Source organism: Lissotriton helveticus, chromosome 11 (genome assembly GCF_964261635.1).
Source record: "Lissotriton helveticus chromosome 11, aLisHel1.1, whole genome shotgun sequence".
Classification (NCBI taxonomy): domain Eukaryota; kingdom Metazoa; phylum Chordata; class Amphibia; order Caudata; family Salamandridae; genus Lissotriton; species Lissotriton helveticus.
In genome coordinates, this window is record NC_136072.1 from 505793406 (window position 1) to 505937584 (window position 144179).

The following is a 144179-nucleotide window of genomic DNA, read 5'->3' on the forward strand; positions in this document are numbered from 1 at the left end:
GCCTCCTCTTGTCTCTCGATCCTACCGAGAGACAAGATGGCGGCCGCTACGGACTGTTTGGAATGTTTACAGACGCCGGAGAACCAATCAGCTTCGCTTCACAAAGCTCCGTAACGCGTAAAGTCCGCGAACCGGAGCGCTGCCTGGTCCGCTGTTACAGATATATATCTTTTTTGGAACGTTAATTTCTCAAAATCCACTGGAGCACATATATTGAGACCTAGCAAAGGCACATCGGGCTACCAGTCCCTACAATTTTGCCAAGTTTCGTGCAAATCCATTCAGCCGTTCGGGCTAAAAGTGAGGCCAACCGCCCTATGGAAAACTCAATGTTAAAAACACGTTTTGGGACCCCCCTTTTTTCTCGGCCCCCCTTGACGAACCCCCCCAAATTTTCAGGGGCTGCTCAGAAACAAAATGTTCCATTTTCCTGAAAATTTCAGCCAATTCCGTCCACAAACGCCAAAGTTATTAGACATAGAATTTTCAAAAATCCCATAGAGAAAAAATCCTAACTATATATACCTACTGGCGACCGCCAGTGGGTAATATATATATATCTATATGTATATATATATATATATGTATATATTACCTACTGGCGGTCGCCAGTAGGTATATATAGTTAGGATTTTTTCTCTATGGGATTTTTGAAAATTCTATGTCAAATAACTTTGGCGTTTGTGGACGGAATTGGCTGAAATTTTCAGGAAAATGGCACATTTTGTTTCTGAGCAGCCCCTAAAAATTGGGGGGGGGGGTTCGTCCAGGGGGGGTCGAGAAAAAAGGGGGGTCCCAAAACGTTTTTTTAACATTGAGTTTTCCATAGGGCGGTTGGCCTCACTTTTAGCCCGAACGGCTGAATGGATTTGCACGAAACTTGGCAAAATTGTAGGGACTGGTAGCCCGATGTGCTTTTTGTAGGTCTCAATATATGTGCTACAGTGGATTTTGAGAAATTAACGTTTAAGAAAAGATATATATCTGTAACAGCGGACCGGGCAGCGCTCCAGTACGCGTACTTTTCGCGCAACGGAGCTTTGTGAAGCGAAGCTGATTGGTTCTCCGGCGTCTGTAAACATTCCAAACAGTCCGTAGCGGCCGCCATCTTGTCTCTCGGTAGGATCGAGAGACAAGAGGAGGCCAAAGCGAAGGGGCAAATGACCATATGGGGGCATAGTAGATCCTCGCTGACCTCCTAGGTTTGATGTGGAGGTTTTAAAAGGGCCCCGCGGGGCAAAAAAAAAAAATAATAATAATAATCGAACGGCTGAATGGATTTGCACGAAACTTGGTAAAATATTAGGGACTGGTAGCCCGATGTGCCTTTGCTAGGTCTCAATATGTGTGCTCCAGTGGATTTTGAGAAATTAACGTTCAAAAAAAGATATATATCTGTAACAGCACTCCACTTCGCGTACTTTTCGCGTTACGGAGCTTTGCGAAGCTGATTGGTTCTCCGGCGTCTGTCAACATTCCAAACAGTCCGTAGCGGCCGCCATCTTGTCTCTCGGTAGGATTGAGAGACAAGAGGAGGCCAAAGCGAAGGGGGAAATGACCATAAGGGGGCATAGTAGATCCTTCCTGACCTCTTAGGTTTGATGTACCATTTTGCCAAGTTTGGTGTAATTCCGTTCAGCCATTCAGGTTGTAGACGTATGTAAATGTCCTATGGAAAATTGCATGGGGAAAACACATTTGAAAGTGTTGAAATTTAGAACCAATTAAAATGTTACTTTGGTTTTGTATTTGTGTGTGATGAAAGTTAATTGGTTATGTATATATGTCAAATGAGAGGAAACCACAGCCATTTTGTGATACTACTGTCTGAGGTACATTTGTGAGGAATTTTTGGTGGTGAATTTCTGGTGTTTGATTTACACAGTACTAACACTTCTACTTTTAAAAAGGTGAGTTGTTAATTTGTAAGGGGAACTATGTTGTACACTTGAAGATAATTTGAAAAATGTTTTCTGTTATTTATTTGCAGTCCTTCTGTTATACTAAATACTTGATAAAGTTAGTTTTATATTATGTATTACTAAAAACGATAAATGAAAGTGATTATTTTTTTCTGCAATTTACAGCAAGCAATTTCAAAATAAAATGGCTTACAATGAAGAGACCGTGGCAATTTCTTTTGAATTGTCCACTACATTGATTGAAATTGAGAGCACCAATAATGAAATATTGTCACAAGGAGGAGATGACTTGTATGATTCCATTAGATTGATTGAAATGGACAGCACCAATAATGAAATATTGTCACAAGGAGATGACTTGAATGATTCCACTACATTGATTGAAATTGAGAGCACCAATAATGAAATATTGTCACAAGGAGGAGATGGCTTGTATGATTCCATTAGATTGATTGAAATGGACAGCACCAATAATGAAATATTGTCACAAGGAGGAGATGACTTGAATGATTCCACTACATTGATTGAAATTGAGAGCACCAATAATGAAATATTGTCACGAGGAGATGACTTGAATGATTCCACTACATTGATTGAAATTGACAGCACCAATAATGAAATATTGTCACAAGGAGGAGATGACTTGAATGATTTTTTTGATCAATCTGTTGATGGCGAATTTATCGAATGTTTGGAGACCATAGAGTTACAAGAATCATCATTGCAGACTTTTCATGAGGAAATTGCTGATGAGGACATGTTACTAGTTCTTTCAAATTTAGAAAATTCTGAAGAATACATTTTTATTTAGAAATCAAAAATTGTTTGAGACATTATTCATTTTTATTTTTAATTTATGAGGTTGTAGCGAAGTGATTGTAGTATAAAATGAGACTTATAGTATAGAGTGCAACATTTTTATGTTACATGGTAAGTTTACTCATATTTACTTCCCTTCTGCCACTATATTATCTCCAATGTGTATTTGACATCTCTTCTTCATCTCCGGCCTCCTTTCTCTCACTGTGTGTCTCCGATGCATCTTATCGCTGCTATTTTGTGTAATTACAGAAGAGAGTAAAATAAAATAGTTCGGAACGTGAAAAGGGGGCAAAGTAGAGTACCCCTCACCCCCTAGGCCTTTTTAGGCGGTCCCAAAAGGATCAGTTTCTGCTTTCCTGAGAGATTATGGTATGAGTTCCATATACCACAATAATTTGCATTACAACATGCAAGATATCTATCTCCTATTACCAACTTTGAGATATTCGCGCTAAGCGCGAATATCTCCAAAAAGTAACACCTGCCCTGAGCAGTTCTTAGCCATGTTATCCAATGGGAGGTGGATAACATGGCTAAGAGCATTAGCTCGGTAATGCATGAATATCGCTGACTTTTTAGCGATATTCATGCATTGCGGCCGTTTATTATCGCATTTGCGATAAACCTTGATAATAGCAAGGTTTATCTTCGATAATTTCTGACGATGCTTAGCGGTAAAAAATTCGTTGGTAAGCATCGTTAGCGATAAATATCGCTTAACTTTGGTAATATGCACCAACGTCTGTTAACGTTCGATTCGAAGGAAATGAGGAAGTGTTGAAAAACATTGTCTGCGCCATCTTGCCTTTTTTGAAATGCCACACTTTTGTCGTGCACGGCAGCCATTTTAGATGCCTTGACCAGACCCACTCTCTGCACGCTGTCGATTCGTAGCATGGCTCCCCACCCTCGCAAGCATCTTCCCCAGGCACTGGTCACCCCCGCTCTCTGTCTTATGCATCGGCAATAAACCTCCCCCCATCTGCGCTGCTCTTCCCTGAAAATCACACTCTGTGCCCGCCCGACACCTCCCTTTCGCCCTATTCACTACCGCACCCTCTGACACTCCTCTTGCTCTGTGTCCGATTGTCCAGGCTATCACCTAGCCCTGCAGATGTAGTTTATGGCCCCAGCTGTAAAGAATCACCCCTCTTCAAAGGAGTTATAGTAGATCAAGGCCCACACCCGATGAGATCCGTCACACCACACGTGTTCCTACTATCTGAAAACCATCCTGTATTGTGATTGGGGAGGGGACCGAGCCTGAAGCGGAAGATTCCAGGAATGACTCTTTGTACATCAAAGTTTTTACAATTATGTGTCACATTAAAAATATATAGCACTCCAACAAAGTAGTAGGAATATAAAACTTTAATAACATATAAATATATACAACAAAACAAAAACAGTAAAAACATTTAAACAACGAAGAGACCGTGGCAATTTCTTTTGAATTCCTGATGAGGACATGTTACTAGTTCTTTCAAATTATGAAAATTCAGAAGATGTTGCCTGGGGGTGGGTCGTCAGTAGCAGTCTGTTGTGCGAATAGTTCCAAGGCAGCAGAACGCGCTGAAATCTAGATGGCACGAAAGTGATGTCTAGTAAGTTGCCGCCCAGCAAATAACGGCGTGGGGCGCCGCGGGGGTGAGTGAGTCCAGTAGGCACCACAGCTATTCTTACCGGCATTGCAGAATTACTGCTGGGGACAATGCCTGTGCTGTAGCAGGGTCACAGCAGAAACAAAAAGGATTCTGTTGAAGATGTTGTTGGTTTTCAATTTGAATACAGTTCTGGTGTCAACTGCTATGCTAATGTAGTGGTTAATGTTTTGTTTTCTCTAGAAAATGTAAAAGAGGGGGAGGCAGTCCAAAGTTCCGTTAAAAGGGCAAAGGAAAGGATCGGTGGTTTGAACTATCAGTCAAAAAGGGGAGGGGGTGCAACAATTTTTCCTACCGGGTCACACTGTGCTTTCACCGGAACTGAGGTCTGCAGGATTCTAGTAATTCAAAGTGAGGCTGGCGCCAGCATGGGAGCGCCGACGTCCCGCGGATACAGTTTCGTCACTCCACGGGCGATCATGGCAGTCATTCCCCATCGGGGGTCGGAGACTCCCGCGGCTCCTCTAGAATCTTCAAGGTCGTGGAGGACTACGGTGGTGGAGTCAACCAGTGACCGGGCCATTTCTTTATGCTGGGCCCGCTCTTGCCAGGTCGACCGCCATTTTGAGAGTTCGGTAGCTACTGGCGATCGCGGGGTCAAATGAGCGGACGGGCTCCACCCTGCCGGGCGAGACGTTGCAGCATGGCCACAGTGGAAGAACCCTTTTCCGGGCGCCTGGAGCGCTGAGGGTGCAGCTGGGAAGCCTCCACCTGGGGAGGCGGGAGAGGCCTGTTCGCACCGTCTCTCCCTCCCAGTGCACCCCACGGCGTCTCGCTTGAGATTTGTTATGGCCGGACCAGGCGATGAGGACGAGGGGGGGGTCGGAGGCATGTGCAAGACATCCCCCCCCAGTGTTGTCGCAGCCATTATTCAAGAAAGAAGAAGTGTCCCGTCCGTCTTCGGGCCGGGCTTCCGGTAGATGTCGGCCGGACGCCCCTGGCTCTGGCCCCATGAACGGGTTTCTTGGTTTATCGGCTGCAGCCGGATCCCGTCGGCCTCGGCCCCCCGACCGTTGGTGGCCGGACCGGAAGAGCATGTGGCGGGACTACCTGAAACTGTCAAGGGCCACCGCGGCCGGACTGGGAGAGAGAGGGGAGGGTCGAGGAGACATTCCCCCCCCTGCAACTGTTCAGCGTTGTAAAGGCAATCCCCTGGCCGGGTCCCGCTGGCCTCGGCCTCTCCTCCGGCTACACCCTACGTTAGGATCTCCTGGCCGAGGCGTGGCAGCAGGACCCGCCTTATAAGGGCTGCTCCCGGCTGGGCGTAGCCGCAACCCTGCCCCACCTTGGAAGTTTCCAGAGTGGGGGCGGATGTTCTACTGACTTGCATTTTCCCTAGTCTATCGATTTTTTTGGCGTGGCAGGCGGTGGGACAGCGAGGGGTGATTTGGTTTCTCTTACTGTTTTTCTGGTCTCTCACCACTGGCATATTTTAACGTTTTCTTGTTTCTAGGACATTAATAGGTTTTATCATTACGTTATGTTATCGTTTCTTTGTTCGTTGTTTAATAAAAGTTCATGTTCATCAGTGGCCTACTGATTTTCGTTTTCCTATTCTTTTCTTTCCAGGTTGTTTCATGCTAAAGTTTCTGTTAACAGGATACAGTGATCACTTCGTTATTATTGCATATGTCCTTTTCACTAGGGGTGCTCTCTGGTCGGGCCAGATGACGTATCTCTAGTAAATGGTCCGGGTGAAACAGGTGCATCAATCAGTGGGGAGTAGATAGGCATGACAGATTACAACGGGGGAGAAAGGTCCGCATTACGTACCCTTTCACTATTTGCAAAGATTTTCCTACGTATATTTGCAAACAGGGAATACCTCCAAAAAGAATCAATTCCCAAACAGTCAATGTTTGGGGAAACAATCAATCAATGAGGAACGAAATAGGCACGACGTGTTAAAGGTTTGCGTTACCTACCCTTCACTATCTGCAAAGGGAGAGAGAATATTCCTATTCTTCCTCGTTTGCAGGCAGAGAAGATTCTTAAGAGAATCAACTTCGAACAATTCAATGCTCGATTCAAACAATCAACAAGGGGTACTGTGAACACAAATGAACGCCGCTTATGTACATACACATTGGTATTATCAACAGGTTGTTCCTAATGTTTCTATTTTAGGGAGGTCAAAAAGAGATCCCATTAGTGGCCTACTGATTTTGCTCGATTCCTTTTGTTTTTTTACACGATTTTTCGCTATCTGCAAAGACTAAACAGAGTATTGCGACTCTGTGCTTGTTTGTAAATAGAGAATGAACCAAAGAGAACAATCAATCAAATGGAGAGAGAAGCAGGCACGACGGATTACAACGGGGGCAACGGGGGCAAAGGCCTGCGTTAACTACCCTTCACTATCTGCAAAGAGAGAGTACTCCTAATAGAAATGAGGGGCAGCATTCAAAGCAGATCAGTGTGCATAAACACGAAAATGTTTTTACTTACCACGTACTTGACATTCGACAGCTTATGATATTTGCTATTAAAAAACCATTGAAATTCACTGAAAAAAACATAGGTTATAGACCATATATAGTTAGGAATTAGCATTTAAAAAACCTTATTTTACTCACACAAAACCATTGAAATTCCATATATAGTTAGTTGCACTAACTATATATCGCGCACCCGCAATCCACTGCTGATCATGTCACATATTACATCATTCATGACATGGTCAGTGGCATCACTGATGACATCACTGATGACATCTCAAATGACATCACTGATGACATCACTGATGACATCTCATTTGACATCATTCTTGTGCTAATACGATAAACCTCTTCAGACTCTAATATAACCTTAGATACACTCAGTGTATACAGACACTCACACACTGCCACTCATCCATGGAGTTACTCACACACCCAGTCAGTCATGCAAAGAAACAATCTCACCTCCATTTCTTCAACTATACAGTTAAACACACCTTACTTATTGAAACATATACTAACACATATTTACTCTCTTATACAATCCCTGATACAAGTTCACAATGATCGATACAACCACTCACTCATTCAGTGGCTCTCATGCACAGTTATTTATATATGCCAACTCTCACATGTACTGTGTTTAACATATGTACTTACTATGACATGTAGCATTGAGATATCCATTCACTCATTAATACACTCATGCACACAGTCAACTGCCCATGTAGCTGTTTCCACATGCAGTCTTGAATTCATACACCTAGTGAATAAACTGCTCACACATCTATGCATAGAGTCACACACCTTCCAGCCACCCCCACACAAACTCAATCTCCCATAGAAATACTTGGGCAACCAATTAATAACACATATAGCCTCTCGTATAGCTAATGATCAACTCATGCAGCAGTTTACATCACAACAGACATAATGATGCACAAATTAAGACAGTTTAGTCACTAACCCATGCATTCAGTGAGACACATTTAATCACTCACTCATACAGTCAGTCACGCACCTACTAAATCCTTCATCCAGACACTTATACATCCACTCATTCTTCAATATGTAAGACATATTTTAACTTTACAGAAACATACAGTCACTGGATGTTGTCATCAGTGATGTCATCAGTGATGTCATCAGTGATGTCACTGACCATGTCATGAATGATGTAATATGTGACATGATCAGCAGTGGATTGCGGGTGCGCGATATATAGTTAGTGCAACTAACTATATATGGAATTTCAATGGTTTTGTGTGAGTAAAATAAGGTTTTTTAAATGCTAATTCCTAACTATGGTCTATAACCTATGGTTTTTTCAGTGAATATATATATATATATATATATATATATATATATATATATTACCTACTGGCGATAGCCAGTAGGTATATATAGTTAGGATTGTTTTCCATAGGGAAATCGCAACATTCTATTGGGAATAACTTTGGCGCCGGTTGAGGAATCTTCCTGAAATTTTCCTTAACTTTGCATCGCGGCGCTCCACTCCTTCCCTGAAAGTTTGGGGGGGATTCGTCTAGCGGGGGCCGAGATAAAAGGGGGGTCCCAAAACGTGTTTTCCCCATGTTAATTTCCATAGGGCGATTGGACTCACTTTTTGCCCGAACGGCTGAATGGTTTTCCACCAAACTTGGCAAAATTGTAGGGACTGGTAGCCCGATGTGCCTTTGCTATGTCTCAAGATATGTGCTCCAGTGGTTTTTACGAAAATTAACTTTTAAAAAATATATATTGGGCTACATTGGGCTATATATATGTTAGAGCCCAAATGTAGCCCAATGTAGCCCAATGTAGCCCAATGTAGCCCAAAGATGGCCACCAGAGACAAAAAAAAACAAATGTAGCCCAAATATCAGCCAGATGTAGCCCAACCATAGCCCATTGACAGAATGTCCCAGAGTGTTCTAAAGAACAACTAGTGCGCTAACAGTCTTACTTATGACAAAAGTATGGCACACCTGAAGTCATCTTTATTGGAATAAAGTGTTAACACTTAAAACATTTAATTTGCAAAGGAACAAAATGAGGGGGTTCATTTTGCCATAGAAATTATGATTAGTGCTGAAGAAAGAAAAATTAGGGCACATTTTGAGTGACTTCTCAAATCCTCTTATATTTCATTAAAAAAATCTGATATGCAGTCTCCCAAGATGGCCACCAGAGACAAAAGAGCCCAAATGTAGCCCAAATATCAGCTAGATGTAGCCCAACTATATCCCAATGACAGAATGTCCCAGAGTGTTCTAAAGAACAACTAGAACGCTAACAGTCTTACTTATGACACAAGTATGGCACACCTGAAGTCATCTTGATTGGAATAAAGTGGTAACACTTAATACATTTAATTTGAAAAGGAACAAAATGAGGGGTTTCATTTTGCCATAGAAATTTTATTACCTACTGGCAATAGCCAGTAGGTATATATAGTTAGGATTGTTTTCCATAGGGAAATCGCAACATTCTATTGGGAATAACTTTGGCGCCGGTTAAGGCATCTTCCTGAAATTTTCCTTAACTTTGCCTCGCGGCGCTCCGCTCCTTCCCTGAAAGTTTGGGGGGGATTCGTCAAGCGGGGGCCGAGATAAAAGGGGGGTCCCAAAACGTGTTTTCCCCATGTTAATTTCCATAGGGCGATTGGACTCACTTTTAGCCCGAACGGCTGAATGGTTTTCCACCAAACTTGGCAAAATTGTAGGGACTGGTAGCCCGATGTGCCTTTGCTATGTCTCAAGATATGTGCTCCAGTGGTTTTTACGAAAATTAACTTTGAAAAAATATATATTGGGCTACATTGGGCTATATATATGTTAGAGCCCAAATGTAGCCCAATGTAGCCCAATGTAGCCCAATGTAGCCCAAAGATAGCCACTAGAGACAAAAAAAACAAATGTAGCCCAAATATCAGCCAGATGTAGCCCAACCATAGCCCATTGACAGAATGTCCCAGAGTGTTCTAAAGAACAACTAGTGCGCTAACAGTCTTACTTATGACAAAAGTATGGCACACCTGAAGTCATCTTGATTGGAATAAAGTGTTAACACTTAAAACATTTAATTTGCAAAGGAACAAAATGAGGGGGTTCATTTTGCCATAGAAATTATGATTAGTGCTGAAGAAAGAAAAATTAGGGCACATTTTGAGTGACTTCTCAAATCCTCTTATATTTCATTAAAAAATTCTGATATGCAGTCTCCCAAGATGGCCACCAGAGACAAAAGAGCCCAAATGTAGCCCAAATATCAGCCAGATGTAGCCCAACTATATCCCAATGACAAAATGTCCCAGAGTGTTCTAAAGAACAACTAGAACGCTAACAGTCTTACTTATGACACAAGTATGGCACACCTGAAGTCATCTTGATTGGAATAAAGTGGTAACACTTAATACATTTAATTTGAAAAGGAACAAAATGAGGGGTTTCATTTTGCCACAGAAATGTTATTACCTACTGGCGATAGCCATTAGGTATATATAGTTAGGATTGTTTTCCATAGGGAAATCGCAACATTCTATTGGGAATAACTTTGGCGCCGGTTGAGGAATCTTCCTGAAATGTTCCTTAACTTTGCCTCGCGGCGCTCCGCTCCTTCCCTGAAAGTTTGGGGGGGATCCGTCAAGCGGGGGCCGAGATAAAAGGGGGGTCCCAAAACGTGTTTTCCCCATGTTAATTTCCATAGGGCGGTTGGACTCACTTTTAGCCCGAACGGCTGAATGGTTTTCCACCAAACTTGGCAAAATTGTAGGGACTGGTAGCCCAATGTGCCTTTGCTATGTCTCAAGATATGTGCTCCAGTGGTTTTTACGAAAATTAACTTTGAAAAAATATATATTGGGCTACATTGGGCTATTTATATGTTAGAGCCCAAATGTAGCCCAATGTAGCCCAATGTAGCCCAATGTAGCCCAATGTAGCCCAAAGATGGCCACCAGAGACAAAAAAACAAATGTAGCCCAAATATCAGCCAGATGTAGCCCAACTATAGCCCAATGACAGAATGTCCCAGAGTGTTCTAAAGAACAACTAGAGCGCTAACAGTCTTACTTTTGACAAAAGTATGGCACACCTGAAGTCATCTTGATTGGAATAAAGTGTTAACACTTAAAACATTTAATTTGCAAAGGAACAAAATGAGAGGGTTCATTTTGCCATAGAAATTATGATTAGTGCTAAAGAAAGAAAAATTAGGGCACATTTTGAGTGACTTCTCAAATCCTCTTATATTTCATTAAAAAAATTCTGATATGCAGTCTCCCAAGATGGCCACCAGAGACAAAAGAGCCTGTGCTTAAAACTCTGTTAGCAAAGCAGGCATTTGAGATTTAAAAAACGTTTTAATATATAAAAACGTTATCCGCTAATAGAATTAGCATTTAAAAAACCTTGCGAATTCAATGAAAAAAACATAGGTTTCTGGCCTTATATAGTTAGGAATTAGCATTTAAAAAACCTTGCAAATTCACTGAAAAAACCATAGGTTTCAGGCCTTATATAGTTAGGAATTAGCATTTAAAAAACCTTTGAAATTCACTGAAAAAACTATAGGTTTCAGGCCTTATATAGTTAGGAATTAGCATTTAAAAAAACCTTGCAAATTCACTGAAAAAAGCATAGGTTTCAGGCCTTATATAGTTAGGAATTAGCATTTAAAAAACCTTTGAAATTCACTGAAAAAAGCATAGGTTTCAGGCCTTATATAGTTAGGAATTAGCATTCAAAAAACCTTGCAAATTCACTGAAAAAACCATAGGTTTCAGGCCTTATATAGTTAGGAATTAGCATTTAAAAAAACCTTTGAAATTCACTGAAAAAACCATAGGTTTCAGGAGTTATATAGTTAGGAATTAGTTTTTAAAAAAGTTTTAGTGGTGTTATAGTTAGCTGGACATTTTACTCATACAAAACCAATGAAATTGCTCCTATATAGTTAGTTGTACTAACTATATTTCGCGCACCCGCAATCCACTGCTGATGATGTCACATATTAGATCATTCATGACATGGTCAGTGACATCACTGATGACATTTCAAATGACATCACTGATGACATCACTGATGACATCATCCAGTGAATGTGGTTTGCTTCTTTATTTAAATATGCATTATATATATAGCAATTTACATTGAAGAATGAGTGGATATATATAAATAAATATTTGGATGGAGGATTTAGTAGCAGTGTAATTGACTGTTTACTTGACCAATTTATAAGTTTTTTTGAGTGAATTTCAAAGGTTTTTCAAAAACTAATTCCTAACTATATAACTCCTGAAACCTATGGTTTTTTCAGTGAATTTCAAAGGTTTTTTTAAATGCTAATTCCTAACTATATAAGGCCTGAAACCTATGGTTTTTTCAGTGAATATATATATATATATATACATATATATATATATATATATATATATATATATATATATATATATATATATATATATATACTCACATATATCCTACTGCCTGTCGCCAATAGGTAGTTATAGTTAGGACTTGATTTTTAGCTTCTAACCGGATACCCCTCTTGGCAGCATCCATCTGTCCTTTCAATTGTATGTGTGCTCTTTCAGTTCCTCTGTTCAATTCAAAAATTTGTCCATCTGGTCGGTGTGGTCCTTTCCGCCAAGATGGAAAGCTAACTGCGAATAATAATGTTTTAAGCCCTGATGATGTCCCTAATGGACTTAACGCGTCGGCTGACATTGATTATTATGGTGTGATCTGGAGTTATGAAGAGAACATTGTGAAATAAAATTCATTAATTGGATACATATGAAACTGCCTGTGGACTTTTTGTGAATTGAGCTACATAAAGAGCAATTAACTTGGGAATTTTGATGAATTAAAGCTCTCCTTTCCGATCAAGATTATATCCCAACACATATGTAATCTTTAATGCATTTACACCACAATGCATCCATATATAAGTCTGTGCAATCATGTGCATGACTGGGAATCCACTCATTTATAGAGATGCATGTATATATTCATGTACCTGCCTATGATTCCTTTCAAGGGCTGCTGTATACATGCCATGCATGCTTCTACAAATTCACAAGTATGCTCATTCTATTAAATAAGTGCACAACCACCAGGCCACATACACAGGTTCACATTTGTGATAACACATGTATGCATCTTTACGCCTACTCATGCACTGCTATTCTGTCACATGTACCTACCTCAAATACATTATTTTGCCTGTACAAGTACATACATTCATCTGTCAAAATACACTCTTTCCCATTCTCACAGGCCATATTCACAATTTCTCATGCCAACATACACTCTCTATGATTAAAACAGACGTATATATGTACACACTTTGTCGCACAGAACACACAAAGACAAAAACAGATGTAGTTGTCCTCTTTATTTTACACACACACTTGACATATGGATCACCCAACTATGATCTAGCCAAGCTTTCGTACTTATATCAGCCAATGCTTGATCAGCCATATGGCAGTGTTGCATTGATGAATATCTTTTTTCTTTTTACATCTGGCATGCTTTGTCAGTACATATAAAGAGAGAGTTAGAGAAATGCCACCAATTTACCCATGAATGATCTCTTGAGTGACTTGTAAGCCTGATCTCTCCAGCTGAGTTTCCGAAGGCAAACTACTCATTACATAGGTGGATCACAGATATCCAGATCAACATTTCTCTTTTCCACCCATTTAAAGTATTTGTTTAAAATTTATTGTAAATTTATTCAGCTATCAGGCAGTTATAACAGGTACATTTCTGAGTCATGCACACCCGAATTCACTTACAGTTTCCGATTCCAGAGTCAGCAGTTAGACATGCAGATAACCCATTCATGGACAATAAGTGTATAAAGTTTGTCTATAAAAATCCAGCATTACCAAATAAGCCTTCATAGCAGATGCATAAGTTAGAAAGTTTGAAACAGGCAGTGAATCAATACATTCTAATGGCAATATATTGTTGATTTCCCCTTTACAGGTCCATTATGCATTTGCTAAGGTGGACAGATAAGACTGCAGTGGCCGCCAAAAGACTCTAGCTCTTGCTGCTCTTGGAAGAGTAGTGTCACAATTCTCCAACCATTATTTCCATAGGGTCATGTTCTTAAGCCAGTCTTGAAAGCAAGAGACCTTGCAATCCCCGCTCTCCTGTCCCATGGAGACACTGCGCTTGCACAGTATTTCAGGGTATTGCAGACTTTCCAGGAGCGTTTATTTGTTTCGCAGGTGGCAGGTGGGCGTCTGAGCAAGTTGACTGTCTCGGTGCCGATGACCCACTGTTGGATATGTCTGCTTTCTGCTGTCTGCACATCAGCTTCTTTTCAATATGTGAAGCTAATTCAGATTTTTTTTTTCCAGTGGTCTGCTACCACCACTGCTGGATACACCCATACTGTATCTCTGATATATTTTCAGCCTGCTCAATCACCATAAAATACTGTCAATTACCAACACATTGTTCCTCAAGAACCACCATGGGAAATGTGGCGGTACGTTAGGAGTTGCCAACTTTGGCACTGGGGAACCAGGCGCAATTTACAGCGCCTGTTCAACATTATGTGATGCCAGGCAAACCACTTAATTAATAAGTTGAACATATGTAATGTAACTGGTGCTCGTGCAAAGCGCCCAAATGTCCTTGGGCCATGCCTCTGCTATATAAACTGCAAAAGTAAAAAATATAAAATAATCAAACAGTTTTCAGTCCAAACAGAGGAAATGTGCATTAGGGTTGAACAGTTATGGCATTTCAATATTGTTTTCTCTTGTTTCACTCAATCAGTGCTTTAGCTTGAATAGACTCCAGTCACCTACCAGGTGACCAGTGAATTCTTTGGATCTGCATTCACTTTCCACCTTTCCTGTTTTCTGGTGTTCATCGTTCATCTCTGCCATATTAGAAGTGTGAGAGATGTGGTCTAGTGGCTAAATTGATGAATTGAGGACCTGAAAACAGTGATTCTAATTCCAGTGAGCCAAAGGACAGCACTGCAATTGTGTGCACCTCTAAGGCTACCTTGTTAGCTTCAGAAAGGAAGTGCAAAGTATCCTACAAATGAAAATATAACCACGTTCAATTACACCCAGTGTTCCTAATCCCAGTGAGGCACAGGACAGTAATGCCACCTGAGGCTACCTGGTTAGCTGCACAATGCTCCTCCATATCTAGAAGGCCCAGGGATGATGGAATGAAGCTTCCAATAACCCCCAAGGTCTCCCTTGACTCTAACCATAAGCATGCTGTCTGTGGCCAGGACCTAAGAAGGAAGACCCGGTGTATCACTATTTCTCTGGACTATTGCACGAGAAAAAAAAGTGTTTTTTTTCTGAGATGTGCCGCTTAATGCTCCGTCATGCCACTGGCTGTCTGCTGATGTCCGTGCATCCATATCCACCTGCCTGCCTATGTCTCCACGCAGGGAGAAAAAGAATGTGACAGGCAGCATAGATTCTGAAATAATGACACTTTGTTATACAGATATGATTCGTGACTGGTCTTCCAAGCTGCTGCATTATAACAGTACAGTATTTGGCATGCTGAATATCTAGGACCATATTTATCATTATTTCACCCAACGCTACACAGCAAAACACCTTGCTGTGCAAAAAGGGCAGGAATGCACCATATTTATGAAGATATGGCACATTCCTGCCTGCATTGGCACACCAGCTCCTATCACAAACGAGGGCACCCTTGCACCATGGTTGCAGACAGGATTGTTTTTGTGCAGCCTCTGAGGCTTTTTCCACTTTCTTTGCATGCTGCAGGCCCCATCTAGCCTTATTTGGTTATGTGAACATATGTATATTCTCGGAGCTATCCATACAGTCACTTAACTCCATCGCTGCGGCGGCTATTCCGCCGCAGCGCTAAGTGGGCGGGGCGGCCGCGCGGTGGCCGCATGCTGATGACGGAACCGCTCCGTCATCAGCCGCGGTTGGGCTGTGCTCATGACGGAGCGGTTCCGTCATGGCCCCGCCCGCTCAATAGAACGCGCCGCGCAGGCGCGAAATCAGCGCTGCGCAGGCGCGGTGGCCGGGCCATGACGGAACCGCTCCGTCATCAGCACAGCCCAACCGCAGCTGATGACGGAGCGGTTTCGTCAACAGCATGGAATGGGTTAAGAGCAAGCAGCGGCATACATTAGCAGTATTTTGCATGGTATGGAGTGAGTCTGAATTGAAAAGCTGAGAATAAGGCGATAAACAAGAACCCACAACTGCTTGCTACCAAACAGACCAGCTCTTTATTTAGAAGGAAAACTCATGTTTCTTAGGGGAAATGTTGATACTGCTAAACGTATTTGTTCAGGGAATCTTTCATTCCATTTCAGTGAAATGGCAAATAAAACATTTCCTTCTTTTGTAACAAAGTCCCCATCTTATGTGTTAACAATTGTTGCCATGTACATGTCTTTGCTTTTTATTCAAAGGGCTTTTATCACAAATAAGAATACCAGCAAGAGGTGAGACCATCGCTCACTTTTCTGGAGACAAACTCCATAACGAGACCATCTCCGACCTGATTTCTCCAGTACCCACTGGACAGGAGGGCAAGACATGTGCCAAGTTTAACACGAGGTTGTAACAGTAGTGACTTGGTCTGTTGTAAGAGGTAGACTGTAGACTGAGGCTAAAGCAGGCTCAGATCTGTATAAGTAAGAGAACAGGGGCGAGGCTGCCCATTTAAAGCAATAACACAAATAACTACTTCCAATAGATCAATGAAGGGTTTGATCATAAGGTTAAAAACAGGAGCAAAGCTTGAGTGATTAGAAATAGTGATTAGTAGAGTAACAAAGGTAAGAGATGGAGAGCATAGATGTGCAAGTATATTAAATAAAATTATCTTGTGTTTGTTTTTAGAGTGAGTTGCGTTTTCGAGGTGCAGGCGGCATTAAAATCATGTTGGATCACTTTGTTCTGAAAGTCATCAAGAACTTATATGAGAAATGAGTTTTGGTGGCAGATACAATACCATTTTGCACAGGGTTTGTGACGCACAAGTGACCCAAAGCAGCGCACTGAGGGGCAGATTTACAAGAAAGTGACTCAGAGCGTTACTTAAGCGATTTGGCTGTGCCGCACTGAGTCACTTTCAAAGCACAGGGATGCAACATATTTACAACAATATGTTGCGTCTCTGTGCTTTCCCCTGCACTGGAGCAGGAACTGCTGCCATGCACCGGCGCAGGCACCCTTGCACCACGGTGCAAGGATGCATGCGTCGTGGGAAGATTGTTTTTGTTTAGGAAGGGATCCCTTCCTGCAAAAAAAACAATCTGAAATGCCGTTTTTCAACTTCTATGTGTGCTGCAATAGCACACATAGAAGTTTAGAAGTTGAAAAACAGCATTGTTTCAATGATTGTTTATGTGCAGGAAGGGAATCCTTCCTGAAGAAAAAACAATCATTAGAGGTGATTTCCTCTTTCTATGTGTGCTGCAGAATGCAGCTCGCACAGAGAGAGGAAAAGTAAACGAGGAGAAATGAAAACATTTTTCCTCGTTGCGCCTCCCTACGCCTCCCCTGGTGAGGCATAGCATTCACACGCATTTCCAGATTCACAATTCTTCGTCAATCTAGAAATGTGTCTGGTTCCATGGGTGATGCGTGGGAACATCACAGCAACACCCAAGGAATGCCCCTTTCACGCAAAGTGCTGCATGTAAAGGGTCCGTATTTACAAGGACAGGAAAAGCCACGCAGGGTGGCTTTTCCTGTCCTTGTAAATATGGAGCAGGAAAATACGCCACCAGTACGTCACAAAAAGTGACGTACTGGTGGGGGTGGGGCCTTGTAAATCTGTTCCAATGTTTATTTGGAATTTACATTCTGGTTTTGCTCTAGAAATTTGTCTGAAAGTACTGCAAAGCACTATTTTCGGAACATTGGCTTAAGGGGGTTTTCCATGGGCGGTGCATGGCCATTCCCTTGCAACCATCTAAGGTTTTTGATTCAAAGCCCTATCTATTGACAACAGCAGAAAGAGTTTTGATCCAAAAAAAGCTTTTCTTTAAGGCAGGAATTACAAATTAGAAATGTTTTTATTTCTCCTCACTTTTCCAACTTTGTGCCAGAGTCAGACTAGCCCACAGTGCTATCAATCAGTGCCAGAAGAACTGGTCTGACAGATTAGTGTGCAACCTTTTGTGGCTGTTTGTGGGCCTGTTTTATGCTCTGCTGGGATGTTTTTTTACTCTTGATGTTCCAGATATTAAAACAAACATTCTCTGCAGCACTCTCAAATCCATGTATTGGCAGTATTACACACTACATATTCTTTAAAGCTTCCCTCCCTGATCTCACTTGTACCTCAGCTGTCATTTCTGAGGTACAGTAAGGAGGAACAGAATTCTATCCCGCGAAACCCTGCCTGAAAAAACGGTATACTATAACGCAGTATATATCAGTGTTGAAAGTTTTAATATGTAGTCAACATACCAATGATAACATTTGCTATAAAAAAAATCACAAAATTACCTAAGATATAGAACAAAATAGCATTTCCTTACAAGATGTCATTTGGTGCAAAATATCCTCTTGATGATTGCTGGCACTAGTCATGGATTTACTTAAGCTGGCCCACATTATCAGTACTAATACATTTCAAGAAGGACAGGAATTTATTCCCTGTAGATTCCTGTGAATCTGAAACTCTATTCCTAAAATGAATTGCACAATCAAAATGGAAGGCATGGAGAGAAAGCAAAAAGCAAAACAAAGTGTGTGTTCATCTGTCAGTGGACGTGGGAGGTGAGGTAACCAAAGGAATAGGAGTGCTCCCTCTCAGAAAGCTGTTGGAGTTTTATCAGTTTGTTGTCATGTCATTAATCAACCATGACCCACATAATAGATGACGCATTAAAAATCCTTGACCAAAACAATGCCTGTTTACTAATCTTGCTTGACTTATCCTCTGCCTTTGACACCATCAAACACAACACTTTGATAGATCTCCTGAAACACAGAATGGGTCTATGTGGAGCTGTTCTAAATTGGTTCACCTCTTTCCTCCAAAGTAGATCTCAAAGATTCAAGGTCAACAATCACTATCCAAGACCTTCCCAGTCACTTTAGAAGTACTACAGGGATCCTGCCTTTCCCATACACTTTTCAACCTTTTCATGGAACCACTCACAGAACTCCTCAGCTCATCCAATGTACATTATCACATGTACGCGGATGACACACAACTCTACATTAAAATCCACTCACTTGATAATATCAAATCTCTCAATTCAATGCTTCATAAAATGCAGACCTGGCTGGCTGAAAACCATCTGAAACTAAACACCCTCAAAGCTGAATTTCTCTTAATCGCTCCCCCAATCAATCGACCACCATCCTCGATTGGATGAACCACCTAACAGCACGCAAAGGTCAACCTCTCATTATCGACTCGGAGAAGTCACTGGGAGTGACCCTGGACAGAAACCTAAACATGCGGAAAAACTTCAGCGCCTCTAGAAAAGGAGCAAATCTTCAAATGAACACCTTGACAACAAGCATTGGCATAGCCAATAAGTCTCGCTTTTAGGACCTAATAAGTATCTAGTTATGCAGCACAATATCATTGGTGCAACAACATCAACTAGCTGCTAGCTGGTCCTTACTATGCTAGATTTCCACTCAGTGTAGACGATGGTCTGTGCCCTTTCTCCAGTATCGGTGGTGGCGGAGTGACACTCTGGGGGGGGGGGCAAAAAGGAAAGGGGCATCAGGCCTCGGGGTGGGTCCAGTCCGGGGCAGTGTTTGTTAGTGTATTGCCATGCTGGACTGGTGGTAAGGAAATGGGCTCCAGAACTGGTGGTGGTATGCGGTGTCCTATGCGGTGCAGTGTTTTAGTCTAGTGTCGGGGTTGCTGAGGCGTTGCCGAGTCAGGGAGGTGCAAGCACAACTGTGTGCAACAAATTGTGCAATGCACGGTGCTGGGTGAGGGAAAACCGATCATGAAACCGATCTAAGGAGTGTGGGGGGGTTTGGGGACGAGAGGGGCAGAGGGACGGTTACAACTATTTACAAAGGATTGACAGACAGTGTGAAATCATTGTGTAGCCGAAGGGGTGCTGTGTAGGCTCCTGGCCTCAGCATAATTTCTGTGGGCCACCCTCTGCGCAGTTCATGCCTGGAGGCAGGCATACAGAGCTGTGTGCCAGTCCCCACCACAGGACACAAGTGAGATCCTGCTCCCAGATACACTTGTGTGAAAATGAAGGTATTTGATATGCGAAAGGACTCTCTGCCAGGGCAGGTTCCCAGGGATAAACATGTGTCCATAGGACCTGCTGGGGCACATGCAGCGCACACAGGTGGTGGGAGGCCTTGTTGCTACCGACGGCGGAGGAAAGGGGTATTCTAGACCTTCAGTGTGGGGACCTTCAGGCACACATCAGCTCCTGGACACACACTCCTCACATGCACCATATATAGGGAGACCTACAGGGGGCAAAGTGGGAGCCGCTGACAGCTGCTGACTGTGTAGCGGGTATCGGGTGTCCATGCCGGGCACAGCACAAGCTGTCTTGCAAGCCAGGTAGTACAGCCTTTAATGCAGATAGACAGGCTTGCCAGAAGGCATACGTACCGGCTAGGGTGGTCCAGTCAGTGGTTGAAGACTGCCAGGCACGGGAGGCCCTCCAAACCCAGTTTTACTTGCACTTGTGAGAACCCAGGGGGACTCTTTGTTGACTAAACGGAGAAGCCCTTGCAGAACCAAGCAGTACCAGCAGCACGGCACCTACTTATATAATGGGTGTTTCTCGTGATTCTCCTATGTGAGGACATGACTCGCTCGTAAACCTACCTTGTGTCTTCGTGCAAATCGCTTCTAAAGTAGCTGTCCAGGAACGGAAGGAGGAGAAAGCTACAGGGGAAGCAACTAACAAAAGGGGAGGAGTTGCACTGCGCCGTGCAGAGCGTGGCGCTGAGCTCTGCTCCTTAAAGATACATTAAAGCGGCACGGTTTAATAATTGTAATTTAAATTGAAAAGCTTTTATAGAACACATGGCTACCAGAAGGCCTCCCAGCACTAGAGACAGAGTCATCACCGAACTAAGAACGGAAGTCATCGAGAAAAAAAAGGTTTTCAGGAGTTTCCTGAAGGACATATGGTTGTTTTCCAGACAAATGTTAATGGGAAGCCGGTTCCAGCATTTTGCAGCAATATATGTGAACCAGCGACCCCCACTCCAAGCTTTGTTTATCCTGGGGACAACTGCAAGACCCTTATTTTCTGAGCGCAGGGATCTGTTGGGAAGATAAGGGGGAATGATGGATCGTAGGATCGGTGGGCCTGTAGCTGAGAGGGATCTATGGACCAGGCACTTTGCCTTAAACTGAATACGTTCAGCCACTGGAAGCCAGAGGTGAGCGGCCATGAGCGGCCCCATGGATTCCCGGCTATGGACCTGCATAAGGAGGGGTGCCACACAGTTTTGAATGGTTTGTAGTCTTTTGATAGCTGAACACAGAGCACCTAGGTACAGCACATTAGCGTAGTCAAGTCTAGAAAGAATCAGGGCTTGAATCATCAGTATCCTTGCTCTAAATGGTAGCAGAGGGATTATTTTCCTGAGCATCTTCAGGATTCCATAACAGGTGCCTGCCACCTTTCGTGTTTGCTCTTTAAAGTTCAGGCTCTGCTCTAGCCAGACACCAAGACTTTTTATCTGTTCTTTAGGGGGAGGCATATTCCCTAAGCAGTTGGGTCAGAAAACATTGGCATCCAGGATAGTAGTTTTGCCCCGAAACATCAACTCAGTTTTTGCTCCTTTGAGTTTTAAAAAAGATCCTTCCATCCATGTGGAAACCTTGACCAGACAGTTAGCCAAATTAGACCCTGCTTTGTCAGATTGATTAAGGGATACGATCAGCTGAGTGTCATCCGCATAGGTGACAATCTGAATGCCGAAGGGCTTAACTACTTCGGCGAGAGAAGACATGTATACATTGAAGAGTGTGGGGCTCAGGGAAGAGCCCTGAGGCACCCCGCATCTCAAAGGCATACTCTCAGATATAGAATTCTCCTCAAATACTTGAAATGATCTATTATCTAAGAAAGAATCTAGCCACCTAAGCACGGTCCCAGACACTCCAGCCTCTTTGAGTCTCACAATCAGTAACTGGTGGTTGACTGTGTCGAATGCCACATAAGGTCGAGCAAGACGACTGCCACATAACCACCAGCATCTAAAATGTTTCTGGTTTCCTCCACAATGACCAACAGGGCGGTCTCAGTGCCCTGTTGGGGTCGGAAACCTGTTTGTTAGAGGTGAAGACAGTTGTTCTTCTCCAGAAATGTAGAGAGAACACCATTGACATATTTTTCACAGATTCTGGAAATCCCTGGCAGAAGCGAGATTGGCTGGAAATTGGCATATACTTCTGGGTCCAGACTCGTTTAAAAAAAATATATATATATATATATATTTTATTGAACATAAGCAGAGTAAGTAATCAATTGGCAGTCATTAAGTACAACAATTGACATAGAAGGCATACATTACAGCGGTACATTAGTAGTACGAGTGTGGGGAGGACCAATCCTGGTCATCGCCATATCAGTTGTAGGAGAACTACAAAGCTCGCCTCTATAGACATTCCAGTGACCCCATTTCTTATCCCAAGTCCTAGGACACCCCCTGACTTTGTACACAGTTTTTTCGGACAACGTACATGTATCCATTTCAGCGACCCATCTGATCAAGAGCAGTTTATTTGGTGAGTCCCATTTCATTGCTATTTCCCTATTTAGTAAAAGAAAGCCCAGAGTCGCCCAGAGTCGCCCATTGTCGTTCTAGCGACGTGAGATCTGTGGGGTGCCACACATTAAGGAGTCCGCCTTTGGGGGATTGAAGGACAGTCTTTCCCAGTGCATCGGACATCTTGCGGGTTGCTCGCTCTCACAGGTCTTGGATCATCGGGCAGCCCCAGATAGTGTGGCAAAAAGTGCCGACAAGCCCACAGTTACGGAGGCATAGATCGGTTGCGCGCCTACCAATTTTGGCTAGGAGGGAAGCAGACATGTACGTTCTATGTAATACCTTCAACTGTATAAGCCTGAATCTGTTGTTGATAGCCGACTCACGCGGGGACATCAATGCCGCCTGCCTTTCGGCATCCTCCATGGCCCCAATGTCGCCCTGCCATTTATCTCTGAGGAGTTGGAAAGTATTGGGCATGTTATTGCATAGCTTGCGATAGGTGTAGGATATCACCTTGGCCTGGAGGGGTTCTGATAATAGTCTATCTTCCAGAGGTGAGGATTGTGGGAGAGAAGAGACATCAGGGACATTAGCGAGTATGGCATGTTTGATTTGGAGGTAGCGGAAGGCCTCAGAGTGGGCTAGGTCATATTTCTTCTGAAGCTCTACGAATGCCAGCAGTTTGCCCTTATGGATCATGTCACCCAGGGTAGAGATGCCGATCAAGTCCCATTTGTCAAAGCCCTGATATTGACAGAGGGAGCCCAGTGTATGTGAGGCCCAGAGCGGGGTGGCTAACATGTGAGTGTCAGACCAGCCAAGGCGCTTGTTCGCTCGGTGCCAGATTGCTAGTGTTTGTGACATCGGGCCTATGTAGTGAGTGCGGGAAGGCTTACCATATAAAGCACCCAGGTAGCCCTCACGACTCGTCTGATACCGTTCAAGGTGGAAAGCAGGGTTGGTTGGTGGCCCATATATCCAAGAGTTGGTGGCAACCAATTGAGACGCCCAATAGTAGAGTCGAATATTTGGCAAGGCAATACCACCATCCTACCACCCCTGCGTAAGTGAAAGAAGAGTTATGCGGGGAGAACCGCCGACCCATAGAAGGAGGCGGAGGTCTCCTTCTAGTGCATTAAAATAGGAGTCGGCAATGGGGAATGGGCAATTCTGCAAGGCGTATAAAAAGCGAGGAAGTGCAAGCATTTTAAAAAGGGCTGCTCTGCCTGGGAGAGACAGAGGCAGCGGTCTCCAATGTGATATGTCATTACGGAGTCTTTGTAGCGGGCCCTATAGGTTACGGTCATAGAAGACTTTGGGATCTGGAGTAACAAATATGCCTAGGTACTTAAATACATCCTGGGCCACATCAATCGAATACCCCCTTGGGAGAGGAGGGGGTGGGTCATGTAGTCCGTATAGCACTGATTTGGACCAATTGATGGAGAAGCCCGAGTATTTGCCAAAATTGGTGATGACGTGCAGTAAACTATTAATAGAGGATTTAGGGGAGGAGACATAGACGAGAATGTCGTCCGCGTATAGTGAGATCTTGTAGTTTGTATCGTCATTCCACCGAAGGTCTCAGATAGAGTTATCAGTTCTAACCCAATGGGCCAAAGGCTCTAGGGTGAGCGCAAACAATAATGGGGATAGGGGACATCCCTGCCTAGTTCCCCTGTGTAGAGGAAATCGTCTTGATGTATGACCGTTGACATAAACTTGACCCCAAAGATCATTATAGAGCAACCGGATCCACTGAATAAAGTTATGACCGAAGCCATAGCGGGTTAAGACCTCGAAAAGGTAGGACCATTCTATGGAATCGAAGGCGAGCGTGGCGTCGAGGGAAAGGATAGCTGCGTCTTCTTGGAGATATGGTATTCTACTCATAACGTTATGAACCCTACGGAGATTAAGCGCCGTATTGTGGTCTGGGAGGAAGCCCGATTGATCCTCGTGAATTAAGGAGGGGAGGACTGTCATAAGTCTGGTGGCGAGGAGTTTTCCCAGAATCTTCACCTCAGAGTTGATGAGTGAAATCGGCCTGTAAGAGCTGCAATCAGTAGCTGGTTTATTGGGTTTGTGGATTACAACTATTGATGCCAACCGTTGGTCTAGTTGCAGGCATCCGGCGTCACGGCTCTCCGCGAACATTGCCTTCAGGTGTGGGATAACCTCACCCGCCATGGCTTTCAGAAATTCAATAGGGACACCGTTGGGGCCCATAGATTTACCCAATTTTACGGCAAACAGTGCATTTCCAATCTCCTCCGTTGTGAGGTCTGCCTCTAAGTCCTTTGCGTCAGTCCCAGAAAGTGTGGGTAAGCGCATTTCATTCAAAAGTAGTCTAGATTCCTCGGCAGTATAATGCGCCCTGGCTGTGTACACTCCCTCTAGATGTGCAGCAAAGGCCTCCGCTATTTCCCCGGGATCTGTGATAAGAGAATTGCCTGGTCCGGACAGTTCTGGGATCCATCTAGAGCCTTGCTCGCGTTTTTCGAGCCATGCCAGCATCTTACCTGCTCTATCACCCAATTCATATACTCGGTTTCAAGTTTTTGGAAGCTTGGCCTGTGCCTTCTCCAGGGCTAGTGCTCTATATTCTAGTTGTTTCGCACGGAGACGGGTTGCCGTCTCTTCCGAGGGGTTAGCATTGTGGGCCAACTCCAGGTGGACTAGGTCTGTTTCGGCCTGGATTAGGTGTTCACTCTGTTTGTGTATATAGCTAGTCTTGAGAGCCAACGCCTTCCCTTTAAGTACAGCCTTATAGGCCTCCCAGACGGTTATAGCCGACTTCACGGACCCAACATTTTCAGCGAAAGAATACTCCGTATGTTCTAGCAGGCAGTCTTTTATGTCGGGGATTTTTAGAAGCCAAGGGGTTATTATAATGGGACCGCGGGACCTCTGGCGATGGTACGTAAATTCTACAAGAAGTGGGGAGTGGTCTGAGATTCCCCTGGGGAGTCCCTTAGGGTGACGAAAAAGCTCTACATTAGTTGTGGGTAAAAAAAGGTAATGTGTACGGGAGTTACTATTATGGGCATTAGAGTAGTGTGTGAAATAGGAAGTAGTTGGGTGAGACGAACGCCATAGATCTTCGAGTCCCATTGCCTGTGTGAAATCTAGGAGATCGGAACCTTGCCTATGGGACCAACGCTGGGGGTGGCGATCGAGGGCGTCGTTCATTGTCATATTGAAGTCACCCCCAATAAGCAGGGGCCCTTGTGGGAGATCCTGTATAAGTCGCTGCAAGGTCTGTAATGCGTCTATTCCCAGAGTTGGAGGAATGTAAACTGAAATAAGATTTAACGGTTTTCCCTCCCAGATGGCCTCTATCACAGCAAAGCGACCAAGCGGGTCAGCCCATGTCTTTGTACACGTTAGCGCAACACTTTTCCGAACAAGGATACCGGTTCCTTTGGACCCGGAGGTAAATTCTGCGTGGAAGAGCAATTTGTAACCTCCCCGGTGTAGTGCTTGGCATGTGTTACCCATCAAGTGTGTTTCTTGGAGAAGAACCAGGTCCGGAGCGTGGCGTTTGAGATATTGCATGACTATCTCCCTTTTTACTCTACTGCCTAGACCGTTGACATTCCATGTCATGAAGGAGAGAGACTTAGTCAGGGGGGGTGTCATGGCGGCTTAAAGAATGGAAGATATTTACGGAGTATAGGCCCTTGAGTCTCAGAGTGTTTCCCAGAGCCGATAGCGGACCTGAAACAAACGGGGGTGGAATCCAAAGGAGACCGGGTACATCTCAATGAAGAGTTTGGAATGCCTTGCGGGAGCACGAAACGCTGCGCAGTAAGCCCCATGCTCAAAATAACTCTGCATTGTGTAAACAAAAACAGAAACAAAAACAATACTAAAGAACCGGGTTATTTAAGACCCAGCGGCGCCAGGGGCACGCCCAAAGTCTTCGGGTATTACCTGTCTTAGAACACAGAGACACAGGAACTTCTTGGTGGCGTCAAAGATCGAATTTATTGGCTGCAGCCAGTAACAGAAGTCCTAGAAGTCAACACAGTATGAGTTCTCAGGAGACTGCTCAATTTTACAAAGCAAGTCATCCCTTTTTATGCCAAAAATCACATTCCAGACAAATACCTTACATTTACAAACTGTCCAATCACATGTATCCAGATCAGAGGTATCACATGACGGTAAAACCCACTTTTCAGTTGCCCAGCCCATGATCAATGACTGACTGACTGACTGAAATGCTTATAAAGCGCATGAATGCCGCGGCGTCTTGGCGCTGTGAGATACAGAAAAGAAAAGACAGCAGCAAAGCAGTTAAGTTTGGGTGAAAAGCCAGATCTTTAGGCCCTTCCTGAAGATCATTTTAGATTTTTGGGCGCGTAATACTGGGGGTAGCGAGTTCCAGATTTTAGCCGCCTGATAGGAGAATGACTTTCCTCCCCAGCGTGCTCTGTTTATTCTGGGCTGGCAGACTAGGTCATGGTTGGCTGACCTCAGCGTTCGAAAGGGTACATAACGGGGCAGTAGATTGATGAAATCGTCAGGTCCCTTGCCATATTGAGACCTATGTACCAGGCAGAGAGCCTTGAATTGAATACGGCGCCTAACCGGGAGCCAATGAAGCCCCCGAATGGCTTTGGATGTGGGGTGGCGTTTGGGGAGGTTCTGCAGCACCCTGGCCGCCGCATTCTGGATAGCCTGTAGTTTGGACAGTTGTTTTTCTCCTGCTCCCAGGTAGAGAGAGTTACAGTAATCAATATGGGACATTACAAGGGCTCCCATCACCGTCTTACTTAACGTGATCGGGATGTAGGGTAAAACTTTTCTGAGCACCTTGATACTGTAAAAACAGGTCGATGTCACCTGATTGACCTGGGCTTTACATGAAAGATCTTTATCTAATAGAAAACCAAGGTTCCTGACCTTGTCTACAGGGAGAGGGCAGAGTCCTGCTTCGGGGGGCCACCATAGATCACTCCAGATAGATGGTTTATGACCGAACTCTATGATTTCGGTTTTATCCGTGTTCAGTCTAAGAAAATTGTGGCTCATCCAGTTCTTCACCCCAGCAAGACAGTTTCTAAAGCGTTCCGCCGTAATTTCGATGGACTGTGAGATTGACACTATGATTTGAGTGTCGTCGGCGTAAGACACCAATTGTAAGTCATAAGATCTAATCAAGGCTGCTAAAGGAGTGCCATATAGCTTGAACAATGTAGGCGACAGTGCTGATCCTTGCGGGACCCCACCCGGAAGGGAAAATTCAGTTGATTGTAGTCCATTCCAGATTACTTGGTGAGTTCGGGCGCCCAGAAAAGAGGTGATAAGGGCCAGAGCAGTGCCGGTGAATCCTAGGGAAGTTAGTCTTTTTAGCAAGACAGAGTGATTTACCGTGTCGAAGGCCGCTGTAAGGTCTAATAATATCAGGGCCGACCGACCACCCTCGTTCATGGTCTTACGTATTTTTTCGGTGGCCATGATAAGAGCTGATTCCGTGGAATGAAGGGGTCTAAAACCGTGCCGTGACAGATCTAGCAGCTTCTTATCATCCACATGCCTCATAATTTCCTGATTCATGGCTTTTTCCAAGATTTTTGCAGGTAGAGGCAGGCAGGAAATGGGACGGTAGTGTTTGGGTTCAGAGGGATCAAGGGTGTCCTTCTTAAGAATAGGTCTGATACAGGCCATCTTCCAGCTTTTGGGGAATTCACCTTGATGAATAATTTTATTAAGCAGGGGAGTCAGGACATTTGCGATCAATCATCGGTCAAACCCAACATTCTTCTTTAGACAGGTCGAACGAAGCCATAATAAAAAAGGGCACATCCCCATCGTAAATAGACCATAAAGAAAGGAGCACAAACAGGTGTGAGTAGGATAAGGCATATTTGTGTGCAATAAAGTTTTACGATGTCCTGTGCTTTGATCCTCATTCTTGATCAGCTACTGGGAAAGGAACTGGCCTAACAAGGTTGGCTTCAGGCAAGAGGGTCAGTTCACTCAGGTCATTCAGAAGTCAGCTAAAGTGTACGTGTGCTAAAGACTCGTTCGGCCGTAGTCATCGGTCTATTTGAGGGCAACCACAAAATGGCTGCCATACACAAAATGGAACCCAAGGGTTCAGAACGAAATCCCTAAATACGTAGTGAATCCATCGGTCTAACGTGATAAAAACACTCATACTTGTCGTACTAACTAGTTACGGTTCGCTAATATCAAATTCGTAACGAAACCATGACCTTTATGAAACGGGTTCAGAATTCACGGAACCTCAATACCATAGTCATAAGAGACTTCTCAACTACCCACATCCCTCCCAAATCAACCCCCCTCCCTACCACCCTGCCCCCAACCCCCTTCCTGCCCCCCTGCTCGCAGACCTGAAACTATCCACTCCCCAACTAGGCAGAGTGCCTGTCGCCCTCCCAAACATTAATGGGGTGCGTGGAGAGCCATGGGTGCCCTCGCTTAAAGTGAACAGGAGTGTATTGCCCAGTGCACCTAGAAACAAGTTACATCAGCAGTAACATGCACATGGTACAAAAGTCAGTGAAACAAACTGGACGGTCCACAGTTTTCGATCCGGTAAAAGGATACGTGGAGCCCAAGGGTGGGCATCAACCGGTGGACCCCAGACCAATCAGGAATAGGGGATCTAAACAGTACCAAATCGGGCACAGGATAGCGTCCTGGATGAACAACGGAAAAGGAACGGGCAGCTCCAAAAGTCCAGTGTATAGTCTATAAGAGGAAGGAGTTTAATGCAACTTAAGGCAGTAATGGCAGCAAGTACATATACATAACAGAACAGTGCAAAAAGAACTGGACAGACCCCAGTCTCGAATTCACCAAGGAAAATGCACAAAGAACAGGGGTGGTTAAACATCAGTCAATATACAGCCGGACCAAGGTAAATAAGCTCTGTGTTATACAGCAGATCATTGAGCAAAAAGAAGAGCCCCCTTCCGGACCAACCAGCGGAGTGGGGTCAGACAACTTGGAACTTCAGTGGTCATCTTGAGCAGCGCCCGTGAACAGAGCCTGGCTCTCTGGCAGCGTGTCCGGGCTGGAGTGGTTGGCCGACCGACGGCGGCGATTTTGAGTGGTACTCGACTGACGCCATCCCTCAAGCCAGTCCCAACCCTCAGCAGGGGACTCAAAGAACCAAGTCTTGCCCTCCGATTCAACATGTAGCTTAGCGGGAAACAACATAGCATACTTTATGGACTGAGCACGGAGTGCCTTTTTGACTTCCCGAAAACTGCGCCGACGAGCCTGAACCTTCACCGTAAAGTCAGGGAAGATCGTGATCTGGCATTGTCCAGGCGTAGGGGTGGTCCCGTTCGTGCCGTCTGAAGGATGACATCACGGTCACGAAAGTTGAATACTCGAGCAATGATGGGGCGGGGGGGAGAACCCACCTTTGGCCTACCTCCCGGGACCCTATGTGCCCGCTCAATGGAGAAGTAATTAGATAATTGCTTTAGCTGGAGATGGTTCAGTACCAGGTTCTGTACAAATAGGTCCGTAGCCGGCCCCTCCAGTCGCTCCGGAACCCTTAAGATACGGAGGTTGTTGCGCCTCGCATGCCCTTCATAGTCATCGAGGAGCTCCCCCATTTGCTGATGTTGCTTTTGGAGTTGGGCCACTTGCTGTTGGAGGGTGGAGGTGTCATCTATCAGCTCCGCAGTTTTAACTTCCATGTCCTTCACCTTGGTGTCCATTTTGCGGAGATCTGCCCGCAGCAATTTCACCTCAATATTAACAGAGTCAATGCGGGTCTCCAGCGACGAACGGACACCAGCGATCGCCTCCATTACGTCTTCCAGAGTGGGGGAACTCGCTGCGGGAGGAGGAGTCGCAGTTTTAGGTAAAGTCTCAGGGTTGGCATCTTTAGGCTCTCCTTTAGAGCCCCACGAGAGTTTATTAATCTGTCTCTGGGTAGAGGGCTTATTTCCCTTGCTAGAGGCCATTGTGGAGTCCAATACGTACAGTATATCCCAGCGGCGCTGGATTGGAGTACGTGTAATCAAGAGAGGATCGTCGTCACCCTTGGATGGAGAAGTAGACACCACACCTGTCAGGGCAAGGGCGAGACAGAGCAGTGGCAGGACACAGGGGGGGGACCGGGCTCTCTACTCACGATTGTTGGCCACGACCTTTGGCTCGCCACACCTCGGGGAGCGCAGCTTATCTGACCAGGAGAAGCGAGGAGGGGGATCTCTCGGGTCCAGTCCACGCCACAAATGTCAGAGGCTGTGGGAGAGACCTCGGTATCGCCGTGTCGGATCGTGGATTGGCAAGGAAGGCCTTCCAGGGGCACCGAGGCCAGGCCCAAGGGAACATCCAGCTGCCCCCTGGTCACAGCCTCCAGTCGGCCCCCTCAGTGCAAAGAAGACAGGGCCCCTCCAGCGTGAACCACTTTAGCCCCAGCAGGGTTCCAAGGCCGGGTCGGGCAGAGGCTCCCCACGATGCTCCAGGGGCACGGAGAGGGGAGCACCACCCTCCGCGCACTCGACCCGAGCTCCAGCCCGCTCCGGTCCTCCGCCGGCAGTATAGGCTCAAAAAAGTACCAAATTGTATTTTGCGGCGCCAGGAGAAGGGTACAGAGGCAAGGAGCAGTTCAGATAGGCAGCACAAGTGGCAGCGATCCCGCATCTGGCCATCCAAGAAGCGGTCCCCGGCAGCAGGCCCAAAGCCGGGGACTCGCGTAGCCACAGTCTCGAGCGCCAGGGGGGGCCCAGTCTCGGCCGCCTCAACCGTCACCGATGGGGCCCAGTGGGACAGGACCAACAGGAATCGGCGGGCGCCCGCCCCCTCGAGCTCCGTCGGGGCCGGATACCGATCTGCACGGCAGCCCGGCTTTCACAGCAGCCCCGGAGTCAGGCCAAACATCGGCCGGCGGTCTCGGCCGCCATTTTGAAGCCGGGGGTGAGCAAGGCCTCAGAAGTTAGTTGTGGTGATCAGGGGGTCCGACAGCATATGGAGAGCAGGCTGGGCCGTCCAGGGGGTCAGTGAATCGGTACCCCTAAGCGCGGGGGTAAAAACAGGCACTGGCACAGGAGTAATGTCCGGAATATCGGCGAGGGCCGAGAAGCCGCCTTAGAGTGCGGCCATTCCCCACGGCTGCAGACCACGCCCCCCAGACTCGGTGTTTTAAGAAGGGCTTTAACCATAGCCTGCTTCCAAAGGAAGGGAACAGAACCGGAGGAGATTAAGATTTTAATGAGATCTAATATTGTTGTGGCCACCGTATCGATGACCTGGCCTAGAATGGTAGGGGTACAACATCTCTAGGGGACCCTGATTTAAGTTGTAAAAGGTAATCTTTGAGAGATTTCAAATCCAGAGTTGGGATTAACTCCAAAAAAGGCCTGGGGGTGAGGGCCTGTTCCTCTAGAGGGGGAGGGCACTGCCATAATGGAATAGGGGGAAAGTTGAATAAATCTCTTCCATTTTATTTAAAAAGTATTTCACCAGATTATAGCACCGTCCCAATGAATCAGCGGGGGGCAACGGAGGTGCAGGGGAGGTCAGAAGGGATTTAGCAATCCTGAAAATTTCACGGGGGGAATTGGAAGCTGAACAGATCCTATTATCATAATACTGGGATTGGGCCTTTCTAATTTCTAATTTATACGCTGTGATAGCTTCTCTGTACTCAATTTTCTTAACGGAGGAAAAGTCTTTCCTCCAGCTTCTCGCCAAGCGTTTACAGCTTTATTTCAGTTCCCTGAGTTGGGGAGAGTACCATGCGATAGTCTTTGGGCCTTGTTTTTTTGTCAGCCATTTTTTAGGGGCAAGTAAATCTAGGGATAACTCAAGCCATTTATTAACTTTGTTGTTGGCTATATTTGGTTCGCCATCTATCCCTGGTCTAGTGTTTTCAAGGATTTGTGTCCAGGGTTCGATGGAAAGTTTGGATCAATTCCGATTCCATTTTTTTGCTGTACCCAGTGGCTGACCGCCAACCGGAAGGGCCCATACCATTGGAATCAGGTGATGGTCTGACCAGGGTAGAGGGATAGGTTTACCCACCACCAGTTTATCAATGTTTGTAAACACCGGATCAAGTAAATGGCCTTTCTGATGGGTTGAGCGTGCCACTTTTTGAACGAGAGACATAGCACCCAAACAAACTGTCGACCACCTCCTCTGTAGCAGCAGTGGTTAAATCATCAAAATGGATGTTAAGCTTGCCTAATATGGAAAAATTAGGCATATAACTTGCTGATTTTGCTATGACTTCTGAAAAGTCTCTACAAAATTGTCCAATAGCTCCTGGGGGCTGATATATGAGGACCCCGGAGAAGGTGCAGGTAGGGGAGAGGCTAAGGGCAAAGGAGAGGCTTTCACAGTCAAGGATTGGACTGCCTGAAATACGACATTTAATTTTATCTTTAAAAATAATCGCCAAACCTCCTCCTCGACCAAGTGCCCAATCTTGTCTTTGGATCAGGTAGCCGGGAGGAAGTACTTGAACCAGCTCCAGATCAGATGAACTGGTGAGCCATGTTTCGGACAGAAACAGGGCATCTAAGTCTCGTTCTTCCAGCAAAAGCCGAAGTTCAATGGCATGCTTGGACACTGAGCGACAGTTCAGCGCGCCCAATTTAAACATGTGACATCGGGAGAAGCGTGGCTCAGTGGTTAGAGGCGGCAGACCCGGAAGCTGAGATCGACCGTGGACCAGGGTTCGATTCCCCGCCTCGGCGGGTCTCGGGCTCAAAAATTCCACGGACTCGACAATTCTCGCTCCGGTGCCTACTCGAATCACGGGGTCACACTCTGCAACTCTGGGCAATAGCTTGCTTAATCTCCACTACGGCCCCTCGCGGCGGGATGCCTGGCTTTCACCTTGTGGACACCCTGCCGGGGTTTCTCACAGGGGAATACCAGGACGGGTTCCCTAAGCAAGCGCCAGGATGCCCTTTGGGTGACAGGTTTGCGCTATATAAGTACACCTACATTTACATTTACATTTACATCGGGGTCCTAGTGGCTGTGGCCATGGGCCCGTGGTCACAGTTAAATTCAAACGGGCAATGAGGAGCACTTAAAATCTTAACAATTAACATTAGATGCTGCTGAAGTGGGAAACATGAGGTGTTGATGGAAGGCACACGAAGATTAAGGGGACTGTGTCTGGAGGCAGCGCCATGCACCTACGAGTGCATGGCGCAGAAAGAACAACCTTTGAAATCTGACCCAAAACAGATCACGCTTCGCCGCTGCTGGCTCCCTAGAGCAAAATGCTCTGGGAGTGCAAATGTTCCTAAAAGCCGGGACATCCACATACCTTTAGCCAATTGTGTGCTAAAGCGAATCGCAAAGGCCAATGGCGTGTGAGCACCACATGCACAAGCTTCTCCTGAAGCTGAAGTGATTCCAAGAGGCCGATTTCCTATGTATCGCATGCGCCCTGCCATAGGCTCGACCTAAAAATGAAACCCTTCCTGCCCGCAAATGCAGTGCAAGCTTTACTAATCCCCAGGTTGGAATATGGTAGTGTCACTCTCAGCAGCCTTCCCAGAGCGACGACAGCCCCTTTAAGAGCTTCAATCAACACTGCTGCCAGACTCATCACTGGCTCAAAAAAAACTGTCATATCTCCCCTGACCTTCGATCCCTCAACTGGCTACTTTTTGAGGATAGAATTCATCTGAAAATCGCTTGTATGATGCACAAAGCACTTCATCACAAAATTCTGAGTTATCTGGCTCCGAAATGAGTACTACCCTGTGGTAATGGATCCACCAGGTGCTTCAGCAATACCCTACTGAAACCACAACTTTTTGTCAAGAAAAAAACTTACAACAGGTCCTTCTCAGGAATGGCTCCCAGGATTTGGAATGCTTTGCCCACAGAAACGAGACAGAATCCTTCTACTGCATTCTTCAAATTAGAAGTGAAGGCTATTCTCATGGCTAAATGTACTTGAACTATTTATATGTACTTGTAATATATCTGGTAGTTTGTTTTATTAATATTTTGTATTAGTCTCACCTATATTCTCTCTGCTTGTCTTTGTTTTTGTTTACTTTACCTGACCATGTAAAGCTCTCTGATACCCGTAGGGGTCTGGTTCGCGCTATACAACACTTTCAAATAAATAAAATAAATTAATTAATGGCACCGGAGTAGCTCTGGTGGATGCAGTAACAGGAAAAGTGGCATCATCCCCTACAGCGTAAGCTCCTCCGTGGGGTCTATATGCTGTAACTGATCACCCGTGCAGCCTAACAGTAGCAACATCCTTATAACTGATAAGCTACCTGGATAATATTCTGCAATGTCATTAAAGGACATGTGCAGGCTTTGTCTGGCTCAATGAATGCTCCCTGTTGTCTGTACCCTTACTGCCATAGGGGTGGGTGGAACTCCGCAGAATCTCATGGAGTTTTTATGTAACTCAGCGAATTCAGCGGAGTAAAACTCAGCAAGTCCCCCAACCCTATTCACACCGTGGTCAGCATTTTGCTATTCTGTTTGAATGATGAGGGCTTGTTTAAAGAAAATGTGTGAGGAATTTTATCTTTCTAGCCTTTTCTAGAAGTCTCTTTGTCCTATGGTAACAACTATGGCCTTGGAGGGATTTGCTTGAAACTGTTCTGTCCTAAACCTGATGGCTTGCAGGACATCAGATGAGTCAGATTTGCAGTGGTCACCTGAAATATGAAGATAGATTTGTGGTACTTTGGTTTATGAGTCAAACGTGAGACAATATTTTCATAATAACTCCATGAGTGGTGGCATAAAGATGTTTAAGAGAGAGGAGATAATGATCACAGCTGATTAACATGAAAAAACGAACTCAAGTTTAAACTAGAGGGAAAGTACACACACTGAAAACAATGCTTCTTATTGCTAAGCCATAAAATGCTAAACTGAATGACACATGCAGACTAATTGATTTACCTATAGCCAGTACAGGAGCAGTAACATTCAGTGCCTTGGAGATCTTTTGATTGTGATCCTAAGCCAATATAAATGCATTGGGTTCTGTGCATTGTTCTGTGAAGCATGGCCTTTTATTTCTTTTCAAGGTGGGCTGGTCTCTCTGATAGGGGGAATGTTGTGGAAAGCCTTCAGGGTTTTCTTAAAAGACTGTTGATTCATAATTCGAATTAAAAATACATAACGAGGCACCCAGAAAAAAGGAAATAGCCGACTGGCAACTGAGGATAAGAAGTTAAAAGCGCTGCATGAGATCTGGGCAGATGACGCAGCCGCAATCCAATCCAATCCAAAAATTCTTTATTTCGGTCATATAGACCATAAAAGAGACAGTAAAACAGCACATACATTAAAATACACATCATGTTTCAGAGAGAATACATATTATAAATACTCCATCCCGGCATAGAGATAGTAAGACACTAGAAGTTCAAAAGAGTTCAACAAATCATTTTTTTCCTGGTCAACCATATAGCCATAAGAAATTTTGAGACGGCAAACACGATGTGACCCAGGGTACTGGTTTTCAAAATCCTATATGCCTGTGCATACTCTCTGAACCCTAGGTTTTTGCAAAGTGGTGCTATCCAGCGTTTCCTGGGCCTTTGGTAGGCGAGGCACACAAACAAAATATGAAGATCGTCTTCCAAGTGGGTTTTACAGCATGGGCAAAGTTTATCGGCCGTATTGGACCACTTGGATGTAAAGGTTTTAGTAGGCAGCGTGCCAAGCCTCCATTGGACAAAAAGTTTTCTGGCCAGGCTGGGAAAAATAAAATCCATAAAAGGTTCAAAAATATATGAATTTTTGGATTCTAAAAATCGCAGAGTAAGGGTGCCACTGTGTTGCGCATTTACCAGAAGTGCAAGTGACCTGTCCTTGAAGATTTTTGACAGGGCTTTGCGCGAGATTGCTTGACAACCTCGCGCTGGGTCATCCCAAAGGTCACGGAGATTCATTGAAGTCAGTTCTTTTTTGACAAAGACAAGCCAAGGAATTTTTTCACCGCAATTAAGACTCATGACATGGGTGAGGTCCTCCCTATAATGGTGCAGTTCGTTCGTGGACCAAAGCCTGTGCCAAAACTTCACTGGTCTAGACACAAGCTCCTCTGCAATAGGGGGTAGGCCCAGGTCCATTCTCAAGGGCAGAAGTGGCGTTGCACGCGGAAGAGTCAATAAACGCCTTAGGAAACTGTTTTCAACTGTAGACAAATCCCTCGCCGCTTTATGTCCCCAAAGTTCACAGCCATAAGTGGCCGCTGCCTTGGCCTGGGACCTATAAGTTTCGAGTGCCGGGCTCACAGGCTTAAAGGACGAAGAATTGGCCACCTTCAGAATTGCACCAGACAGTTGAGAAAGTTTTACCCTTGAGCGTGCTATCTGGTGGTCCCAAGATAAGTGTTCCTGTAATGTCACCCCCAAATATATGAAGGTGGACACCCTCTCGAGCCTGGCCATCCCCAGGGTAGGATTAGGTCTTGTTTTGGTGGGTGGATTAAAAATCATGTACTTTGTCTTCTCTGTGTTTATCTCCAACCCATGCTGAACACAGAAAAGTCCAAATCCATCCAGGATCCTCTGAATCCCCATGGGGGATTTGGAAAGAAGGAGGGTATCGTCGGCAAACATAATTGCCGGTACCCTCCTTCCTGCCAGGCAAGGTGCGTCGTTGTTATTGACATTTTCCAGGTGGGAGATGACATGGTTGATGTACAAGCAAAACAGGGTTGGTGCCAGGACACAACCCTGCCTCACCCCTCGAGAGACGGGGAACCTTGATGACAATTTGCCATCTTTCCCACACCTGACCTGCGCATAGTTGTTCTCATGCAGCCTGACTAAGATGTTAAGTAGCTGGGGGGGAACTCACAGCTTTCCCAGCACCTCCCACAGCTTTCTGCGCGGGACTAGGTCAAAGGCTGACCTCAGGTCTACGAAGACCATGTACAGTCTTCCCCCCTCGATGATCACGGTCTTCCAATAAAGGAGGACGAGGCGGAAGATCTGGTCCATGGTCGACGTGTTCTTCCTGAAGCCAGCCTGCAGGGGACTTAGGATGTCATTGTCCTCTACCCAGTCTTGTAGATGGTTCAGAATAAGACGCGCAAAGAGCTTTTGGGGGACATCTATAAGACTAATTGGCCTATAGTTAGTTGGATTTAGAGGGGAGCCTTTCTTGTGGATTGGGACAATTTCGGCCCCTAACCAAGAGGAAGGAACCGCCATACCTCCTAGTATAGCGTTAAATAAAATGAGAAGGTACGGGGCCCAGATATCGGAATGGTGCTTAAACAGATCCCCGGGAAGCTTGTCCAACCCCGGTGCCTTCCCCAAAGCCAGACACTCCAGCGCTGTCTTCACCTCACCTAGAGAAAATTCCAGGGACGTCTCTGAGGGACAGGGAAAATCCGCCGCCAACCCATCGGGCCATAGTGTGGTTGCATGGTATAATGCCCCAAAGTGGGCCTCCCACAGAGAGGGGGCAATATTAGGCTCTACCGCAGGCGTGAGCACCCCAGTACCGTTATTTACCAGAGCCCAAAACTTCCTAGAGTCTCTGCACTTCAGGGCTTCGAACAGTTCCTGCCAGTGGTTCCAATCCCACTCAGCCCTAGCACTGGCCACCGCAGACTTGTACTCCCTCCTCAGGGTTGCAACCCTCTCCCTATCACTACCTTCTTTGATGGCTGAAAGTAGGTCTGACTTGATTTTCCTACAGGTAGGAGTATACCAAGTCGCAATACGGGTAGCTTTCCTTCTTGCGGGCACCACCGGGTTAAAAACATCTGCAAGGTCCCTGACCAGAGTCGGATGGATGCCGGAAAGTCTCTCATTATAGTCAGAGAGTCTGGGTTGACTAATGAGAGCATCCACCTCCTGAAACATGGGAAGTGCTATACCATATAACTTATTCATGGCATTTTCATTATTGACCAACTTCCCCCATTTCACCCGTCGTCTACTTGTGGTGAGGAGTATATCCCTCTGATCACCTCCGGGGTCAGTGGCTACCAACCCTACAACGAAGGTTGGGTGCTGAATTTCCAGGAAGAGAGAGTTGTGATCGCTATCTGTTCTAGATACCACTTTGAAGTCTTGCACTTTAGGCCATAAGGATATATCAATAAAAATATAATCTAGCCTGGACTCGTGCCCCTTTCTGTTAAATGTGCACACCGATGGAGTATCGGAGGGAGTGCGCCCATTGCACGCCCTCAGTGCAAAGTTCAAAGTAAGGGAAGTGAGTTGTATTGCCAGCGGGGACCATGCTTTAGGATGGGGCGAGGAGGAGGGTGGGACTCCCCAATAATCATCCTCAGCTGTAAATGGTCCCTCCATTAGACCCTCCAGTGGTTCAAAGTGGCAATTGAAGTCCCCTCCCATCACGATTTTCAGGTCAGCAGGTAGTTGACCTAGAAAGGATGAGAGTTCGACTAAGGTGGAAGATTCCTTGCCCACAGCAACTGGTCGGGAGTAGACATTTACAATTGCCCAAGTCCCTTTACCAGGCCAGTTGAGGCGAAGACACTGGATGTCCTGGGAGAGAGTGTCCATACTCTCCACCTGGCACCCAATGTGGCTCGCCACCCAAATTGCTAACCCGCCCGAAGGTCTCCCCCTGCCATTCCATTTTGCCGGGATTTCGTATATATCGTACCCCCTCATATAATGTGGTTCCCTTGCCCACGTCTCCTGTAGGAGAAGAATGTCACTCCCATCGACCAGGGTCTCCCACTCCGGAGTACCCACCTTATTCATAATACCCGCCACGTTCCATGACAGGATAACTAACCCTGCACTTCGGGATTGCAGGGAAGCTTCACTTGGTGCTAGGCCTTGGGGTTGGAGGGGAGCTTCGCTTAGTGCTGGCACAGTATCGCTATTGTACATTGCCAAACCGCCCAGCCCAGATGTCGTAGGCTGCAAGATGGGTGGTACAGCAAGATCCTCCTGTTGCAATATAGGGACAGAGCTTGAGCAGAATGGTTCCCGCGCTTGCACTTGGGTACATCCCTCTGAGGTCCCCCCCTCATTGAGGAAAGCCTGGATCTTTACCTCAGCTACAGGGTGGAAGAAATCCTCCGCTCTGGCTGAGATCGCATGGGGAGATTTTGCAGAATGTTTTGGTATAACTCCCCATTGTGGTCAATCGACGTGGTCCAGGCATGAAAATCTGTTCTGGTGGGCAAAATTACCAAGAGCGGGGATTGGGTTATGCTTGGGTCTGTACCGTGAGCCATCAATTGCAAAGCCCACTCTAGTCCAGCTCTGCTCCCTCCCCATGGGCAAGTTAGTCACATGGGGATAAAAATCTGAAAGTGGCACTAGTTCTATACTAGACTTATCCGGCCTTACCAACCAGTTGCAGATGTAGGGAGCAACTAGTGGGCTTTTGAAGCTAATTATGACACAGTCCCCAACCCTATTCTTGGGAGTGACTCCAATCCATGGAATCCTTCTAACCATTAAGACGTCTCCTTTGATATTGGGGGGAGGGGTCTGTTAATATTGAGCCAACTAATTACCTTATTGCGAAGTGAGTCCTGCGGCTCTCTGGAACCACCAGTGAGCTCAGGGACTCCCACCATTATTGCCGTGTAGGGCACTGCCTCCGGGGGCAGATTAACCACCCTACGCCTGGTATTGGGACTGGCAATATGACCAGAAGGTACATTAGTATCACGCCCCACACTCCTTGGTTCAGGTGCTGCTGGTGGCTTAGATCTTCTTGGCGCCGGGACAGGAGGCCTACGAATTTGTGAGGGAGGAAGTGGGGGGGTATGGTTAACTATAGTTCCTGTTGGTACCCCAGTCTGGGACTGTGTAGATGTTTCGACAGTAAGATGACCGTTCCCCCCAGGTTCTCGAGGAACCAGCTGTGTGCTTGCACCCAACCCCCCTCCAGAAGTGATTCGCATATGCGCATTTTCTATGGCTGTAAGTCTAGCATCTATGGAGTCTAATTTCATAGATAGCGGTTCCAGCAAGTTCTTAAAAATGACTGTGAGTGAACTAATTAAAGCATCTGCAGGGTTGAGTGGGGCTCCCCCAAATATAAATGGACCCAAACGCCCTGATTCAGCTATGACACAAGGTGAATCTAGTTGGTCAGACTCAAATCCCAAACTAATACTATCAGAGGATGCCGACATATCCGTGCTGGCATCCAGTGTTGGGGTAGTCGCATCCACTTTAGCCCTTTTTGAGCCTGTTGTCTCTCTTGACCTTTTCCTTTTCGGCGGATGAGCCCTTCCATGGCCCACAGAGTCTGTTGCCAGTAAGGCCTGGCCCTCCTCCATTGTCTCGGTTAATACCACACAATTCACATATGGAGTGGCTTCCACTACGCCGGAAGGACACAAGTGCTGACTGTCCCTTGATTGGGTTGTCGGGGTCCTAAGTTGTTGGAGCACTGACTCAATAGTCTCATCAATGCTATCCAGGAGTGAGAGGTGAGTGTTATGAAGAATTACTGGAGTACTGGCATCATTGGACGGAGAAACCAGAATTTCCTGGGACAGGTTTTCGGTATTCACTTCAAGCAGTGACTCTTTCACTGGGGAATTTTTCCTAGCCGCAGCGCTAGCCTTGGAGAAGAAATTTTCAAGAGTATTAGCGTGCTGCTGGGCAGACTTACTCCGAGATCCTCTGGAAGACATGATGATAATTCAAATCGGGAGAGCAACCTGGAAATACGAGAGCAAAAAACAGGAGAGGCCAGGAGTCAGAGGGATGGCCCGGTCCGGTCTCTTCCGGCCTCTAACGGCCTAGAACGGCCCGCCCTTTGCCCGGGCTTAGCCCGGCGCCCGCCCGCGCGCGTCCCGCGTTGCGCGTCGGGGGCGTTGTTCTATAGCCAGGGGTCTATGGAGGCGCGGCCAGCCGGGAAGAGCCACCAGGTGCGGCGTGTGAGGAGCCGCTTGGATCCCTGGTACTCGCAGTCCCGCTGGTGCGCCGGTGATGTAAATCCGCCTGGTAAAAATCGCTACAGCCTCCACAATAGGCACAGTCCCGGACAGAGTGGGTAAGAACTGCTTGCTCCCAAAGTTCGAGCGGCACCCGCGGAGCGGGGGCCGCGAGTCGCGGTTTTAGCCTCCCAGGCAGGAGGCGCGGCCAGCCGGGAAGAGCCACCAGGTGCGGCGTGTGAGGAGCCGCTTGGATCCCTGGTACTCGCAGTCCCGCTGGTGCGCCGGTGATGTAAATCCGCCTGGTAAAAATCGCTACAGCCTCCACAATAGGCACAGTCCCGGACAGAGTGGGTAAGAACTGCTTGCTCCCAAAGTTCGAGCGGCAGCCGCAATCAGTCTGGTAACGTTCCTTAAAGACTCTTTATAAGGTGGTTAAACTCTTAAATTATGAAAAGAAATCATTTCTACACAACAAACAGGCTGTATTGGTCCCCTAAAAAACTTGACAAGTTTTTAACAGCACCAACCCCAAGATGTCAAACGCTGACAATATCCACATGTTTTATGAGTGCCCTAAACTACACGTCTATTGGAATGCCATAGAGAACGTTGTTAATTATATCTTTCAGTCAATTATAACAATGAATCCAACATTGGTACTGATGGCATTGAATGAAGATCCCAGTCAGCCCTTCTCAGCATATAGGAGAGGTCTTCTCTTCTATATGATCCTTCTAGCCAGGAGAGAGATCTGTAAGAGATGGTTAGATCACCTTCCTCCCCAGGGATGCAATTGGCTACAGGCGGTTAGCTCTATATGCAAAGTGGATAAAGGACTTCAAGGGGGGGTCTAGTGGTGCATTTTGGGAAGACTATCTGAGCTGACACAGAACAACAAGGGCATAAGCTGATGTCCAATGATTATCCCTGCATGAATCCAGTAGCCAGGGAACGGGTACAACTGGTACGGCAGGGCTAGTTGTTAAATTGAAAGTGGCCTGAGGGCGGTTGAGGTCGTATTTAAAGGCACAGCTTTGCAACACTGGTGAAAAGAGGGCACAACAAAAAGACTGATAATTCATCAAGGAAACATTATAATCCCGGAATGTGGCTGACTTCCATTCATGTTTTATCCTCTTGAGTTCATTTGAATTTGCTGGATTGTAGGTCGGAGCAAGAGATGTGTCTGGGAAATAGCTTCTGTGGGTCACCTGGTGTTTCTTTTTTAGATCCCAAACATTTTATATTATTACGAACTCTGAAAGCATTGCTCTGAATCCTTTGGTGTTTTTTTTTCTCTTTACTTTCAATTGCTGTGTAGATTGCATTGCAGTAACTGAGCAAGACTTACTCAACACCTTTAATGAGTCCTATTTAGTATTTCATCTGGAGGAGAGCAAATCACTTACTGAGCAACATTAGTAAAAAGTAGTTGTTCCTCAAATCATTTATAATTTGCTCTGAAGATATGAGGCATAGGTCAAACAAGTTATCTAGGTTTTTCCCTTTAATTTCGGGAGTTAGGATTGTGCCTGCTTCATGAAGGTCTCAGTTTCAGGGACATTTTGGATTGTCTCTCATCTAATATGAGTGGTACTTTCGACAATTAGTAATTTTACGACCATGATCTTCGGTCCCCCAGCCAATGTGAACCAGTATGTAAACTGCATATAGTTGCAATATTCTGTGACTGGGTCATTTGTTGATGTTGAGGAGCTCATTGAAGAGGAGTTATTGTCAATTAATATAATTTGGCATTGGTCTGTAAATGAGGATGCAACCACTGTAGAACTGGGACTGCATTCTGGGAGATTTGCCAAGCATGTCAACAATGACATAGTCCTCCACACCATATGCTAGTTCCAAGTTGACAAAGTTCAGGAGCTTATGCTGTTCTGCTGTCAGTTATGGTAGGGGCCATCTTTAGTGCTGGCTCATTTGTAATTGTTGCCTCTGAGATGTTACAAGCCTGACTGGTGATCATGGTGAATTATGTGCAACTCAAAGTGGCATTGGAGATACCATGTGACCACACTCTCCATGATTTTGTTTGAGGACCGGAGGATAGATATAGGGAAATAGTTATCCATACCTTTTATATTATCTCTTTGCTATTCTTCAGTGGAAGAAATGTGCCATACTTAAAATACTATGGAACTGATTTGTACTGAAGAGAGGCATTCATCAACGTAAGAATATCTGGAGTCAAGGTGTCAATATGGTCTTTCATTGTGTGGACTAAATAATGATGTTATGTTATGTTATGTTATGTTACTTTATTTCTTTTATAGCGCACGGCGACTCCAGAGGAGCATCCCGGCGCTTTGGCAAAGAAAGACAGCATAGAAAGCAACCACACAACAGAAAAGAGCAGAAATAAAAAGACTATTTCCTAAAAAGCCATGTCTTCAAATCCTTTCTAAAAGTAAGAAGACAGGGGGCCGATCTCAGGGACAATGGTAATTCGTTCCATGCCTTGGGTGTCAGGTAGCGAAAAGATCGACCTCCCAATCGTGCACGACGAATTGCAGGGACAGTAAGCAAAGACAGACCAGATGATCTGAGAGTCCTGCTTGGCACATACCGGGAGAGACGTTTCCCAATATATTTGGGGCCAATACCATGTAAGGCCTTAAAGGCCACAGTCAGGCATTTAAAAAGGATTCGCTTGGAGATAGGTAGCCAATGAAGGGTGTTCAATAGAGCAGTGGCACCAGCTCTCCTCGGGAGTCCAAAGATGGAACGGGCTGCCGAATTCTGGACAACTTGCAAACGGGTCATAAGATATTTCGGTAGACCCAAAAAAAGAGCGTTTGCGTAATCCAGTCGCGACCCGATTAGTGCCTGAACTACTGTTTTCCTGTGGTTGAGTGATAGTAGAGGAAGAAATTTCCTCAACATCCGTAAGATGCCGAAGCATTTCCCAACAATGGACAGGATGTGAGGTCCAAAAGATAAATCACAATCTACTATCACTCCCAAATTCTTGGCCTTAACAGCGACCTTGTCAGGGGGAAACATATCCTGTGGCCACCAAGATTTCCAGTCATGTTCCGGAGCGCAACCGAAAAAGAGCAACTCTGACTTATCAGAGTTGCATTTTAAGCCATGACCTCTGAACCACTCAAACACCGCACCAAGGCAATCCCTGATCTTTGTGCCATCAAATGACCCACCCCTGTCACATGTGAACAGGAGTTGGGTGTCATCGGCATAAGACACGATCTGGGCGCCGAACGATTCCGCGACTTCCGCCATAGGGGCCATAAAGATGTTAAACAGCATAGGGCTGAGAATGGAGCCCTGCGGGACTCCCACCTCTAGCGGAGCCATATCAGCGGAAAAAGGAGGCGCCCAGATCGTTTGTCGGCGGTCGGCCAGAAATGATTTTAGCCAGTTCCACACCGTTCCTCGAAGGCCACACTCCCAGAGTCTTACAAGGAGGACATCATGAGGAACGGTGTCGAAAGCCGCCGACAAGTCAAGCATGACTAACACGGCCTTTCCCCCCAAATCGAGTACTTCCCTGATGGCATCAGTGACCTCCAGCAGAGCCGACTCCGTGCTAAAATTAGCGCGGAAGCCGGACTGCGAGGTGTGCAACAGGTCGTTTCCTTCGATGAACCTGGAAATTGTCCTGTGCACATAACGCTCGCCCACTTTTGCCAGAGCAGGGAGAAGGGAGATTGGCCTGTAATTGGCATGTATGAGGGGGTCCAAGGTGGGTTTTTTTGAGCAGTGGTAGAATCATGGCCCGCTTCCAGGCCTGAGGCACCTCCCCTGTCGACAAAGATGTATTCAGCAGGGGGTTCACCAAGATGTTAATGGCGGATGCCACTTTCCCCAAACATTTAGCCGGACATGGATCAAGAGGAGAGCCGGATTTCAAGCCGGACAAAAGCTCCAAAGATGTATTAAGATCCATGGGAGGGAATACAGAGAGGAAAGGGCCGTGGTCTTCCACAGAACATGGTAGCGTTAGATGGCTCAAATCCGATTGCGCACTAGAAAGAGAGGCCTGGATGGCTGTGATCTTACTGACAAAGAAGGTGGCAAGTTGTTGTATCCACGCGTCCGTATGAGTGTGGTTAGGGGTACAGACAGCAGGAGAGATAAAATCCTGGACCACTTTGAAAATTTCTTTGCAGACATTATCAGCCTCATCAATGCAATGCTCAAAATAGGCCTAAATGATCATTTTGATGGTAGCCCACTTTCAGCTTTTCTGCTTCATAAAGCATATGGCAAATATTTACTATCGTGAAGGATGTCAGAGATTGTATTGTATTGTAATTGCATTTATATAGCGCTTACTACCCCTGACGAGGCGTGGAAGCGCTTTTTCGGCCGGTAGCACGCTACTCCTGGACCCACAGAGGATTAGTGTTGAATTAGTATAGTGAAACATGCAAGTACATTTTAAGTGGTGGATAGGTTAGTCAGTTATTAGGATTTGGAATGATAGCAGAAGGATAGAGTAGGACAAAGGTTTGTATTTACTTATCGCTCGCTTGTTGACGCATGCTATTCAGGGAGCCTATAAAGGATTAGTGGTGAATTAATATGGTGAAATATGAGGTAATTTCAGTGGTGGATATTAGTCTGTTACTTGGAGTGAGAAGGATAGCAGATGGATAAAAGGGGAAGAAAGATTTGCATTCATGTAGCACTTGTTACCCCTGATGGGTGTTGAAGCGCTTTTCTGGCGAGTAGCACGCCACTCCGGAACCCATAAAGGATTAGTGTTAAAAAATTTGTATAGTATAAATATGAAGTAATTTGAGTAGTAAATATGCTATTCAGTTATTTGGGCAGTATATTAGTATAGTTGAATATGGAATATGGAATTTGAGAAGTGAAACAAGTTAGTCTGTTAATTTTGATTGAAAAAGCATAGTGGAGGGATAAAAGAGTGAAGGATTTTTTTTAAGTCTTAGCAGTAGGAAGAGGCTTTTGGATGAGTAAAAAGGAGTTTTGGAGGGAAGGAGTCAGAGGGGAGAGTTTAGAAATGTTTGTTTTAGGGGATCGGTGTAGTAAAAAGAGGTGTCAGATGATGCAAGGAGGGGTAGAGCAGGAGAGAGTCTAGAAAAGGTTATTTTGGCGATCATAGTAGTGGTATGGGGTTTGGGATAAATGAGAGAGTGAATGTAGAGGATATATTGATAGATCTATAGGATGAGAGATAGGGTAGTGCATTAGAAGGAGTAGTAGAAAGAAGTTTGAGATGAGTCAGAAAGGTTGGGCTAGAAGATATATTGAGCGAAGTATAGGCTGAGAAATAGGCTAGTGCAATAGAGATGCTAAATTATAAGAAAGTGATAAATATATAGATCCATAAGTACATTGAAAGTATATAGAGACATAAAAGAAGTAAGTATATTTAGATTAAATATATTGATAGAGGCACAGGATGAGAAATAGGGAAGTGCATTGGATATGCTTTTTCAGGAGAAAAGTAACAGACACACAGATCCAAGTACATGGAAGGTACATAGATGCACAATGGATGAGAGGCGGTTAGAAGAGAGGTGCTGTATTGCTGTATCTGTGTTAGGTGTGGTGGAAGAGTGAAAGCTTGGCATTGGAGTTTGTTCCTTTGTGTGCTTTGAAAGGTGGGTATATGTATGTATTTTGTGATGGTAAGTATTATGAGGTGTTGCGCTCTGAAGTTCTTGTTGTGCCGGTGTGTGTGATATGTTTTGCTTTTGAGGTGTGGTGAAAAGGGGTGCTGATGTGTATGTTTCATGCACCTTTGTGAGGAGTAGAAGCTCATCTTTCCTTTTCAGAACACTTTTGATTTTTCTTTATGTGAGATCTGCAAAGAATCCTCCCATATTCATCCAGTGCTTTTTATAGTTGTCAGTTCAGGTTGTAGCCTCATTATTTTGGGCTAGAATGATCTGAAACAGGGTTGGTATAAATAGGACTCTCTTACTATGTCAAAAATGTAATCTGTAGAATTGGAAGCACTAATTTGCTTTGAGCATATTAACCTGATCTCTCGTCTTTGAATACGGATTTATACACTCTTGAACAAATAATTAGTAGAGGCTTCACAAAAATGTGGGGCGTGGGCTGATTCTCCTGAACTCACATTGTGAGGAATAATTTTAACTTATATTTTTATTTAATGGATTTTATAAAGCACTACTAACCACACAAAGGTGGTGTAGAAACAAGGAGTCCATCAGTTAAGGATGAGATATCTGGGGATACATGCGTACTATATGTCCCAAAAGATGTTTGATGGCCAGTGATGAAGTTCACGTTGCCTTTATTAAAGATTGCCCTACAGGAAGTTACTCCTTTTTCTCTCCATTTGCGTTGCATACCATAACTCATGGTAGTATTAGGGTTGATTCACCCAATGCTCTCCTGTAATGTAGAGCACCTCATTGAGCTTCTCACCTGTCGTCCATTACATCCTTAGCAGGACCTTAAACAAAATAAAACCTATCCTTTTCTATTGAAAGAGTATTCATAAAAACAAGTCTAAACTGCCTAATACAAAACCAAATACCTGCAAGGAAGAATGCAACGGTAACCGGAAATTCTCAAAGATGAAATAATTCATCATAGTGGCTTGCAGAAATATCTGAGAGTAAAGTCAGAGTTTTTGATAAACAGTCACTGAACAAAGACTAGCAGAGCACTTCTAAGATTGAGCCTACCAGACAAAGCAAGCTTCCCAGTTGCATAAAAACCTATTGTGGGCTTACAAGGAACTTACTGGGCTTTGTCTTTTTGGCTAAGCACTCCATCAAAATTAATGTATTTTTCAGGTCTTTCTCCTTTGCATCTTTCCCCTCGCCATGTGTACTCTGTGTTGTTCTTTCTTGTATGTTTCATGCCTTCCTCTGATGTGCTTTTCCCCCTGCCCATCCATGCTCTGTGTTGCTGTTTCCTCCAGGTGGCTCTTTCCCTCTTCTGCTCAATGTTTTGTGTATCTCCTCTTCTACTCCCCATTGTTCCCCTCCACACACCATTAAGCTCATGCTGTTCTTTTTTTGAACGTATATATTTTTTCTTAGACGGCATGGCAGCAAATTTTTGGCAGTCCTCCACAAAAGCATGTTCGCGAACTTATATATGTATTTTTTTAGTTGACGGATTGAAGTGGAACCTGGTCAATTAAAAGTAAAACAACATGGCACCAGTGTCATTCTGTATTTGCACACTTGGATAGTGACTTATGCATGAGCTTACAGAATGATGCAACCACCAACACCAGTTGCATCATGACGCTTTTTAGGGGTTTTGCTTTTTTTGACTACACTAAACTGTATTGGCAAAATGGCAAAAGCATTGCATTTTTACCAATCCTCATTTGCCAAAAAGCAAGTAGTTCCCAAAGGTGTGTTTCAATTAAGTGCCCTAAAATCTTGTCTGGTACTTGCAGTACCAAATGACACTGGAAAAAGCTCAATACCTAAATCTGGGATTCTTCCCACTTCTTTCATTCTACGTTGTTCACAATTTATGTCTCTGTGTAATACATCAAGTTACAGAAGATATTTCAAATTAAGGTGAACGAATGGCTTCATGAATTGGGGGACATCATATTACAGTCTACTTTTCCTTACACGAACCAGTGTTTTGAAGCCAGTTTCAAATAATGTGAACTGGAACCACAATTCCAAAATTATTGAATAGAATCACATGGCTGCTGTCTCTGATGAACTTTAGGACTCCTAAACTGAGAAAATCCTAACTTTTGGTATTCACAGAAGGCATTTAGGAGTCCTAAAGTTAGGAGTCCTAACTTTACTACTCCTAAACTGAGAATAATCCTAACTTTAAGACTTTCGGTATTCACAGAAGGCATTTAGGAGTCCTAAAGTTAGGAGTCCCAACTTTACTACTCCTAAACTGAGAATAATCCTAACTTTAAGACTTTCGGTATTCACAGAAGGCATTTAGGAGTCCTAAAGTTAAGACTCCTAACTTCTGTGAATACCGAAATTAGTAAGTGCCTTCTGTGAATACCAAAATGAGTAAGTGCCTTTTGTGAATACCAAAACGATAGTAAGTTTAGGATTTTGTCTTAAATTAGTGCTGTGAATGGGACCCAGACTCAGTTTAGGAGTAGTAAAGTTAGGAGTCCTAACCTTACTACTCCTAAATTGAGAGAAATCCTAAATGTAAGACTTTCGGTATTCACAGAAGGCATTTAGGAGTCCTAAAGTTAGGACTCCTAACTTCTGTGAATACCGAAATGAGTAAGTGCCTTCTGTGAATACCAAAATGTGAATCGGGCCCACAGTAAGTAGGCAAAAGTTCCATGTTTAATCACACCTTTTAGAGGGAAGTCTTCTGGTCATTCCCCTTGAAGAGATCAATCTCTGGCGCTCTTCAACTGTGGTGCATATATGGAGTGACAATAAGGGAGTCACCAAGAGATAACACTGCCTACTAAAGAAAGAGCAAAGAAGAAGTATATGGACTGAAATGCATACTTTTCTGGATTATCCGAGACCCCAGTGAGCATAGTTGTCCAGACGGTCAACGGAAATCTGAACGAGTCGTCACAAACACAAATAGAGGGCTTATGTTGGGAAAGTTGTTTAGATTAATGTGATACAATGCAATTCTCAGATGCAATATTCTAAACTGTTGACTTGAATCATTTGATAACAACCTGTTATGATTGGGCAAAATATCTGTATATAAAGAGCACTGCACAATGATTTGACACAAAAATGAGTTGAATTTTTTTAATTATTTGTTGCCAATTAATATAGCATGGATTCAGATCCACGAAGGAGTGCTGCATTTTGTATACAGTGTTTTATGTGTAGCAGGGGGCATCACTAAACCTGATGTTTAATGCATTTGGGTAGGTATATGGTGTTTCCATACTGCCGACCTAGCCAGAAGCCATGGTCAAAGACAGGCATAAATTGAACCTGGGATAGGAGAGGTAGCTGGGTTTGGGATGGTTATTGCATTATGATATAATTCTCTCTCAAGAGGTGAGTCTTTAACTCTTTCCTAAATTAGAGCAGTCATAATGGATATAGGGATGTTGGTCCAAATCCACTGTGCAAAGATGGAAAAGGCCTGCTGCCGTGTTGTTTTGTTTTTACACCTCTTAGTCTGCAATCTGTTGGTGTCCTGTCTATGGGTCTACCAAGACCACCAGAGATGGTGAGGTTATCTGCAAGATAAATCAGGATTGCTGGATGTGAACATGGACCATATAATATATTGGGCCTTATTAAAATAATATTATAAAAGATTGCAGAAACCAAGGTGGTATGGAAGATGAGGGGGCACATATAATTGGTACAGTAATAGACAGTTGAATGCACACTTGTTTTCATTTCTTAAACTTGTGTTACAGTGTTGCAAATATACAATTTGAAAGTGAATAGATAATATGATTTCTCAAGAATCACACATTTTTTTATCAGGTGCCTAAGCCAAGTTCCAAGATCAGCTACTGAGCTAGTTAACCACATCTCCTTTTCTTGTCATGAATTTTGCTAATGTGCTTCCTGTCTTGAAGACGTGAGTTTGGAGCTGCATTTGAATGGCAGGTTGATTTTATGTCAGCTAGTAGCTCTGGCTGAATTGTAGGAGATTGAACTCATCCACAGTGGTATTATCTTCTCACACTGCCAGTGTGAGTGTGCTTAATGTCTAGTCACATACGGGGATGTACTGCAATGGGACTCCATCAACAAGAAAGGGGTAATGTATTAACTTGCCTGTCTATCCATCCCAAGATGGATGCCTAAGGCCAATTCTGCTCTTTGGATCAATTGACTGAACTTGGGCATACTAACACACTACAAATGGTTTGAAAAACATATGCGCCACAACTGATTCAGCTTCATGTGACGCCATATGAATATAGGTATACATTAAAATGACAGCGCCTGCCTAAAAGTGGGGATTATTTCAAATCTGTGCTTTCAGTTGACTTCAATCTTGCTGACTCGTTTGGGATGGATAAGTTAAACAGGAATCTGGTCATTTTCCTTACCAGGCTATTCTTTTTTCAGGCAGATGTGGCAAGTGATCTAATTAGTGAGGACATCAGTTCCCTACAGCAAAGTAAACTCATACCCGGCTGCCACTAAAAAGGGTGTGTCCATTTAGTAACCAGGAATGTATAAAAAACAGTCGGAAAGTAGCTTCAAATTATTCCCCATTTTTGGTAGAACACTTTCAATCAAGGATAAAACCCCATCACTTATTTTCGGCTAGTTAAAAACGCAATCTGAGCATAACCTCCTGCTTTAGAGACCTCTTTTAAACGAGGACCTAGGCTTTGAAACAAATGCCTATGCCTGGTTCTTATAAGACTACCAGTAGGCCTTGTGAATACTACTTTTCTCGGTCAATTGGTAGTGGATCTTGGCAACTGTTGCAGCTGACAGGAGGTCTTTTTACAGCAAAGCTTTTGACATCGGCAATGGCAGATTGCAATATTGATTAAAGACTATCGTCAGGCGGGTGCCGGGGGAGCAAGCAGACAGCGGGGCTGCTGGCGCTGGTAATTGCTTGGAAGTGACCCTAGCTCCTCCCTCCCACGAGGATGATGGCGGCAGGTAGCCAGCGTTTCAGCATCTCCTGCCTCATGTGAGCAACCTGTGCAGTTCGATGAGGCGGTTCGGCGGATTTTGGTGTCCTGGCAGTTTATCGGCGTCCATTTCGGTCTTCTGCATATAATTCATGCTTCCCGGGGCGAAAATCCTCTCGGTGCCTAGTCGGAGGACAGAGGACAGAGAACGGAAGGCGTTGTCCTAGGAGGCCCCGCAGGTCTTCCCTCAGCAAAGATCAGCAAAGCAGTGGCAAGAACAAGAGCCACTCTCTCCAAATTCCTGCGGATTCAGCTGCGGCGGTTTGCTTGTAGCTGCAACGATTCCCTGCCCAGACGCCAGCACCTTTCTAAACCGGGTCTCGCTTCTTTGTTGGCGGCGGCAGGTGAGCTCCGAACTATTTTTCTCAAAAGAGATAAGAAGGGGAAGATGGGGAAGTCGTAGTCGCACGGAATTAAAAAAAAAAAAAACACGCAGGAGGAGAGACGTTTTTCTGTACTACTACATATTACCGCACACTGAAAGACACTGAGATACACTGTAATGCAGAAGGGGGAGCAACTTTTGCATCACTAAAAATATTGAGCTGTGTTTTTGTATTTTTGGTGCTTTGGACTTCAACATCCAGAATCCCCGGCTCCTCGGTGGAAAGCGGCCGCCTAGGATTTTTCCAGACATTTATTAAAGTGAAAAACAGTGTGTGTGGCTTCCCGTTCAGCACGCTTGTTTTTTCTGGGGCGGTGCCTCAGTGGAAGGGGAAAAAAAAAACGGCAGTAACTGAGGGAAAAGACTTTTGGCATTTGTACCCTTCTGCGTGCTCTTTTATTGTCTGCTTCTCCTTCGGCAAAGAGAAGAAAGTGTATCACGGAGGAAATATAGGCTCTTGTATCACACGGCTATATGGTTTACTCAGTTCATTGGGATCTGAGTTTCTGTCATCTAGAGGCTGACAACGAACATCTTAAGGGCCCCTCAAACAATCTTCTTCTCAGGGAGGGTCACTCAAGGGGACACTGGACCTGTATATAACAAGGGTAACATCGGCCATTGAGACAATAGAACACAGCCTTCCTAAAGATACCACATGCTGCGTACGATCCCCTTCGATTCCCACCGATTCACCAAACTCTTTACTACTTAGGGAACTTAATGCAATTTACAATACTAGGTACATCTCTAGAGAGCAGGGAATTGAACAAACCGGTCCCCCAGGTATACAACGGTAACCACACATTTTTTACAACGCGGTACCGTTACCACGCTACTTTTACCACGCAAGTCGATACAACGACTTGCGCTGGGGGGCGCTCCAGGATAGTAAATAGATTCATTTACTATCCAACTCCTTTCCCTAGAGTCCACGGGGACTGGAGTTGGAATAGTAAATAAAAAAATGTACTATCCAGCGCCCCTCCACGCAAGTCGTTGTAACGACTTGCGTGGTAAAAGTAGCGTTGTAACGGTACGCGTTGTAAAAGTACGCGTGGTACCGTCATATATCCGTCCCCCAACGTGCCCTACTGGTATTGGAAGCTCCGAGCCTAGGAAATCGTATCAACCCAATAAAAGTCCCCTGGAAACTCCTATCGCACTAACAGATAAATCTACCATTCAAGCGACAGCACATCCCCAGGTCTCTTCCCAGAGTAGAAAACGTAAAGGTATGGAACATAATGGGAAACCAGCGAAATATCAAAAAATAAACTCAAGCCCCCCTCTGGTTATTGACACTACCACCCTCGAGACACCCAAAGCACGTCAAACACCAGAAACCCCTGTATCCCTCTTACCTTCTATTTTGCTGGTCCATCTAGAAGAACTGGTCAAAACCTTACTATCCCCGCTTATTGAGAGGATAGAGAGAATTGGGGAAAAGCTTTCAAAAATAGATGAAAATACCAAGCTAAACAACCAATCCCAGAGCATGGTTCCCTCAAATAAGCTTGACACCACTGTAAACGGCAACATTGCCCAGAGCCAGCTACTGGATCCCATACCATTAGTTTTTAAAAGCAAGGAGGTACCCAAAAAATCGACAATGGCCCCTAGCTCTGTTCTCAGAGCAGTGTCAAACAAAGTAGGAATGAGTGGTGAGGGGTTAGCTGCAACTAATAAATGTATAAACTTACCACCGGAGGCAGCACCCTATGTGTGTGTCCTCTCGGGAGTGCCTGAGCTCACTATCGGAAAAATTGAAGGTCAACAAGACCTTAAAAACAAAGTACAGTTTTGGCTGACGAAGAACAGACCCCTTCCATTTAATATCGACGGAAGAATCCTACATGTGAGAAGGGTGGGGTGGATAGGTTCCCGACCCAAGACCATAGCCGGAGACCTGGTAATTGTTAACTTCAGGGATAACCAGGTCGTCCCATATCTGCGTAGCTGGGAGCCACAAAGAGGAGATGGGCCAATAGCAACACGAGAATTGTGCGATTTCTACCCCAGAACTGCGTATTTTCCAACCACAAGATAGAGTGTAGAGGAAGACCACTGGGTGGACGGGAGTGGCCTTGTATCGATCAGCTACCAGCAGATACCCACATATAATCACTAAAACCTACTTCCCGGCTTAGATACGGTGATCCGATAGGACAAGGATATTGCCCCAATCAGTAATCATTAATGCACAGCTATTATTCTTTTTGTATGATGTACAATATTGCCTTGCCAAAATGTAACGAACCTCAACTTTCGTTTTTAATTGCTTTTTCCTTTAACTTGTAACTATTCCTGGAGGTGTTAGCTGATTATTGTTTGATCGCAAGGAAACTGATCTACATTTTTTGACTTTGTGTAATATTTTAATGTAAATGAATGTTGTACTTTGTATGCTTTTATGGTTATCAATTTGTAACCGAATAAAGTACTTTGAATTGAATTGACTATCATTATACCTTAATATTGTAGATAAACTATCAAGAACAAAAATATCAAAAGGTAAGTGCAAATAGTGAAGTACAGATTTACTATTCTTAATCAGTGCCGAAGTAAGGGGGGGTGGGGTGGTCTGCCCTGGGCAGCATGAGTTTTGGGGGTGGTGGCTACCACCCCCACTCTTACTTGCGGACGTCGCAGCAAATGCAGGGATTGCCAGCACTCCCCTTGCTCTTACCTGTGGCTGTCACCACAAACGCAGGGCTTCACAACACACCCCCGCTCTTACTTGCCTCCATCGCGGGGCGGCAAACGCAGGGGCCGCCATGGGCAACAAAAGGTCTAGGTGCGCAACTGTTCTTAATTCCATATATAATACCTTGACCACATATATATATATAGGCATGGTATACATAGATGTGGGGCAAGTGTGTCAAAAATATATACATGCTTACCTGTCCTCTATATCATGGCTACGGTTTTAAGGTATAACTATATTCTTACTCAATATTCAAAACCCACACTGACATTGCCCAGTGTTTGCATTGCATTTGTAAATAAATAACCATTTCCTCTACAGACAACACTAAACTCGTGCTCAAGAAGTTTACATCAGAAGATAGAAGATTGTCAATCTTCTAAGTGGTCCACAATGAGGATACTCTGTGTGATTTTCAATATGGACAACAACATTTTAAACTTTTAGCTCAGGCCTTTGTAATTTCCCCAACTGGACTCATTCTCCTTCCTGTGCCTCCACATAAGTGACTTGATCACTGGAAACACTAAACTACAAAAGACATGAGTGACAATCCCAACAGTCCCCAGCATGTGAGGTTTACAGCAGGAGAGGGTTGAGACGCTCATCTGGAGCATCCTTTCAGGCCATGTCCTTGCACTCTTAGAGGATGAAGAATATACTTGTAAGAAGCAGCTGTTCCACCCAAAAGCAGATGTTTTTCAGTTGCTCTCAAGGGGAGGCTGTCCCATGATCTCATTGGCTTCCAGCACCTCATCCACCCGGAAGCACACCAAATTAAGATCCCCTCCTCCAAATCAAAGGAAGCACAGCCATGCCTTTCTGAATCAGATTAACTTGCTCTTTCTGCTTTGCAACCCGGAGATGACAGACAACAGCTGGAGAAACCGCTTGAGAGATGCCTTCTACCAGAGTATAAAGTACAGAAAACAATGACATTATTAGGAAGCCGGCGATATTTACCAGATGTTGGTGGGGCTGGGATGTGCCTAGGATTGATTTACTGCTTTACTAGTTCATTTGTTCCTCTATGGCTTTGTGATTGTAAAAAACATTAGCAGATGAACACGAAAACGTACTTGGAACTGAACATTAACTGTAACACAATAACTGATAATACCACAAACACACATTTTGTTTACACCTTTATTGGACTTTGATCTGGTTTTGAACATCATTTAGAGCTAGAAACAGAAGCATGCATTTTGCAATGTAATATTTTGCTCAGAAATGCGACGACTTTTGGAGATGTATTTGCTGATGTGTACGTTTTGGCAAATGTGGGGCTCTGGGACTGGCAGGGACAAATACATTGCTGAGGATTAGTATTTGGCTTTGAATTTCTTATGACCTTTCTGTCTTCTTTTTCTTTGTCCCACTGCTTAGTTAGGGTGTTTATCTTCTCCCTGCTTTATAGGCCTAGCACTAGTAACTCATGTTGGCTCTTTTCTTCCCTCATCCTTCTTTCTTCTGGTGGGGGCTTTTTCTCTGTTTTGTTTCCCCCCATTTTTCTGTTTAAACAGGGGTCGTTAGCATTGGAAGTCAAGACGATAGATGGTGGATCGGTGTTTCACAGTTTATTTTGTGATTACAAGCTGGGAGGATGTAGTGGAATGGCGGTTGAGTACCTTAGGGGAACCAGAATAGGTTTGGGTCTTACAGAGGGCCGGGGTGGGTGGAGGGGCTGTCAAGGAGGCGGTTGATGTTTGGGGTCTGGGATTCGTATTTTTTGATATATTGAGAACTGGACTTACAAGCAAACATCTCAAAATGGGAATGTATCAACTTTGGTTGTTTTGTATTTTATTATTTGCAGAGATCTAACATTTTTCGATGACTAAGAATGGTCGTCGAGGCAGCCAGGGTACTCACATCCTCATCTGTAACGTAAATGTTAAAGAAGAGCTTGGTCTCTTTAAGCCACAGCTGGTATGTTTACAGGAGACGCACATGAGCTTTCTGGATAGTTAAGAAAGTAGAGTGTTTAGGCTTTAAGGTTTTGACTCCTGCTGGCAGTGAGGGCCCACAGAGTAGGGTCGCATCACTTGCTAATAATAGGAGTGATCAGCCACTAAGACCATGGTTGATAATGGGGGCCTCTGGCTGATTGCTCAAGTAATGATGGCCTGTATGCTTCCAACATGGATAAGCCCTCTGTTTTTAACTTTTTGCCTCTGAAACTGAGTCAGTGGGAAGGGCCAATTATATTGTGTGGGGATTTCAATTTATTCTTGGAACCCTGTTTAGATTCAACTTCCAGGAGTGAAGGATAATTAGATGGATGTGGAACTTGCAGGCTGCCCTTAGGCAAGTTATAGAATCTCATGGTCTTCAGGATATGTGGCGGGCTTGCTGTGGGCCCGAACACTGCTTTACTTTTTACTAGGCCCTGCATGATATAATGTCATGGATTGATCTGATCTTAGAAATTCATAGCATCATATTGAGCCTTGAGATCAAGACACCCACGAATCCTCTCTTACCATAGTGCTCTCTTGCTGTTTATAAGTCATAACAATGTCATGGATGAGGCTACCCCTCACAAGGCGTTGATCATTGAAATGTATAACTATACAATCCTCTCTATATATTTTAGCTGTGTTACCCACCCATGGGATTCTTCAAGCCATAATGAAATGGTGTGATACAACTGGACCGCCATAAGCATACTTTGTCAACCAGTGTAAAGCATTGTTCATCAGTTGCTGTGTAGATTTTGTCTGGGTACAAGTCAATTCAGGAGTATTTGCTAAAATAATTACAAATGGACAGGTGGCCGGGGGAAGATATAAATTTGAGTAATCCTTCTGCTGATTTAATCCCTCCCACCCTTCCCCAAAACGGCCCTGCTTCACTCTAGATATAAGATCTATTCTGAGTAGAGGTGCGGCCTGCAGCCCAAGGTTAGTGGGTTCAGGTTACAAAGCCTGACTCCTAAGAAGGGGGGTTGTGGAGTCTTTATGGCAATAAATAGGCATTTATGTGGCAATGATCTTATAGGATTCACTAGTGCAGACTGCAAGGGATGATTTCTATAATCATTCCCTCCTGTGTGAACATCCAAACTGCCCTGCCTCTGAGAAAGGGCCAGTAAGGATTCATGCCTAACCACTGGTTGGTGAGTGGACGTTCAATTATTGTTTCAACTATTGTCCAGCATAACCTCTGGGACCTTAGGTACCCTCTCATGTAAACCACCCCATCACGAGCTGAGTAAGGCTAAGGAGTCTTCAATTTGTTTTAGTCTGTCCAATAATGGTTTCAAAAGTCGGGAGATAGTTTTTTTCCAACTCCACATGGGGTGTCACATTGTCTAATGGGGTAACTATGGCAAAATCACTCCTGACACCAGTGTTCATTTGCGGGGGGTTTTACACAACCTCCCATCCCCTCTCTTCTTTTTCACAGGTGGTTCCTAAGGAGACTCCCAATCTCCAGTTACACTTGGAATTGGAGAATGAGATGGAGTACTGGCAATCAGGGGGGAAGGAGTTATGACTGTTAGGGTTGGCATAACATTGTCCTTACTGACCATGGATTGTGTCGAGGGTCTCACCTCTTCACCAGACATCCTTCTTTCGGCCAACTCTATCTCCTTGGATAAAGCATCCACAGCTCTTGAAAGAAATGAGTCGTGTATTGACAGTCTCAGCCCCTTGATCACTTGATTTAGTCTTCCATTTGCCCATAGTGCTAAAAAAAAAGTATAGCTGGGGATAATATGAAATGTTGGGGAAAAAAACAACGTTAGAGGGAAGGACCAGCCTCCTCCGGGCATGGACGGGCCCACCCTTGGCCCAGGCTTCACCCGCCCTTATCCCGGGCATGGACCGAGCACGTCCCTGCGAGCGTCACGTGCCCTGGGCCGGTGTCACACTATTAAGCATGTGGGTCAAGCGCAGGGGTTGGCGGGAGTTGGAGTCCCCAGCGGTGCCTCCAGAGTGCAAGCACGGCCTCCCCAACAGCAGACACAGCGAGGACAGGTAAGTTGGCTGCTACACAGGCCACGGGCCGGTGTTGCGCTATTAAGTGCGTGGGTCAAGCACAGGGAATGGCGGGAGTTGAAGTCCCGAGCGGTGCCTCCAGAGTGCAAGCACGGCTTCCCCCACAGCAGAAACTGTGAGGACAGGTAAGTTGATGTGGTTGCCAATCATGATGAGAGCCAATTGTATAGAGGAAATGGGTAGTATATTGTGCTTCCTTCTGGCGTCCATGTGAATCTCCTATTTCATATGAAACAACAGAAACCTACTATCAGAAATATTGGAGGGCTTAGGCTTGCACAAGGCATTATTGCCTTCCTTAATAATTCGCATTATTAAAATACTGTACAAGCTCATTTTAGTTGACAGGGTTACCTGAGGTGAGCTCTCCAGGTCATTGAAAGAAGAGGTAGAGTAGTTGTTGTCCATACCCATGTTAATATATTACTTAATGAATACTTAATTAACATGTTCCTCGAGTGAGTTGTCTGAAAACTCCTTTAGTCCTTTTTCTTGATGGTTTAGTTTGCATTGCTTTTGCTGACCCAGCATTGTCAGACATTTTGCTGATTTTGTTGAATAATGTAATGGGCCGATTTCCCTGCTGGACTCGCTGTTAAACGGGTGGGGAGAGTTCTTTTGGTGCTCCTCTTAACCTGCGTCAAGGAATTGGACCCGCTGATGGAGGTGCAGTGTGGGTTTTGTGAGGGGCTTGGCATGGTGGAGCAATGCCTACATCTGCACCTGCTGATCAGCTAATATACTGGTGTTACGCAAGGCTCGATCTGCCTGGCCTTCATGAATCTCTCCTGTGCCTTCGACAGTGTGGTGAGGCAGGAAACTGACTCTAAAGCGGCGATAATGGGCTTGATAATATGCCCTTGTAAATTCCCATAGAAGCCCATGTTCCAGTGTGAACGTGGGCTTCTATTGGAATTCTCAAGGGCATATTACAAGCCCATTATCACTGCTTTAGCGGCAGTTTCCTGTCACTAAAGCTGCAATAATTTTACTGCCGGTCTTGATAATATGCCCCCTGGTTCGGTTGAAGGATGGCTTGGTACTGCAAATAAATATGCATAGTAATATATTACTCTGAGCCTCTTTGTGCTGCAATGTTTATTGCATATCAGTCCATACAACGTTTAGGGCCAGGTAATTTAAGAAATTCCATGTGATTAACTGGATATAGGTCAAAGTGTGAGTTTTGAAATGACTGGAGAGCAGAAAAGTAAATCCGAGTCTGATGCCCTGGTATTTATTTTGCAGTCCTTTGCCAATGTATTTTCCTCATGGACATCCACTGTGGAAATGTTCAGGTAGTATGAATTACATTTTCAATCGGTAGTTGGAGGTTGCATGTACCTCAATCAATTGCGAAGGTCTGTCACATTCCTACAAGAGAGTAATCAATCAATGAGCAATATTTTCAAAACATGTTTCAATATCTTCAGCTGGAATGAATTCTACAATCCATATGACACATAGTAACAGGAACGGCCACCTGCCAATAATGACATGAAAGTATCATTCTGAAAGGTACATTGTGCTTTTTTGTACAAATCATTGTCAAGTCTGTTCGAAGCAGTTAGATTTTTTTAAAGAATACATCATTTTCTGTAGATTTTTATCGCTGTATTAAATTCACATCATGTTCGTGATTCTGTGAGTTACAGAATCTATACGGCTTCTGAGGACTAACTTGCTTTCTGGATTGTTGAGTATGTAGCTACTGTGGTAAGGCTATTTTATGTAGCGCTTCAATTGACAGAGAAGTTCAGTGTGGGAGCAGAGTCTGTATTCAAGACAGTGCTTCAAGTGTCGGAACAGTAGAGAAATTATTCATACGAATCCATTCAATGGAAGTTATGTCATGTGTCCTTTTATCCCCCAAAAAATTGCAGAAAGTGACATCATGAGATCTTTTTTCCATATGCCCTCAATGAAAGTGACTTCACATCACCTTTGACCTGCTTGGTGTCGCAGAGAAATGCGTCATTAATGTGTAAGTAATAAAAAAAATGGCAATATTTACAAATGCCTATAAACTTTATTTTAGCTATCATCAATGCATTAGCTAGTGTAATGCCATATTACAAACCATGAAAAAACTAGAATTCATACAGCAGATCACGAAAGAGTTCAGTTATTGCAAAAACAATAAAGCTGCACTCATCCAAGTTCAGGGGAAGACGCTAAGGTTCAGTGCACCCACTAATGCTCTGACTTTGGAGCAGATTCACTAATATTTCACACAAAGGAGGAAAGCAGCCACAGTTGCTGTACTGTGTTGGGTGAAAAGGAGACAGCTGGACAGCGATATATCTACAATGATGTGGTGCTTCTGCTGTCATCCACTGCACAGGCTCCCAAGCACAAACTCTTGCACCATAGTGCAATGATGTGTGTGTGATGTCTAGCAGAGGTTTTGTGCTAGAAGGTGCTCTTCTAGTACAAAATTCTCAGCTTTAGTCATAGTTTTAAAAGTTTCTAACTTTGTATGTAAGCTATACATTACAGCACACCTGCAAAGTTAGAAAGGTTTTGTGAATAGAAAACTTTACTCAAATGTTATGCCTGCTTCGAGGAGGTGTATACTTTTTGGTGTGTTATGGTTTCCATCCTCAATATCGATATGTATATATAATGGTGAAAAAAGGCAGAAGAAATATGCCACTCACTCAGTAACTGTAGAAACACGATGTAGTTTATAATACAATGACGCATTTTGAGAGCACAAACTTTGTATTATCTGTCGCTCATCCAGCACCGGCCGGTGTCCTGCCTTACCGGTTTGCTGCTCCTGCTGCTGCCTGAATCAGCCCTAGGGAGGGCTGCAACGTGGACACTGCACTTGCGGTTGCGCCAGCAAACTGGGGGGTGAGAACTACATCGCCCAGTGTGCTGTACTGAGCTTCCCCCGGCGCCCTACTGCACGTCATCGCCAAAGCGCCAGGAGGCACTCCAAAACCACGAGAGCTCTCCGGCAGCATGGGACGGGCGCGGGCGTGCCCGGGCGAAGCCTGGGACAAGGGCGGGCCCGTCCGCACCCGTCTAACCCAGAATAAGACTGGACTGGGTCACCCCCTTGAAATCATATTATCCGGTCCTCTTTGAACTTCTCGACCGGTAAGAGAACTGATTTAATAGTGATTATAGACGCTTTATTCATAGGATTCAGATTATTGCAACAAACCTTTTGCATTCTGAGATCTATTACTATAGGTTTTGTGGACCCCTCCTGGATAAATTGAGATTCTTATAGTAACTCAGCAGTTTTTTTTAGCAGGGAGAGATGTGCTGAGAAGTTCAAACAGCTCTATGCATGTATTATTGTGCATTTGTTAATTGGAACCTTTTAGCAAGTTTTAGTTATCTGTGGTTAGGAGATTTGGGACGTAGTTCATATACCAGATAATAGTGGTCGCTGATAGCTCATCTTGCATGATTAGTATCTTTGTATTTGTACTGCAGACCGGTTTATTCCCTTTGGGGAACATCAGAAGATGGGGAAAAGGAAAGCTGTAGAAACAACCACTGGTAGTGAAAGAATCCCAAGGACCCAGAAGCTACCAAAATCTGCAGAAGAGAATTGCACATTAGCTGACATTGACAACCTCATTGAAGAGGTAGAGAATATGTTAGCTGATGGCAAGGAATCCAACACTGGAGGCAGTAATAACATTTCATCCTACTACTGCAAGAAGAATAAAACTTTAAACAGGGAAGCCGATAGTGGCACAGTTATAGTCCACCAGACAGCAGAAAAGGATTCTCTTCCTGTAGCATCAGCCACAACACCGCAAAAAGTATTGACTCCAACTAGTAAAGTTAACGTCATAAGCAAAGAAACAGTGCATAATCTGGATATTGATACTGACCCCCAAGATGAAATAATAACGATTGAATGCTCAAATAGATACTCTGCCCTAGCAGAAAACCCAGAAATAGGGCCAGGGTACTGCCGGGCGGGGGGGTGGGGGTCAAATATCTAATGGAAGAGGCCAGTGTGATTAAAAGAATGATAGAAACGCTTACTAATAACATGTGTACAAATGAGAAGGGCTTTATCCCTTTATCTAACAAGATTAAAACAGGAGAGCCAAGTTTGGAAAATAATGCCATTAAACTGGTTGAGTGCACTAACCAAACTACGGGTGTAGTTTACTCACAGACCCATAGTGCCTACGGGTTGCACAACGATGGCCATAGCAGTAGCATCCGACGAAACTTAGGACACCAAGCGATTGCCCGACGAGAACAATATAGTTTACACAGAGGAGAGCAAATCCCCTTTCACATGAAAAGGCCCCCCGATAGCTTACCACCTGCTAGTTTACACAGGGGGGGCGAGAGAATGGGCAAACTGTCAGAGAAAAGAGGTATCCCAAGAGGTACCCCAACAAGTTCAAAATTGGGGACCACTGCATAAATCCCAGGGGGATTTATCCCCTCTCATGTTTTCCTCACAAACGCTCCTAGATTAAAGTCGGGAACTAAGGGGGATTCGGACTCCTTGGTTAATAAGGTCATACATTGGATTAGGACTAAGCACCACTGCCTTTTGTAATTCAATCTGATATTAAGTGTGCTGAACGGCAGCAGCAAGAAGGAGGGGACTTAGACAACATTAGGGTAACTTTTTACTCGAAAGTAATAGCTGACAACTTGATAACCTTGAACTGAAGAACCCACGCACTCTTAGATTCAAAGATGGCGATCAGACAAAATAAAACATTCATTTTGAACCCTGGCCCTCAAATGAATCCCACGGTGACAAAGGTTAACACAACTAGCCCAGCTATTACATTGATGTCCCAACGTGACCTTGAAGCAGTAGATTGACTAAGTGTGCTCATTAATCCGACATTGGTAAACCTTGGGGATCAGTATCCTCTCGATAAGATCCAAGAGGAAGCAAGCCCAGATGAAGAAACTGCCTATGAGGACCCAAAGGGGGAACCCACTACTAATTCTAATTTAAAACTTAATACCTCTAGGGAAAGTGAGCAGATTATAGTAAGAAATTGTGCCTCCAAAACAAGTACTATAAGATTCTTGTCATGGAATATAGCGGGCCCGCGGGAGGAGACAAGATGGCGGATTGCTGCCGCCAGCGAAGGTAGCAGTGCTGAGAGGCTCTCGACTCCTCTGATCCTACTATGTGGAGAAGAGCCTTTTCCATGACTTTTTGAAAACTGAAATTGTAAAAATCAAGAGACGGGCTACAGGAAGCCGAGAAATAACGCTGATGGGCGTGCTTTCGACTACTGCTACAGGAGCTGTATACGAGGAGTTGCCGTTTATATTGATACAGTGTTGCACTGGTGGGGCATTTCGCCCGATAAACGGAAAAAAAAGCCTTGTGGCGCGGTGCAGGGGGTGTACCTGATTCCTACCTGACGGATGAGACTGCTGAGATTTTTGGAGCCCCCCCGGGGGTGGCAGACGCTGAGGACGCTACCGGCTTGGAGACTCGCCCTGAACCGGCTGTCTGTGGGTCGCTGGTCTAGGTGGGTGGTCCTAGCACTGCTCACTGGCAACGAAGCTCAAGGACAGAACGAAGAGGCGGGAGCCGGGACTACAAACGGGGGAATGGCCCCCAAGAACGCCCGCACTACCAGAACTGGTAAAACTGTTAAGATTGATTCACCGGCGAGTTCAGCAACAACATCAAAGGTAACAGTGGGCGGTACTTCTGTAGCAACCTCCGGGCAGAAAGTAACGGGAGTTTTAACAGGGGCTCTATTAATTGAAAAACTGTCCTCTAAACAATTAATCAAGCCCCCAAAATTTACTAACGAACCGAGAGGAAATAATATACAGGAAAACAATAATGTGCCAACGGAGTTGGGAGACGCAGGTTCTGTGTTTATTGAGACTCCTTTATCGGTCCATACTAATGTGTTAAAGATGACGCAAGATTCAGTTGCATTTAAAATGACACCAATAGAGGATCACTCCAGCAAGGAAAGTGGGCGCCCTCTTCTGGCCGCCACAGGTTCTCCTGGATTGGTGCTAGAAAAAGCCAAAGGAGATAAAGCTACAGGGGTGAGTCTGCATTTGGTTGGAAATCAGGAAAATACACCGTTACAACCTGTGGAGGTTGATGTTGGAGACACTGACCATGCTGAAATTGTAATTAACAGTGCACTCAAAGATGGAAAAAGTAAACATCTTAAACCAACAGGAGATATGGTAAAGAATAGCTCTTCTACAAGCCCTTCAGCTAAATCTATGGTAATTTCTTCGGATCTACGTGAAGACGCTTCAATATTGTATCCAACAGCGGATCTAAAGAATATGAATAGAGCGACAACAGGAGGCCAAATCCTACAGGTTTCTGAAAATGAAGGTGCAACTGCGACCGAACTAGAACTAGAGACGGTAGATGAAGAATTAAATTTGGAGTACGAAGAAATTTCTGATGAAGAGGAGAAAAGAACTGGGGATAACAGGATAAAATCTTCTAAAATAATAGGGTTAAAGAAAGGGAAAGGTAAAGTGAAAGCCAAGACTAAACTCAAGAAAACTTATTAGTAGCCCCCTGGCTAGAGATTTAGCTACAAATGGTGTAGGAGCGAGAAAACTTATTAGAGACGTGAGCCCCCTAAGAAAATGGATGCAGGCGAAGGGGGGAGTCAAGAATATGGCTCTGAGACTTTCGGGGGCAAGCCCCGAAGATGATTTGAATTTAAGGACCATTAATAATACTTCTAATACCTCCAATCGCTCTGATGATTTAAACTTATCTATGCCGGGGCACAATGCAATTTTATTGGATATCCCCGATACTCAAGCTAGTGAACTAACAACTGCGGCAGTAATTGCAGATACAAATACATATACAAGACCTTTTGACAGCGTTAATACTTTATACGCCTCTCAAATACCTACAACACAAGGACCTACAGATGTAGGAATGAACAATGGGATATCTGATCCACATCGAGAACCAAACAACACCAGTATTGGCATGGGCACTGTTAAGAATATTGCCCCTTCACTTTCTGCGGATTTAGATACAGAAGATAATGTACTCACTGAACAGCTCGGGGGGGTGAGTGACTGTTTATACAATGATGGAAACATGGGAGCTGACAGTCTGAACACTTCCTCTTCTATCGATCTGATTATGCGGACACTTTTGTCTCAGCGCCAAGAGGGACAGCTACACTTTCAACAACTACGAGAGGACAACATCAAGCTCCAGACTTTTATGCTAGAAGTATCCAGCAAACTAGGAGGGGTCACGCAAGATATAGAAGAATTAAAACAAAGAGTTGTGGGGGTCGAATAAGGTGCTACGAGATCTGAATCTCTAATGCAAACACACAACGGAAAAATTGCCAAGTTAGAGGCAATGATCGAGGACTTGGAGAATAGGGCAAGAAGGTACAATCTTAGACTATTTGGGATACCAGAAGGGTCAGAAGGGACTGATCCTCGGGCCTTCGTCGTGAAACTCTTTCAAAAAGCCTTCGCCGACCTGTCCGATTGGGACTGGGATTCCCAATTGCAACGAATGCACCGGTTGCCTATATTTCAAAGAAATAAGACCAGCAAATACCCAAGACCGCTATTGATTAACTTTGGGAACTTTTTACTTCGTCAAGCGGTATCTTTGAAAGCTAAATTCAACAACCCTGTTACAGTGGACAATCTTACTTTTTTTGTCCGGTCCGACTTAAGTAAAGAAACAATGGACTGGCGTTGGCAACTACGCAAGATGATTTACTCATTTAAAACCGCTGGATGCACGGTGTATTTACAAGAGCCGGCTAGGCTCAAGGTTATTAAAAATGGACAGGTGTATTTCCTTGCAGAGGAGAAGGAGGCAGAGCAATTACTGATTAAATTAAGCATCTGAGTACCCATAACTGAAGTTAATGGGAGAAATTGCTAGGATAGAGGTGCTATTATGCAATTAATTTTGATACGTATATCTTTTTTTTAAAATATATTTTGGCTCTACTCTCTTATTAAGAAATGCTTTAAAAAAAAATCAGAGATAGTCGAGTGTAGTCTCTCCACATGCTACTTCGCAATGCTGCTCTTCCATCTGCAGCAAGGTATAGAGGGTAGCTCTCCCTCAGGATTTTTTTGGGTGGGTTGGGTGGGATGGGTCTGCGGTTTTGTTTGGGGTGGGGTTAAAAGGGGAAAACTGTATTGCAGGAAAAAAGATGTGGCAGACATAGAGACAAAGCTTTTGTGTTTTTACATATTAAACGATATATAATACGGAGGAGTATGAAAAACTTAGTTACAATTAATGTCTTTTCTTAGATGTTTGGTGTGGAATGTTGCTGGTCTCAACAGTAAAGATAAAAGGAGATTGGTACAAGAAGAAATGAATATGTACAGACCCCATATGGCACTTATTTCTGAAACCCATATTGGGTTTCAAGATCGTAAACTTTTATCTCAATTGGGCTACGATCTTGTTGTTTGCTCAACGTTAGGGGCATCAATCCGGGGGTAGCTATTTTGAAACAGAAACATACAAGAATGGCTATCATTAAAACTGCAGTTGATGACAGGGGGAGGTGGGTAATTGCTCAGGTGCAATTTGCTGAAAAATATTACGTATTTTGCTTGGTTTATGGTCCTAATGCTGACGAACCCAAACTTTATGAGCAATTAAACATCGAACTACTTGAGTGGGAGGGTGAGTTATTGATAATGGGAGATTTCAACTGCGTTATGAATTATAAGAAGGATTCCACAAGTAAAATCAGCACAATCAGGATGCGTAGAGTTAGAGCAGCTATAGTGGAATTGGGTAGGCTACACAATTTGAAAGATGTCTGGCGCACTAAGCACCCTACTATAGCTGGGTATACATACTATTCGGCCCCCCATAGAGTCTGTTCTAGAATTGATATGGTATGGGCAACAGATAGAATTTTGGATAACTGCAATATAGAACTCTGCCCGAGAGTCACATCTGACCACAACCCTATACTGTTCTAATTTAAAACCCTCAACAAAGAGCAATCCCCCCGACAGTTTACATTCCCTAGGTATCTATGTACAGATGCTGAATTTGTCTTGGGCATTAAAGCGCATATAAATGAATTTATAACATTTAATATTAACTCAACCACGGTTAATTTTGTGTGGGATGCGTGTAAATGCAGCATTAGAGGCTATGTGCAACAATACATCTTAAAGACAAATACTGAAAGACGGAGGGCAGATAAGCTAACTTTATCTAGTATTCTATCAGCCGAACAACAATTGATAGATGCTGTAACACAGGGGAAGACAAATATTGAAGAGCTGAGACTAGGATTGGTGTCATTGAGGTCGGCATTAAAAAAGACTCTTAGGGAGAAATTTAGTTCCAAAATACATAAATACAAACTAGCCCAATATGAAGGGGGTGATAGAATCGGCAAGATCTTGGCCTATAAGGTAGCCGATAAAAAAGCTAAATCTACTATGAAATCAATAAAAGGGTCAGACTCAATCGAATATAAAAAATCTGAGCACATTTTAGAGCAATTTGCTAAATACTATTGCCATTTATATACCCCAGATAATTCACCCTCTCAGGAAGAAATTACAAATTATTTAGATAAATATTTGCCCAGCCGATTAGATACTGAAGCAATTAAGCAACTTGCTGCTCAGACTACCATAACTGAAATAGAGATAGCCATCCAAGCACTACCTTCAGGCAAGGCTGCGGGAGAAGACTGTTTGCCTATAGAACTATATAAAATTGGCGAGAAAGAACTTATACCGCTTTTTCATTTAGTGATAGATTCTGTAGGTCAAATAGGAAGCGCTCCTATATCTTGGAGAACTGCAAAAATAATATTTTTTCTGAAAAAAAGGCAAACCACCAGAGGACCGAGGGTCATATAGGCCCATCTCATTAATAAATACCGATGCCAAGGTCTTTGCCAAAATTCTGGCTAACCGCCTTCCCCCTATTATGCCTGATTTAGTGAACTGCCAACAGCATGGGTTTGTGGTGGGGAGAGACACCACTACCCATATTAGTACTGCTGTGACTGCATTTGATGTAGCCTCGACTACTCTCACCCCACTCGGAATGGTTATGCTGGACACGGAGAAAGCGTTCGACCGAGTGGGGTGGGAGTATTTGTGGGCGGCGTTGAGCGCATTCGGTATACAGGGACAATATCTCAGATGGGTTTGATCTTTGTATGAACTACTAATGGCAATAGTTAGTTATGCTGGAGCCAATTCAGCTAACTTCGCAGTTAAAAGGGGGACAAGGCAGGGGTGTCCTTTATCACCCCTGCTTTTCGCTCTAGCCCTGGAGCCATTTTTAAATGCATTGTCTGTTCAAGATAATATAATACCGATACAACATGGTGGCAAGAGTTTGAAAATAACCACTTTTGCTGACGATATAGCTATATTCACTACAGATTTAGTTTTGGCACTCCCTGAGATAATCAAAGAAGCTAGTAAATTTGGAGAGATATCAGGGTATAAACTAAACGTTAGTGAAACCCAAGTAATTGCCAACTACAAACCTGCTCAACCAATATTGGGACTCTGTACTAATGCTATCTATTTAGGAGTTAAGCTTGCAGCAGAAATAGAGAAAATTATAGCATTGAACTATGACCCCTTACTTAAGGAAATAACTACATTTCTAAGAAACTGGCATGAGATACCATTGAGCCTGGTAGGACGAATAAATTTAATAAAGATGAAGATTGTACCAAAATTGCTGTACTTATTTAGATCTATCCCTTTACAACTCAACAATATATATATTAAAAAAATAGAGAGTATATGTAGCAGTTATATTTGGAGCTATAAAAAAGCTCGTAGATCAATGGCTTGTTTGAAACTCCCAATTGAAAAAGGGGGATTAAATTTCCCGGATTTTAAAATATATTTCTTTGCAACTTTTTTTCAACGCATACGTAGCCTAATAACCAATGATGCTTCCTTATTTTTCCATCAATTTATGTTGGGACAAGATAGTAATCAGTTTTTGTACCGTGTGCATGACCCCAACTATTTTAAGAGAGTCAAGTTTAAGACCGCGAGACATATTAAAAGAATCTGTGACCAAATAACGATTTTTGGCAAGATACCTTTCTTTAATGCGGAGTTGCAGATTTGGGGGAATCCAGGGCTACCAGGCTTCTTTTCCGATGGCGCGGCAGCCCTGTGGCTGGAGCATGGTATAAGTACTCTAGGTGACTTATATGGCTCGGATGGCTTTTTGAGCTTTAATGCACTAAAATTAATTTACAAAATTAGAGATACTATGTATTTTAAATACATTCAGATGAAAGATTTTTTGGTTAATAAAATGAAAATTGAGAAAATAGAAAACTCAGATACCTTAAAATATCTTTACTCGAAACATACTAAATCACTTATTAGTAAGAGCTATGCCTACTTAAGTAGCCACAAGCAAGGAGACTGTGAAAACATGGCGGAAAAATGGACTAACCGACTAGGTGTGAACATCAACCCTAGCCAGATTGCAGGCTCGCTCAGACAAGTGGTCCAATCCTCAAGCTTAAGGCTTCAATTATATAGAACGGTGACTCAAATATACTATACACCACAAAGAATTGCTAGTTGGACCTCGGGAAATGATTTCAGCGAGCAAACTAAATGTCCCAAATGCAACCTAGAAGCCGCCGGTATAGAACACATGCTCTATCAATGTCCGGAACTTACAGGATTAACCGCGGCTCTAAACAGTAGACAAATTATATTTCCAACACTTTCGGCACATTTAATATTGCTAGATATACAAGATACTAATAACAAGCATAAAAACTTGATTTCTATTGCTATTGCTTGTGCTAGGTTGGTTATTGCACGGACTTGGATCTCTAAGGAACCACCCAATATTATGGAGTGGTGGAATCTTATTAATGAAATACACACGATGGAACTTTCGTTGGCCAAGTTAAGGGGTACTAAAGCATTGAAAGCGAGGGAAGAAAATTGGGGTACTTTCATTTGATATATATGTACCGGCAGCAACTAAAATGATTCATTTTTGGGAATGTATACTGTTACCCTCTGTATTTATCTAACGGTTAAATTTATGTTTGGATATTTTTGCCTCTGATATTTGTATGCAATGTGATGTTGTTTTCTTTTTCCTGCAATAAAAAAAAAAATATAAGAAAAAAAAAAAGGAATATAGCAGGCCTTACGAAACAACTCCTGGAACCTGACTGGTGAAATTATATAGACAAGTTCGATATATGCCTCTTCCAAGAGACGTGGGCCTTGAAACCACTTTACAAGGTGGGATATCGAACATTTAGTAATGAGGCAACCCACCTGAAAAAAGGTAGACCCTCTGGTGGGCTCTTAATTTGGATTAGGAATCAAGTAAACGCAGAAATAGAAGATATATTGACTGGTTCACATGATATTCAGGGACTATACTTAAAATTCTCTAACCAATCCACACTTTTACTTTTTAATATATACGTAAGACCACGTGATCTCTCCAAGGAAGCACCGCTAAATACTCAACTAGGTGGGATCATCGATTCCACCACCAATGATGGTCCCATTGTAATTGGCGGCAATCTTAATTGCTGCTACGAACCCTTGAGAGGTATGGAAACCATAATGGAGGAAGAAGACCAAGCACAAGGTATTCCGCAGTTAAAAATCGAAAAAACAGCAAGGTGCACTGTTTCAGCCCTGCAGATTTTTAATTTTACTATAGAAAAAGGACTACGGGTGTGCAATGGTAGGTGCCCCTCTGATATTGAGTGAACAAATACTTTCACTAGGGGTCAGGCGCCCTTACCAATAGATTATATTATGATAAGCGCTATATATTGGGGGTATGTGATCGATTTTAGAGTGGAGGAAACGAGGGAAAGCGACCACTCCCCCCTTTGCCTAGTTTTAGAAGCAAAATACTTCCAGTTTCAAACCAGACTAGGTCTGCAGTTATCACAGCCTATGCTGTGTAATAATAGGCGGGCTTTTAGATGGCCAACAATTCTTGATAAATAGAACCGCTGACTTTTATTTATAATATTTTTAGTGATCTCTTATCTTTTTTTCCTTCTAACGACGATTTAAATCCTATTTTAATTACCCAAATCCACTCAATGCTAGTGGAAAGAATTGAACCCTCTCTCACCAGAGCAGCAACGGGAAACACTCCTCCCAAGAATAAGCTGACATCAGCCAACCCCTGGTTTAATGAAGCATGTAGAATAGCCAAAAAAGACCTATTTAAAACACTGCGTTCCAAAGAACCAGTTAAAATTAGACAAGCGAGGAAAAACTATAACCGGATCTTAATTCTAGAACGTAAACGATGGGAGGATGCAAGAAGATTTGTTAGCCGCAGCAAGGGCAAGAGATCATTCACTATTCTGGCGGATCATTGCAAATGGCAATAAGTCTAGCAAGCCAGCCCAGGATTATTACCTGTGAAGAACCGGAATAACCCACTCACTGGGTCTCGGCGACGGGGGAACCGCCCTAGTCTTCCATGCCTTGCATACTTAGTAAAAAGGAGACACAGGAGCCTTCGTCTACAGGAGGAACCCAGATTTATTCTATAGCCCGGGCTATGGAACAGAGTCCCAAGCTAGTCAGAGACAAAACCCAGGAGGTTGCTACTTTACTCTGTAGCTTACAAGCCTTTTATAAATTTCTCATACCATTCTTTTGGCTGTCAGTCCATTGTCCAATCAGGGCAGTGTTTGTAGTTGATAGCTTGATCAAGGCGATGCTTGTAGTTGGTGACCTGGTCAAGGCTTGGGACACAGAGCATTGTCCACTCTATGCTTGTAGTTGGTGACCTGGTCATGGCTTGGTACACAGAGCATTGTCCACTCTGCTTTGATCAGGGCTCTTTCTTTCAGGTCATTGTTCAATTGCCTGATCAAAGCCTGGTATTTCAAGTCATTTGTTTATTTACCCTGATTAGAGTACAGCAGTCAGACCATTGTCTAGATAACCTGATCACTGTGTCAAGGATGTTTACCTGGTTGGGAGCAGGAGATGGAAAATGAATCATTCACTTAGGGTATGAGTGTCTTGTGGCTTTCAGTTGACCTGCAAAGAACAGGGGGGGTTGGGTGTGTGACAGTTCCTGGGCAGAAATGCAGGCTGCAAGATGTTTTTTGTTGTGTCAGTTTAGAATTTCCTCAGGCATCAGCAGAAAATTACCAGGTGGGTTGTGTGGAAGTGTTTGACACGAGATGGCACTGAAAGACACAATGGAGTCCTGGTACAAATGATGTCGGTCAAATTAACACTTTTCCTCACCTGGCCCCTACTACTCGGTTTAACCATTTTGCACATTTATATGCACTTTTGGTTTCTACATCAAATCAGAATTTACATATAATCAATGAGCTGATAAAATCTGATGAGATTGACCCACTACATTTTTCTACCATAGAAACTAAGCAGGCTATAGTATCCATCAAGGCATAGAAAGCTCCAGGGCCTGACAATGTTCCGGGGACCTCTTTAGACATGATCCAGATGTATGGGCACCGTACATGAACCTTCTGTGTAACACAATAAGCAGTGGTCAGCCCATTCCTGCATCATTGAGGGGTGCGGTGATTGTCCCTATACATAAGAAGGGCTGTAGGGACAATCCCGCCAACTACAGGCCCATCAGTTTGATAGATATTACCCAAAAAATATACTCAAAGCAGATCCTGGAAAAGTTAAACGATTGGTTAACAGATAATGATATACTGTCCCCTTACCTGGCTGGGTTTCGAAAAAGAACCAGCACCATAGACCAGGTGTTTAGGCTGTTAACCATTGCCTGGAAATACACTAAATTAAGATTGGGTAACTTGTATGTGGCCTTCATTGATTTTAAGGCCGCTTTTGACTTAGCTCCAAGAGATCTCCTGTGGGTAAACCTGTTAAAACAAGGAGTCCCCAAAAACATCCTGGTGCAACTGATAAGACTTCATGAAAATATCTTTGCAAAAGTCAGTTGGGGTTTAGGCTTGGAACTAATGGAGGAGATCCCGATGAGGAGAGGTGTGTGCCAGGGGTGTGTCCTGGCGCCTACCCTGTTCCTCCTTTACACCAATGATATGGTGGACTCCCTACTGAACTGAAATTATGACTCCGCCAAGTTAGGTGGTTCCCACGTATGTGCCCTGACTTTTGCGGATGATACTATCCTGCTTTCACAAACCCCTAGGGGATTGCTGAATCTCCTTAATAAACTCGATGAGTACTGTAAAGAAAAGGTTCTGGAAATAAATCTCCTAAAAACCTAAAATATGTGTATCAGGCCTCATAAAAGTTTTAAAAATAATATCACACTAAATGGTGCAGCAATAGAGAGGGTTCACAATTTTGTCTATTTAGGAGTGACCCTAGCTTCTAAGCTTTCATGGTGCCCCCACATCAGAAAATCAGGGACGATTTTGATGCAAAATTCAGTGCCCATCCTGAAAAAACTCCATGCTACCTATACCAAATCCATTACTCCGGCATTGGAGGTATAAAAATCGAAGGCCCAAACTGCCGCCCTCTATGGTTCTGAGCTGTCGGGTGGGGAGCAAATTTCCACTATAATCAAGGGAGAAAATAGGGTTCTAAGAGCAATGATCCCTTTGCCCCAAAGTACCCCGGTGATCCCATACGTATTTGACCTGGGGTTAAAACGCATTGAGGATAGGGCAGTTTTGATTACCTTTTTATATTGGATTAGGCTATGGGCTACTGATGAACTTTTTATTTATAGGCAGGCACTAAAAGAACTCATTGCACTAGATATCCATGTAACCTTCCCATGGTTGATTAACGTACATAGATGGCTAATAGACCTGTGGCTTAGTGAGTTCTGGCTCCATCCAGAAAAATTGACTCTGGATTCAAAAAAGAAACTTAAGAGGATCTATTGGAGCCAGGCTGTACTAAAGGTAGTACAGAATAGCAGCGCTGGCTCACTCACGTATGATTACCTGATAGTCAAACCCGTCCCTTGTTTTGAGGTTTTTCTTGGCCAAATAGAACCTCAACTTGCAAAAATATTGTTTTTAAAATTTAGGTACGGGCGTTAGGTCCTTTACAGCCAAGTGAGGAATGCCCCGCAATGGGGAGGAAGATAGTAAGTGTATAGTGTGGCAGCTGTCTACGAAGGAAAATATAGCACATGTTCTTCTATTTTGTCCCACCTACATGAAAGCCAGACAGAAATGGATTGCACCGTTGGGAAGGAAAATGGGTGTGAGAAGATATATGGACATGTTACGTATTTTAAAAACAGATAACACCCAGCTTGTTGTTTTTGGAGTTTCGAGATTTCTACTGGCTGCTAATTATATAAGAATGAAGAAGGGTTTGAAATTTTAACTACGATTTTGTAATAGTGGACCAAAGAATATTAAGCATGTTCTCTTTTTGTCATGTAGTGGATTCTTTTTAGTGTATATAGTATGTAATATTTGTTTATGAAATGCATTCCCAGTAATTCTGGGGAAAACTATTATGATAAAAAGGCATTGCATTTTATATACCTACTTGCACTTTACATTTTTATGGCGATCATATTTTAGTCTGGAATTGCGTATTTGCACAAACGCTATGCTCTATGAATTGGTAACCCATAACTGTGAATATTACTATAATGGACTTAATGACTGTGTTCCTTCCTGTACTGACTCGATCGCACTTTTTACTCGTACTGCATATTTGCATAAATGTAACATTTTACAAATTGGCAATCTATAACTGTGAATATATTTTATGGACTGGAAGTATTTGAACATTGTATGATTTTGTTTTTTCTTTCATGATTCCTTAAATCGAATAAAGATGTTTTGACTGACTAATTATCTGTCGCTCACAGAGATGATTCTTGAAATGCTAAAGTATTGTCGTACAAATAACATCTTCATGTTCAGGTGTTCAGTGGTATCATACATAGACAGAAGATGGGGACTGCAATGGGAACTTGCTTTGGCCCCTGCTTCACAAATATTTTCATGGGCTGGTAGTAGGAGCAGGTTTCCATCACTGATGATACTGCTTCAAAAATGGAACAAGCTGTACTGGGGCTGTGATACATTGATGACCTTTTTATAATATGGAAAGGTACAGAGAAGTCAGCAAAAGATTTTGTGGAAAAACTGAAGAAAGTTTTGAACTAAGACTTTACGTACAAAATTGGTAAAGGGAGCATTGACTTCTTAGATGTGTATATAATGATCGTTAATAAAGAATTGGTAACTAACCTACACAGAAAACCTACTGTAGGCAATATAGTACTCCATGCTCTTAGTGGTCATCCTCAATCATTCAATGGAGTATTCCCTACGGGGAACTCCTAAGAGCTAAACGCAACTGTAGCACAGAAGAATTATACTTACAAGAACAGGTAGAACAACCTCATCATCAATTTGTCAAAATTTACTTCAGATAAAGATCAAATTAATCTTCGGAATAAAGGCGTAACCTTTCGTCAGGAGAAGCATTATGATTATGTGTAGCCCAAAATTGATATATACAAATACATAAGAAAATTTAAATGAGCAAAATTCTTTGCAAAGAAGGAAAGATATAAATCTACACAGATGAAGGATAATATTCCTGAAACTAATTTGCTCATTGAGTAAATACCTAATTTGAAACCAACATATGAATTGATGTTAAATCTACGGGATGGCGAAGCTACCAAAATCAGATTTTAAATGAGTTGGAAATCAACACAATAGGACACGGATTCACACAATTCAAAATCAATTTGAAATGATGTCCTATATTAAATCCTGGAAATAGAATTGACTTTTAATCTGAACTGGTTATATCAGACTTCAAAAAGTTGGGAAACAACATCCAAAGAAATAAAAATGAAAATCTGATGTGCGGAGAAAGAAAAGCACTAGAGGAACTGAAGAAAAATGATATGATTGACATTAAAGTAGCTGACAAAGGAGGAAATGTAGTAATCATGTATAAGTTACAATTTATGAAAGAGGCAAAAGGCAACTGAACAACGCAACAAACTATAAAAAATTGAAACAAAATCCCATCAATGAACTCAGAATAATTCTGAACTAAAACATAAATAGATGGTATGAAGAAAAACTGAAAACTGAAGAGGAAGCCAACATTTTGCAGAATGAAAATCTGATTATTCCAAATATATATTTTCTCCCTAAAGTCCATAAAACATTGATTAAACCGCCAGGCAGACCTATCATTTCAATATGTGGAGCTCTTTATGAGAATGTTTTGTTGTATGTAGATCAGTTCATTGCACCTTTAGTTCATTCAATTCTTATATTTATGACCCAGATGACTTTTTAAGGATCCTTGCAGATACAGAGTGGCAAGAAGGACTATTGCTAGTCACCATTGATTTTGTATCGTTATACACTTCTATGAACCATGAGGTGGGCTTGAATGCAATCAAGTATTTTCTGTCTCAGGGGAACCCCCAATGTCTAAAACACTCAGAACCATTGATTGAGAAGATCGAATCGTGCCTTCGCAATAACATATTTCTATTTGATCATCAATTTTACTCCCAGATATGCGGAACAGCTATGGGATTTGCCTTCTCTCCAAGCTATGCTAATCTCATCATGTGGTAGTGGGGAAAAACCATAGCTTGGAGAGAAGGCAATAAACAATACACAGACAAAATACATCTGTGGTTATGTTTCATAGACAATCTATTTATTATTTGGAGTGGTACCAAAGAATAATTAATTGAGTTAATTCACTCAGTTAAATCAAAATGATTTGGGCCTTTCATTTACTTGCAAAACGAGTTCCACATCAGTGCAATATTTAGATATAAATCTCCCCAGCCACCTCTGGACACCACCAATCCTCGGACCAGGTTTCTTCACCGTCCTCGGCACTTCCCGATGTCCAGGTCTTCTCTGTGTCGGGTCCCGCGTCTTCTTCCTGCAGACCGGGTCCCGCGTCTTCCTCCTTGAAACCGGGTCCCGCGTCTTCCTCCTTGAAACCGGGTCCCGCGCCTTCTTCCTTGAAACCGGGTCCCGCGTCTTCTTCTTTGAAACCGGGTCCCGCGTCTTCCTCTCGTGTTGTTCTCTTTCCGCCTACTTCCTCTTCGTAATGGTCATTCCACTCCTCTCTTATTGGTCTCGGGTAACCGCTTCCGGTTCTCGAAGGCGGGACTTCCGGGTTGAAGCCCCGATGCGTCCCTGCGGAGACAGAGGAGAGGGGTCTGGATATCGTAGTCCTGGGGATCGGTAAGGCAGTCTCTCACAGAAGGCGAGCGCAAGCTGTCCCATGGGCGCAAACTCTGATGAATAATGATGATTACAAAATGGCCTTAAGATCAAACAATAAGGCTCAGAAAATAAGAATGACATTGAGTTATAGTAAGGAGAACAATCAAATCATCAATATCCTGAACACATTTTGGGACATACTTAAAAAGACCCGGATATTGGAGATAGACTCTGCAACAAACCAGATATTTCATATCGAAAGGCTCCTTCACTGAAAGATAAATTAGTCAGAAGTCACTTTAAAAGATCAAGAGCTGAGTCCTGACTAACCAAACATCAAAATCGATTTACAAAATGTGATAAATTCAAGGTATGTAGTATTGGGAGAAATACTAGAGAGATTCTTGACTTTAAGGGTAGAACATTCACCATCAATGACAAAATTGCATGTGAAACAATCTATGTAATATATATGATTGAATGTAAATGTGGTCTGAAGAATGTAGGTAGTACCATATGTCCACTAAAGAATAGATTATTAGAACATATTCAAGCAGGCAAATTAAAGAAACAAACTATGTCACGGGCAAACATTTAGAAGCTCATGTAGGATATAATTGGCAAAAAATTACATACTATGGCATACAGTGTGTGTCAAGACAGAAAAGGGGGGTAAACTCTGACACCTAGAATCCTGTTTGAGCCTGATTTGACTATAGAACTTTTATATTTAGCACGTTGCGGCATAAATATGCGAGGGAAAATGCTGGGCTGCAATGGCCACTTACAAGTTCGTTCGATGAACAAAAATTGAATTTCTTGCAGGATAAATTGTTCGCTAAAAAGAGCAGGCAGTCGATGTTTGACTCTCTACGAGTGTGGCAGAAAGAAGCAAAGCAACAGAGTGTGAAAGCAGCGAAAGAGACCAGGAAGAGGCTGATGCAAACTATAACACAGAAGACATTGTCCTATGAGAGGGAAAAGATAGAGAACGGCATAGAATGTGCAGATAGAAAGTTCTGATTACAAACTGATAAATATTATGCTACTAGAGAAGAAGGTTATCCCAACAGTTCTGACATCCCAGTCCCCGGATCCTAGTGCCACCCTCTCTAGTGTCTCCTTTTCTTGCACTACTGCTTCAGCCCCGGCCACACTTGCTTCTCCTCTACCCGCACCAGTCACAGGAACAGGAGCCGTTAGCATTCCGGTCCTGTCTATTAGTTCCGTTTCGACTGCTACGCCTCCTTTCACTCCTACAACACTGTCTCCCTACATGATGGCACCTGTCTCTGCATCTGCTCTTTCCTCCTTGTGTATGACGTGCCAAATACTGTCAAATGTTGAAACACCTGTGCGTGGGATGTATGAAGCAAATTGGGCAGCAGCGCGAGACCGCATGGAGAAAGTGTTGGTGTGTTCTGTTGTGGGTGATGAGGAATAGCAAATGGTGGCGAATCAAGCAGCTCAGTGGGCCCGGAATGCTTTTTATAGTGTGGAAGATGTGTGGAGTGTGATGAAAGATTGTGAGCCCTTCATACAGCAGCATGCTAGTAAGCGCATGTCAGCCATGCTAATAGTACTGTGGGAACAGTGTTTTCAGGGTGTCGCACCGCAGATCATCTATGACTTTCGGGACAAGGTATATGCTATGGATATGGCTCCCAATTAGGTTTTTAGCAATGTAACAACACTGGTGGGTTACCGAGGCAGATTGCTCCAAAAGGTGCTGACGTTAGGGACACAGCACCCTATGAGAGAGGTACATCCCATCTACCATCCTGAAATACCATAACTACGTGACTCCATGGACAACATAATTAGACCATGGGTTGATCCTCGGTTTTAATAACAGTGGATCTATTCTCCTTGGAAAAGGAGTGAGGTCCTATCCCTAAAGAGCCAGCTGCCAGACCCCCGGAAAAACCCCACTGCATATTATAAAGAATTGACAGAGGCGGCCTCCTCTACAGTAATTCTGTTAGCTGATGTTGAATTGTTCTTTGGTCTGCTGGTACCGGTAGACATATGGAGGCAGGTACATAAGCAGGACCATGCTCTGGAGTTGGGTGGCACATGAGATGAGATCAAGGCATGGGATAAGGAGCATAAGCCCATTGATAAGCCGAAAGCAGAGTTCATAGCTTTACCGGGGCGTATTATCACTTACATGCACTCCCTTATCCCGCCGAAGAGGGTGGATTGGGATAAGTTGACTGCGTGTCGTCAGAAGAAAGATAAAAGTGTGTCTGATTTCTTTACTAGATTTGAAGGGGTGTTTCTAGATTTGAGTGGTCAGGACCTGTCACAGGAAGGTGGTGTTCGGCTATTTGTTAACAGATTTGTCACTAATTTGCTTCCTGAGATTGCAACTAGGTTGCAGGCTTCAGAAAGTACTTGGACGACCTCATCCCCATCAGCGATTTTGAGTATGGCACAGTACTATGAGCATAGAGAGAATGAGTACAAATAAAAGGTGGAGAAAAAGTCAAAGGGGGAGAGGCAGAGGTTCGGGCTTGGCTTTGCGGTTACCCAGGTGTAAGAGGGGTGGTGCTTCAAGTGCGCCACTTGGGCTTAACCAATGTGCATATTGTAAGCAAGAGGGACATTGGTGGAATGAGTGTTTGAAGTTGTTGCAGAAAGGAGAGGCCAGAGAGGTCGAGGGTTTAGAGGATGTGGAATAGGAGTAGGAGGCAGAGGGGGACGCAGTCAGAGAATACATCATACAATAGGCAGAATGGGAACTATTTTGATGACCCCCAAAGCCGACAGCCCTATCACAATGACTATGACAGGGTGCTAGGACAGCCAGGGACAGGGCAAGGGACCAGTTCTGGTGCCTATAGATCAGTGCGGACCCTACGTCACTGCAGATTTACAGGGTACCACAGAAACATTCTAGTTGATACAGGGGCTTTGAATAGCTCTGTTTCCCGTTCACTGGTCCCAGGGGCAGCTCTGTCTGGTCAAAATAATGTTTTGGTGGGTTTCTCAGGTGTGCCGGTTGTTAGCCCCATTTCTTAACCTCTTGCCTTGACTACTGGTCCCTTCACCGTTGATTCACCATGTTTATTGACGTCCAATTGTGGGGAGAATTTGTTGGGATTTGATTTGTTAAAAAGGTTACATGCGACAATATTTTGTTCTCCTGATGGGTACACATGACTATTGGACCACAGGCGGCCCGTGCAAAGCAATGCTTCACAAAAGATGCTCCCCTCCTCGCAGAGTTTAAGAACGTGCCACACACATTGTGGGCTACAGGGAACATGGATGTGGGGTTGCTCTAGATCCCACCGGTCTCCATTCAGATAAAGGACAATGCCAAATTGCCACACATTCCCCAGTACAAGATCTTGCAGGCAGGAGAAAAGGCTTTATTAAAATAATACAGAATTTGATTATGTCTGGTGTGGTTGAAGAGACAGTGGCGAATGTGTGTAATAGCCCTATTCTTGCTATTCTTAAAAAGGCACCCTTGGATTCTTCTGATGCCCACCCTGACGTTTACTGTTTTGTGATCGAGCTTAGAGAGGTAAATAAGATAGTGGCTTCCCAGTATCCTGTGGTCCCAGACATGTCCACGATCCTGACAATGATTCCCCAATCAGCAAAATTATTTTCCATAATTGACTTAAAGAATGCTTTCTTCGGCATACCAATCCATACAGATAGCAGATATCTGTTTGGATTTGCAATAGCCGGTCGGAGCTTTAGATTCTGCCGTGCTCCACAAGGCTATACATAAAGTCCTAGGGCCCGATTCACAGAACTAACTTAAGACGAAATCCTAAACTTACTACCATTTTGGTATTCACAGAAGACACTTACTCATTTTGTTATTCACAGAAGGCACTTACTCCTAAATGCCTTCTGTGAATACCGAAAATCTTTAAATTAGGATTTTTCTCAATTTAGTAGTAGTAAAGTTAGGACTCCTAACTTTAGGACTCCTAAATGCCTTCTGTGAATACCGAAAGTCTTAAAATTAGGATTCTTCTCAGTGCCTTCTGTGAATACCAAAACGAGTAAGTGTCTACTGTGAATACCAAAATGAGTAAGTGCCTTCTGTGAATACGAAAATGGTAGTAAATTTATGATTTTGTCTTAAGTTAGTTCTGTGAATGGGGCCCCTAGTATTTATAGCCAAGCTCCGAAAGCTCAATTGGATTCTCTGAAGCTCCCCTCTGTTAATCTGCTGTTGCAGTATGTTGACGACCTCCTTGTGGCTTTGGACACTGAGGATGGTTCCAAAGAAGCCATAGTTAAATTATTGTTGCATATGGCACACCATGGACACAAGGTGTAATTTTCAAAATTCCAATATTGTCACCAGGAGGTCACCTATTTAGGTTACCTACTGTCGAAGGAGGGTCACGGACTAATACCTGAACACATAGCTGCTATTACAAATATGCCTGTACCTAGGACCCAACGTGAGGGACGCACGTTCATTGGCATAACATCGTATTGTCGACACTGGATACCTAACTATTCCCTACTAACGAAACGTCTGCTTTACCTGACCACCAAAGATGTGCATGAACCCCTGCCTTGGACATCTGCATGTCAGCAAGCTTTTGAGCAATTAAAGGTTGCGCTTTGCTCTCCTCCTGTGCTTGGTACTCCTGATTACCAAAAGCCTTTTGTGCTCTACGTGCATGAGGCGGACGGTTGCTCGCTTTCTGTTCTAACACAGGGCTTTGTTGGTAAGCAGAGACCCTGCGCCTATTTCTCTGCCATGCTCGATAACGTCGCCAGAGCTCTGCGTAGCTGTCTGAGAGCTACCGTGGCGGTGGCAGTTTCTATCAGACAATTGGCAGGGCTCGGCCTTGATACTGATCCCACAGTAATGTTAACTCATGCTGTGGGTACGCTATTGAATAAGACAAAGACACAGCACCTTACTAGTGCGTGTCTGACTGGCTATGAATTGACCTTGTTTGCTCCGCACAATACCATCAAACCATGTGCTACTCTGCACCCAGCCACGTTACTACCTCTCCCTTCTGAAGAAAAGGACAATGATGTCCATGATTGTTTATTTTGGACTGAGGAAGAAACAAAAGGATGGGTAGACCTGACGATATTCCCTTATCTGACCTCCAAGGGGAACTATATGTTGATGGCTCTTGTTTCAAAATACCAAATGGCACCACCACTATGCAATCACAACATTACACACTGTGGTTGAGACATCCCGGATCCCACACCAATCGACCCAAGCTGCAGAGTTGGTTGCCCTCCTCAGGGCTTGTGAGATGAGTTAGGGACTAGCTGTTAATATCTACATCGACAGCCAGTACGCCTTTGGGGTGGCCCATAATTTTGGGCGCCTCTGATCGTAGAGAGGGTTCTTGAAGTCGCACGGACTGTGAATACAGAACGCCCATTGATACATAGATTGCTGTCTGCATTGACACTTCCCAATAAGTTAGCAATAGTAAAATTTAGAGCTCATAAAGCCAGCACAGATCATGGTGAGGTGGGGAAATGCATTCGCAGACCAGATAGCTAAGGAGACAGCTCGATCAAAGATGAGCAAGGTGTTTGTAGCAGGTCCTGCTAGGTGGGTTCCAGACAATGGAATGTTCGAGGAAATATTGGAAAATGTCAGGGAAATTCAGGGTGAGGCAACTCTAGATGAATTGGCAGTGTGGGAGGAGAGAACATGGCGTTTGGACGAGGATGGGTGTTGGACTGACTTGTCAGGGAAACAGAGATGGTTGCTCCCAAATGCATACGTGCTTCCTGTTGTTACCATGGCCCATTGCCCAGCACATATTAGTGCCAAAGGAATATGCAAGCTACTGGACCCAGTATGGCAGAACGATAATATCTTTAAGGTAGCCACACACCTAGTGAAGCATTGTATAATTTGTTTGAAGCATAATCATGGGAAGGGTACTCCTACACCCGCTGGCATCTTTGCACCATCTTCCTTCCCTTTCGAGGTTCTCCAGATGGATTTCATTGAAATGGAACGAGTTAACAATTTGAAATATGTGCTAGTAGTGATTTGCGCATTCTGTAAATGGATTGAGGATTACCCCACTAAAGAGAATACAGCTATGGCGATGGAGAAGGCACTTTTAAAAGAGTTCCTCCTGCGCTATGGATTGCCACGTGTGATTTATAGTGACAACATAAGTCACTTCAATTCAAAAGTCATTGAATTAGTGTGAAACAGATTGCATATTAAGCAGAAGTTTCCTGCAGCGAATCACCCCAAGTCAGTAGGCCTGGTTGAGAAGTACAATGGTACTCCCAAGCTGAAACTAGCAAAGATTCAAGAAAGCACAGGATTGCGATGGCCAGATGCGTTACCTTTGGCTTTGTTATGTACCAGAGCGACAGCGCATTCTAGAACAGGGCTGTCCCCGTACGAAGTGGTCTTCGGACGACCCGCTAATGTCTGGGGTTTTCCAAGACCCAAGCACTTTTCCTGCTTGTAGTCTAAAGATCTTCGTTCTCTTCACCAACAGATTCACGCCAAGTTGCAGCCAGTATCAGAGGGGCCCGGGCACCAAATACAGCCCGGCGAAGTTGTCCTTATCAAAAAATTTCAATGAAAAAGCTGTTTGGAGCCGAGGTGGAAAGGTCCTCTTCTTGTTCGTCTCACCACCCACACAGCAGTGAAAGTGGACGGCAGAAAGCACTGGATTCATGGTTCACATTTTAAACGGATACCTCTGCCGCTCCCGTATGACTGCTGTGTGAACAAAGGCATCGCTGATCAGGAAGGAGAGAGAGTGCCACACTTTGTTACCTTCTCTCACGATTGAGGTGGGCGCAGACGGACGAAAAAAGTGAAGCAGCCCTATTCGAGGTGACCCTAGCAGAGATAAGGGCCACCCTGGATAACACTGTTATAGCGTTTATTGTAATAATTGTGCTTTCCCTTCTATTCGTATTTGGGATGCTGTTCTTCCTAGAAGAGAAATATCCTGTGCATGCATGGATAAGTACTACTCCAACACCTCCTGAACATATTTTTGGTACCTTGGCACCTCACAAAGAAGAACACCGGAAATCCTATAAGGGCAATGTTTTTATTCAGACGTTGCACCAAATGCATGCTGTTGATAATGCAACAAAACGTTGGGTGTGTGGTTTGTTTCCTTCTGTCATGCATCAAAGTGAGAGCTTGCTGCCTATGCCCTTATCTTATGTTAAGTGTGAGAGATGGTTCACCTTACTTAGGGGCTCATTTTGATGGCGGGCGGACTTTGTCTGCCCACCATCCTGTCGTAACAAGGGACCGCCCGCCATAAGGGCGGGGGTCCCGTATGTGCCATTAGGATGCACCCGCCACAGTGGCGGGCGCCTCCTGCATCCCTAACATTGTGGTGGGCAGTGCACTCAGCACCGCCCGACACAATGCCAGGGAGGTATGTTGTGCACTTCCATGCACAACATGGCAGGCATTGCCCATGTGCACCCCCACCCCCTTGGAGTCCCTGAAGGCCCGAAACTGGCCCCCCAAGCAGACTCCGCATGCCTTTCCGTGGCGGCAATGCCGCCACGGAAAGGCATTAGTAATGACACATTCTAATATGGCTGGCGGTGTCTATTAGACACCGCCACCACATAGAATCCCTTTTCCACCCGGTCGACATGTTGACCGGGTGGAAAAGCGGCGGACAGTCTTTCCGTCCGCCGTGGACCCCCAAGCCATAATAATATGGCAGGGGGTCTTTTGTACAGGGATGGCGGGCGGATTGCCCCCGCCAGGGCCGGTGGTGACTACCGCCGGCCTGGCGGGGGCAATCTGCCGCCATCCTAATGGGGCCCTTAGTTTGATCCGCTCATTCTCTCAAGTTGACTCCTTGGAACAAAGAGGCACCAGTTCCCGTTCTTTGTCAATGAATGTGCATTCCCATCATAGGTCCCCACCTGGTGTTCCCCTGGAGCTGGGCGGTTTGATCGAGTATTCTTCAGTTCTTGCCTCAGGGTGGCAGATCAAGGTAGGAAGGTAAACAGAACAGAGATGGCTGGAGATAGGTTTTCACAGTTCAATGTATCAGAATATTATCAATCCTTCCAAGCCCGCAAAGTCACCGAAGACAAGCCCATACCCCTGGCGGTGGTAGACGTTCTGACTCCTTTTTTGTGTTCAAGGGGCGGGAGACATAGAGTTGGGGGACAGCAGATGCAACACCACTTCCTTATTGAGGATGCCCAAAAGACCGCTCTTGATCCCGCCACCTAATGTTTATTTTGTTTGTGGTGCTCATGGTTATGTGTCGCTCCCTGAAAGATGGTCCGGTGGTGCTACCTTTCTTACCTCCTTCCCCGTCTATATAGCCCCTCCCAACTACCACAAAACTCATGTTCAATACCCATAATATTCTTAGCCTTGCCAGAGTAGTGAGGGAGTTATTAATACTACTGCAGGTATACTGACCAATATTACAGTCGAACTTCAGGCTACGACTCGTTGCTCTTCAAAATCGGATGGTTTTAGAAGTCATTCTGGCTGGTTGGGTTGGAGCCTGTCACATCATCGGCAGCAGCTGCTGCGTGAACATTTCTGATAGCACCCATACTGTATGCTCTGCAATACAGAAATTGCACAGGCTTGCTTCAGACATCCACCAAAATAATGGTATATGGTTCCTCACAGGGTGGCTCTGGGGTCTGCTGATGTCATGGGGTTGGAAGATAGTCCTTCCCCTTATAGCTATTGCAGGTGTCATCTTCACATGTTGCCTATGTATCAATTTCCTTCCAGCATGTTGCACCTATTGTGTGAGCAAGCTCGCCCCTACTCCCAGGTTCTCAGGATGGGATAACAAAGTCTGCACTATGATGATGCAGGATATTCAGGATATTATGCTCATTGACGAGGGCATTTTCGAGTATTAGTTGGATTTTCATTTTAAGTGTGTTGCTTTCTTTTCCATTGTTACATGATTAACACATGAGTTCCTATGCATTTGCCTCCACCCTTAGAATTTTAAAGACCCTACCGGATAGCCAAATAAAGCATCTAGCCACTTCTGCTAAAAGGAGCGTCTGTTAGGTTTGAAATTCTCATCCCTGCAACACACTTGTTTCATGCTATATTTGGTTAGCAGTGTGTGGCTAAATAGATGCCATTCGTATTCACGTTATGCAACCCACTGAGTTATCACCGTAATGTGTAGACTTCAGTTAGCAAGTGTGACTCCATTTTGTATTTCGTAATCCCTAATAGGCTGTTTTAACTGTGCCTGAACTAGGCCCTATTACTTGCATTGCATACCTCAATAGAACACTGTATTTCAATATTATTTTCTCTTCTGTTCAAGGATGTTTCTCGACTTGCTAATGAATAGGCAATTCTGCCCTTGCATACCTATCCGAATGTGTAGGTTCTGCTTCCACGTTAGGCGATGCTGAGACCCAGCACTGTAGCCTTGAATCCCTGATAACATGTACCTATCTGGCAGGTGTTAGTTCATCCTACTGGGCCTCTTTGTTCATGTTCATCCCAGGCCTGTATTTTTTAATTGTGGGCGTGGTTGGAGGCTTCTCAGGAGGATTGATTACTCACTGTAGACTGTTGGGTGGCCAGTCCCTCAGCAGACATCTTAGGGTGCAGGTCTTGATGGACTCCTCTGCAGAGTATTGCTAATAAAATATAAGTTTGTATTCTCTACTGTCTGACCGATTCTTTATTCTTGGGAAGGCATAGAAGGTGGTTGTAAGTAACCCGGGTGGCTCCTAAGGGCCATGTCCTTCAATACAGAGTCTACTGTAGCAGCAAGCTTGACAGCATGCATAGCTCCACTAACACACAATAAATAAAAAGTGTAATTGGCAGTCACCTACAACAGAATTAGTTGCTAGTAAGCAAAGATAGACTGGAACCTGCCTGATACAAACAAGAGCACGTGACTTCAATAGGCCAACGTTCCTTAGAAATTCATTGATTGGTGACTGGCGGTCATAAGCAATGCAGAATGAGCTTCAGTGGGATGCCCTGGGGTAATGGCTGATGACACATGGTAAACCTAATTTATGCCTATGTATTGTTTATGTTTTTTATTTATGATGCATAATGATGTGTTCACTTTCAAATACCTCTTTATGTATTGTTTTCAGAAATATACTAAAGGAATATTTAATGAAAACATAATGTGATGCAATGGTTTGATGTAGTGTAGTGATATGAAATATGATTTGATGATATGATGAGCTGATGGGATGTGAAGATATTGGTAGTATTATGTGTTAAGTGATGGTATTCAGACTAAATATCTAATAAAATATATCGAGATGCACAATTATCGACTTTTTAATATCATGATCCACAAATATCATGATGCAGGAATATCGCTGACAAGAATATAGATTTTATGAGGTAAGTAATATTGATGTCAAAAATATCTATGTTGTTAACATCATTACAAAAACATCTATGCTGTTAATATCGATGATAAAAACATCTATATTGTTATTATCGTGTTCAAAAATATTGTTTTTAATATCTTTTAAAATGATCTTTATGTATTTTAGTGTCTATTTTAATTCTATACATTATACATTATTTGTAGAATTATTGTTAATGTTTTGTAATATAGTTTGTACATTTTCTTTGTTTTTAAATGTAATGTAACTTTTTATTGTAATTTGTAGTGTCATTTATTGTATTTATTTATTTTTTAATAATTATCAATTATTTAATTGACAATTAATTATGTAAAATGTGAAATTAATGTATTTGTCAAGTTTTTTTTTTAGGTGCGGGTTGTGGGGTTTGTAGAGGTACAGGGAATGAAGTTAATTCATTATAAATAATTAATAATTAATTTGTAGTTATTTATTACTTAATTGATAATTAATTATGTAGATTGTGTAAATAATTATTTTAAAGTTCTGTTTTAGGTGCAGGTTTTGGGGTATGTAGGGGTAGAGTGTGGTAAGTTGAAGAAAAATTAAGGTATTGATTTTTAAGTATTATTTTATTTTTTATTAGTTAATTGATAATTATGTTAATTGCGAAATTATCATATTTGTTACGTTATATTTTTGGTGTGTCTTGTTTACTATGTAGAGGATTATGGTGGGAAGCTATTTAAGTAATCACAAATTTAAAAAATCTTTATTCATTTATTCAAAATTGTTTTCTTTTAATATTTCATATGTTAATTGTGTTATCCTTTGTTTATTTCCATTACATTTTAATTGATGGCTGTTATGTTTGTGAGAATATAGTTTGATATTAGAATTATATTGATAATATTTGTTTTAATTGATAAAAAAAACTATTTAAAAATGTAATATTTATGTCATATTGTATTCTTTGTTAAAATCTAGCTTTCATTTTTATATTTACAATTTTATATTTTGGTGTATTTAAGAGTTGTTAAAATATGTTATTTGTTTAAAATGAAGTAATCTCTATGTAATGTAGCAGTGAATGGAGTGGGAATAGTTAATTTAACCCCTCCAGAGTCCAACACTTTATCTACAGTTGCACCGACTAAAGTGGGAATAGAAAATGTTTCTCTTCCTGAGTCCAACACTTTATCTAATGCTGCATAGACTGGAGTGGAAATAATAAATGTAACCCCTCCTGAGTCCAATGCTTTCCCTACTGGTCCACCAACTGGTGTGTGAACAGTAAATGTTACCTCTTCTGAATCCAACGCTTTCCCTACTGTTGCACACACTTAAGTTGGAATAATAAATGATATCCTTCCTGAATCCAACATTTGCCATACTGTGGCACACATTGGAGTGGGAATAGTAAATTTTACCCCTCCTGAATCTAACGCTTTCCCTAATGTTGCACAGACTGAAGTGGGAATAGTAAATGTAACCTCTCCTGAGTCCAACGCTTTATCTACTGTTGCACACACTGGAGTGTGGGTTTTAAATTTGACCTCCCCTTAGTGCAACGCTTTCCCTTGAGTTGCACAGACTGGAGTGGGAATAGTAAATGTGTCAGGGACTGTCCGGGACTATGTCAAGAACACAGTCAGGGACTTGTGCAAGGACTGGGAATGGGGTCGAAAATGTACACAGAGAGGAGTACAGCGCTGCCAAGGATCACACAGGAAGTCAGAAGAGGAAAAGGGATCCAAAGAGGAAGCCTCCACAAGTGAACAAGATGGCTAAGACTCAGAAAGGAAGCACACTCACAAGGCAATTTAGCATTCTGAATAACTACACCCAGGACAAATGTGCAAGACATATATATGAAACAACATTAACAATAAAGGGGTGTGTGGGGTAAAGCACTCAGGAGCTCCACACGGTAAGACTGAAGCTCAGTAAGTTTCTTACCCACAATTGCTGTTACAGAGACTGACTGCATACCCACATGTAGGATATGCATGCAAAGGCAGAGTCTGTGGAGCTTATACCTATGGTGATGTTATAAATATAACTCAAAGACAATACTCACAGTGAACAAGAAACACCACCTAGGTAGTCAGCTCTGCCCACGGATCCTGGCGATTAAACAGGAACACGCAAGGCAGTATCAGCAAGGGAGTAAAACTAAACACCAGCACAATAGACAAGGAGCTAGCAAGGAGAGTGATTAACAGGAAAGGAAGGAAATCACAGGGCACACTTCGCAGAAAGCAGGTAACAAACATACAAGGCAACAAAAGCAAGACAGCAGAAGAGAAAGACAGCAAACTAGGAACTGGAACCAAGGAATTGGGATGAAAGGCAGGGCCTGGAAAGGGATATACAGAAGGGGAGACTACAAGGGTATACTATAATAGTGCAGGTCAAGGACTCAAGAAAACAAAGTGGCATAGAAGGCAGAGTTGGGTCAGGAACAAGAATTGAGATAGGGTTCAGGAGTCAAGGTAACACTGCAGGCAGTGCTGGTTCAGGAATAGGGAATTACTAAAGCTTCAAGAGTCAAGGTAGCACTGCAAGCAGTGCTAGTTCAGGAACAGGGAAAATACTATAGCTCAGGAGTCAAGGTAGCACTGCAGGCAGTACTGGTTCAAGGAAACAGGATATAGCCACAGCTCAGGAAACAAGGAGTCAAGAGAGCACTGCAAGCAGTGCAAATCAGGAACTAGTAAATAGCTGAAGCCCAGGAACAAAGAATAACTATAGCTCAGGAACTCAGGAAACAAGAGAACTGCAGGTAGTGCTAATTCAGGTACAAGGAATAGCTATAGCTCAGAAACTCAAGAAACAAGGTAGCACTGATTGCAGTGCTAATTCAGGAGAAGGGAAACTACTGCAGTTCAGGAACAAGGAATACTAAGGCTCAGGGGTCAAGGTAGCACTGCAGGCAGTGCCAATTCAGGAACAAGGAAAACAGCACCAGGTCAGGAACAAGGCATAACTAAATCTCAGGAAACACTGGAAAGAAGGATATCAAAGGCTCAGGAAACACTGGAAACAAGGATATCAAAGGCTCAGGAAACACGGGAACAAGGATCGGTCTCACGGGTATACAACTACAATGACCAACCTTGGCCTGAAGGGAGCTGGTGCTTAAAAGAGCTCACAGTAATCATATGCATCAGGTGTGAGCAGGCTAGCAGCAGCCAGCCACAAGTAAGCCGAATTCCTCCACCCATCCTTGGCCTGCAGGGGTGGAGACAAAGCAGTGAGCAGGGAATTCTGGGTAATGGAGTTTCAGGCATGAGTAGGCTGGCTTCAAGTATAAGCAGGCTGGCTTACACAAAACCCTGCATGGATTGGGAATGGATGTCAAGTCCCAATAAGTGTCCAAATGCTGGAAGTCAGGATATGCATGCAGGGGATGGTCTGGAAGCTTATTAGAAGACTGGAAAGTCCAACTAGGCGACCCCCTGGTGGAGGGTATGAGAGCACAGGGAGCAAATCGTGACAAAATGTTACCCCTCCTGAGTTCAATGCTCTCCCTAATGTTGCACAGACTGGAGTTGGAATAGTTAATTTAACCCTTCCTGAGTCCAATGCTTTCCCTCCAGTTGCACCAACTAAAGAGGGAATAAAAAATGTTTCCCTTCCTGAGTCCAAAGCTTTCTCCAATGCTGCGTAGACTGGAGTGGTAATGGTAAATTTAACCCCTCCTGAGTCCAACGCTTTTCCTACTGTTACACCGACTGGTGTGGGACAAGTAAATGTTACCTCTCCTGAGCCCAACACTTTCCCTACTGTTGCACCTACTGGAGTGGGATGAGTAAATATAACCTCTCCTGATTCCAACACTTTCCCTACTGTTGTACACACTGAAGTGCGAATAATAAATTATACCTCTCCTGAATCCAACTTTTGCCCTATTGTTGCACATGTTGGAGTGGGAATCGTAAATTGTACTCCTCCTGAGTCTAACGCTTTCCCTACTGTTGCACAGACTGAAGTGGGAATAGTAATTTTAACCACTCCTGAGTCCAACGCTTACCCTACTGTTGCACAGAGTGGAGTGGGAATAGTAAATGTTGCCCCTCCTGAGTGCAACGCTTTCCCTACTATTGCACAGACTGGAGTGGGAATAGTACAGTTTACCACTCCTGAATCCAACGCTTTCCCTACTGTTGCACACACTGGAATGGGAATAGTAAATGTTACCCCTTTGCTGTCCAATACTTTCTATACAGTTGCACATTATGATGTGGGAATATATATTTATTATTATTAGATTTTTTTATTTATTTAAATATTTATTGTTATTATTATTATGTTTTTTAGTATTTAATTTTCTGTTTTTATCTATAAATATTTATGTAATTTTAAACATAGTTTGAGTAAAACATATTGGTATCTATTGTTTACTTTTTATGAATAATTAAATTGGAAATATAAAAATGAATTTGCGCTTTGTTCCATTTAATATTTATTTTTATGGGAAAAATATATATGTTATATTGATATATTTAGAAAATAGTAGAAAGAAAAAATATAGAGTATAATTAATATTTGTTAAATATTGTCATGCTATATATGTCTAGATAAATATATAAACATTCATATATGTAAGAGTTTAATTAAGCATGTATTTATATACATCTTGAAATATTAACCATATTTAATTTACATTACATAAATGTTATCTGTTAAAAAAGATTTAGTGTTTTTAACTATATATACATACATACATATATATATATATATATATATATATGTATATAATATAAATGATATTTTTGTATATATCTTTTCGATATAAGTGCAAAACAATATTTTTCCCGATATTTTTGTATTTACCATTACATCTATAGAAAACAACATTTTTGTGATCTGTATTTTTGACACAATATTTCTGTAACACAATATTTTTGGTTTCGAAATTGTGCCTGAGAACCAAGTATATGAAGGGGTGTGACAATGATGGTGTATAGGCGTTCACAGGGCAGCCAGGGATTACTAGGCTTAGACTCTTTCAATCAGGGTCTTTTATCACTGGTGTGTTTGGTTTAACCTTACTGTTAAACCCAGACCTAAGAACCAAGCACACTATTTTAGCACTTGACCCTCACAGTGGTGAAGTCAAGCAGTCTAAGGTTTACTTAATGAGGTGTTCTGGGGTTAGAAACACAGGGGCATATTATCAAGGGGGTTTATCTCCTCTTTTTTGGCTTTAAAAGCCAAGAAAGCGGAGATAAAATTATCTCCCTATTACCTAGCTGTCGCTAACACCAGTTAGTGACAGCTAGTAGGAGATAGCGACCATCTTGGGCCCCACATTGCATGTCAGTGATATTTATCACTAATGACATGCAAAGTGGGCGTGCCAAGATGTTAGCGACTGGAAACAGTCGCTTACATCGCTATCTCCTATTACCAACTTTTGGAGATATTCGCGCTAAGCGCGAATATCTCCAAAAACTAACACCTGCCCTGAGCAGTTCTTAGCCATGTTATCCAATGGGAGGTGGATAACATGGCTAAGAGTATTAGCTCGGTAATGCATGAATATCGCTGACTTTTCAGCGATATTCATGCATTGCGGCCGTTTTTTATCGCATTTGCGATAAACCTTGATAATAGCAAGGTTTATCTGCGATAATTTCTGACGATGCTTAGCGTTAAAAAATTTGTTGCTAAGCATCGTTAGCGATAAATATCGCTTAACGTTGGTAATATGCCCCTCAGATCCCAATAATCAACCAATGCCAGTTAAACATTCAGGTCCTATTTCCGAACTTGCCACACAGTGCAGCACAGCAATTCATCTTGCTGCGCTGCATTACATAACAGGGAAAGGACAGAAAACCACATTTAAGGCAATATGGCATATTCCTGTCTTTTCCTTTGCACTGGTGGCCTTTTGGCAGTGTAGCATTGACGCAAGCACCCTTGAACCATGGTGCAAGGGTGCCTGTGTTGCATGCAGGATTGTTTTTGTGCATGAAGGGACACCCTCCTGCACAAAAACGACCCTGAGAGATATAGTCCTCTTTCTATATGTGCTGCAGAATGCAGTGCACATAGAACGAGTATATAACGAGGAGAAATAAAGATATTTCTCCTTGTTAAGCCTCACCTGAGAAGCTGTATCTTTATAAAGCATTCCCAGGTTTACCAGTTTCGGTAAATCTGGGAATGCATCAGAAAACATAAGAGGTGCGTGGGAACACCTATGCAACACCCATCGAATGCCACCCCAAGGCAGAGTAATGAAACACAGTGATTTATGCTGCGTTGCCTTAATCCGGATTTACTGAGCCACTCACGCCACGCAAAGGGTCCTTGCGTAGCTTCATAAATCATACATAAGGTGTTCGTCACTGTTGCATTATGTCACGCGATGCAACAGTGACTCTAACCGGCTCGTAAATAAGCCATCATTGTCCACAGGGAAGAGGTGTGGCGCGGTAGCCAGGACGCCTGACTCCGGAACACGGGCTCACGGTTCGATCCCCAACGGCAAGCTAACCCAGCACCATGTGACTCTGAGCAATAGCTTGCTTAATCTTCTCGACAGCCCCCAGTGCCTTGACACCCTCAGGTAATTGTTCAGCCTTTACAAATACTGGATTTCATTTCATTTCATTTTTTGTTCAGTCAGTGCTGGAAGTTTTGAAAAAGAAGTATTTACCTAAAATCACACACAACTATATCCTGTATATAATAATCAAGAAATAGCAAATTGTACTGATTAGTACTACTACTCTTCAGTAACAACTAGGGAGGCAGTAAATGGACAACTGGACAAAATCATAAGGTACTCGCTATTCAATAGTTCAAGTCTCCCTGGCCTCCCTTGCTGGGATCTACAAACGGGCAGTTCCAGGAGAAGAGGTGACTAGGTTGTGGGCCAATTCATCAGAATATATTCCACTCATTAGTGGAGATCCTGATTTCTCCTCATGGATTTCCTGAGTATGCACTATACTCTTCTGTTGTCTAGTCTGTTGCTGGTGAAGGCCAATCCTTTATGCTTACTGGCAGGTGTGCTGCTCAGCATGCTGTGCACTGCATGGCCTACAGGGTGTGAGAAGGGGCAAACTTGCCCTAGACTTGCTGTCTAGTGCGTGATTGGCATTGTTTTCAGTGGTGAAAGGTGAACAGAAGCAGTACCACAACCAGTCGAGGAGGCTAAAGTGGAGGTGTGGTGCTGGTGGCTCAGCATATCTTCCTGCTTTGGTTCTTCCTCAGGCTGACACACAAAATCCACTGGCCAATACATTCCTTTCTTTGTAGCCACTGGTGTGGTGATCCCAGAGGCTGGTGAAGAAATATATGTGCACTGAAAGGAAGCGTCTGCCCCATATTTATACTAATGTTGTAGACTGTAGATGTGTATTCCAGAAGTTAACCCAGAGACCAGTTCTGGGAAGTTCTGCCATTTTGCCTATTACACTCAAACTGGTACAGTCACAATTTATGTTACAAGATGATAGCTGGAAGGTGGGGAGGGGGGAAGGGAACTGAAAGCCTCCAGAGTTGAGGAACCCAAAATATGTGAACAAAACTAAAAGAGGTGATTCACTTAATTAACAGTTTGCCTGTGGAGGGGAAACATCCTTTACGACGCAACTTTTACCACGCAGTGCCTTTACAACGCAGGTTTTTCAACGAAAGTCATTGCAACGAATTGCGCTGGGGGGCGCTCTAGGATAGGTAATAATTTAATTTACTATCCAACACCTTCCCTACTATCCACGGGGACTGGAGTTGGAATAGTAAATTAAACTATTCACTATCCAGCACCCCCAACGCAAGTCGTTGTAACGACTTGTGTTGAAAAACCTGCGTTGTAAAAGCATGCGTGGTAAAAGCATGCGTTGTAACAACGTACATCCCCTGTGGAGTGATAGCTCTTGCAGAACGTTGGGCTGGAAACTGGAAGGGGAAACTCCCTATCTTTAAACTACATTCTGTCTCCTCTCTTCTACTAACAAAAGTATGCCCCAATCCAAATTATCCATGGACATCATCTACTGGCTGAGCTCTTTCCAACCCCTCCATTTTAGGCACTACTGAGATACAACACATATAAAGGGGATTTCAGAGGCTATGGCCACCTGTTTCACACATGCCCCAGAAATGCAGCCTCTTCAACCCCTGAAGGGTTCACACATACAACATAGATGTCCCTATCTCTGCCCTCTACAACCTGCCAAGCTGATCATAGCCATGCTTGTTAAAAGGAAGGTGCTCATAGTGTTCTGTCCAGAATATAGTGCCCCTCGCTGGGTCTTAACACGTATTAAAAAAGAAACCTCCGGTACACACAAACACATGATTGTTGTATATGCTGATGAGCGATCAGAAAGCTACTGTTATGGCACCTTACGAATTCAAAATCTATAGTCATAAAAAAAGTCATGCAGTTGAAGGGACATCCCGAGCAGAATGCGCGGAGAATTCAATCCGACCGCACTGAATACTCCATGTATCCCGCTCAGGGATGTCCCTTCAACCGTATGACTTTTTTTACGACTACAGATTTTGAATTCATAATCTGCTATAACTTGCCTTGAAAAAAGACCCGGCCAGCTGGCCTTTGGGGCGAAACATGTGCCGGCTGCTTTTTCTTTCAATTGCATACAAATAAAGACAACAAGATTAAAGCAATACTGTTCTCCACTTCCTGTATTCGCTGTGCCAAATCCAGATTTATTGATTCAATTACCCGGTGATTATAGATTACTACTGAAAGCACGAGCCTAACATATCTGTAAAACTTACATTATATCAGGTGGCCCCTTGGTGAAACCACCGAATAGGCATGTGCCACAGCTACAATTGGGTTCTGACCGCTTGTGTGTGAACCCTGGTAACACCCATTACTCGAAAGTGCATTCTTAAAGGAAACAAGGCTGTATTTGAAAAGAAAAGTTTACTTTTTTTATATGTGTGTTTGATAGTTGGTAGTGGTCCCATGAACCACTGCCTAATCTCCCCAAAAAATTTGAACAGTCACAAGAGGATCCTTTCTCTTTTTGCGAATTGTTACCACCGCTTTTGAGGTGTTCCTAGCATTTCAATGGTTTGCGATTGGAACTGCAGTCTCAAAACATAGATACATCTGATACCAAATCGCAATTTGGAAGGACACCTAAACACATCCCTTACAAATTGCAATTCGGTATCCATTTCTAAACCCATTTTGTCATTTGGAAAGCCATTATGGAATTGCAAATCGGGTTTAGTAAATACCAAAAAGCCATTTTGCTATCATTTTGCAAATCATAGAGTTTGTCTCCTCAAAATGGCTTAGTTATCTGGCTCATGGTACTTTTCAATAGCTATTTCTTTTGCCTTTTACTGCAAATTTCCTCCTCTCTTCTCTGAAAAATACATGTAGCAAACATTGTGACAGACAGCCAACCCAAACGTAGGCCTCAAGAGGCAGATTTACAAGAAACTGACACATCTGTACAGATGTGTCAGTTTCCCTGTGCCGCCATACAAAACCCTTGTGCCACCCTGGATTCGCCGTATTTACAATGCGGCACACCATGGCGAAAGGATTGAGAGATGCGTCAGAAATTTTGACGCATCTGTTGGCGCAAAAGTCACGCATTGCTGGAGTTGCTCATGAAAGTGACACAACTCCAGCAATGCACCACAACAGATATGTGAGTCCCATTCAAAACGCCCTGCGTCATTCCTTACGCCAGGGCTGAGCAGGCATAGGGATTCTGACGCTGTGAAGGCGTAGAGTGACGCAGAGAAATGTTGTAAATTTTACGGCGTGAGTTCTACATGGCTTTTTGCGTGGGAACGCTCACCCTGTATACATTATACGTGACGCAGGTATAATGTGGCGCAGGGCTTTACAAGGTGACGCCTCTACCTAGATGTGTCACATTGTAAATTGGCTACAACGTTGCACATTGTTTACGCCGCCGCTGTGTCACAAAAAGTGACACAACGGCTGTGCAAAAGTGTCACAAGGAGCATGTAAATCTGCCTCCAATTCTCTGCAGTTAAATTTGTACTAGGCGTGCTCTATCCTAGTGACTTTTTTCTTTGGAGCACGTGTGCAATTTTTTTTTCTTGACTACTCCGTTTGGTTATTTTTATAGGAATCCCACATCAAGCCGAACTGTGAGAGTTATTGAGCGTGATAATATCTGTGATGGTTTTTTCCTCATCCTCGGAGAAATTCCATAGCTGAAGTGGGCCTAATCAAATCCAGAACGGAGCCCGGCTGCGTAATCCATCCATCCTGTCTGAGGCCATTATTGACATGATGCGGTTCCTGTTTCTGATTTAAGCTGTCAGACTCGGTAAAAACGCCCCCCAGCTTCAGTCAATGTGGCGCAGCACTGACATGATGTTACTTACAGCTAATTAAAGCTGAGGGCATAATAAACAAGCCAGCAATCCTTCTAACCTCCGTTCCCCCTGGTGACGAGTGCGTTTCATCGTGACCTTAGAATGCCTCAGAGGACGCTCTGGGGGTGCTTGAAAAACTATGAAGAGCGTTTAGAGTCGCATTAGGAGTCCTGGGGTATTTATTCCAAATCCTTTTACCTCAGGTCTCCACATCCCTGGCTTCGATGATCAGAATCAGTTCCGAGCAGGCACGCAAAGTCCTCGTTTAAAGGAGAAAGGGGCTCTATTAATAGACGTGCACTGAATTTTTCAAACATAAGGAATGTTAAAGATAAAAAGCGCAGCATCAAATTGCTTCCCGCAGAACCCACGCTACAATCCAGTACTCTACCAACCAAGCCCCTAAGGGGTAGCGTGCTACTAGTCTGCATTAAGTTTTAATAGAAATTTGGGGGCAAGAGCAGTGGGCGGTACTATGATCTGGTATACGGCCATTGTACAGTTTGCATACTTGTAGTAGTTGAATTATGGGCAGGGCCACTGGAATTATGGACATTTGTGGCCGCAGCGGTTTTTGCATAATAATGGATTTTTACAGTTGCCACGTGATCCCTCATCTGTTGTTTAATCTGCAGTTTTTAATAAAAAAAAATAGTTTAATGATCAAACGGATCAGAAGTTACTAAAACATCGAAACACGTGTTGCTGCATTTAGATGGCCCTTCGCAGTAGTTGAGTGGTCGTCTTTATTTTGCATACTACTGTATTGGGGTGCCAGACTGGCTCTAATGAGGCAAACTCTTTGCCTAGATAGTGTTAAAGTCAGTGCCTAATTTGCAAACAAAAAAAATAATAATAAGTGGCAGGTCTCTTGTTGGGAGGCCAATGCAGCTTGCACCACACATTGCCCCTGCTCTGCCGCCAATGAAAGTAACAGCACAACCACTAATCATCGCACTCCTGCAAGTGTGACAATTCAGACTATTTCAGGCCCCCATACCTATAAAGAAAGGCTTGGGCCTTGTCTACTGAATTAATAATCAAGTATGGTTGTGGTCTTCTCTAAATTAGCCAGACAGTGCCACCTTGTCGCAGACTGTCACAAGCTCTGGTGCTGAAAATTAAGTGTTGGTGACAAGCACCGGAAATCATAGGCTCAAATTAAGCACTGGATAAAGTGTATAAATGACAAAATAATCTGGTACCACTTTCACAAATTGGGCAACATTACGCAGCATGATTTGTCTTTCTTGTCACACAATTAAGGAAACACTGCCACATTATTTTATGGACCTGGTTATGGGATCATTGTAACCCGTAACATGTATGCAAGAAAAGACGTGCACTTCTGCAACAGCTTTTGACCATTTCTAATAGAGCTTCTATTCTCCACATTAGTATAGAATTTTGGCCATTACTGAACCTTATGCTATATGGTGTACAATGTTGTAAAACAGTGCTAGGGGTGAATACTTAATAGATATCTGTTGGAACATAAAATCACACAATTTTTCCTAGTGATCAAAATATTTTCAAACAAGACTGCTCTTCCCCTATCTTTGAAAGGGTCTGGATTAGGCTCAGGTTACTTCGTCAGGGAGGCAAAATAATTTACTCGGTTACCCTGATGGAATACCACACTCCAACTTTAGAGATCTTTTCTTCCCCAGTGGCCATTTCTTTCTTTGGCAGGTGGTTCCTGTCAATGCATTGAAAGTGTCCCATGTGGCTCCAACAACATGACGGAGCCATACAGCACACTTTACATTTCTTTTTTCGCTTTCAAAAAGAAAATCCCACTTTGGTATTTTGTTTTCAAATAAATAAGCAATGACACCCTCCCTTGGGTGTTTTTTCCCATGGTGTAGGGGTCATTGATATGTTTTTACTTTTACTAACCAATTTTTTTTGGGTTGCAATAAGTGAAAGTAAAAACTTGCCATTTGTTTGGCCACTCTAAATAGAGCAGGTGGATAAAGGCAAAGACTCCGATGGCCTGTCGGAGGTGTATGTCAACAGTGGACACAGAGTATTCTCCACCGCTTACATATTGAAGGACTGACCGACTCTAAATGAAGTGGGTGAACCTTCAGTATTGCGGGAAGGATACTCCATTGCCATTGTGATAGAGTGTCTTTTCCACCACACTCTAAACCAGGTCCTTAATCTTGTGACTTTATTGTGTGCAACAGACTTGATGTTAACAAACATATCAACACTTTGTCAAGAAAAGCAAATCTCCAGCTTAGAATAATTAGAGAGATTACATGAAGATTTTCAAACTACAATCTTATTTATACTAGATCACAGGAACGATATTGACCCTGGCATTTCCAAAGTTCATCAGGTCTGTTGGAAATGACAATGTATTGCCTGGTGAACTCCCAGATTTTTGCCTTAACTATTTTTGTTGTTGGTGGTACTCTGTGCAATTTGCCTCTGCTACCCATTGGTAAAGTGCCTTTGCTCCCCCTTTCAACATGATGGGTATTGACATACCCTTAATTGTCTTTATCTGTAAGTTCCTAGTATATGGTGTACAAAGTGTACCATGGCCTACAAGTTAAAAGTCACCAGTGGACTTTAGCACTCATTGTGCCACCCACTGCAGTGACAATACAAACGTGACTGCAGGCCTGCCACCAGTAGCCTGGCTGTGCATGTATAATCTGTCCAAATAACCCTTTTTAAAATGCCTAAAACCCTCAGTTTCATTATTTATAGATCATCCTATGTAAGCAATAGTGCCCACTAAGGTGGGGTGCATGGTATTTAAAAGTAGAACATTTAAAGCTGGGGTCAAACATGTGTTTACAGTGAATAGCACTTCAAAGCTATTTTCATTGTGTCAAGGTTGGTTGTTCTACGGGAAAGCATTGTGCTGCAACATTACGTTTAATAAATGTTATCTAGGAAATACATACAAATGTAATTTTTGGACTTTTTAAAATGATTATTACAAGCCCAATTCAATAATTAAGTCAAATTTGTACTAAATAGTTTGAAAAGATGACTTTGAAAAAGTTCCTGGCAGCTAAATTAGCATTTTGCTATTTCCTTTCTGCCAGTCAGTATTTAGCATTTCAATGGGCATGAATGAGGTGAGAACTTGCTCCCAAGACAGGGACAAAAGGCCTTTGGTGTAGGAAGGTGTTAACCCATGACAGAATGGCCTTTAAGTTGATCCCTAGGACTTGACAAACTTAAAAGAGGACTATTATGTCAGAAGCAGATGTAGCTAACACCCAGGTCTATACACTTCTATTGTCCCTCCAGTCAAACTGGCCTTCCTCACAATGGGCCTCTTGTTGATATCACAGTGTCAGATCCTGATGAAGTATCAAGACCTGCTTGACAGGTTTGCTGGGTTTTTCATATAATATTGGGGGCACACTTCAAAGGAGGAAAGCAGAATGAAAACTATTTGCATACATTCACTGTTTGGTTTCTTAAAACTCAGCTTTGTCCTACCAGACTTCTGTCTCTGTGTTTGTTTGGGGAATAAAGACTGCCTAGAACTTGATTTTAGTGTTAGATATGGAGGACACTATGATTACCATACTACTCACCTAACATTCCCCGCCAGCCCTCAGAGCCCAAGTTTAGCGCAGCTGAAGAATTTGGCCATCTTGAAAATACCCAAAGTGGGTAGGCTCTCTGCAAAACTCTGTGCTCACCTGGGACTTTCTGCTACCGCCATTATCCTGGCATTATTCCCGTGGTCACTGTGAGGCGTTTGGGGCTCTGAGGGGCGCGAGGACGCGCACAACTGCTTCCTGTTGGTCTCCCCCACTGCCGATGCATCCTGCCATCTGTGCGCGGCCGCTGAGGGGGGAGACCACATCTCCCAGCGCTCCCCGTGGCTGACACCGCCCACGTGCCGATTTTGCACCAGGCGACGCATTAAAGGAGGACAGAGTTCCCAAGAAGCGGGACGTGCGCGGGCGTCGCCGGGCGAAGCCCGGTTAAAGGGCGGGCCGTCTGTGGCCGTCCGGGGCCCGAAGAGGCCGGGCAGGGCCACACCATTGACACTCTTAAAGACAGTAAGTGACAACTTAATACGGGACTGCAGCATCGGCCGCTGGGAGCTAACATACTTATTTGATTATTATGAGTAAAAGGAATGTGGGAGATAGGGTGGTGGGGACCCTTGATGCCTTTTTATTAAGAGCCAAATCTGTTTTTTTTTAAAGTTTGAAAAGCTTTATTGAGTTGAAGAAAACAATGTAAAACATCAGTACATTAGCACAAATAAGAGCGATAGGAATTAAAACAATTGTGGGGAATAGTGTGCCAATAAACAAGAAAGGCCCCAAAAGGGGAAAGCACTATACAAAGAAAGAAAAAAATGCTTTTATAACTTTTCATTTTGTGGGGAGGGAAGAGAGAAAGAAAGAGGGAAGAAAGGGAAAAAAGGGGGGGTGGAAGGGGAACAGTAATAGAAAAATATATGGGAAGAGAAATAAAGAGGTATGAAATACAGGGAAGTTCACAGTAATAATAATAACAGTAAAACTAAATATAACAATAACATGTGATCAAGAGGCACTTTTAGATAAAAAGTCTGTTAAAGGGGACCAAAGTAAATCACGTTTTATCAACAATGGAATAGAAGAAGCACATGCACGATCTAGTCTATGGTGATGGCAGAGCAAATTCCACCAAGCATTATAAACCACGTTTGTAGTGTCTTTCCAATTAGTTGTTATAATTTGAAAAGCGATAACAAAGCAAAGATCAATAAATTCACGAATATGGAGTGGGACATCCCAAGCTGGGGCCAAACCACCCAGGAATACAGAAGAAATAGCAAAGGGAACATTAGTAGATAAAATCTTATTAAGTGTAGACCAAATGCGGGACCACATAAGTTGGACCTTAGGACAAAGAAAAAACATGTGAACAAAATCACTAGGAGTGCATGAACAGGACCAACACTTCTTAGTGTCTAATAATTTAAATTTAAACAAATCACAGGGAGTATAAAATAATCTATTATAAAAAAATAAAGGGTTTGTGTGGTACTAGCGGAACGAGAGGTGGAATGAAGTTTGGACCAAATAGAGTCCCAGGTAAGTGAGGGAAAAGTTTGATTGAGGTCCGATTCCCAGAGAAGTTCAAGATTAGTTTGAGGCCTGTCAGTAAGTGAGGGGGAAAGTAATTTATAAATAGCAGAGGCCTTAAGGGGAACCAGAAAGTTAGGTGGAGAGGCAAGGAGGGGAGGTGAGGAGGATGAAGGAGTATTGTGTAGGATAATAGTGGATAGTTTGGGCAGAAGTTCATGAAAGTGTGTGCAGTATTTGTTAGAGATACCGAAGGAATCACGAAGTGCTGGAAAGGTTAATAGGGAATTGCCAGAAATAAGATGTTGGTAAGTGAGAATTCCTTTGTCAATCCATTCCTTCCAAAAGAGCGCACGATTGCGTAATTTAAGTGATTTATTATACCAAAGTGGAGTATTCATATGAAGGGTAGATGGTAAAGAGAATGAACGAAAAAGGGCAAGTATTAAAGCTTTGGAGTGTTTAGAAATAGGAGAAAGTAGCTTAGGAGGTGGTTGAGTGAGATTGGAGGCAGTAAGGAAGGAGAAGGGGTGAAGTTGAGCCAATTCCAGAGAGCTCCAAGCCGTGGTAGGAGGAGACGAGGTTTCAAGAAGAAAAGGCCAAATGTGCTTGAGAGTAAAAGCAGAATGAAAGCGTGAGATATTGGGGAAGTTAACACCACCAAGATGTTTAGGTTGTTGAAGACGGAGGAGTGAGACTCTAGCCTTACGCTTATTCCACAGGAACTTGGAAAAAAGACTATTGATAGACTTAAAAAAGAAATGAGAGAGAGAGATAGGAAGCATGGAGAGACAGAAGTTCACAATAGGAAGGAGCATCATTTTAATAGTGGAGAGACGACCCCACCAGGAAAGAAAAAGAGGGGACCAAAGTTCTGTAAGAGAAGAGAGCTTTTTAAGGATTTCAGAGTGATTAATTTTGATAGTTTCTCTAATAGTGTTAGCATATAAAACGCCAAGACATTTGATAAAACCAGAGTTCCATTGGAAACCAGAACCCTGAAACATATAAGGAAGACAAAATGTATTGAGGGGAAGGACTTCAGTTTTATCAATATTTAATTTATATCCAGAAACAGAGGAATAATCATGTAATAAAGAAAAGAAAGCGGGAAGGGCAACAACAGGGTTAGAGATGTAAAGCAAAATATCATCTGCATAAGCGGTGAACTTAATCTCAACATCTTTATAAAGAAAGCCAGAATAGGAAGGGGATTGTCGAATTTTTTCAAGGAAAGGTTCGAGTGCCAGAATAAAAAGAAGGGGGGAAAGCGGACAGCCTTGTCTGGTACCTCTATGAAGGGGAAAATAATCAGATTGCATACCATTAATCCATATAGAAGTGGAAGGAGCAGAATAAAGCAGCTGAACAAATTTAAGAAAAGTGGGACTGAAACCGTGCCAGCGAAGGGCGCCAAACATAAAATCCCAGTTGACACGGTCAAATGCCTTCTCGGCGTCTAGAGTAATGGCAGCCAAAGGGCTGTCCATTTTAGCAGAAAGATGAATGATATTAAGAAGGGTTCTAGAATTGTCTGTAATGGATCTTCCCTTAAAAAAGCCGGATTGATGAATGTTAACCAAATCGGGGACAATGGAACTAAGTCGTAAGGCCAGAATTTTGGCATACAATTTACAATCAGTATTAATGAGGGAGATGGGTCGGTAATTTTTACATAGGGAAGGGTCCTTATCATTCTTGGGGAGAAGAACTAGCATAGCCTGCGAAAAAGAACCTTTAGATTCACCAGAGGAGAGAAAATGGTTAATTAACTGAAGAAAATGAGGAATCAAGACAGATTTAAATTGGAGAAAGAAACGTACAGTAAAGCCATCAGGGCCAGGTGTCTTATCTTTGGGGAGAAGAGAGAGAGCAGCAAGAATTTCCTTTTCTGAAATCGGGGCATCAAGAGAAGAGAAATCCAACGTAGGATTGGGAGATTTAGTGACAGAATTAAAGAAAGAGTCTAATTGCTCTGCAGAGGGGGATGATTCAGGAGTATAAAGAGAAGAGTAAAATTGAACAAAACAATCCAGAATTTTGGCATCAGAAGACTGAAGCGAGCCTTGTGAATCTTTAATCGAGACTATTTTCGATTTCTGTTTTTTAATTTTGAGATAATTTGCCAGAGCCCTACCAGCTTTATTGCGACCACCATATACCTTCGCATTAAATTGAAGAAGCTGGTTGGAGGCTGATTCCCAGGAATGTTTATTAAATTGCAGTTTAGCGGAAATGAGAGAGAACAGAGATTCAGGAGAGTTGGAAGTGTAGTAAAGATGCTCAAGTTCTATAATGCGTTTTAGATAGGAGGAAGCTTGGGATAGCGCTTTCTTTTTTTTACGTGAAACAAAATCAATAATACAACCCCGGGCAGTGGCTTTGAAAGCATCCCAAAGAAAGTGAAAGTCAGAGATGGAGTGTACGTTAGTAGTGAAAAAATCATCCATGAAATGAGTGAAGTGTTCAATGAAAGTGGAATCAAGTAAAAGGGAGTTGTTAAAGCGCCATCTGCGGGCCTGAGGCGTGGGAGAGGGGTAATCCATATCTAAAATAACTGGGGCATGATCAGAGATGAGGATAGAGCCTAATTCTGAGTTAGTCATAAATTGGAAAGCATGGTGGGAGAGAAAAATATAATCAATACGGGAAAGGGAATTATGCACATGGGAAAAAAAGGAAAATTCCAGAGAGTCAGGGTGGGACAACCTCCATGAATCTATAAGGGCTCTGGAGGAGATGGCTTTGTGAAAGGACTTTTGCATTTTGTTGGGAATGTAGCGAGCTTGTGATTTGCGGTCCAAAAAAGGGTCCATCAATTGATTACAATCTCCCCCAACAATCAAATCATCATTAGCATTAGAAGAGAGAAGGGAGGAGAAATCATTCCAAAAGGAAGAATCAATGCCATTCGGACCATAGACATTACAGAGAGAGAGATGAACATCATTAACAATGCGATCAAGGAGCAGCCACCTACCATTAGTGTCAATAGTTTCGTTTAGAATTTGAACTGACAACGCTTTATGAAATAAAATAACAACACCATTTTTGTGATAAACAGCAGAAGAGCAAAAAACATCCCCAACCCATTGTCTACGTAACATCGATAACTCTTGAGCAGAAAGATGTGTTTCTTGTAAAAAGGCAATTTGACATTTTAAACGAGCAAGATGAGATAAAACACGCTGTTTCTTGATAGGGTTACGAAGACCCTTAACATTCCAGGAAATGAGTCTGAAACTTTTCATATGAGGAGATTAAAGGAAAGTAGAAAGAGAGAGTAATACAGGTAGAAAGAGAGAATATATAGAGAAAATGGCAAGGAGAGATAGAAAGTAGCTAGATGAAGTAAAAAGAAGAACGATGGAAATAGTAGAGGAGCCCAAGTAGAGAGAGCAAAAGGAAAAAGGAGCAAGGCCATCAGAGGAAGGTGAGATGAGAAGAAGTGAAGAGATAAAAATGGAGGAGAAAGGGAAGGAGTTTCTAACATCACAGTGTCAAAAGAAAGGAGGAAAGGAGCAAAGTAAGGTGGATAAAGTCGAAAAGAAAGGGAAAGGAGAGGGTAGCGAGGAAAAAGGAAGTGGGAGCTAAACGCTGCCCGAAAAAAGATAGTAGGAAGAAGGATGGCAAGGGAAACCAAAACGGTTCCAGCCATACAGAACAATTAACGGAGAAAAAAGACAATAAAGTGAGAGCGGGAGCAACAAGAAAAGACGACCGCACAAAAGGGAAAGTGTCAGAAAGCCCGGTCCGAGGAACATGAAGGAAGAGAGGCAAGAATAAGAACAGGGAATAAAGGAAATAGATCCCAAGACCGAGCATGACAATATAAACAAATGGAGGAGACTTACCGAACAGATAAGCAAGGACAACAGCGAATTGGAATAATGGAGACGAAGACAGGACAGTACGATGGAGGGGCATACAACCAAAACATAGGGCGACGAACCTAGAAAGCAGCGGAGACAAAAACCAATTAAATCATATGAAATAGAACGAATAAACAGCACAAGTATGGACAATAAGCGAAGTAAAGAAAGGAAGACATGAGGAAATTAATGGAGACTGAGACAGCACAGTATGATGGAAGGTCTGACAACCAAAACATAGGACGACGAACCTAGAAAACAGCGGAGACAAAAACCAATTAGAACATATGCAAGAAAACAAATAAACAGCCCAAGTATGGACAATAAGTGAAATACAGAGAGGAAAACATAAAGAGACTAAGAGTCGCTGTGTTCCATGGAGTCTTCTCTGTGGGAGTGGATGAATCTGCGGAGATCTGCCGGATCCTCGAAGCTATAGGACCTCTCTTTGTATGTGACCTTGAAAAAGCAGGGATGAATAAGTCCGTATCTAGCGTTCATGGAGCGTAGTGTAGGCCGCAAATCAAGAAATTCCTTTTGACGTGACGCAGTCTGTTTGGAGACATCCTGAGAGAAAAAAAGTTTATGGCCCGACCAAAGTAGTTGCTTGTGTTGCTTGGCGGAATGCAAAACAGACATGAGGTTGGAATACAGAAGGAAATAAGCAATGATGCCTCTTGGTTTTGAAGAGGAAGAAGAATTTTTTGGGCCAAGACGATGCGCCCTTTGAATATTCAGATCTACATGTTTAGGCAGCCCAACTATTGGTAGGACTTGTGACTTCAAGAAGAGGATGATGTCGGACCCTTCTGAATTCTCTGGAACGCCATAAACACGCAGGTTATTGCGTCTATTTCTATTTTCCAAGTCCTCGGTCGTTTTCTTGAGTACTTGAACTTCCTTGGTGAGGCAGTCCACCTTGGCTACAACATCTTGAGCGTCGCTGATTTTTTGTTCAACGTCGGTGACCCTTTGATCTAGGCTGGACCATTTGTCGTCTAATCTCTGCAGGGTAGCAGTAGTATCCGCAATAAAGGGACGAATTAGACGAAGTTCATCCATGAGGTCCTCAAGGGTGACAGGAGACGGAGATTTAGAAGGAGACGGTGGATCCGTCTTGGGACGCTTGCCTGTTGATGTAGGATCCTTGCGTGAGGAAGAAGCTGCGGTGGAGGCTTTAGCGCCATGCGCCTGCTGCATGGTGAATGAGGTGAGGAAACAGCGTGAGGTAAAGAGCAAAGCAGCCCACCATGCAGTGTGAAAGCAAGGCAAATTGCAGAAGTGGAGACAGGAACACACCCAGTAGAGAACAATGTACCTCCGTGGTAGAGAGTAGTGCGCAGAAGTGAAGCAGTGACGCACCAAGCAGGCAGGTTCCAATGGAGATGTGAGGGGCAGGAAGTAAACGCCAAAATTAGTGCAGGAACACCTCAAGGCGCCTCAAAGAAAAGCATATGTCTCCTGGAGCAATAAAGGAAGACATATGGCCGTTGAGAAGACAAATGAAGCAGAAGAAGCAGCAGTAGGACGTTAGAGAAAAAACGAAAAAATTGAGAAAAAACAAAATGGCGTCCGGAACTGAGGCAGCGACATTTATGCAGAAAATGGCCCCAAAAGATGCATTGTCGCATTCAAGAACATACCCGTGTGCTGGGGGCAGTTCCGACATCAGAATCCGCCGTTTCCGACCAAAAACGCTGTCGGGAAGCGGGACCTCCGTAATTGAAGCGCCGCCGAAATCGCGGAGCTCAGGGAGGGGCGGCCATCTTGTCCGCCGCGTCGCGCGCTCTCCTAGCCGAATCTGTTTTAATTCACGAAATTGAGGCAACTGAGCGTAGACTGTCACTTGAACCAATATTTTCAGGGGGGTGGGGTCCATGCCTAGTGCACAGTTACCAGCCATTGAGCTTAATTCTGATACTGCTCCCACAAATGATGGGTCTCCCTCAAGGCCATTATGTTTGCCGCCTAGTAGTCCTAATTTGGTTACCTCACAGTCACATAGTAGTGTTGGGAGCCCGGTCATGGTAACAACTAGAGGAAAGAAGGCCCTTGCTCGTACTGGTTCGGAACCTCCAAATAAAAAAAGGAAGGGGCGTAGTTTAAATAAACAACAGCCACAGCTAGATACTAGTAAACCAAGTGGGGCTTTTGTATTCGGTAAGCCAAGTAGTACCACTGTAGATATTATTTCCTCTACCAATGCTAATTCTTTGCTAAACCAATCTGATTTTTGCACCCTATTAAAAGAACAACTAGTTGTCCTTATCAACCCCTTAATGGAAAAACTAAACTCTATTGTCACTAGGCTTAAAAAGATAGAAGATGCTTTGTGAAGCTCCACCCAAGAGATTTCTGTACAGGCAAATCCCCAGGTAACAGAAGTGGTTGCCCCAATTAGAGTGGGGGAAATTCACAAGGAACAAGAGGGCACATTGGTTAATGCACAGATAATAGTGGAAAAGGTGCAAACAGTAGAGAAGCCTAAAGGTGCAACCCACATTGGCATCAGTAATGCCAAGCCTGTCCCCCAGCAGCAGCCTGCCGGGGCTGCGGGAAACTGGAGACAGATGAAACTTAGTAAGGAGGGTGGACAAGATAAGAGCAGTTTTCTTCACCTCCCTCCAGAAGCAACCCCATATACAGTTATTTTAGCGAACATCCCCCCTCTCACCCCGGGGTCAAACGAGCACGGGTCAACTCTTAGAAATAATGCATTACATTATTTGAGTAAGAGAACTGGTATTGGGGAGGCCCTTTTTTGCGAATTTAAAATGGCTAGACGCATACAATGGGTCGGACACTCAACTAAATCCATGTCAGGCGACTGTGTGGTTTTAAGCTTCAGGTCACCTGCTTTGGTCCACCACTTTTTCGAGTTAGCAGGACACTCACCCTTTACTGCAGATGTGATTAGATTGCTCTCCCTTGGTTTCTTCTACAAACAGCACATGAGACAGAGAAATAGGGATTTTCGTGTACCTCAGGATTTTGACATCTGGAATTCCAATCCCATTCAGATCAATAATCGTTATGAGGTTTTATCCTCACTCAAAGGTATTGACTGACTGGGAGTGGATGAACAGTCGGGATCAGCCAGAGGGGTTGAAACAAGGGCTGACACAGATCCCCTTATAACATGGTGCCATATGGAAACCGAAATGGAGAAGTATGTTCCAACAGGTCCCGTAATGACATCAGATCCACCCGATCTGAACTCTAGCACAAAAATTGTTGAGGCACCCACCAGGTGTGGTGGCCCGGCAACGTTAAGAGCTTCCATGACTATTTCATCTTGGAATATAGCAGGGTTGGAATCTAAGGTTTCTTCTGCTGACTCGACTACCTTCATAGAAGAATCTGATATCTGGGCATTTCAGGAAACATGGGCCAATGTTGGTTTCCTGAATTTTTTTAAACCAGCAATAAGGGGACACATGGTTAGAGCAGTGGGTGGATTGACCTGCTGGGTGAGACAATCTGAGGGGATAAGTGTGGAGGAGGTTAGCATCGACAGCCCAGATATTCTGGCAATAAGGGTCAGATCAGTGAGTGGACTTGATCTAATCGTTTATAACGTCTATGCCAGGGGTCAACCGGGTGGGAGGGGCTCCCAGGTCATAATGGCTTTAGAGAGCCATTTGTCTCTAGTGGCAACTAACGATGACCTAATTATCGCAGGTGATTTCAACACCTGCTTTGAACCACTAGACACAGAAGATGGCAGGCTTAGTGAAGAGATTGATGTACTCTGGGGGATCCCGCAATTGGATCTGGAGCCTATTAGAAAGTGGACCGAGGCTGCACTTCAGATGAAAGGGTTATGCTTGGAGCGAGGCTTAAGGGCGGTTAATGGTAGAACTAAATCCGATGCCTAGGGTGCGCCAACTTTTGAAAATGGCAGATCCAAAAGCCGCATTGACTACATCCTTGTGAATGTGGAGAAATGGATATTAGTTTTAGACATGGAAGTACAATGTCGCCCAGAAAGCGATCATAATCCGCTGGTTCTTAAACTTCATGACAGGAGTTTTTGTGGTACCGTATTGATGGAAGATGTCATCTGCCCCAATATAGTAACTATTGCAAATGACTTAAGAAGGGTACGGTGGACCAAGATAGTGATGGATGAAGGGAATGTGGCAGAGATTAGGGCCCTAGTGTCAGGCTACCTAGGGGGACTTTCCAAATGTGACTCCCAGGAGGTTCTTAATGTTAAACTAGGGGGAATCCATGGTGACCTTTTTTGCAGTCTAAAAAGGTTTTTATAAACGCTCAACCTGCTAAAAAGATTAGTAAGACTAAACCGAATTTGTGGTATAATAACACGTGTAGGCTAGCCCACAAAGCATTGGTGGTAGCCATTAAATCAAGGATCCACGGTGTTATTAAGCAGTGTAGAGTAACTTATAAAATGGCTATCAGACATGCAAAGAAAGAATGGGACGAGGATCGCTGGCGTTGTCTGTTGTCAGCTTGTAGAGGTAGGAATATGACTAAGGGCCCGATGTAGGTCGGTCGGTAACGGCCGAAAATCGGTATTTTCGGCCGTTACCGATCGGAATAGAGACAACGGGATGTAGGAGGCCGAAATCCGGCGAAATCGGCGATTTTACCGAATCGGAAAGTCACCGAGTCTGTAGAAATCCGATTCGGAAAAAAGTAGGAATCGGAAAAATCTCCGATTCGGTAGAATACCTAATCGGAGATTTTTCCGATTCCTACTTTTTTCCGATTCGGAATTCTACCGACTCGGTGACTTTCCGATTCGGTAAAATCGCCGATTTGGTATAAATTCCGAATCGGTGAAAATCCGATTCGATGCGAAAAGCTGAAGATTGAGATGTAGGTAAGCACTGAAATACCGAATTTGCTTCAAATTCGGTATTTCAGAGTCGGAAATTACCATGGATTGGAATCAGGTGGTAACCAGGTGCAACCTATAAAAAAGGACCCAAAATGCAGTTCTACTTGCAACATGGCAGCTTTCTATGTCATAGCAAGACGGCTACGGCTACAGCAGGAAGGAGAGAGGGAATGGCTGAGACAGGAGCAGGTGTACAGACAGCGGATCACCCTGTGCATGCTGACAGATCCAGAGATCCTACAGAGGTACAGGCTGGAGGCAGAGACCATCAGAGACCTCATTAGGGACCTCCAACCCCTGTTGCAGCACCCCACCCCAAGGGCACACGCAATCCCTGTGCAGGTGCAGGTGCAGGTGCTATGCTGCCTACACCTGCTGGCGTCTGGCAGCTATCAAAGTGTAGTTGCAGTGGCAGGAGGGGTGACCCAGAGCAGCCTGTCAAGGTTCTTCCACAAGTTCCTTGATGCCATGATCCAGAGGATGGACCACTACATTTCCTTCCCTTCCACCCATGCAGAACTGGCACAGACAAAAGCTGAATTCTATCAGATGGCAAGATTCCCCCACATCATTGGCTGCATAGATGGCACACACATTCCGATTTGCCCCCTGCTGACACGGAATACGTATTCCGCAATCGGAAGTCACGGCACACCATAAATGTGCAGGTGATATGCAATGCTAAGTGTGTCATCACTGACCTGGTTGCAAAGTTTCCGGGGAGTACCCACGACTCCTATATCTTCCAGAGTAGCGGCATTTATGCACGGCTGATGGCAGGGGAATTTGGTGAAGGATACCTCCTAGGTAAGACACAGTGTCAGACCCCCATAACCAAAATTGCATTGTGAAGTACATGTATGCATTTGAGTAATGTTACCCCTTTTCCTTGTAGGCGACAGTGCATATGCCCTACGCTCGTTCATTCTCACCCCCTACCTCAACCCCTCAACACCTAGCCAAAGGAGGTACAACCGTGCCCACAAAAGCACGAGGAATGTGGTGGAAAGGACCTTTGGCATCTGGAAGAGCAGGTTCAGATGTCTGCACAAGAGCGGAGGTGCAAGGCAATATACCCCCATCACCTGCTGCAAGATTATTGCTGTCTGTGCAATGTTGCACAACCTTGCAGTCAGGAAAGGCACTGAGGTTGAGTTATCCGACTACGAGGACCCTGATGATGACAATGCTGTGCCACTACCACAACCTGCTGGACTCCCTGCACCAACTGACGGCAGATACAGGCGTCAGGAGATAACAGACAACTATTTCTGAGTGAGTACAGATGCACAAACAGGTCAATGTATGTTTTCAGAAATTAAATTTAATAATGTTGCATCAACGTTACTGCACTGATGTGCAACAAAAGAAAAGTTAAACAAGAAGGGGTAGAAATGTCCATTGTCCGGGTTGCCTCACCCGCACTGGCAGTCTTATTTTTTGCTGCGCTTAGCAGGCCCACTAGGATGAGCCTCACCCCCTTCTGAATGCCCTGCAGCCTCAGCTGAGCGCCTGCTGCTCCGGCGCGGCTCTGACACTGCGCTGGCCGGGCTGCTGCGGCTGCTGCTGTCCCCAGCCTCGCCCAGGACGGGATTCACTACGGTGTTGGAGATCAGTAGTGTCTCCATGGCGGTGGTAATACGGCCCATGCCCCTAGTGACCTCGGACATGTTCTGTGTGAGGCTGGCCTCCATGTTTGCCCCACGTTGGCATAGCTGGGCAGTCGCAGCTGCAAGGCGGTTGAGTGACCTGTTCTGTATTCGTGCATCCCTGCGACGACATAGCTCATGGTCATCCAATCTGTTGCAGAGCTGGGTGATGGCAGTGGTCATTCGGCCAATAGATGTAGCTATCTCCTTGTTGCTGTCAACAAAGGTCTTGAAGCCCTGTGTCATTTCACCCATCTGCAGGTTGTGCAGGCGCAACTGGCGATGGCAGGCCAGGATGGATTTTGCCTGCATCCTCTGTATCGTAACCATACTGGTCTCCAGCCCTGCGAAGACGCTGCCTCCCGGAGCTTGTATTGGGCTGCTGGTTGCACGTGGCCTCCGTGGATTTCTGCTGCCCTGCTGTGTGTGCTGGGGTGACGCTGGTGTCACAGGGTCTTGTGCAGGAGCCTGACCCGCTGCCCCCTCCATGATGACTAATGGAGCAACAATTCTCCTCCGGGCCGGGGATGTGGCAGGTGCAGGGTGGCTCTGTGGTGGTGTGTTCTCCGGGGAGAATAGCAATGTGGGCGACTGAGACAGAGACAGTCGGGGGGAGTGTGGATGTGTGAGGGAATGTCCAGAGTCCTCCTCATTGCCCAGGGCACAGCTGTTGTCCTCCTCCTGTGCTGCTGCACTGGTGCTTGCCACCGCCACCGCACTGGCTGTTGGTGCTGGAGCTGATGCTGCTCCCCCGCCTGATGGTGCCCCTAGGTATAAAGAAGCATTTGTCAACTGGGTGCTAATGTGTTCCAGTCACTACTATTAAAGCATTGCACATCTCATTACAAACACGTTGATGCTGTATTACTGTTATTTTTCTTATGCTTCTGCTGTGGCATTTTTGGGTACTTTTGCTGACTACATTTAGCAAGATGCATTGCTCATGTCTGTTGCTAGCAGTACTGGCCTGGGGTTTGGCTGTGCATTGGGTCTATAGGGGAGGTGTCTGGTATGGTGTGTCAAGTTGCGCATGCTTCTTACCTGTAGCTGTAGCTCGGAATGAGCTATCCAGGTCCCCAATTCCTAAGACACTGGCCCTCTCGATGGTGGTCGCCACTAGTTCCTCCAGCTGAGTGAGGGGTGGAGCCCGGTTTGTTCCTCCTCCAGTAAGTCCAGCCTGCTTGTGCAGGTCAGCCAGTTTTCACTTTGTCATGCCACGGATATCGTAAAACCTCTTCTTGAGGTCGTCTAGGCTCCTGTGGGTGACACCAACAGCGTTGACTTTCTCCCCGATGTCGATCCACAGCCTCCTCTTGGTGCTCTCCGGAACAGTGAGGGACAGCCTTCCATAAAGCTGCGTGTGCACCCTCACCACCTCCTCCACCAAAGTTTGCAGCTCCATGGTGCTGAATTTTGGATTCCTCTTACGCGCTGCCTTCTGGCTCTCAGTGCTGGTTGCCATGTCTCACAGGGATCCTGCTAACACTGCTGCTCACTGTGTTTGCTCAGCTCAGGCAGCTTTCCAGAAAATTCTGATGAGTTGCACCTGCCTGGGTTGCCACTCCCTGTGGGGGAGGGTGCTTCCAGCTCATTGGCTGATGTCTTCAGTGTCAGTTAACCTGCTCGACGAATCGGCATTCTCCGAATCGGTATTTTCCGATTCGGAATTTACGAATTTGTTCGGAAAATACCGATTCGGAATGTATTATGCGTTCCTATTGGCCTTTCGGCCCATGGGGCGTATTTCTATTTCCGAATCGGCGTTTACCGATTCGGTAGGATCCGCATTTTTATTTACCGAATCGGACGTGTCCGATCCGGCCTATACCGAATCGGTACTTGTCGAATCGGTACGTACCGACTCACGATACCGATTGCTACCGAATCGGTATTTTTCCGACTAATTTTTCCTACATATCATTTTCCGATTTTGAAATACCGATTCGGTACGGATCGGTATTTTAAAATCGGAAAATGCGTTTTACCTACATCGGGCCCTAAATTCTGGGAACTCATCAAATGGGGGAATGGGCAGCGGTCAATAATCCCGACTAATAATGTCGAACCGCAGAAATGGGTTGCCTTCTTTGAAACACAATTTTTACTGGCCTCTGAGAGGATAGGGTTTGCCCCCCAAATCCAAATTGATGTCCCCCTACTATTCAACACAAAAGAGGTAGAAACAGTACTTAAGTCTATCCCAAGTGGTAAGGCACTCGGGCCAGACTGCATTCCAGACGATTTATTTAAACAGGATCTAGATTTTTGGGTACCCTACATTACTAATCTAAATAATTCAATAGCTGGTGGAGCCCCAATTCCTGTTTCATGGTTCGGAGCGAAAATCATCCCTATTTATAAGAAGGGTGATTGTTCAGCCTCGGCCAATTATAGGCCCATCAGCTTAATTGACGCAATTCAAAAGATGACTGCACGTGTAATATTGGGTAGGATCCAGGGCTGGATGCTTGAAAATGACATTCTATCCCCTTTACAGGCGGGGTTTCGGTGCCACATGGGGACATTGGACCAGGCCTTTAGATTTGTCTTATTATATTGGAAGGAGGTCTTATTGGGCAGGGGAATGCTTTTTGCTGCCTTCGTGGATTTAAAATCTGCCTTTGACCTAGTCCCAAGACTAAAATTATGGGAGGTCCTTTTGCGTTATGTTATGTTATGTTATGTTAAGGGGATTTTGTATAGCGCACTGTCACCGGAGGTATCATGGCGCTGAAAGGGTGCTGAGGAAACAGAAGGGATTTAGCAGGATTGTGGGAAGAGCCAGGTTTTTAGTGATTTGCGAAATTGGATGAGAGTGCCAGAGGTCCTAACTGGGAGAGGGAGAGAGTTCCAAAGTTTGGGGCCGAGGAAGGCGAATCTTCGACCCCCAGATCTGCAGAGTTTAAAGGAGGGGACCACCAAAAGATGTAAGTGAAGTGATCTAAGGTTACGTGAAGGACAGTAGGGTCGGATAAGGGATTTCAGAAAAGCGGGGCAAGAACCAGAGAGAGACTTAAAGATAAGACAGCCAACCTTAAAGGCGGCCCTTAGGCTGACCGGGAGCCAATGTAGTTTGACAAGGAGGGGTTTGGCGGACTGCCACTTCGGAATCCCGAGGGCCAGTCTCGCCGCCTGGTTTTGAATGATTTGCAGCCTGTTGATGGAACATTTGGGCAAACCATAATAGATGGAATTTGAAAAATCCAGGCGGGAGAGAACAAGGGCCATGATGACTTGTAGCAAGGCATCGGGAGTGAGGAGGTAGGCCACCTTCCTAATCCTGCGTAGCTGGAACATGCAGGAGGAAACCACCGTCCCCACCTGCGGCCCGAGAGAGAGCTCAGCGTCAATAGTGACCCCAAGGCTTTTCACCGAGGCTACCGGGGTGGGAGGGGAGCCAAGCTCTGCCGGCCAGAAGTGTGGACCCCAGTGGACGGTGCTCTTACCCGGCAGGAGGAGCTCCGTCTTTCCTGGGTTCAATTTCAACTGGTTCTGGCACATCCACTGAAAGATATGGGACATAACTGCCTGGAAGGTGGGAATAGCAGAAGGAGAGTTTAGAGAGAAAATGAGTTGTAGGTCGTCCGCGTAATTGAAGACGCGGACGTCCCACTGCCTCAAAGAAGAAAGAAGAGGGTGAAGATAAAGATTGAAAAGAAGAGGGGATAGAGAGGAGCCCTGGGGGACCCCGCAAGGCAGATGTTCCCTAGGGGCCCTGAATGTACCTAGGCTGAGAGACTGGGATCTCCCCATAAGGAAAGATTTCACCCATGCCAACGCCAGGCCCTGGATGCCGGCCTGTTCGACACGGTGGAGAAGAATGTTATGGTCCACCGTGTCGAAGGCGGCCGACAGATCTAATAATACCAGGGCCTGGGAGGTACCCTTGTCAGCTCCGTCTCTCAAGGTGTCTAGGACAGCCAGGATCACAGCCTCCGTAGAATGACAAGGACGGAAGCCGGCCTGGTTGGCCTCGAGAAAGGTGGAACTCTCAATGAACCCCGAGAGGCAGGCAGTGACATGGGCTTCCAGGATTTTTGAGAGGAAGGGTAGGAGAGAGATGGGACGGTAGTTTGCCGGGACGGCAGGATCGGCTCCAGGCTTCTTCAACAGGGGCACTAGGACGGCCTCCTTGAAGGAGCTGGGTACCGTCCCGGAAAGAAGAGAAGAATTGAGCAAAGGAAGGATGCAGTCAGGTAGGGAATGGCAGATGTCACGAAGTATGGAAGGTGGACAGTGGTCGTCAGGAGAGCCAGACTTGATCCGGACAGCCAGGTTGGCTAGAGATATGGAGTCTAGTGGAGGGAGCTGAGTGATAGAGAAAGCATTATGAGGGGATGTGACGGGATCAGCATCCAATGAGGTGACCGGGATAGTGCCCTTAATCAAAACAATCTTCTGTAAAAAAAAGGTACTAAGTGCATTGCAAGATTCCTGGGTAGGGGCCTGAGACAGGAGCGTTCTGGAGTCAGACGTGAATTCGTCCAGAACTCTGAAGATCTCCTTCGACTTACAGGGGGCTGACAGGATGCGCTCGGAGACATAGGCTTTCTTGGCTGCAGAGATAGCGGATTTATACCTATTGCGAGCTGCCACATAAGTATCTCTGCTTGACGGGCAGTAGTCTCTTCTCCATCTGCGTTCAGATTGACGAAGTTCTAACTGTAAAGTTTTGAGATGAGGAGTGAACCATTTATGTGAATGGTTATGGCGAGAGCGAGGGAACTTAGTTAGTGGGGCGAAGATGTCGCTGGCTGATATAAGCCAGCTGGAGACTTGCCCATCTAGCTCATTAATGTCAAGGTTATTGAGGGAAGGGGGACGTGTGTGAGACAGGTGAGTTAACAGTTTGGAGGAATCAACAGCCTTCCACTTACGAGCCATGCCACCCTCCCGCGGAGGGATCCTAATCTGACCAGCCACAGAGATGGTGGTGTCGATAAGGCGGTGGTCCGACCACACGCAAGGTGTGATAAGCGGGTGGGAGGGCTTCACCCCATAGACCCAGATGTGGTCAAGTATATGGCCACCACTGTGAGTGGGAGAGGTGACTAATTGGCTGAAGTTTAGGCTCGAGAGACCTTCAAACAATTCAAAAGCGTGGGGACCAGCGTCCCTGTGCTGAAACCAATAGTTGAAATCCCCGGCAATAACTATGCGTGGAGAAGAAGTAGCAATGCTAGCAAGCTGTTCAATAAACAGCGCAGGGAAAGAAGGCATGGACTGGGGGGGGGCGGTAGAGTACCATAAAGGTAACTGCGCCCACCTCGGTTCCAAGACTGAAGACCAGGTTACCTACATCAGGAAAAGTCATAGAGGTAGGAGTGATCACCTGAATATCCTTCCGTATTACCGCTGCGACCCCCCCTCCAGGGCGACCCCCATGGCGGTTGGTGTTGAGCAGGCAGTAGTCAGGAGGTAGCGCTGCCAATATGTCCGGGAGGGAGTCGTCCGTAAGCCAGGTCTCAGAGAGTAAAAGGACGTCAGGCCTTTCAGTCATGAGTAGATGGAAAATGTCAGTTTGATGCCTGACTAAAGAGCGGGTATTCAAATAAAGTAGGCGGATCTGTGACTCAGGAATAGTGGAAGAAGTGGGGGGAGTTCGCAGATGATATACTGATATTATCCAAGATGAGACAGGGGTTACAGTTAGCATTGTCTCGTTTTGAGGAGTTTTGCCGCGAACATGAGCGTGTGGTTAACGTAGGAAAGACTAAGTTTATGGTGCTCCATAGGTCAAAGCCCGTCAAAGCATGTGTTTTTATGGGTGGGAAACCTTTGGAGCAGACTAACGTCTTTACCTATTTGGGTGTCACTTTTGGCGATAAGCTGAGTTGGGATCCCCAAGTTAGGATTCTCGCACTGAAGCATATCCAATTAGCGGGAGCATTGATCAAGGAACACAGGCTTTCACAAACTAAGCCCATAGCTCCAGTGGTCAGAATTTACTCGACTAAAATTATTCCCGCTATTCTATATGGTGCTGAAATTTGAGGTTTCTGTAACCTGACCCAACTGTCCACAGCCCAAAATAAATTCATGAGATCAGTTGTGGGCTTGCCGCAATCCTCCCCCCGTATCCCACTGTTGTTTGACCTAGGCTGCCACAGTATTGAGGGCATCGCCTGTTATAGGCCATTGGCCTTCTGGAGGCGTCTCTGTATTACTCCAGAGCTCCACCTCTTTGCTAGGGCATTGTCCGAAGTTAGAGGATTGGATCGTATGCATAGAATCCCGTGGCTGATTGGTATAAAGTCATTGTTAATTGACATGGGGATGAGGGAACTCTGGAAGAGCCCCGAATCAGCAGAATTTCCCTCCAAAGAATCCTATCGAGCAGCCTATTGGGAGTTAGTCAAAATAAGGAAGTTCTCTTCTGCTATTAGCCCAACCCTGTCCAGAGACTTTCTAGAGCTAAAAGACTAACCTTGCCTGGAAAGTTATTGGGACCTCATCTCAAAGCCATTAGACCGCAAGCTTTATCACCAATTCAGAGTTGGGACACTGCCGGTCAGGAAGTTCACGTGTAAGTGGCAACCAGGACTTGATGATAAGTGCCGATTTTGCCTGGATCACATTGAAGACATTGATCACCTTTTATTTGTCTGTCCGATGCATAATAAACCCCGTAGCTTGTGGCTAAAACCCGTATGCCGGTCCTTAAGAACTGGCTCTGCGATGGTTGCTAAAAGACTGTTGAAATCTGCCTCCAATGAGATCGCTATAATAGGAGTAGCAAAGTTCCTGAGCTGGGCATGGGTTCTACGGATGAAAAATGGGGAGCCCTAACAGTTAAGATATTTCCCCCTGGGTTATCGAATGAAGTATGTGGAATTATGTATTTTAAGGTGTTTTTATGATGTGTATAAAGTCTTGTGCGTGGGATATATTTAATCAAGTTTTAGGATCTGTTTTTAATATGTATATGTAGGTTTTTTTGAACTGAGAAGTTTGTAAGCTTGCTTCATGTCATGATCATTTCCAACAAGTAGCGCGTGTGGCTTTTACATGAACCCATTTCAGAACACTCACAGACTGGTGGAAGATCAGAAGAAGACGGAACCTTCTGTGTAAGAGATGACAAGAGCCTAGAATACTGCAACTCCTCTCCGTCTTGTACTATAGACAAAGAAGTGGACTCCAATGGTCATAAAACAGATCTCTTGTTAAAGCTCAATAGACACCACAAGATACAAGTGGCGTTCACCTGAAATTACAGAGCTGACCAGTGGCACCTGGACCTAACTGGGCCCTCCTGTTGGACTCTGTCTGTCATACTGTGAGTCTCTAAATGCCTTCTGTTGTCCTGGGGGGGTTTAGAAATATATTTCTTGATGGAATGGGACTTAAGGGCTGAAGTCAGCTGGTAACATCTTTGACCAGGATGAACTTGGTTAGTGATCTGACCCATGCTCCATCATAGTCAGTGTTAAATTGCGCCTAGGCACTGTTCTGCCACAACCATGGACTGTCAGTGGCACTTGGCGATTCTTGACACTAATTCTACCTAAAACATTAAAAAATTCATATATACGGTTCCCCTTATTGGATTTCTGTCACTTTGGTGTCCTTTTGAGTATTTCATTTTGCTCTATGTTTCTAAACTCATTTTGGAATATTTATTGTTTCCATTTCAACTTTATTACTGCTTTAGTACTCTAAAAATAATTTACAGATTACCTCTGGGTTACGCCTGTCTACTCTGTGCCATAGCTACCAGGTGGTGAGCTCAGTGACTTTATTGGTTCACCCTGACAAGGATTGTGGTTATTACTTATAGAAGGTACTAAACCCCCTTGACTTATAACTCAATTTCTTACTTGGCCCTCTTGGAGTCTCTTTGGACACGGGAGCAAGTGTGATCTCAAAGGCTGGCCACTTTCATCATATGACCCCCTTCAAAGCTCCTTGAGCCTGCTTCTGATTGATGCTATATCCGCTTGCAAACTTGTTTGCATGATAAATAAACTTATCTTCTCTGACATCTCACAGTATCTGGCTAAAAAAAACACGAGGATTCAGGTGACTCGCACTAACTCCATGGCTGTGACTCAACATTACTTGATTCCTGCTTTTATTAAAAGGTGTACCCTTAACCTATCAATCTAGGGTGGTGCCCCAAAACTGCAGTTCCTTGCCTAATCTAAACCCCCACCCATCTGCTATCCACCCTGTGCCCTCCTGGCTTCTTCATAAAGCTGTTTTCCCCTAACCAATACTTCCCACGCTGCTCTTCCAAGTATGAATGACTCCTGATGAGAGCTAGACAAGTGTGATTTGGCTACCTACTATTTGCTTGAACACCTAATCTGATGACGCCAAGCTGCAGGACTAGAAACACTGATGATTCAAAGGCACATTGATGACAGGTATCTCCCTAGTGCTCCATGATATTGTAATGCTCTCAAACTGGCAATTATTATAGCTAAGAATTCTTCCTCATTCCATAGCACAAATGGTAATTTCCCAGAGGTCCAAAAGCTCTATGCTCCCTCAGAGTATGCATAGATTCACATTGTTGAATTAGAGCCTGAAATGTAATGGATGCATATGCTAGGCATATGAGAGGGCGGACATTGCAAATTAGATGTTAGATTGTAGAATTTGTATAACGTTGTCCTATGATTCATATCTGTATCTTATTACTGTAAATGTTTATAATTTTCTCAGATCATTTTATATCTGTAAACTATGTGGTATAATTTCATTACTAGACTGTGGTAGACAGCTTTTTTAATAAGCACTCTGGTACTCAACCCCCTTGTACGTGAAATATAAAAATAAATTAAAATAGACATTCAAAAATCAGAATGGGGCACGAATATGGCTTGGCAGACAAACATTTACTTTCCAAATAGCAACAGGAAAATATGGAAAAGTTTATATATGTTTACTTCCTAAAGTGAGGCCATTGAAATTACTGGCTAAAAACAATTTTTATGAGATACCAGATCAAAACTATTGCTATGAGGTCCTATAAATGTATCAATAAGATATTAGTGCTAATTGCTTCTTCTAAGTTTGTAGGTAAAGGCTGGTGTAGACGAGAAAGGAACTATAGCTTGGCATGTGTCATGTTCTGTTCGTGCGCCGGGAGGTACATCAAACACGGGACACAGGTTTGTCTCACATTCCTTTATTTGCATCGCTCATAACAGCGGGTTATCATCTGGTCAGCTGCTGGTCAGCACATCCGTCCCCGTCCACGTCCTAGCCATTGTGTGTTCCCTTTCCTGTCCCGTCACCGGATCTGGTGTCCGGTGACTTGGTCACTCTGCCTGAGGACCCACAGGGTCCTAATGCCCTACTGCCCATTGCCCACACTGTCGGGTCACGACACCACCCCCCTTGTTGCAAACAAAAGTTCGTGACACATTTACCATAGTCCTCATTCACAATTATATGGATGGGGGTGAACGAACGAGAGAGAGAGAGAGAGAGAGAGAGAGAGAAAGAGAGAGAGAGAGAGAGAGAGAGAGAGAGAGAGAGTACTTGTCATTCTACATTTCTTCAATGAGTCTCTGTTGTTTACTGCATGTTCTTCGTGAATCTAGTGTCTGCATCGCTTCCTTGTCCTCTATCTTCCACCGTCCATGTGGCTGCCGTTGTCGCTGCCATTTCTTCTTCCTCCGCCTTCTTTGTCCTTGAAATGCTATCTGTTTCTTGTTATTCGTTGTTGGTCGTAGGCAGCCGTTATCATCGATCCTTTCACTTTCGTCACCGCCGGTGACTCTTTAGAGACTTGTGGTTTTATTGTCAATATTCTTTCTGTCTCAACACCTTTCGTCCTGACCATGCGGTGCCTCTTGCCTTTATTTCCTTGATGGCGCCTGTCCGCTCTGCTTATTGCATGTCTTTGTCCTTTTTTTTGCTGCTCTTTCTCCTGCGGTATGTCTTTTCGTGTTGCTCCTTTTTACCCATTTTTTTTGGCTCTCCTTGTCCTTTTCTCTTGTGTCCCTTGTGTGTCCTTTTTTTCCTTCTTCTTCTTCTGTTATCCTCCTTTCCTTTTAGCCTTTTCTGGGCTCTCCTTGTCCTTTTCTCTTGTGTCCCTTTTGCGTCCTTTTTTTTTTCTTCTTCTTCTTCTGTTATTCTCCTTTTCTTTTAGCCTTTTCTAGGCTCTCCTTGTCCTTTTCTCTTGTGTCCCTTTTGTGTCCTTTTTTCCATCTTCTTCTTCTGTTATTCTCCTTTTCTTTTAGCCTTTTCTAGGCTCTCCTTGTCCTTTTCTCTTGTGTCTCTTTTGTATCCTTTTTTCTTCTTCTTCTTCTGTTATTTCTTTTAGCCTTTTCTAGGCTCTCCTTGTCTTTTTCTCTTGTGTCTCTTTTGTATCCTTTTTTCTTCTTCTTCTTCTGTTATCCTCCTTTTCTTTTAGCCTTTTCTAGGCTCTCCTTGTCCTTTTTTTTCCTCTTGTGTCCCTTTTTCGTTGTCTTTGTGTCTCCTTCTTCTCTCTTTTTCTTTTGTGTTCTCCTTTTCTCTTTCCTGTTTCTTTGGTCCCTTCTTTCCTCGTTATTTTACTCCTCTTTCTTCTTTCTTCTTTTCTTTGTTGCCTTGTAACTTCTCCTTTGCTCTTTCTTTGTCCTTGTGCAATCTTTGTCCTTTTATTACTCTTTGTTGTTCTGCTTTCTTTCCTTTTGTTTTGTTTTCTTTTATTTGTTGTGTCTCTTTTCTGTCTTTTATTTGGCCTTCTCTGGCTTCTTCCACTCTCTTGTTCTTCTTTCTTATATATGTATATATTCTTTCCTTCTTTCTCTTTCTCTATTTGTCCTTTTGTTATTCTCTGGTAATCTCTTTTCTTATTGCACCATCATCTTCCTTTGCCTTATTGCTCTTTTTCCACTTGTGCGCTCTTTTGCCCGTTATTTATCCTTTATTCTTCAATCAAGACATTTATTTCCTTTGTCTCCCTTTTCAGACCTTTTCCGTGCTTATCTTCCTTTTCTTCTTTATCTTCTTTTTCTTCCTGTCTTTTCTTCTTGCTCGCGTTCTCCTTAATTCACCTTGTCTTATGTTCTTCTTCTTCTTTGCCCTTTGCCTGGCTTTGAAATGGCTGCTCTCCTTTTTCCTATGACCTTTCCTTGAATGTCCCCTTCAAATGTCCGCCGTCATTCTCACAATACTTTGGTCGTCTTTGTTCTTCCTTTTCTTATTATGCCCCTTTATTCTCCTTACTTTTTGCCTTTAATTTGTCTATTTCTGGCTTCTGGGTGTACTTATTTTCTTCTCTTTTGTCTTCTTTTGCCCCTTGTTTTTCTTCTATGTTGTTTTTGTTGTGGGGGTCTTTAGTCCCTTTCTACCTCTGTTTGCCTTTGTTTCTCTTCGTGTTCTTTAATTGTCTCTTTTTCAATGTTGTTTCACTTATTTTCTTCTTCGCCTGGCCTTGAAATGGCAGCCCCGCTGTTTCTTATGGCCTATTTCTCCAATGTCCCATTTAAAATGGCCGTCGTTATCTCGCGAGATTTCGCGATCGAAATCTCGCTTTTCTTGACCTCATAATGGCCTCCTCATTCGTTTTCCCTTTTTTGATTGGCTCAGCCGCCTGACTTAGTGATGGCCGCCGAGACTCCTAAGCTCTCGCGGGACCTCGCGCCTTGTTTTCAAAGGCCCGCGCTTGTACTTAGCGCTTACCGCGATCTGCTGCATCTTTCCACTGTCGCTGTCTGTTGGGCTCCCGCGTCGCTCTTCCCGTCTTCCATGTTGCTTGCGGCGCATCCAGGGTGAGCACCTTTATTTTTTTTTCGATGTTGCACGTGCTGGACACACTTTGATCCACGCGTCGATCCGTTTCTTTACCCTCGTCGCCAGTTGTCATGTTCTGTTCGTGCGCCGGGAGGTACATCAAACACGGGACACAGGTTCGTCTCACATTCCTTTATTTGCATCGCTCATAACAGCGGGTTAGCATCTGGTCAGCTGCTGGTCAGCACATCCGTCCCCGTCCACGTCCTAGCCATTGTGTGTTCCCTTTCCTGTCCCGTCACCGGATCTGGTGTCCGGTGACTTGGTCACTCTGCCTGAGGACCCACAGGGTCCTAATGCCCTACTGCCCATTGCCCACACTGTCGGGTCACGACAGCATGGTTGAAAGGAAGTGCTGCCCCGTGATATCACTCAACCCCTTAAATCGTTGGGCTCTATGTGACTGACTTAAATATGAATTGTTGAGGGATTTTAAGTCACGATTTATCTTACACGTATTTGTATTTCTATATAACAGTGCATTTTTTAATTGTGAAAATATGTGTTCAATTATGTAGTGATCTAAATAAAAATATTTTTGTCTTCGGCTTTGACAAGACTAATGACATAAGAGACTGCAGATACTTGCCATTGTATCATATTGATATAAACCTGCATAATTGTTTAGCTCCTATAACAAATAGCATTTTCAACCACACCTACAGAAAACACTAAGGGGCATATTCACAAGGAGATATCGCCAAATTAACAGCACTTTTGCACAGCCAAAGTCATGATAAATGTACCCCACCATTCACAAGCAGGTGCTAACAGCCCACAGCAACAGTTTTCCTGTGATAGCAGCCGCAAAAAACATCACCACAGAGGACCCCTGCAACTATCGATAATGAGATGCAGAGTAGGCGTTCCCGTGACAAAACAAGCGACAACACCACACCTCAACATTCACAACAACCAGACACATCAGCGATAAGAACACAAAACACGTGAGCGTTAGCAGCAGGAATTTTACACCTGCTCTGACCTGATGTAAAGTCGGACAGCAGCCTACACAACAATAGGGAGCCCAGCCCAGGGTGTCATCGGAAGGCCAACAGATGCCATGGAGCAATTGATTATGCAGGTTGGACACCCAAGAGGGCCATAACACAACACCCACCGCCACCACCCCCAGGCCGACCCCGGGCTCCCTCCCTTGCAAAGACATGCCACATCAGCTACACCCAAACATGCACCAAATAATCTGCCTGATGTCGCCCAATCACAACTGGTGACAAGCATGTGTCGGCACAGAAATGACCATCACACATTCACTATCGCAGCTAACAATTAAACGTTATTAAAACAACACAGAAATAAAATTAAGACACATGGCGGCTCCCATTGACACATTCCATAGGTCACAGCCTGCAAGACAAAGAACATGATGAGAAGGAGTGTCCTCTGCACATCAATGGACAGAGAGAGAGTGAAGGAGAGAGAGAGAAGAGAGGGGGAGAGAGAGAGAGAGAGAGAGAGAGCGAGAGAGAGAGTAGATCAGAGGGGCAGAGAGAGAGCTGACCCTGCGCACCCAGGCCACACAGCTCCCCTGCTGCCACTAGTGTGTCTCCAACCACTTGCCGGTTCATATAGCAGCACACCAGGTCCCACATCTGAGACTGAGCCATCATCTGAAACAGAGTCCAGAGACAGGACTGGCACAGTACACACACTTGCACAAGACAACAGCACCCGCCCATGCACACCCAGGCAGAGGCATCCCCCCCTCCCGCCACCCATTGGAGCATGCCCGCCCATGCACACCCGGGCCACACTGCTCACCTTCCGCCACCAGTGTGTAGACTGCAGGTCCCACCACGTGCTGCTGCAAGCCACAAGGCCGGGGCCTGAAGACATGGCACCTTCCGCACCATGCATCCACGCTGCGCTGGCCACCAGGTAACACGTCTGGTGCTGGGACTAGATTACACCATGGCATGCTATAAACCAGGGCTCCCAGCAACATCGCAGCCTGAACAACCGCTCAGCCCAATGGGTGTCACTAACTCTGATCCCGGAAGCGGGGGCCACGTTGTGGTAGGCCCGCGCATGATGCTGGCGCGGCTTCCACTGTGGTCCAGCAAAGCACACAAATCCTGGGCAATCCGGACCACCAGGATGGGCCATAATCGCAGGCTGCACACCTCAGCAGCTAAAGGTGCCAAAGACTCAGTGCACCCTAAGTCACCGTCCCATGGGGGGTGCCTGTGCTGGCCGCAATGCCGCATCTGCCACAAACCCTGTCCAACCCCAGTCAGCGTCCTGTTGAGGGGTGCTTGTGCTGGCTGCAACGCAGCGACTGCCACAAACACTAGGCAAACCCAGTCAGTACCACGTGGTGGCAGGCCTGTGCCAGCCTCAAGGCCTCGGGCCCGCCATCTAGTCACCACCGGCAGAGGGGTATGTGACGTCGACGGCCCCTTATATTTGTGGGGTGACATGGCCTGTGACACTTGTGGCGGGTGTGTGTGGTGTGTGTGCAGACCTGCCCTCAAGGAGTGGCTGTCAAATGCTGACAACTAGACCGGTGGTACAAAAGGGGGTGGGGATGGACGAAGCATTTGAACCAATCAAACACTCACACCCAGCCAACAGATCTGGGTTTAATCCATCACCGTTCTGTAGCACACTCTGCCACCCCAGTTCAGAAATGGCCATATGCAAATCAGTCTGACCCTGTGCCTCATGGGAACAGTCCAGCCCGAACTGCCAAGCCATGCCTTCCCTGGACCAGATTCAAGCTTCCTAGGATCGGTTTCTGGCATTACAGCCGTCTTCAGCCAGGCTTGCTTGAATCCAGTGGCAAAGTGAGCCAGGGACTCACGTCTGAGCATACCCTGCCAACTTATGGCGAACAAAGCGGTACAAAAGGGGGTGGTGATGGGTGGAGCATCTGAACCAATCAAACACTCACACACAGTCAACAGATCTGGGTTTAATCCATCACCGTTCTTTAGCCCACTCTGCCACCCCAGTTCAGACATGGCCATATGCAAATCAATCTGACCCTGTGCCTCATGGGAAGAGTCCAGCCCGAACTGCCAAGCCATGCCTTCCCTGGACCGGATTCATGCTTCCTAGGACCGGTTTCTGGCATTACAGCCGTCTTCAGCCAGGCTGGCTTGAATCCAGTGGCAAAGTGAGCAAGGGACTCACTTCTGAGCTTACCCTGCCAACTTATGGTGAACAAAGCGGTACAAAAGGGGGTGGTGATGGACGGAGCATCTGAACCAATCAAACACTCACACCCAGTCAACAGATCTGGGTTTAATCCATCACCGTTCTTTAGCCCACTCTGCCACCCCAGTTCAGACATGGCCATATGCAAATCAATCTGACCCTGTGCCTCATGGGAACAGTCCAGCTCGAACTGCCAAGCCATGCCTTCCCTGGACCGGATTCAAGCTTCCTAGGACCGGTTTCTGGCATTACAGCCGTCTTCAGCCAGGCTGGCTTGAATCCAGTGGCAAAGTGAGCAAGGGACTCACGTCTGAGCATACACTCCCAACTTATGGCGAACAAAGCGGTAAAAAACAGGGGTGGTGAAGAACAGAGCATCTGAACCAAACAAACACTCACACCCAGTAAACAGATCTCGGTTTAATCCATCACCGTTCTTTAGCCCACTCTGCCATCCCAGTTCAGACATGGCCATATGCAAATCAGTCTGACCCTGTGCCTCATGTGAACAGTCCAGCCCGAACTGCCAAGCCATGCCTTCCCTGGACCGGATTCAAGCTTCCTAGGATCGGTTTCTGGCATTACAGCTGTCTTCAGCCAGGCTTGCTTGAATCCAGTGGCAAAGTGAGCAAGGGACTCACGTCTGAGCATACCCTGCCAATTTATGGTGAACAAACCGGTACAAAAGGGGGTGGTGATGGACGGAGCATCTGAACCAATCAAACACTCACACCCAGTCAACAGATCTGGGTTTAATCCATCACCATTCTTTAGCCCACTCTGCCACCCCAGTTCAGATCTGTTGTACTGGGTGTGAGTGTTTGATTGGTTCAGATGCTCCGTCCGTATGACGAAACAGGGCAGGGCTTGCAAAAAGTGAGTTGTGGGCACTAGGCCTGGTTAAGTCATGTCCGGACAAGAAAGTGGCTGATGCGTGTGTCCCTGTTGTGGTGTCCACGAGACCTGTGACATAAATTGCCATGTTGCACCCTATGACTGCCATCCTACAGGATGTGCATCAGTGACGCAAGCCAATCACTATTCCTACATTCATCCACACATTCATACGTGAATGAGGAAAGAAATGACACAGCAGTGCGTCACTGGATGTTTATTGCACATCCAGTGCTTTTCCGTAGCTGGAGCGGTACAGAGCACTGCCAAAGACACCACACTATCTGAGCTGGTGGAAGGCCAGCCAGAGTTCATCCATGGAATACAAGTACTGCGGAAGAGGAGGGGTGCAGTCCGCAGTCTGGTTGCTGTGTCATTGGTCATCAAACAGGATGTGGCGGTCTATGTCGCTGTCCAAGGTGAGTGCATCTGAGTGAATTGGGGGTCAGTGGAAGGTCATGAGGCCACGTGCGGGACCAACCAGGAACAGGCCAGGTGGCGGAAATGAATGCTACTGAGCCCTTCTGATCACAAGCCCATCCATGTCCTCGTCCCCAGATATGTGCCCTGCCCCACCTGGGGGTGTTGCTGTACCGGCTGCGGCACAGGGTGGCAATGACACCTCAGGTTCCAGAGGTGGTCTATCTGCCACACTGTGTGTCACTGACACCTCAGGCGCCGGAGGTGGTCTATCTGCCACACTGTGTGTCACTGACACCTCAGGTGCCGGAGGTGGTCTGTCTGCCACACTGTATAGCAATTACACCTCAGGTGCTGGAGTGGTTAGGCCTGACGCACAGGGAGGCATGGCCTCAACAGGGGCGGAGATGTGAATGGTGTGGGGGCAGCAGCATTCAACAGCGCCACGCCTTGTGGCAGCAATGCCATTATGAGGATCTGCAGGGCATGGTAGATCCCAGCTACATTCCGCTGATGTTCAGCGGTGGCTGCCATCCTTTCTGCCTCCATCCGCACCATGTCCTCCATGAACCTCCGCATCTGTGGCAGCTCACGGCTGATATCGCTGGAGCCACTCTGATCGGACAGGTGTTCTTCTCTCCATGTTATGACTGCAGAGATGTCAGTCATGGCTCATTGGAGACCATGAAGTGGGGCTACACACCCAAGGATGGTGTCAAGTTTGGTTGCCTTGTTGCCCAGGGCCAACCGCACCTTTTCTGTGGTCTCCCTCTGGCACTGCAGCACACGGAGTTGGAAGGCCATGTGTTGTTCCTGGGGGTCTTGAGGGGGTGCAGGTGCTGTGGGTGCCTCCTGCTGGGTGCTTTGGGTAGTGGGTGGGGTCTCCTCGATGCAGCAGGGGATCACTTTGAGCTGCTGAGTGGGTGTGCAGCCTGCGATGATGGCCTGTCCTGGCAGTCCGGACTGCCCAGGATTTGTGTGCCTTGCTGGACCGCAGTGTAGGCTGCACCAGCGTCCTGCATGGGCCTACCACAACGTGGCCCCGGCTTCTGGGGTCACAGAGTTAGTGGCACCCATTGGGCTGAGCGGCTGTGCAGGCTGCGATGTTGGGGGGTGCCTTGGTTCATACCATGCCATGGTGTAATATAGTCCCAGCACCAGACGTGTTACTTGGTGGCCAGCGCAGCCTGGAAGGTTGGTTCGGAGGTTGCCATGTCTGTGGGCCCCAGCCTAGTGGCTTGCAGCAGCACGTGGTGGGACCTGCAGTCTACACGCCGGTGGCGAAAGGTGAACAGTGTGGCCTGGGTGTGCATGGGCGGGCCTGCTCGGATGGGCGGCAGGAGGGCCTGGGATGCCTCTGTCTGGGTGTGCATGGGCGGGCGGGTGCTGTTGTCTTGTGCAAGAGTGTGTACTGTGCCAGTCATGTCTCTGGTATCTGTTTCAGATGACGGCTCAGTCTCAGATGTGGGACCTGGTGTGCTGCTATACGTACCGGCAAGTGGTTAGAGACACGCCGGTGGCAGCAGGTGAGCTGTGTGGCCTGGGTGCACAGGGACGGCTCTCTCTCTCTCTCCCCCTCTCTTCTACTCTCTCTCTCTCTCCCCCTCTCTTCTTCTCTCTCTCTCATTCGCTCTCTCTCTGTACTTTGATATGCGTGGGACACTCCTCATCATGTTTTTTTGTCTTGGAAGCCGTGACCTACGGAATGTGTTGAGGGGAGCCGCCATGTGTCTTAATTTGATTTTTGTGCTGTTTTAATAACGTTTAATTGTTTGCTTCGAATCTGTGATGGTCATTTCTGTGCTGACACATGCATGTCACCAGTTGTGATTGTGGCACAATAGGCGGATTGTTTGGTACATGTTTGGGTGTAGCTGATGTGGCATGTATTTGCCTGGAGGGGCCGGGGGGGTCCTGGGGGTGGTGGCGGTGGGTGTTGTTGCCCTCTTGGGTGTCTGGCCTGCATAATCAGTTGTTCCATAGCATCTGTTGCCCTTCCGATGACGCCCTGGACGGGGCTCCCTATTATGTTGCAGGCTACCGTCCACCTTTACACCAGGTCAGAGCAGGTGTAAAATTCCTGCTGCTAACACGCCTTATTGCGTGTATTGTGTTCTTATCGCCGATCTGTCTGGTCGTTGTGAATGTTGAGGTATGGTGTTTTTGCGGGTTTTTCAAGGGAACGCCTACTCTGCATCTCATTGTCAATAGTTGCTGGGGTCCTCTGTGACTATGTTTTTTGCAGCTGCTATCGTGGGTAAACTGGTGCTGTGGGCTGTTAGCACCTGCTTTTGAATGGTGGGTAAATTTATCACGACTTTGGCTATGCAAAAGTGCCGTTAATTCGGCAATAGCTCCTTGTGAATATGCCCCTTTGTGTTTTTTCTCCATCGAAGTGGTTGTATCGCTGACATTAGCCGCAGTTTCGGCAGACTATCACATGCTACTGCCGTGGTGTGAATTCCACGTTGACACTGTTTTTTTTTCCCGCGATGGGCTGCGATGTTGAAAGTTGTCTTATGCTACTCTTGCGGTAGTTATCACACGTTCTTGAGAACATACCCCTAAGTAGGACCATATTGAAGCCTCAAGCAGGCCTTTACCGAAGATACTTTCATTCTATTTAGCACATAGATTTTCTTGAAATGTATTGTATCATAAATTAAGTGCTTCATCTCCCATACAGTGCACAATAAGCCACCAGTATAGCACTGCAGCTCATTCAGTTATCCAGGAACTATTTCCCAATTGATTGTCAGGTTTCCATTGCAGACTGGAGTATGTAGGTTGTGGCAATGTGGTGTCAGTAGAGTAAGGGATGTAAATCTTTCAAACTTAACGGGTTGACCTTTACAACTTAATGTGGAGTGCTAGGTTGTTCTTGTAACTTCTTCAAAATGCATGACTTTTTACCAGCAGATGGGTATGTGTGACGTATAGCTAATGAAAATATCTTACCCTCAATCCCCTGTGAAACTTCTCCATAATAGTGCACAAGAAATCTTCATGTCACAGCCCAGGCACATATTAATTACATGACAGCTGTTGGACCAGAAACAGGTCCCTTGCATGACTTTAGATAGAGTACAACCCTAAATAAAGCCTCTGTTGGCTTTAGAGTTTTGGCCTCAGCACAAACTATAATCATTAAGCATGGGCGTAAAATCCGTTCCGCTCGCGGATTTTGCGGATTTTTGGTAAATTCGCAATCCGCGAACTCTCGCGTACTTACCGAAAATTCGCAAATCCGTGCGAAGCGGATTTTTTTGCTTGGTCGCACTTGCCAACTAGAATACTATACAATTTCGCGGGAGTAAACACTCGCGAAAACGTAGATGCGGCGGGCAGCGACAATCTCGCAATTGCGAGATTGCAAAATTTGCAATTTCGCACAAGAAATCCACCAGCAGGCAGCATAAACCTTGAAAATTATGATTTTTATTAGAATAACTCCTCAGGTTGACATTTGCCTGCAATTTTTTTTTTGCAAGGAGTCCATTTTGGGGGGGGGGGGTGGGAGGAAGGAAGTGCCCCACAGTCTCCAACTTCCTGTTCCTGTCCAGCAGGCTCCTCTCAGTGCTTTCTTCATGTGCCGGTCACTTTGATTTGGATCTTGACCTGGAAGCACTCAGCAGGTGCAAAAGTTCAAACTCATCATTAGTAACCATTCCCTGTAGTGCTTCCTGAGGGGCCCCTCCAGAGTTCAGTTGCCTACTTGCAACTATTCTATGACCCTGCTCTGACCCTCACAGCAGGCTCAGAGAATAGCTACAAGTATACAAGAAAGGTCCTGTTAAAAAAATTACACTGCAACAGAAAGCAATTACAGATAAGGAAGCAGGTGCCAGGGATCTTGACCTGGAAGGATTACTTTTTGTGGATGCTGCTGGATATTTGGATTTTTGCAAAACTGAAAGCACCCAGCAGGTGCAAAAGTTCAATCTTATCATTAGTAACCATTCCCTGTAGTGCTTCCTGAGGGGCCCCTCCAGAGTTTAGTTGCCTACTTGCAACTATTCTATGACCCTGCTCTGACCCTCACAGCAGGCTCAGAGAAAGCAATTACAGATAAGGAAGCAGGTTCCAGCCAGGAAGATCAAATTCAGTAACACATTAATCAGCCCCTAATTCATTTATGTCAGTTGAGGCAGGGCAGGTGTGCTTTTCCACCCATAATCTACAGTGATGAACTAGAGGGTGGCATGGGTGAGCCTTAGGGTGGCATGGGTGAGCCAGAGGGTGGCAGTGGTGAAACAGAGGGTGGCAGTGGTGAAACAGAGGGTGCTGTGATGAACCAGATGTAGAAACAACATGTTCGCGACCGTTGCTACCCGAAAAGTAAGTTCGCATTTGCGAACTGGTACAAAATCCTCGCGATCTGGCAAAAATCCTTGCGAACCCAAAAAAAAAAAATCCACAAATTCGCGAGAGTTCGCGGATTTTGCGGATTGCCAATCCGTAAATACGCAATTTCGCGGATTGCCAATTCGCAAAATCCGCCCATGCCTAATAATCATGTGTGTGCTGCAGGTCTACTGTGACACAGAATGTGACAAAAGCAGGGGTCTTTGGTATGGAATGCTACATCATGTGTGGAAGAGTATATCATGTGTACCCTCATGGTCTGAACTTAAGTTTCATCAGCTCACCAGGATGTGGAGGCCTGACAGTGGTGTCAGCAACAGATTATAGTAACAGGGCAGGTCAGGTCATGGTACATATCCCCTGCCGGGGAAAGTTGCCTGCTTGTGTCTCCTGGGTTTTTTAATTGTTCTACCAGTCCTCGGGAACTGGTACTTCACTCCATCCTTGTGGGAGATGGATGATGCCCTCAGCTGTGCAACTGTTGTATGTTCCGCAGGATGTACTTCTATGTATTCTACATGTGGCTGTGGCAGCCCTATAATCCATTTGATTTCCTGCTTTGAAGTGGTGCATTAGATGGAGGTTGGAGCTAGCCCAGACAGAAGTGTGAATTGCAGTGCATCTCCAAGGACCTGGCTCCATTGTGTAGAGGGTAGGAGTGTCTTTGAAGTGTTCAAAAAGCCCCTGGAGTTTCCTGCTCCACAGTTTCCTGAATGTGTTACCTGAAGCAGGTTGAGAGATGGGAAAGTGAAAACCTTTCCATCTTTTGTGCCCTTCTTTTTGATCTCATATGACAAGGTTCCTGCTGACATGGTGAGATAAAGACTACAGCAGGAAAAGAGCTGAAGAATTGCAAGTAGTTGAAGGGAATTCCTCTGAGGAGTTCTGCAAGGTGCAAATTGAATTATCTACATAATGATAGCTTGGAGCAGATTGCCACTGGTGTATTTCATCTACGAAATCAGAATCTGGTGCTAGCAATAGGCTGGTAGTTTCATGAGCACACAGGAACTTCCTGTTGTTGGTAGCCCATGAAGTTTAGCTGCCCACCTGGACATCAAGAAGACTAAGGACTAGGTGACTGGTCGTAGGCAGGTAGCCTCATGAGCAAATAGGAACTTCTTGTTGTTGGTAGCCCATGAGGTTTAGCTGGCCACAGGGACATCAAGACGACCATGGACAGGGGGGCTAGCCAAACATAAAGGTAGCTACTTCAGCTGATTGAGTCTCCAGTGGTCTGCTAAAAGCCTGGCGTGGCTAACCCATCCAATGACCTGTGGGGTGGAAACATTGCCCGCGCACCGCTTGTTTTCTGTGCACCATTGACAGCATCAAGATGGATCCCTCTGCTGAAGAGACTGTGCCACATCAAGGCTGGGATGCTGCCAAATCCTGGAGCTTAGGACACAGTCAGCTGTGCTAGAGGGATAAAGCAGTGGACTGTCCCATGGCGACCAGCAATAATTTGGATTCCTCCCTTCCCTCCCTGTGGCATATAGTGGGCAGAGGACTGGCGGGTGGCCTCCCCCACTCGCATCATCAAGGGCATCTTGAGAGCCTATGGAGGAGCGGCTGTGATGCATAGCAGGAGGTGACCTGCCACGGACCTCGTGCCTGCCTGGATAAAAACACCACAGCTTGGCGACTATGTGAATGGAGTGGACTGCTGGAACCCATCCTGCATCACCATATGACGGTCCTTTAGGGGCCTGCAAAGGGAAGAGCGGTGTTGAAGTTCCAGAAGGGAGGGCCCCCCTGAATGTGCCAGAGGCATAGACTGGCATACACTGAAGGCATAGGCCACCGGGAGCTTGCACTTCTCTTATGGTGCTCCAGCCAGTTGGGGCGGGGCAATTACAGAGGTCTATGAGGTTGCTGCACTGGGGCTGGGCCTCCTCTCTTTTGCCCCCATGCATGGTAAAGTGGGGGTTGGCAGCCGCCAGGCTGCAAGGCGCTTTGCATTTTGCGGCACATCCATTTTCTCTCCCTCGCCAGTGTCCCCCAATTCATAGGTGCTGAGAAGATGGGCAGGTGAATGTTGCAACTCATCAGACACCGCATCACTGATCTTGGCTCGTCATGGTGGTGGAATCATCCTTCTGCGCCCCCTCCCACCCAAACAAATGGACCGCCATGGGGAAGACACAAGTAGCAGTCCCTGTCCAGCAGACAACACTGGACAAATACGCTACTGTCACCTCAAAGTCACCTGGAGACATGCTTCGGAGACGATAATAAATCAATCAATCAATCAGAACATTTATAGAGTGCGCTACTCATCCAGGAGGGTCTCAAAGCACTGAGTGGGGGCCGCTACTGTTCGAACAATCAGGTCTTGAGAAGTCTTCTGAAGGTCAGCAGGTCCTGGGTCTGTCGCAGATGGATGGGGAGTGTGTTCCATGTTTTGGCAGCAAGATGGGAGCAGGATCTGCTGCCGGTGGTCATACAGTGAGTGTGTGGGACGGTGGCAAGGGCGAGGTCAGCGGAGCAGAGCTGGTGGTTGGGGGTGTAGAAGGTGATTCACTTGTTGAGGTATGTTGGGCCGGCATTGTGGAGTGCTTGTGAGCGTGGGTCAGGAGCTTGAAGGTGATCCTCTTGTTGACGGGGAGCCAGTGCAGGTCTCTCAGGTGGGCCGTGATGTGGCTGTGGCAGGGGATGTCAAGGATGAGTCAAGCGGAGGCATTCTGTATGCGTTGGAGTCTATTCTGGAGTTTGGCTGTGGTTCCTGCCTAGAGGGCGTTGCCGTCGTCCAGCCTGCTGGTGACATGGGCCTGGGTGACTGGAGATCTTGAAAAGCAAATGGAGGGTGTTGAAGCAGGAGGAGGAGAGGGCGTTGACTTGCTGGGTCATTGAAAGAGATGAGTCCAGATGAACCCTAGGATGCGTGCGTGGTCGGTGGATGTCGGAGCAGTTCCCAGCGAGGCCGGCCACCAGGAGTCATCACAGGCGGAGGGGGTGGATCCGAGGATGAGGACTTCCATCTTGTCCGAGTTCAGTTTCAGGTCACTGCTCTTCATCTATTTGGCGATGGCCTATATACCTTCATGGAAGTTGGTTTTGGCGGTGGTGGGGTCTTTTGTAAGGGAGAGGATCAGCGGGGTGTCGTCGGCGTATGAGATAATGTTGAGGTTGTGTGATCGGGCGATGTTGGCGAGCAGTGTCATGTAGATGTCGAAGAGAGTCAGGCTGAGGGATTTTCCTTGGGGTGTGCTGCAGGTGATCTTGGTGGCTTCAGAACGGAATGGAGGGAGGCGGACTCTTTGGGTTCTGTCGGTGAGGAAGGAGGTAATCCAGTCCAGGGCTTTGTCGCAGATCCATGCGCCGTGGAGGCGTGTGCGTAGGGTGTGGTGCAGACAGTGTCGAATGCGGCCAAGAGGTGCAGGAGGATGAGGGCTGTGGTTTCGCTGTTGTCCACAGGTCCCTGATGTCTTCGCGGTGGGCGATTGGCGGGTCTTGGGCGAGGGTGGTGATAAGCTGGTCTTCAGTAACTTTGTTCTAGATGAATGGGGGGATTCTTTGCTTGTGTGCGGTAGTTTTCTTGAAGGAGAAGTGGATGCAGTGGTGGTCGGTCCAATGGAGTTCGGTGGTGTGGCTGAAGGTGACGTGGCTGGTGGTGGAAAAAATGGTGTTGAGCGTGTGTCCAGCAGAGTGGGTGGGTGTTGTGACAAACTGTTTGAGGCCGAGGTTGGCGAGTTTCAGTCGTCTATGTTCTCGAGATGGAAGTTCAGGTCTCCGAGGAGGATGTAGTCTGTGGAGGCTAGGGTGTCCGAGCTGACTGCGTCTGTAATGGAGTCATTGAACTGTGGCCGGGGTCCGGGGGGTCTGTACATGAGGGTTCCTCTGAGGGTGGTGTTGGGATCGATGTGGATCTGGAAGTGCAGGTGTTCGGTGGTGCTGAGGGTGTCTTCATTGTTGGTTGAGATTCTGAGGGAATTTCTGTGGACGATGCTGATTCCTCCTTCCGGTCTGTTGGTGCGATCCCTGCTGGGGATCTTTTAGCCCTCCCGGATGGCTAAGGCAACGTCGGGTGCTGATAAGGTGTTCATCCAGGTCTCCGTCAGGAAAGCGGCGTCCGGCGAGGATGAGTCGAGCAGGTCCCAAAGTTTGACGGCGTGCCTGTGGACGGAGCAAGTGTTGAGCAGTATGCATCTGAGATGGTTGTGGCCTGCCTTGGAGGGGGGGCAGGAAGTGCTAGGGTACGTTGGCTGGTGAAGCTGCTGTTTCGGAAGGTGAAGGGCCTGTAGGTGCGTTTCTTGGTGGCCTGGAAGCAGGTGGTGGATCTGCCGGCGTTGAGTGCGTGGAGGATGTTAGCGTCGTAGCGGTGCCTGGTGTTGTGAGGTCCACGGGTGCCAGGGGGTCTGGCGCACGGCGCGGTCCAGGCGCGGACGGGCACCAACTGGCTTACCTTTAGTGCGCCTTTGGCACGGTAGCAGCGCGCCCACTGCGTGCTGCCGCCATAAGAAGGGGAGACGGGAGGGAGGAGCAGCTGGGAGGCAGTGCGTGCGAGGGGGCGGGGTCACAAGGAATTCAGCGGTGTGAGGGGAAGGAAGTCTGGAGCGCTGGAGGGTTTACAGCGAAAACGGACAAAAGCGGAATACCAAAAAGCAGAATACCAGACAAAATGGAATTCCGCAGCAGCACAAAATTTTGCAAAGTAACACAAGTGAAACACAACAGACGAGTAAGCAAAAAGGGGCAGAGCGAGCCCACAGAGACCTACTGAGGAGGGCCTCGAACTCGCGGTAGCAGCGGGGTCAAGGACACGGGCACGGGCACAGGCAGGTGGAGCTGTGCTGCGTGGGGAGTGACCTGCCTGGAACAGGGTCAAGGATCGCTCCCCACGGTAATAGAGCCCCAACCCAGAGATGCTTTGAGATAGAGAGAGCCCATCAGTCCCTTGCAGTGATGCCCCCACTGGGTGCAACCCAGCAGCTCATTATTATCCATTTCCTACATTTTGCAGACAGATACACTAATCTATGGCCAGCCGGGTTCAAATATGCTCACCAGCTGGAACCCACCAAAAGCAGTCTTTACCCCGACAATACACTCCAAGTACAAAAGCAGAGACAACCGTTTGTAGTGGTGAAACAGAAACTAGGGGCAATGCAACTGACCTACATGATCCTGTTCCCAGCCATCCTCAAAATCCTCCATGAAGGCAAAAAACACTTTTTTGAAACCCCCAGGGGTTTGTGAGAGGCTGGACATCTGAGCACTGGACCCTCAAAACCAGGGCAGGGTACTCCATCAAGAGATGAACAGCCTATGCAGCAGAAGCAGTCAATAAGCGAAGCGGGAAGCGAGCAGAGATAGGAATAGATAATGACAACGTACTCGGAAGAAAGACATCACATCATGGGTGGCTTCTCCGTAATGGTGGAGGAGCATAGCTCTACTGAGTCAGTCAGTGAAAAATAGAATGATAAGAAACAATATTATCATTTATTTCCATTGTACTGACTGAGCCAGAGAGTCTTGGGTGGGGCCGTCGGGGCCGGGCCATGGCAGGGAGGAGTGTTAGGTGCACTGTAAGGCGCTCATGTCGGTTTTGCTGGCCATCTTATGCTGGCCAAACAAACAAGCACACTTAGGTTTCTCCAACCCAGCTGTGTTTCACAGTCGGGCTATAGAAACAGCACAGACTCTGAGGCACTCACTGATCTGTTAACCAGGCCACCCAGACCAATCCTGCGCTGCTCTCATGCTATTGAGAACAGTGCCAAGATTGGGTGAAGAGCCGGCGCTGGTGTCCAGGGACTGCTGCAACTCTATCAGGAGTAGGAGAGAAGGAGACCACTGAGGCGGCTGACAGCATCGGCAGAAGGACAGGTATGTTTTTTTTAATTATAATTTCTTTAATCCCTCGTACCTCCACGCCCCACTTGGGTTTTGCAGTGGCCGCCACTGCACTGCATGAAGACCAACCTGCTGCAACAGTGCAGAGGAGGAGGACAGAGGCAGTGAGAGACTGTTGACGGTAGAGAGGGACACACCCTAAGCCACCTCAATGGATGGGATGGCTTGATCTTAATCACCAGTTCACTATATCCTTTGTGATTTGTTTGGGGGGGGGCGTAATACTTGCATTGCCTGTTCACCACACATGAGCACCATATTTTTACCTTAGCTGGGTTGGCTGCACAATGAATTGAGAGTTTCTTAATTTAAGTCGGCTCAGAGCACAGGCGAAGACACACACGTCTGCCCCCTCAGTTAGTTCTTTGTACTGTTGGGATGGGGTGATGGATGCTTCTCAGTCAGAAGTGTAGGGGGAAGTGAAGTTGGGTTAGGATTCTGGCAATCACTTCCCGTAGTGCTGCGTGATGGCTATTCTAGAGCCTTCCATGCTGCTTACATGAAAACCTCACTGAGGTGTTGCAATACTGCTTCATAAGTGCTTCCCACTGCAAGTAACCAAAACCCATTATGACAAATTGGGGAGATTTCTCACAATTAAAGAGGATAGGGAAGGCTCTCATGGTCGCTCACTTCCGTTATGCCCCCTACACTGGTAGCGGAAACTTTTGCAAATACTTACAGGGATACTCTTACAATCCCCCGTGGGGTGAACACTGATTGGGGAGACTTCAACTTGGTCATGGACCCTGATCAGAACACCAGTAACCCTCATGCATTTAGGCTGCAGCCATGGGCTGCCTCCTTAGCCCTAACGGACACTTGGTGGCTGTTACATCCACAGTGTGCAGAATACACCTACTGCTCCTACTCCCATGGATCCCACTCCCAACTTTGTGCTCTCAATGAACATGATCAGTATAGACGGCTTCCGAAGCCTGCCTCTCTGATAATGCCTGATAACTTTTATGCTTAAACGACTTGGGTGGCAACAAAAGGGACACTGGGGCATAAGCACCTGGTGGCTAAAGGACTCTTTTTTTAGGACCTCTTAAGGCAGCAAACAATGGAGTATTTTGACACTAATGCCACCACAGTGGATTCCACAGCTACTAAAATAGACATGCTGCGACTGGCACACTGACAGAAATTGTTGGACTCTGCATCTACAGTGGAAAAGGTGACACAATACAAATTATATGAACTTCTTGATAAGACAGGAAAGCTGCTATGCTGGTTAGTGAGAAGGGAACAGGGCATACGCCTGGTCGCCAGCACAGTCACCTCCACTGGTCAACCCCTAACAGCTTTGCACCATGTAGCCCGGGAATTAGTAGGTTACTACACCCATCTATATGTCAACTGCTGCATACCTCCAGCTGAACAAGACAACCCAATAGTCAGGGACCTACTTATGCCCATATCAGCAGGGGGAAACATAAGGACTTAGAGGAGTCACTCAGAGACACGGAAATTCTAGAAGCAATTCAATCACTCCCGACTGGGATTCGTACTGTAGAAACGGCATGCATTGCGACTGCCCTCTCCCCCCTTGCCATGTACAATGAAGCCCTGAAGACCGGGGAACTCCCCCTGATCTCAAAGGAGCCACTATATTAGTGATACAGAAACAACCAGACAAATCCAACTCCTACCGGCCCATGCCTATACATAAAATGGGGATCAGAATCTTAGCAAAGTTGCTTGCGAACAGGCTGGTAAAAATAATCACGACTCTGGGTCATCCAGACCAAAATGGCTTCATGCCCGGATGCAATACTAGCCACTGCATTCACCATCTGAATAATACACCAGCACTTTCCGACTCAGCGACTGAATGCAGATCAATGGTCTCAATAGGCTTTGTAAAATCATTTGGCTCAGTAGGTTAGCATTTTATGGTCCATCTCCTATACCGTGTGAACTTTGGCCATCTTTTCTGCAGACACGTTACAATACTTTACTATAAACCATAGGTGAGTCAGGGTGAACTGAGAGGCATGCCCTGTTGTTAATAAGGAACATGGCACTAGACAGGGATGCCCTGTGTCACCCTTCCTATTTGCCTTGGTTATGGAACCTCTGGTGATCTGGATCAGAAGAGATACACAGCTCTACGAAATCCACTGGCCATGGGGCCTGGAAGACGGGGTTTCACTCTGTGCTTATGACCTTCTGGTCAACATCAGCAGCCCAGAAATGTCCTTTTCTCGGCTAATGTCCATGCTTCAAATATACTCATACATCTCAGGACTAATGGTAAATTGGTTAAAATCTACCTATATCCCACTGACAGGCACACAAGATGAAATAAAGGCCACCACCCCTCTGCACTGGGTGCCTCATTACTTCAAATATCTTGGGATGCCTGGTGCACTTTCCAAACAACAGGCATGGGACCTTAACATTGCACCCTTGCTAATTAAAATGAGAAGAGATATGGATATGTGGGAGAGTCTCCCACTGACCTTAGTGGGTAGGGGAGGCCTTGATCTCCCTCCTGAAATTATTTTCTGTATTTCAGAAGTACTCTTACAGTACATCACCCACCTTTTTCAATATTTTTCAAGGGGTCAGAACGAAATTCTTTTGGGATGGAGGACAGCCAGAAATTGCATATCAGAAATGCGTTCTGCCACCGTATGATGGGGGCCTGGGAATTGCAGATGCCTGTCTCTAATATTGGGCCAGGCAAATACTACCAATTAATGACTGGCGGTACACTACTCTGGATGACCCTGCAATTGCACTAGAACTGCGAGCCCTCGAGCAATATGGAACTCTAGACTAAATCCATTGCCCTTGAATACATGCTACCCTTCCCCCAGCAACTAAAACATCTTTAATGTGCTGACACCAGGCACTGTGATGGATCAAGTGCACAGTGTCCAAATGGTGGAAACTCTACTATGGGCGACAACCTGGAACACACTTGGGACATCATAGGGATATCCAAGCTTGGGGATATCTAGGACTGACTGACACATATCATATGCACAAATCAGGGCATTTTTGATACCAACAGCTTCACTATGCACTCGAAGCCTAGCTCACTACATCACATCCTCTTCCAAGTTACAAACACTTAGAGGCACACGTAACGGAACCCCACATGGGAAACAACCGGATCTCCACCCTGTACCTCACACTAGTAAAAAATACACCAGATTCCAAGGCGGGGTGCTGCGGGCATGTAAATAGATTTAGTTACGCTGGCAGGTAAAGGTTGGGTCGAGGCTAAAATGATCCCAGGGTGTTTATGAACTCCATGAGATTACGATTAACCCAAGTTAAAAATGTCCACCAGATATACTCCAGCCCC